Source organism: Pongo pygmaeus, chromosome 23 (genome assembly GCF_028885625.2).
Source record: "Pongo pygmaeus isolate AG05252 chromosome 23, NHGRI_mPonPyg2-v2.0_pri, whole genome shotgun sequence".
Lineage (NCBI taxonomy): Eukaryota > Metazoa > Chordata > Mammalia > Primates > Hominidae > Pongo > Pongo pygmaeus.
Genome location: NC_085931.1, coordinates 53494651 through 53633243, shown reverse-complemented (window position 1 = coordinate 53633243; position 138593 = coordinate 53494651). Strand labels below are relative to the sequence as shown.

Sequence of the window (138593 nt, the reverse complement as noted above, 5' to 3'; positions counted from 1 at the left end):
TCACAGGGTGGCAGGAGAGAGAATGAGTGCCAGCAGGGCAAATGTCAAACGCTTATAAAACAATCAGAGCTCATGAGACTCACTCATTATCATGAAAACAGCATAGGGGAAAGTCGGTTCCATAATCCAATTACTGCCACCTGGTCCCACCCTTGACATGTGGGGATTATCACAATTCAAGGTGAGATCTGGGTGGGGACGCAGGGCCAAACCATATCAGCTAGGGACCACTGCGACAAAATCCATGTCTGAACTTGAAAACCCATTCAACAAATATGTGTCAACACTAATTGTGCTTAAAAAACACAAATGCCAACCCTAAAGTTCCTCAAATTTCAGGAGAATTTCAGCACCTTCCTTCCTTGCCTTTAGCAATTCAATATTTTAATAGCAGTGTGAAACTTCCTCATGACAAAACCTTTTTTTTTTTTTTTTTTTTGAGACAGAGTTTCGCTCTTGTTGCCCAGGCTGGAGTGCAATGGCATGATCTCAGCTCACCACAACCTCCTCCTCCCGGGTTCAAGCGATTCTCCTGCCTCAGCCTCCCAAGTAGATGGGATTACAGGCATGTGCCACCACCCCAGCTAATTTTGTATTTTTAGTAGAGACAGGGTTTCTCCATGTTGGTCAGGCTGGTCTTGAACTCCTGACATCAGGTGATCCGCCCACCTCAGCCTCCTAAAGTGCTGAGATTACAGGCGTGAGCCAATGCGCCTGGCCGACAAAACTTTTCTTGGTCAAGAAAAACCAACTCCAGTGAATAGTTGCCTACAAGTACAGGCCACCATCTCTGGCTAAATTTTTTTATTTTTAGTATAGATGATCTCCCTATGTTGCCCAGGCTGGTCTCAAACTCCTGGGCTCAAGCAATCTGCCACTTTGGACCCCAAAAGTGCCTGGGTTATAGGCGTGAGCCACCATGTCCAGCCAACTCTAAAAGATCAGGGACCACCTTCAAAGTCAGGGTGATTCACTTGTGGTCAATGTCATTTTGATGTTGACCTTTAACCAATTTTCTCTTCTTCCAGGTTTGGCCAGCCCGACTCCTCTGGGTGCTGTGTACTGGGACCCCCTGGACAGGAGCACCTCATCTGAGAGATGACCTGGTCTTAGGAGCTGTGCCCCTGGAAACAGCTACCTGTCTTCCCAGGATCAGATCTCTCTTCTTGGCCAATACTGCTGGGTGCTGGGTCACCTCCTCCATTTCTCTTTTTTTTTTTTTTTTTTTTTGAGACAGAGTCTCGCCAGGCTGGAGTGCAGTGGTGGGATCTTGGCTCACTGCAAACTCTGCCTCCTGGGTTCAAGCAAGTCTCTGCGTCAGCCTCCCTAGTAGCTGGGATTATAGACACACGCCACCATGCCTGGCTAATTTTTGTATTTTTGGTAGAGATGGGGTTTCACCATATTGGCCAGGCTGGTCTTGAACTCCTGACCTCAGGTGATCTGCCTGCCTTGGCCTCCCAAAGTGCTAGGATTACAGGCATGAGCCACCGCACCCAGCCCATTTCTCTTCTTTTCTTTCTCTTTTTTTTTTTTTTTTTCTTTTGGGAGATTTGAGCAAGACTTTGAGGTCTTGCTCTGTCACCAGGCCGGAGTGCAGTGGCACAATCATGGCTCATTGCAATCTCGACCTGCGGGCTCAAGCCGTCCTCCCACCTCAGCCTCCTGAGTGGCTGGGACCAGGCACATGCCATCACGCCCAGCTAATTTTTGTATTTTTTTGTAGAGATGGGATTTCACCATGTTGTCTAGACTGGTCTTGAACTCCTGGGCTCAAGCAATCCGCCTGTCTCAGCCTCCCAAAGTGTTGTGATTGCAGGCGTGAACCACCATGCCTGGCCCCCTCCTCCATTTCTGCCCCTGCCTCGAGCCTCTCCAGGGTTTGGGCTTGAGCCCCACCCACTCCTGCCCCAGAAACCCCTCCCCACTTCAGTTCTACTTTTATAAACTCCAGCCTCTGCGCCCCCTCATCCTGTTCCCTGTCCCAGGGAAGTCCCCCACCTGCCTCACAGGCCTCAGAGACAAATCAACCCAAATATTTCTTCAACAGGAAACTCAACATCCCAGCCATGCTGGGAAAACAAGGCTTTTAAAAAAAATGAGAGGCAATAAAAATCCCCAAATGACTCTGTTGTGTTTTGACAGAAGGGGAAAAAAAAACAGGATTTCAAAAACTGGATTTTTGGCATTACAAAATGGTCATCAACTCTCCCAGCTTCCCAGACAGACTGAAAGGAAAATTCCCAAAGAGTTTCTTACTTTCTTATTTTCCGTTAAGTGCAGTCCATCTCCTAGTTCAATTACAGAAGGTCAGAACTGAGGTTGAGGGAAAAGAGTTCACATGAAAAAAGGAAGGAGAGAAAAGATCAGGCTGGGTGTGATGGTTCACGCCTGTAATCCCAACACTTCGGGAGGCCGAGGCTGTTGGATCAATTGAGCCCAAGAGTTAGAAACAAGCCTGGGCAATACGGCAAAACCCCGTCTCTACAAAAATACAAAAAAATTAGCCGAGCACCTGTAATCCCAGCTATTCGGAAGGGTGAGGCAGGAGGATCACTCGAGCCCAGGAGTTTGAGACCAGCCTGGGCAACGTAGCAAGTTCTATATATATTAGCTGGCAGGGTGGCATGAGCCTGTAGTCCCAGCGACACAGGAGGCTGAGGCGGGAGGATCACCTGAGCCTGGGAGATCAAGGCTGTGATGAACAATGATGACACTGCACTCCAGTATGAGCAATAGAGTGAGACCCTGTCTAAAAGAAAAGAAAGGAAAGGAAAACTCAGAATCCAGTCCAGAGCCTTGAAACTTTGGGAGTCCTCAGCCTAACCAAAACCTGTCCCATCTATAACCACAGAATTTTAAGACTGGGAGGGGCTGGGCTCGGTGGCTTACACCTGTAATCCCAGCACTTTGGGAGGCCAAGGTGGGTGGATCACTTGAGGTCAGGAGTTCGAGACCAGCCTGGCCAACATGGTGAAACCCTGTCTCTCCTACAAATACAAAAATTAGCCAGGTGTGGTGGCAGATGCCTGTAATCCCAGCTACTCGGGAGGCTGAGACAGGAGAATTGCTTGAACCCAGGAGGCGGAGGTTGCAGTGAGCCAAGATGGCGCCATTGCACTCCAGCCTGGGAGATAGAGCGAGACGCCATCTAAAACAACAACAACAACAACAACAAAAACAGAAACAAAAAAACAAACAAAAAAACTGTGAGGGACCATAGACCATAGAGATCTACTGGTCCAACTGGCACATCCCTAGAGAAGCACACATCTCCCACCTTAAGACAATCTGGGCTGGGTACGGTGGCTCACGCTTGTAATCCCAGCACTTCGGGAGGCCAAAGTGGGCGGATCATGAGGTGAGGATATCCAGACCATCCTGGCTAACACGATGAAACCCCATCTCTACTAAAAAAATTTAGCTGGGCATGGTGGCACGCGCCTGTAGTCCCAGCTACTCGGGAGGCTGAGACAGGAGAATTGCTTGAACCCAGGAGGTGGAGGTTGCAGTGAGCCAAGATCGCACCATTGCACTCCAGCCTGGGGGAGAGAGCGAGACTGTCTCAAAAAAAAAAAAAAAAGACAATCTATAAGTTACCACACAGTACCATACAGAATACCCAGGAGACCCACACAGGGAGGCAAACACCCTCCATTAATAATGGCCTAAAGGGCCGGGCGCGGTGGCTCACGCCTGTAATCCCCGCACTTTGGGAGGCAGAGGCGGGCGGATCACGAGGTCAGGAGATTGAGACCATCCTGGCTAACACGGTGAAACCCTGTCTCTACTAAAAATACAAAAAAATTAGCCAGGCATGGTAGCGGGCACCTGTAGTCCCAGCTACTTGGGAGGCTGAGGCAGGAGAATGGCGTGAACCCAGGAGGTGGAGCTTGCAGTGAGCCAAGATCAGGCCACTGCACTCCAGCCTGGGCGAGAGCGAGACTGTCTCAAAAAAAAATAAAATAAAAAATAAAATAAAATAATGGCGTAAAGAAGGTGGAACTGTATTTCCCTCTAAGGTAAGGGACCAGAGGTGGGCAGTCAGGGCCCAAAGATTGATCTTCTCCCCCAAAGTCATCCAAACACCCCAGACTCCTGCAACCCTGCTCTGTTCCTTAACACTCAGCTCTCATCTCATGGTCCAAAGCAGCTGCTCCAGCTCCTGCTGTTGCACCCACACTGAGCCAGCTGACTTGACCCAGAGATCATTTATGTCACTTCTTTCTTCTCTTATCCCATTGGCCAGCCCTTACTTCCCGTCGTTGCAAGAGGATCTGGGAAAAACAGTTGCTAGGTAGGGAGCCAGGTGCTGACCTGAAAACCCCACTGTGGTGTATGACAGTGGAGTGGGTGCTGAGGAGGAACTAGCCATGTCTGCTAGAGAGGTTTCCTCTGGGAAAATCCAAGTCATTGTATGCCATGATTTCCCAGAATGCACTGTGCTGCAGCATGAAGCATGTCACATTTTGTTTTATTTGAACTCGCTAGCATCTTGGGCACAATTCCACTTTGTTGTTAATGCCAAATCCACTTCCCAAGGAAAAATGTAACAGTTTTTGGACTTTGCTCCTGGCTCAGAGTCAGACTGCTCAGATTTAACTCTGGGCCCTCTTCCAACAGCTGTGTGGCTGTAGGCAAGTTACCCACCTGCTTGTGCCTCAGTTTCCTCACCTGTAAAATGGGGATAACAACTGCCTCTGGCCAGGCACATTGGCTCATGCCTGTAATCCCAGCACTTTGGGAGGCCGAGGTGAGCGGATCACTTGAGCTCAGGAGTTTGAGACCAGCCTGGCCAACATGGCGAAACTCCATCTCTACTAAAAATACAAAAATTAGCCAGGCATGACAGGGTGCGCCTGTAATCCTAGCTACTCGGGAGGCTGAGGCAGGAGAATTGCTCCAACCCAGGAGGCAGAAGTCGCAGTGAGCCAAGATCATGCCACCGCACTCCAGCCTGGGCAACAGAGTGAGACTCCATCTCAGAAAACAAACAAACAAACAAAAAACACAATTGCTTCTACCTCATATGATTTCATGTGGGTGGCTGGGTGCGGTGGCTCACGCCTGTAATTCCAGCACTTTGGGAGGCCAAGGCGGGCAGATCATCTGAGGACAGGAATTTAAGACCAGCCTGGCCAACATGGTGAAATCCCGACTCTACTAAAAATAAAAAAAATTAGCTGGGCAAGGTGACGCACGCCTGTAATCCCAGCTACTCGGGAGGCTGAGGCAAGAGAATTGCTTGAACCTGGGAGGTGGAGGTTGCAATGAGCCGAGATCACGCCGCTACACTCCAGCCTGGGTGACAGAGCAAGACTCCGTCTCAAAAGAAAAAAAGAGATTGCATCTGGGAGCACCCAGCACAGCAGAGGCACATAGAAACAGCTCAATGAATCCTCTGTCCCCTGAGCCACCAGTCCCATCTCTGAATCTCAGCTTCTACATTTGTGTAATCAGGGGCATGGTAGCTAATCTCCAAAGATGGTTTCAAATAATTCTTCCCCTTTCTGCACACATATACCAGTCCTAACAAGATGTATCTGGAGGCCAAAGCCACTCCATCTTAGATGCTAATCTGCCATGTTGACTTCTGATTACCCTCAGTTCCAGGACTACTTTATCTACTGTTAAAAACGCGTACCTCCAGCCCTGGCAACATAGTGATACCCCATCTCTACAAAAAAAAAATAATAATAATAATTAAAAATTAGCTGAGTGTGGTGCGTGTGCCTGTAGTAGTCCCAAACTGTTCAGGAGACTGAGGCTGGAGGGTTGTCTGAGCCCAGGAGTTTGAATCTGCAGTGATCTATTATTCTATCATTGCCCTCCAGCCTGGGCAACAGAGCGAGAGCCTGTCTTTTTTTCCTTTGAGATGAAGTTGAGCTCTGTTGCCCAGGCTGGAGTGCAGTGGTGTGATCTTGGCTCACTGCAACCTCCACCTCCTGGGTTCAAGCGATTCTCCTGCCTCAGCCTCCTGAGTAGCTGGGATTACAGGCGCCTGCCACCACGCCTGGCTAATTTTTGTATTTTTAGTAGAGACAGGGTTTTGCCATGTTGGCCAGGCTGGTCTCGAATTCCTGACCTCAGGTGATCCACCCACCTTGGCCTCCCAAAGTGCTGGGATTACAGGTGTAAGCCACCGCGCCCAGCCGAGACCCTGTCTAAAAAAAAGAGTGTGCATGTAGTGTAAATCCTGCCCATAGGTCAAAACAACCTTAACATTATCCTGCCCTTAGTCAAATTACTTCAATTGTCTTACAAACTTCTTCTAAAGTATGTATACAATTTCTCTATGGTATTTAAAGCCCTGGGTCTTGGGGGGGGGCACAGGGATCCATCTCATCTCGTGGCCTCCTGAGACATGGCTTCTGTGCGTGAGTCCTTAGTAAGTGTTTCTTTCTGAGAAACTGCATTTGTCAGCCTCTTTCTTTTCTTTTTTTTTTTTTTTGAGACGGAGTCTTGCTATGTCACCCAGGCTGGAGTGCAGTGGCGCGATCTTGGCTCACTGCAAGCTCCGCCTCCCAGGTTCACGCCATTCTCCTGCCTCAGCCTCCCCAGCAGCTGGGACTACGGGCGCACACCGCCACGCCTGGCTAATTTTTTTGTATTTTTAGTAGAGACGGGGTTTCACTGTGTTAGCCAGGATGGTCTCGATCTCCTGACCTCATGATCCACCAGCCTTGGCCTCCCAAAGTGCTGGGATTACAGGTGTGATCCACCGCACCCAGTCGGCAGCCTCTTTCTTTGAGGCTTTCTTTGAATCTCTCAGCTTCCTGGGCCTTTGGGAGTAGGTTTGCACAGACCTGCTCACCACAGAACGGCATGGAACTTACATCGAACTCCCTGGGTCCAGCCTGGACCTGGCACAGTGGCAGAAGTGAGGATGTGCCACTCGGGGCCTGACCATTAAGAGAACAGGAAGTTTCCACTTCCTTTCTCGGAACCCAAATACCGTGCTGCGAGGAAGCCCGACTGACATCACCTTTGCAAAGATTATGACGGCCGGATAAGTCTAGTGCAGCTGACTCCATCCTGCTTCCAGCCTCACGGGCTGGCTGTCCATGCGCATTCCTGGGCGTAGGCCAAGCTAACCCTGGGAGAAATTTAGTTTATAGTTTGTTTGTTTGTTTTCTTTTTCAACGTTTATTCTAGGTTCAGGGGGTGCATGTGCAGGTTTGTTGCGTGGGTAAATTGTATGTGGCTGGGGTTTCCTACACAGATGTTTTCATCAGCCAGGTAGCAAGCACAGTGCCTGACAGGTAGCTTTTCCATCCTCACCCTGCTCCCACCCTCCACCCTCAAGTAGGCTCTGGTGTCGGTTGTTCCCCTCTTTGTGCCTAGTTTAATTTTTTTGTTGTTGTTTTGTGGGTTTTTTTGTTTTTTTTTGTTTGTTTGTTTGCTGTTTTTCTTTTTTTGAGATGGAATCTCGCTCTGTCGCCCAGGCTGGAATGCAGTGGCGCGATCACGGCTCACTGCAAGCTCCGCTTTCCTGGGTTCATGCCATTCTCTTGCCTCAGCCTCCCAAGTAGCTGGGAGTAGCTGAGACTACAGGCACCCGCCACCACGCCTGGCTAATTTTTTTTTTTCTTTTTTAAGTAGAGACGAGGTTTCACCACGTAAGCCAGGATGGTCTCGATCTCCTGACCTCATGATCCACCTGCCTCGGCCTCCCAAAGTGCTGGGATTACAGGTGTGAGCCACCGCGCCTGGCCCATTGTTGTGTGAGTTTTTTTAGATGGAGTCTCCCTCTGCTGTCCAAACTGGAGTGCAGTGGTGCGATCTCGGCTCACTGCAACTCCACCTCCAGAGTTCAAGTGATTCTCCTGCCTCAGCCTCCCAAGTAGCTGGAATTACAGGCATGCGCCACCACGCCCAGCTAATTTTTATATTTTTAGTAGAGACGGGGCTTCACCATGTTGGCCAGGCTGGTCTCAAACTGCTGACCTCAAGTGATCCATCCGCTTCAGCCTCCCAAAGTGCTGGGATTACAGGCGTGAGCCACTGCACCTGGCCTTTGGGTCCAGTTTATAGTTTAAAGCAAAGACAGTAATAGTCCCTCCCTAAAACTGCTTCCTTCCTTGCTTGGATACTGAAACCGCCTTTGCCAAACTAAAGAAAAGTCCATGAGATTCGGATAACAGAGGGGCCCGAATTCTGCTAAAATGTAGGCCTAGTTTCTATCATCCCTTACTGCTCAGGAGTCATATGGCCAAGACTCATGACGTCCCCAGTGGCTCCTATAGACAATGTCATTATTGGAGAAACGGAGATTGGTCTTTTGAGATGTTTTTCACACTTTTGCATTCTGACAACCTACTGAACCCTCCTGGATCTATGACGACTCATGACTCAACCGGTCCGTGGCCCCTACCCAGGGGTGGACTCAGAGCACAAGGATTGTTCCCACCCACTTCTGACTGCATCCCCAACCAATCAGCAGCACCCATTCCCTACTACACCCTCCTCACCCCCCTTCACTCCCACCCCCCAACTGCAAACCAAATTATCCATTAAAAGCCTAGCCTCTGAGCTCCTGGGGAGGCTGATCTGAGCAATCATAAACTCCTGTCCTTTCAGTTGACCAGCCTTGCATTAATTAAACTTTCTCATCCTTTTTGGGGGGTGGGGTGGGGGTGGAGTCTTTCTCTGTCACCCAGGCTGGAGTGCAGTGGCACCATCTCGGCTCACTGCAACCTCCACCACCCAGCGATTCTCCTGCCTTAGCCTGCTGAGTAGCTGGGATTACAGGCACCTGCCACCATGCCCAGCTAATTTTTTTGTATTTTTAGTAGAGACGGGGTTTCACCATGTTGGTCAGGCTGGTCTTGAACTCCTGACCTCATGATCCACCCACCTTGGCCTCCCGATGTGCTGGGATTACAGGCGTGAGCCACCGCGCCCAGCCAATTAAACTTTCTTTACCGCAACAATGCTGTCTCAGTGAATTGGGTTTATCTGTGCAGCGGGCAAGACGAATTCCTCAGGCAATTTCACAAGCAGCTCCATGGATAGGTCCACACGGAGGGTAACAGTGGCTCCCAGCCACCCCGCAGTCTCCCAGCCAGGAGAATGAGCCATATTGGAAGTGGGCCTTCCAGCCCGGTCAAGGTATCCCAGCTGATGCCACATGGAGCTAAGAGATGGTCCTGCTGAGCACACAAAATTGCAATATTGTGGCCAGGTGCAGTGGCTCATGCCTGTAATCCAAGCACTTTGAGAGGCTGAGGTGGGAGGATCACTTGAGCCTAGGAGTTCGAGACTAGCCTGGGCAATACAGCAAGACACCATCTCTATTAAAAAATATATATAGGCCAGGCGCAGTGGCTCATGCCTGTAATCCCAGCACTTTGGGAGGTCAAGGTGAGTGGATCACCTGAGGTCGGGAGTTCGAGACCAGTCTCCCAGCCAGGAGACCAACATGGAGAAACCCTGTCTGTACTAAAAATACAAAATTAGCCGAGCGTGGTGGCAGGCGCCTGTAATCCCAGCTACTCTGGAGGCCGAGACAGGGGAATCACTTGAACCCGGGAGGTGGAGGTTGCAGCGAGGTGAGATCATGCCACTGCACTCCAGCCTGGGCAACAAGAGCAAAACTCCGTCTCAGAAAAAAGAGAAAAAAAAAAGAAAAGAAAAGAAAAATATATATATATATACACACACACACATACATAGCAATATCGTAAGCTAATGAACAACTGTTGTTTTGAGCTACTGAATTTTGGGGTGGTTTGTTATGCAGTGATCAATGACTGGAAGACAGTGTGACATGTAGAAGTAGGGTGGTACAGAAACAAAAAGTACACCTGGCATTGGTTTGGGGACCAGAGAATAGAAAGGACCTTGACAAAACTGTTAGTGAAAGCTTAAAGAACAGTGAGGAAATTACTTTTTTTTTTTTTTTTTTTCTGAGATGGAGTTTCACTCTTGTCGTCCAGGCTGGAGTGCAGTGGCACATCTTGGCTCACTGCTCATTTGCCACCATGGCCGGCTAATTTTTTTTATTTTTAGTAGCGACAGGGTTTCACCATTTTGGTCAGGCTAGTCTCGAACTTCTGATCTCAGGTGATCCACCTGTCTTGGCCTCCCAAATCACTGGGGTTACAGGCATGAGCCACCATGTCTGGCCCAATATAGAGTTTTTTTTTTTGTTTTGTTTTTATTTTTTGTTTTGTTTTGTTTTTGAGAGAGTGTCACTCTGTTGCCCAGGCTGGAGTACAGTGGCACGATCTCAGCTCACTGCAGCCTCCACCTCCTGGGTTCAAGCGATTCTCCTGCCTCTGCCTCCCGAGTAGCTGAGATTACAGGCATGCACCACCATGTCCAGCTAATTTTTTAATATTTTTATTAGAGATGGAGTTTCACCATGTTGGTCAGGCTGGTCTCGAACTCCTGACCTCAAATGATCTGCCTGCCTTGGCCTCCCAAAGTGCTGGGATAACAGGCATGAGCCACAGCGCCCAGCCCAGGAAATTACTATTGGATGCTGAAGAAAATAAGACCCAGTTATGTAACCCAAGTGAGATACACTGGAATGCTTGTTTTAATCACCTCTCTTTACCTCATCGGTGCAGGAGGGATTCCTGCCCTAGGATTATGGCAATGGCTGAACACAGGACACCCGAATCTGGACAGAAGGGATCCAGAGCAGTTTATGAGTCACATGTACTCACAGCTCAGGAGAGGAGGACACACTCTGCAGGGCCACACGGGCTTGTGCCTGGTACCAGTGGACCACAAGAGGCTTTGTAGTATCAAGAGGGTAAGGGTGGCCGGGCGTGGTGGCTCATGCCTGTAATACGAGCACTTTGGGAGGCTGAGGTGAGTGGATCATTTGAGGTCAGGAGTTCAAGACTAGCCTGGCCAAACATGGTGAAACCCCATTTCTAGCCAGGCGTGGTGGTTCACGCCTGTAATCCCAGCACTTTGGGAGGCCGAGGCGGGTGGATCACGAGGTCAGGAGATCGAGACCATCCTGGCTAACACGGTGAAACCCCGTCTCTACTAAATATACAAAAAATTAGCTGGGCGTGGTGGCAGGCACCAGTATTCCCAGCTACTCAGGAGGCTGAAGCAGGAGAATGGCGTGAACCTAGTGGGTGGCGCTTGCAGTGAGCCGAGATCATGCCACTGCACTCCAGCCTGGGCGACAGGGCGAGACTCCGTCTCAAAAAAAAAAAAAAAAAGAAACCCCCATTTCTACTAAAATATAAAAATTATTAGCCGGCCATGGTGGTAAGTGCCTGTAATCCCAGTTGCTTCAGAGGCTGAGGCAGGAGAATCACTTGAAACCTGGAAATGGAGGTTGCAGTGAGCCGAGATCATGCCACTGCACTCCAGCCTGGGTGACACAGCAAGACTCACCTCAAAAAAAAAAAAAAAAAAATGGTGAGGTGGCCCCTGGTTTCATGGTGTATGTGATTGGCTTGTTTGTATAATTCCATGGGCTGGCAGGGAACTGAAACCAGCTACTCAGGGGGAAGCAGGAATTGTACCCGGTCCACTTGATAAGGAGGATTGCTTGACACTTGGACACTTGGCTAGAATATGTTATGTTGAAATGTTGAAAATGCCAGCTATTTTCTTTTTTTTTTTTTTTTTTTTTGAGATGAAGTCTCGCTCTTGTCCCCCAGGCTAGAGTGTGATGGTGCGATCTCGGCTTATTGCAACCTCTGCCTCCCGGGTTCAAGCGATTCTCCTGCCTCAGCCTCCTGAGTGGCTGGGATTACAGGCGCCTGCCACCACCGGCTAATTTTTGTATCTTTAGTAAGAGATGGGGTTTCACTATGTTGGCCAGGCTTGTCTTGAACTCCTGACCTCAGCCTCCCAAAGTGCTGGGATTACAGGCGTAAGCCACCGTGCCCGGCCAACCAGCTATTTTCTTTTAGCTGCTTATGATAAAATTCAAGATTACAATGAGTGAAAAAGGAAGGATTCAGGTCTCAGGTAGAATTAAGAGAGCATATAAAGAAGCCAGGATTTGCTGGTTTCAAACATATAAACTATCATGTAATTTATTTATTTATTTATCTCTCTCTCTCTTTCTTTCTTTCCTTCTTCCTTTCTTTTTTTTTTTTCTGAGATAGGTTCCAGCTCTGTCACCCAGGCTGGAGTGCAGTGGCACAATCTTGGCTCAGTGCAACCTCTGCCACCCCGGCTCAAGCCATCCTCCCACCTCAGCCTCCTAAGTAGCTGGGACTACAGGTGCAAACTACCATGCCCAGCCAATTTTTGTATTTTTGGTAGAGACGGGGTTTCGCCCTGTTGCCCAGGCTGGAATCCAGCTCCTGGGTTCAAGCGATCTTCCCGCCTCAGCCTCCCAAAGTGCTAGGATTACGGGCATGAGCCATTGCATCCCACCTAATTTCAGTTTTTGTTTGTTTGTTCCTTTTTTTTTTTGAGACGGAGTCTCGCTCTCTCGCCCAGGCTAGAGTGCAGTGGTGCGATCTCGGCTCACTGCATCTTCCGTCTCCCGGGTTCAAGCCATTCTCCTGTTTCAGCCTCTCAAGGAGCTGAGATTACAGGCACCCACCACCATGCCTAACTAATTTTTGTATTTTTAGTAGGGATGGGTTTTCACCATGTTGGCTAGACCGGTCTCGAACTTCTGACCTCAAGTGATCCACCTGCCTCAGTCTCCCAAACTGCTGGGATTACAGGCGTGAGCCACCGCGCCTGGCCCTAATTTCATTTTTTAAACAATGAGGTTAGTTTCTTTTATAATAAACTTAGCCTCGCAGTAAAAGATTTTAAAAAATATCTTGGCAGTCTTTGCGCCTAGGACAGAACCTGGCATGGTGCTTATCCACACTGACATCTGAACAAATGCGGTCTGAGACCTGTTCTTCCTCTATTTCTCAAGTTCCTGCCTGCAAACGGACAAGAATCTGTTACCCCGAAGAGAGCAAGAGCAGAGCATGTGACTCCAGCAAAAAAGTAGGGCATGTGGGGAGCTGAGATGACTGAAAGCCACCAGGAAGGTACTTACCAGGCAGTTACATTTTTTCTTCTGGTATCCCCCCCCTCCCTCCATCAGCCACAGATTGCTCCCTAGAAGAGGTGATCTGTGATGCCAAGTCAGTGATGCTCAGGGCTGGGTACTGTGATCTTCCTCCAGGTGTCAAGGAACTTGCAGGAAATGGTCAGGCCAATTCGGGCTGCCACGACGAAGCAAGTGAGGCTCAGAAAAGTAGTCACCCAGCCAAGATTTGAACTGTGGTCTCTCTGAGGATAAACTCATGCTCTGTTAACTACATCAGGGGGTTTCAAGCTTTCTCCCAAAGGCCTTGCCCTGTGAATACCAGGAAATCCATAAAAGTCCCAGATCTCAGATGAGGATAAAAATACATGCCATCATTTGCATGTTACAATGCAAAACCTGTGGAAGTCACCTGCTTCAGCAAGCAGGATGGTGTGTGGATGCCCTCAGACCACTCCAGTCTGACCTGGGTACGTCGGAGCAGCTGTGCTGGACCTCCACTCTACGGGCACTTTTGCAGTGTCATTCATTCAACCGTTATTTATTAAGGGCCACCATGCTCGAGGCCCTGGCACGGTGGACTGTATGCAGGGAGGCAGCCTGGGCACAGGGAGGCAGCCTGGGTAGAGGGAGGCAGTCTGGGTAGAGGGAGGCAGCCAGTGAGGCCAGACTGCCTGCATCTGCAGCACGTTCAGCTGTGTGATGCTGAGTGTGTGAATTTCTATTCTGTGGGATGGCAGTAATATAGGCTTTCTCCTCCCAGGGTGGCCAGGAGAAATGGATGAGTTAAGGTATGTACACAGTGCCAGGCATATAGCAAGCAGTCTCATTTCTTTTTTCTTTTTTTTTTTTTTTTGAGACAGAGTCTGGCTCTGTCACCCAGACTGGAGTGCAGCGGTGTGATCTTGGCTCACTGCAAGCTCCGCCTCCCAGGCTCAAGCCATTCTCCCACCTCAGCTTCCCATGTAGCTGGGACTACAGGCATACACCACCGTGCCTGGTTAGTTTTTGTATTTCTTTGGTAGAGATGGGGTTTCACCATGTTACCCAGGCTGGTCTCGAGCTCCTGGGCTCAAGGGATCCACCTGCCTCAGCCTCCCAAAGTGCTGGGATTACAGGCGTGAGCCACCGTGCCCAGCCTCTCATTTCTTTATTACTATTATTTGATAACTGATGGATGGATTTAATTACAAAATTGTAAGATACACAGGAAAGGCCATGGTTAAGCCCATTTTACAGACGAGAACAATTGAGGCTTGGGCCATTGAAAAAGATTGCCGGGAATAGAGTAGGTAGAATTATTCCCACTTTATAGACAAGTAGACTGAGGCTCAGGGAGTTAAGTCATCAGCTCAAGGTCAGTATCAGTGTCAGAGCCCAGGCCCAGGCCCCTCTGGCCTCAGTAACAGCCCCCTCTTTGAATTCTGAACTAATGGGGCAGTGTTTCACAGAAGGCACAGGTGGCCTCAGTGACAGGAAAGGCCCAGGAGGACAGGTGGCCTGAGATAGCTGAGGTCCTGCAGCAGTGTGTACTCCTCCAGCTGAATCAGCCTGGGCCTCACCTCCTTGGTCCTCACCTGCTCAGACTCTGCAGGAAGCCCCCTGGGAAACGGCTCAACCCAGAGTTTGTGCTCAGAAAACCCATCCTCCCCACCGCCACTGGGCTCAGCACCTGGGCCTGGCTCCATGGCTGACAGGGATTTATTTATTTATTTATTTATTTATTTATTTATTTACTTACTTACTTACTTATTTATTTGAGACAGAGTCTCACTCTGTCAGCCAGGCTGGAGTGCAGTGGCACAATCTCGGCTCACTGCAACCTCCGCCTCCTGGGCTCAAGCGATTCTCCTGCCTCTGCTTCCTGAGTAGCTGGGATTACAAGCATGTGCCACCACGCCCAGCTAATTTTTGTATTTTTAGTAGAGACGGGGTTTCACCATGTTGGCCAGGCTGGTCTTGAACTCCTGATCTCAGGTAATCCGCCCATCTCAGCCTCCCAAAGTGCTGGGATTACAGGCGTGAGCCACCGCGCCTGGCACTAACAGGGATTTAAACCCGTAGACCCCCACCACCCCTTCCTCACCCGGCAGCTCCCGGAGCAGCCCCTGGCTCCTGGCTGGATTAGAGGCAGCTGGCACTGTGCCTAAAATCAGCACCTCCTTTGGGTTTTGGGTTCTCATTAGCCAGAACTTTCTCATGAAATAGAAATGATACCCTGAGGGAAAACTATTAAAAGTTTGTAATTGGCTGGGCGCAGTGGCTCATGCCTGTAATTCCTGAACTTTGGGAGGCCAAGGCAGGCGGATCGCCTGAGGTCAGGAGACCAAGACCAGCCTCACCAACATGGTGAAACCCTGTCTCTACTAAAAGTACAAAAGTTAGCCGGGCATGGTGGCGGGCGCCTGTAATCCCAGCTACTCGGGAGGCTGAGGCAGAAGAATCGCTTGAACCCGAGAGGCAGAGGTTGCAGTGAGCCGAGATTGCGCCACTGCACTCCAGCCTGGGCAACAGAGCGAGACTCCGTCTAAAACAAAAAACAGAACAAAACAAAAACCAAACAAACAAAATTTGTAATTATAGAAGGGGAGGAGCTCCTGTCTTTCTTTTTTTTTTTGAGGCGGAGTCTCGCTTTGTCACCTGGCTGAAGTGCAGTGGTGCGATCTCAGTCGACTGCAACCTCCGCCTCCAGGGTTCAAGCGATTCTCCTGCCTCAGCCTCCCGAGTAGCTGGGACTACAGGCATGCGCCACCACGCCCAGTTAATTTTTGTAGTTTTAGTAGAGACAGGGTTTCACCATGTTGGCCAGGATGGTCTCGATCTCTTGACCTTGTGATCTGCCTGCCCCAGCCTCCCAAAGTGCTGGGATTACAGGCGTGAGCCGCCGAGCCCAGCCAAAAGGACGCAGAGTCTGTTTTGAAGGAGGAGGTGGAAAGGGATGGAAGAAACTTCCAGAGCATGCCGTTTTCTTTGTGACAGGCTCTGTCCTCGGCAGGGGCAGGCGTGACCTCTCTGAGCCCATGAGCACGAACTGCTTTTGCCCTGGAGACCCTGGGATGGGCCCTCAAGGCGCGGGGCATCCCCTGCCCCGCTGCCCTCTCGGCCTCCATTCTGGAGCTTCACATCCCCCTCCCCTCACCCCCACCCCCATCCCTGGGGCGCTGGAGTCCTGGGAGACCAGCTGGGAGCTCTGCGGGGAGTAACCCCACGAGGGCAAGGGAGGGGAGGGCGCCGCCCAGCGCCCCGTGGAGCTTCCGCCGCCTCGAGGCAGCCCCGGATCCGGAGGGCGCCAGGACAAGGTAGGGCCCCCATCCCGCCCCGGTTCCGCGTGCCCTCGCAAGAATCACCCGTCTTCGACCGTCACCTCTTCCCGCTCCCGGGCCTCCCCGGCAGCCCCCACGACCGTCCACCCCGGCCCGGCCCGGCCCGGGCTCCCGCTCTCTAGGCCGCTCTCCGCGGAGCCCCGCAGCCCGAGGGGCAGCACCCGTCCCGGGGACCGCGGCCTCTCTTCCCCACCGAAGCGTCTGCAGGGCTCCCCGTAGCGGCGCGGGGCTCGGGGACACGGACGCGAAGGAACCTGAACACCTCCAGAGCGTGGAGGTTGTGGGGGGTGAGCCCCAAGAAGCGCACCCCTCTCAGGCTGCCGGGACCCAAGGTGGGCACGGGCTGGGTCCGAGGAAGGGGTAGAGGAGGCAGGATTTGGGGCTCGGCTGGCGCAGAGCAGCGGCAGAACCCCCAGCCGAAGCCGGTGGGAGCGGAGATGTCGGACGGCGCCCGCTGGACCCGCGCCCCGGCTCCGGGAGCCTTTTCCTGGCTCGGGCGCGCCCCCTGGAGGCCGGAACCTGACATCAAGCGCGCCCAAATTGCTGGGATTACAGACCCGGCCACCGCACCCAGCCCGTCCTCCTCAACTGCAAACGTCCCCTTTTATAGTTAGGTCTATTTCTGGACTCTCAAAGACCCATTGAGGTCTATTCTGCATTGTTTGGACAGAACCAGTTTTCTTCATCTACAAATAATAATAGAACTCTTCTTTTTTTTTTTTTTTTTTTGAGATGGAGTCTCTGTTGCCCAGGCTGAAATGCAGGTAGTGGCACGATCTCAGCTCACTGCAACCTCCGCCTTCTGGGTTCAAGTGATTCTCCTGCCTCAGCCTCTCGAGTAGCTGGGACTACAGGCACGCACCACGGTGCCCGGCTAATTTTTGTATTTTTAGTAGAGATGAGGTTTCACCATGTTGGTCAGGCTGGTCTTGAACTCCTGACTCAGGTGAACCACTCACCTCGGCCTCCCAAAGTGCTGGGATTATGGATGTGAGCCACTGCGCCCGGCCGGCAAGGTCTTTATATCTACCGTCTCTCTGGCCAAGATTTATTGAGGGCGACAGGACTAGTGGGGTAGGGGAGGCAGGACTCATCCAGGCTCCCGAGTATGTGGCTTGCTGCTCCACAAGCGCCCTGCTGCAATCTCAAAGGGGTGGCAAGGAGAAGCCCTCAAACCAGGCTTGATGGAAGAGAGATGAGCATATACGGCCTCAGGGTGGCGGCATGGTTGCAAAGGGGTGGATCTAAGGTGGGCATGATGGGAGGCCAGGTTCTAGTGCATCTGAGTTCAGATGAAACTGAAACGGTTGAGGCTGGGCATGGTGGCTCATGCCTATAATCCCAGCACTTCGGGTGGCCAAGGTGGGTGGATCACCTGAGGTCAGGAGTTTGAGACCAGCCTGGCCAACATGGTGAAACCCCGTCTCTACTAAAAATACAAAAATTAGCCGGGCATGGTGATATGTGCCTGTAATCCCATTTACTTGAGAGGCTGAGGCAGGAGAATCCCTTGAACCCAGGAGGCGGAGGTTGTAGTGAGCCGAGATCACATCATTTCGCTCCAGCCTGGGCAACAAGAGCAAAACTCCATCTCAAAAAAAAAAAAAAAAAAGGAAAAGAAAAAAAGAAAATAAAATGAAACGGCTTTTGCAAAAATTGTAACAGTGAGAAAATTATAACAGAGAAAGAGATCTGACCTAACCGACTCCATCTTGCCTCTAACCTCCAAGGTGTCATTGTTCATTCCTGGGTGTAGGCTGAACTAACTTGGGGAGGAACTTAATTTATAGTTTAACTTTGTTTGGGGGTTTTGTTTTTTGTCTTTTTTGAAACAGGGTCTCACTGCATCACCCAGGCTGAGAACATTGGCGCAATCATGGCTCACTGCAGCCTCTGCCTTCTGGGCTCAAGGGATCCTCCTGCCTCAGTAGCTGGGACCGAAGGTGTGTGCCACCATGCCTGGCTACTTTTTTATGTTTAGACATGGGATCTATATTGCCCAGGCTGGCCTCAAGCTCCTGGGCTCAAGTGATCCTCCCACCTAGGTCTCCTAAAGCTGAGATTACAGGCGCGGGCCACTGCATCCAGCTTCTGAGATCGTATAGGTCACAGTGTGGCTGTGTCATCCTATCACCAGTTGGCCATGCCAGTGAAAAACAAACGGTGTAGGGGATGGGGAGGCACCTACAATCATCTGAGGTCCTTCTAGGATTGAACCCCATTTTATTTTATGATTATTATTTTTTGAAACAGAGTCTTGCTCTGTTGCCCAGGCTGGAGTGCAGTGGTGAGATCATAGCTCCCTGCAGCCTCCAACTCCTAGGCTCAAGAGATCCTCCTACCTCAGCCTCACAAGTAGCTGAGACTACAGGCATGCAACACCACCCCTGGCTAATTTTTCTTGAATTTTTGTTGAGATGGGGTCTCACTATGTTGCCCAGGCTGGACTCGAACTTCTGAGCTCAAGCGATCCTCACACCTTGGCCTCCCAAATTGCTGCACCCGGCCTAAATCCCGAGGTCCTGGAGCAGGTAAGGGCTGGAAGCCAGATTCCAATGAAGTTGCCAGAGGCTGCTTGGCAAGGTGACTTCAGCCCCCTATCCGGGAAGTAGGAGCTCCTTTCTCCTTTTTCAGTGTTTTCAGTCATTCTCAAATTAACCACCTGAGGGCGCTGGTGGCCTCTGGCCGCTCTTGCAGCAAGGAGATCAGGGCTGCCGCTGGCTAAGGAGGCTGTGGTCAGAGCTCTGCAGAGAAACCTCTGGCCTGGCCAGCCTGGATGTCTTCTCTCAGGGCCCCACGGCCCCCTCCTGCCTCCCAGAGCCAAGCTCACAGCCTTCTCTACCTACACCTCCTCCACGCCCACCCAGGCCTGGGCAGACCACCACGCAGGTGCCATCTTTGACTCGTCTCCCCAACCCATGCCAGCTCTAGCCCTGGACAGCCTAGCACTCCAACCTTGCTGGCGTCTCAGCTGGCCAGCCAGGCCCCAGCCATGCCCACCTCGCCTCTTCCATCTCTAGAACTCCTTGGATGCTGTCTTCTCTCCGAACCTGGCCCAGTGGCCTCATGGGGTGCTCCCTCCTTGTTGCCCCCACTGCCCATCTGTCCTATCATCGCTGCTTCTGGGCCTGAGTCCCAGGATCTTCAGCTCCCTGAGGGCAGGCTCTGAATGGTCTCCAGGGCAGTCTCTGTGCAGGGCGTGGAGTGAGTGAATGGCAAACAGCTTCCACGGGGGCAGAGGGAGGGTGTTCAGACCTGTCAGGGCTCTGGGGGATGGGGATGCTGTGGTTGGGTCCTCTGTGCCAGCATTCTCAGCATTAGGTGGCCACAGGACTGGCTTTCTGCTAACCAGACTCCAAGAAACTGGCCAAGAACCCACAGTGACGAGGTCCTAATCTACCCAGATGGACGTACCCGGGGGGTGACCTGCCCGAGCTGCTGGGGGCCGGGGAGCCCTTAGGCCGCAAGCCCAGCAACACCTGCATCAGGGACATCTGGGTTCACCAAGCAAGGCTTTCCCACCCCCATAGTGTAGGTATGGCCTGGGGCTGGGCCTTGAAAATTCTTGCCTTTACAAGTCTCTTTCCAGCCTTTGGACCCAGGGAAGAGAAGGCCCAGGCTTAGGTCTCTGGCCAGCAATAGACTGGGGTCTGGCTAGAATTGAATTACATTATTTCCATCGAGCTTATCTTTATGGTTCCTTTCTATTTCTGTCAAGTAATATTTGTTTTCCACTGTGAGGATGCCTTAACACAGCCCTGTGTAGTGCTCCCTCCGTGGGGGAGGGAGCTGAGATCCGAAGCGATAAGTATCGTGATCTCCACACTGCCGATGGGGAAAGAGATTCCAGCCACCTGCTGTGCCCAAGGCCACACAGCTAGAGGGTAGGAGGGCTGGGATTGGAACCCAGGCCCGTCTCATACCAGAGCCTGTGTTCATTCGTTCGTTCTTTCTTTCTTTCTTTCTTTCTTTATTTTTTTTTTGATGGAGTCTCACTCTGTCGTCCAGGCTGGAGTGCAGTGGCTTGATCTCAGCTCACTACAACCTCCGCCTCCGGGGTTCAAGTGATTCTCCTGCCTCAGCCTCCCAAAGTGCTAGGACTACCAGCCTGAGCCACTGCACCTGACCATTTTCATGGGATTTCACCATGGGATTTCAACATGGGATTTCACCATGTTGGCCAGGCTGGTCTTGAACTCCCGACCACAGGTGATCTGCCCACCTCGGCCTCCCAAAGTGCTGGGATTACAGACGTGAGCCACAGCACCCAACTGAGCCTGTGTTTTTTTTTGTTGTTGTTGTTTTGTTTTTGTTTTTGTTTTCTTGAGACGGAGTCTTGCTCATGTCCCCCAGGCTGGAATGCAATGGTGCGATCTCGGCTCGCTGCAACCTCTGTCTCCAGGGTTCAAGCAATTCTCCTGCCTCAGCCTCCCAAGTAGCTGGGATTACAGGCGCCCACCACCACGCCTGGCTAATTTTTGTATTTTTAATAGAAACAAGGTTTCGCCATATTGGCCAGGCTGGTCTCGAACTCCTGACCTCGTGATCCGCCTGCCTCGGCCCCCCAAAGTGCTGGGATTACAGGCATGAGCCACCGCACCTGGCACCTGTGTTCTTTCATGTGCCCCAACTGCCAGCTGCAGCGGGTACCTGCACCCCGGAGGCTGATTCCTTGGGGACCTACCCTAGGGCTCTCTCTGGACTCATTTTGTTTGCCGTGTTTATTCCCATGACGCTCTTTGTGAGGGCTGCAACCAGAACCATGGAAAGAGCCCGGCAAGTCCATTAACCACTCAGGCCCTTCTCTGAGCCTCAGTCATAGCATCTGGGAAATAAGGCCGTTAACCCTGCCCTATATCCCGCTCAGGGCTAATGTGTGGGTCCAAGGAAGTGGTAGAGGAGCCCATCAGCCCACAGCCTGGTCCCTACCTCGGCTTCCTCCTGTCCCTGACATTGGTTCTCTCATCCCTCCATCTCCTAGCATAGTGCTGGTGCACAGAGGCTGCCATGTAGCAGAGCTCTTTTGTTTTTGTTTGGTTTATGGGTTTTTAATTTTTTTTTTTTTTGAGATGAAGTTTCACTCTTATCCCCTAGGTTGGAGTGCAATGGCACGATCTTGGCTCACTGCAACCTCTGCCTCCCAGGTTCGAGCGATTCTCCTGTCTCAGCCTCCCGAGTAGCTGGGATTACAGGTGCCCACCACCACACCCAGCTAATTTTTTGTATTTTTTAGTAGAGACAGGGTTTCACCATGTTGGCCAGGCTGGTCTCAAACTCCTGGCCTTGTGATCTGTCTGCCTTGGCCTCCCAAAGTGCTGGAATTACAGGCATGAGCCACTGTGCCCAGCCAATTTTTGTATTTTTGGTAGGTGATCCACTGTCCTAAGCCTCCCAAAGTGCTGGGATTACAGGCGTCGGCCAGCGCACCCAGCTTTTTTTTTTTTTTTTTTTTTTTTTTTTTAACAGATGAAGTCTTACTATGTTTCCAGGGCTTGTCTGGAGCTACTGGGCTCAAGTGTTCCCCCCACCTCACCTCCCAAAGTGTTGGAATTACAGGCATGAGCTACTCTGCCCAGCCAGAGCTCTTTTGTTCTGCACAACTGACTTGTGGGTGTCATTTATTAGTTGCCTGAGAGAACCATAGGTAATGAGTGATGCATGCCTCAGTTTGCTTTCTTTTTCTTTTTCTTTCTTTCTTTTTTTTTTTTTTTGAGATGGAGTCTTGCTCTGTAGCTGAGGCTGGAGTGCAGTGGTGCGATTTTGGCTCACTGAAACCTCTGTCTCCTGGGTCCCAGTTAAGCAATTCTGCCTCAGCCTCCCGAGTAGCTGGGATTACAGGTGTGCACCATCATGCCCAGCTAATTTTTGTATTTTTAGTAGAGATGGGGTTTCACCATGTTACCCAGGCTGGTCTTGAACTCCTGACCTCGTGATCCACCCGCCTCGGCCTCCCAAAGTACTGGGATTATAGGCGTGAGCCAGCACACCCGGACTCTTTTTTTTTTTTAATTAAAAAATAAATAAAATAGAATCAAGGTCTTGCCATGTTGCCTAGGCTGGTCTCAAACTCCTGGGCTCAAGCTGTTCACCTGCCTTGGCCTCCCAAAGTGTTGGGATTACAGGCATGAGCCACCACACACAGCCTTCTTTTTCTTTTCTTTTCCTTTTGTCTGAGACGAAATCTCATTCTTGTCCCCCAGGATGGAGTGCAATGGCGCGATCTTGGCTCGCTGCAACCTCCGCCTCCCGGATTCAAGCGATTCTCCTGCCTCAGCCTCCCGAGTAGCTGGGATTATAGGCGCCCGCCACCATGCCCGGCTAATTTTTGTATTTTTAGTAGAGACGGGGTTTCACCATGTTGGCCAGGCTGGTCTTGAACTCCTGACCTCAGGTGATCCGCCTGCCTCAGCCTCCCAAAGTGCTGGGATTACAGGTGTGAGCCACCGTGCCCGGCCTCTTTTCTTTATTTATTTTTTATTTTTTTTGTGACTGGGCTTGGTGGCTCACGCCTGTAATCCCAGTACATTGGGAGGCCGAGGTGGGTGGATCACTTGAGGTCAGGAGCTTGAGACAAGTCTGGCCAATATGGTGAAACCCTGTCCCTACTAAAAATACAAAAATTAGGCTGGGCGTGGTGGTTCAGGCCTGTAATCCCAGCACTTTGGGAGTCTGAAGTGGGTGGATGACTTGAGGTCAGGAGTTCAAGACCAACATGGCCAACATGGTGAAACCCCGTCTCTACTAAAAATACAAAAATTAGCCGGGCATGGTGGCACATGCCAGTCATCCCAGCTACTAGGGAGGCTGAGTGAGGCAGGAGAATTGTTTGAACCCAGGGGGCAGAGGTTGCAGTGAGCCGAAATCACACCACTGTACTCCAGCCTGGGCGACAGAGCAAGACTCTGTCTCAAAAACACACACACAAAAAAAAATTAGCTGGGTGTCGTGGCGGGCACCTGCAATCCCAGCTAATCGGGAGGCTGAGGCAGGAGAATCACTTGAACCCAGGAGGCAGAGGTTGCCAGTCAGCTGAGACCACACCACTGCACTCCAGCCTGGGTGACAGAGGGAGACTCAGTCCCAAGAATAAATAAATAAATAAAAATAATTTAAAAGCTGGGCGTGGTGGCTCACACCTGTAATCCCAGCACTTTCGGAGGGTGAGGCAGGCGGATCACCTGAGTCAGGGGTTCAAGACCAGCCTGACCAACAAGGTGAAACCCCATCTCTACTAAAAATACAAAAATTAGCTGGGCGTGGTGGCAGGTGCCTGTAGTCCCAGCTACTCGGGAGGCTGAGACAGGAGAATCACTTGAACCCGGGAGGTGGAGGTTGCAGTGAGCTGAGATCGCACCACTGCACTCCAGCCTGGGCGACGGAGCGAGACTCCATCTCAAAATAATAATAATTATTATTATTATTATTTTAAAAATAAATTATTCTCTTTTTCTCCTCAGACTTCTCTTACCGCAGTTTGCTTTAACTTGTGTAAGTGGACATTTTTTCTTTGTGATTCTGTTGGCGAGCACCCCAACCTCTCCTGGGAGGCTGGGCCAGGGATTGGAGTGGCTTCATGCTTCCTGCCTAACCCATGCCCTGAGGGCAGCAGCTACGACTTCCAGGCTTGGCTTCCCAGTGTAGAGCTAGAACCCCCAGAGGCTTGAGAAGACACTCGAGTGCAGAGCCCTTCTAGATTTAGAATATTTAGCAATCATCAGCTGGGCGCAGTGGCTCACACCTGTAATCCCAGCACTTTGGGAGGCCAAGACGGGCGGATCATGAGGTCAGGAGATCGAGACCATCCTGGCTAACATGGTGAAACCCCGTCTCTACCAAAAATACAAAAAATTAGCTGGGGGTGGTGGCGGGCACCTGTAGTCCCAGCTACTCAGAAGGCTGAGGCAGGAGAATCACTTGAACCTGGGAGGCGGAGCTTGCAGTGAGCTGAGATCGCACCATTGCACTCCAGCCTGGGCAACAGAGTGAGACTCCATCTCAAAAAAAAAAAAAGAATATTTAACAATCATCTCACTCCCCCACTTTGCAGACATTTGTAAATCAACTTGCCTGTATCAAGCTTTTCCATGGGTTTCAAGTTTATTTCACGAAAACCACCATCATTTTTCTGTTGGTCCTCGTGTTTGAGCAACTTATACAACACTTAGTGACATTCAGGGTTACCACAGGGCTCAACAGATGCAAATGCAAACCGGTTTGGGGACAAACACCATAGATCTGGGAAGCGTGTAACTCAGGCAGGAGGGGTGGCCTGGAGAGGAGCCCAGCAGGTACTCAGGCACCGGGCAGGCATGGAGGGAGGGGTTCCAGTGGAGAGAACAGCTCCCGCCTCTGTGTTCTGTCACCTGCAGGGACCCTGGGAGCATCCTCCTCGCTGGAAATGGGATAGCATTTTCCCTGCGTTTCCTGGGGCCTATGCGAAGCCAAGTGCTCCTGTTGGTCCCCACTCCCTGGGTGGACAGCAGGCCCTCTGGCTCCCTCACCTCTTCATTCAAGATGCCCATCCAGAACTGGGGCCCCTCACCCTTCTGGCCAAATTCTCATTCTACACCTGGTTACCAAAAATGTTTGGGAGTTGATGAAGTACCCTGTTACTAAGGCTCATGGTGCCTGGTTCTTTTCCTTCAGATCTGGGTTGGGATTAGAGTGAAGCAAGACAAGTCTCTTAGGTGCAAAATCGAAGGGGGTGCTGAAAATCAGTAATTAAATAATCTGGTTAAAAATCGGGCAGAGGGGACCCAGAGCGGTGATTCACCCCTGTAATTCCAGCACTTTGGGAGGCTGAGGCAGGTGGATCAGCTGAGGTCAGGAGTTTGAGACCAGCCTGGCCAACAAAGTGAAACCCCGTCTCTACTAAAAATATAAAAATTAAGCCAGGCACAGTGGCTCACACCTGTAATCCCAGCACTTTGGGAGGCCAGGCGGGCGGATAACTTGAGGCCAGGAGTTCAAGACCAGCCTGTCCAACATGGCAAAACCCTATCTCTACTAAAAATATAAAAATTAGCCAGGTGTGGTAGCAGGCCCCTGCAATCCCAGCTACTCGGGAGGCTGAGGCAGAGAATCGCTTGAACCTGGGAGGCGGAGGCTGCAGTGACCCGAGATCACGCCACTGCACTCCAGCCTGGGCGACAGAGTGAGACTTCATCTCAAAAAAAAAAAAAAAGTGGGGGGGCAGAGAAGCCTTGGCACGATGGTTCATGCCTGTAATCCCAACACTTTGGGAGGCTGAGGCCAGCGATCACCTGAGGTCAGGAGTTTGAGACCAGCCTGGACTACATGGTGAAACCTTGTCTCTACTAAAAATACAAAAATCAGCCGGGTGTGGTGGCAGGCACCTGTAATCCCAGCTACTCAGGAGGCTGAGGCAGGAGAATCGCTTGAACCCAGGAGGTGGAGTTTACAGTGAGCAGAGATCACACCACTGCACTCCAGCCTGGCCAACAGAATGAGACTTTGTCTCAAAAAAAAAAAAGGTCAGAGGATTTGCATAGATATTTCTCCAAAGAAGATGCACGAATGGCCAATAAACACAAGAAGAGATGCTCAACTTCACTGTCATCAGGGAAATACACATCAAAACCACAATGAAAGCCAGGTGTGGTGGCCACGCCTGTAATCCCAACACTTTGAGAGGCTGAGATGGGAGAATCACCTGAGGTCAGGAGTTCTAGACCAGCCTGGCCAACATGGTGAAACCCTGTCTCTACAAAAAATACAAAAATTAGCCAGGCATGGTGGCACGCACCTATAGTTTCAGCTATGGGGGAGGCTGAGGCAGGAGAATCACTTGAATCTGGGAGGCGGAGGTTGCAGTGAGCCGAGATTGCACCACTGCACTCCAGCCTAGGTTATAAGAGTGAAACTCCATCTCAAAAAAAAGAAGAAAAAAAACAAAAAACAAAAACCAACACCAACCACAGTGAGATGCTTCACACCCACTAGATGGCTATAATCAAAAGTCAGATAATAAGTGTTGGTGAGGATGTGGAGAAATTTGAACCCTCCTATGTTGCTGGTGGGGATGTAAAATGGTGTAGCCACTTTGGAAAATATTTTGGTAGTTCCTCAACGAGGTAGACATACAATATAGAACCCAGCAATTCCATTTCTAAGTGTATATGCCCCAAAGAAATGAAAACATATGTCAGCACAAAAGGTACACAGATGTTTACAGCAGCATGATTCATAATAGCCAGAAAGTGAAAACAACTTAAATACCCATAAACAAATAAATAAAGTATGTATCCACACCACGGCGCTCTGTCACCCAGGCTGGAGTGCAGTGGTGTGATCCTGGCTCACTGCAACCTCTGCCTCCCAGGCTCAAGCCGTCCTCCCACCTCAGCCTCTCTAGTAGCTGGGACTACAGGCATGTGTCATCACAACTGGGTAATTTTTTTTTTTTTTTTTGAGACAGAGTCTCGCTTTGTCACCCAGGCTGGAGTGCAGTGGCACGATCTCGGCTCACTGCAAGCTCTACCTCCCGGGTTCACGCCATTTTCCTGCCTCAGCCTCCTAAGTAGCTGGGACTACAGGCGCCCACCACCATGCCCAGCTAATTTTTTGTATTTTTAGTAGAGATGGGGTTTCACCGTGTTAGCCAGGATGTTCTCAATCTCCTGACCTTGTGATCCGCCCACCTCGGCCTCCCAAAGTGCTAGGATTACAGGCATAAGCCACCGTGCCCAGCAATTTTTGTGTCTTTTGTAGAGATGAGTTTTCATCCTGTTGCCCAGGCTGGTCTCAAACTCCTGGGTTCAGCTGGGCACAGTGGCTCACGCCTGTAATCCCAGCACTTTGGGAGGCCAAGGTGGGTGGATCACGGGGTCAGGAGTTCAAGACCAGCCTGGCCAACATGGTGAAACCCTGTCCTACTAAAAATTCAAAAATTAACCGAGTGTGGTGGTGCGAGCCTGTAATCCCAGCTACTTGGGAGTCCGAGGCAGGAGAATCGCTTGAACCTGGGAGACAGAGGTTGTAGTGAGCTGAGATCGCGCCACTATACTCCAGTGTGGGCGAACGAGTGAGACTCTGTCTCAATAAATAAATAAATAAATAAATAAATAAATAAATAAAAATAAAAATAAAGGCATTTCCATCTTGAAGCCCCTTCTTAGCCAGGCTGGCAGGAAACATGACTTCAGTTCTAGAGGCTCAGGAGTTTCAAGGGGAAGGACAAGGTGGGACTGGTTCTTGGTCACTGGTCCTCCCAAGTTTCTGCAGGGCTGCCCATCTCCACAAATCAGCTTGGGACAGCTCACATTGAGCAGCTGCCCACTGTCCTCCCATCCCCCTGGATCCTAATAGCCCATATATACCAGGAAGACCCCTGCTGTCTTTCAGCATTGCCCTACCCAGGAAACAAGTGCAGCAAAAATCTTTCCCTTGTTGCACAAGAACCCATAGAGGTGGGGAGTGGAGCTTGAAACAGTGTGACTACATCAGGCCCAGGGAACAGAGGGGTGGAGGGGGGCAGTCCCCCAGAGAGGGCACCTTTCTCTAATTGCAGAAAGGTATGCTACAGGCCAGTAGGAAACCATCTCTGGTTTCCCAGTCTAGCCCTGGCACGCTGTTGACCCTCAGTTAATGATACCTCGTGTGTGTGTGTGTGTGGTTTTATTTATTTGAGTCATAACTACATCTCCCACGTGGCATTGTTGGGAAGGCCCCTGGACTCCAGGATCTATAGAGATCTCCCTTAGCCTCCCCCCACTTGCCCCAGTCCTGGTGAGATGGCCTTTTTGAAAATTGTAACGGTGAAGGCCGGGTGTGGTGGCTCATGCCTATAATCCCAGCATTTTGGGAGGCCGAGGTGGGTGGATCACCCGAGGACAGGAGTTCGAGACCAGCCTGGCCAAAATGGCGAAACCCCATCTCTACTAAAAATAGAAAAATCTTGGCTGGGCGTGGTGGCTCACGCTTGTAATCCCAGCACTTTGGGAGGCCGAGGCGGGCAGATCACAAGGTCAAGAGATCGAGACCATCCTGGCTAACATGGTGAAACCCCGTCTCTACTAAAAATATAAAAATTAGCTGGGCGTGGTGGCGGGTGCCTGTAGTCCCAGCTACTAGGGAGGCTGAGGCAGGAGAATCGCTTGAACCCGGGAGGCGGAGGTTGCAGTGAGCCGAGATCGTGCCACTGTACTCCAGCCTGGGCAACAGAGCGAAACTCCTTCTCAAAAAAAAAAAAAAAAGAAAAAAAGAAACTATGAATTTGTGCTGGGCCACATCCAAAGCCGTTCTGGGCCACCTGTGACCCACAGGCCAAGGGTTGGACAAGCTTGGTTTAAACGATCATAGCCTTTCCCCAGAACTGAACCACCTTTGTAAAGCAAACGAAAGACCCACCAGGTTAAGAGGATGAGGAGCCTGAATTTTGCTAACGTGTAGACATAAATCATTACCAGCCATTATTCCAGAGGCCACAAGATTTGCAACTTCCCCAGTTATTTCTGCAGATAACATCCCTACTGCAGAACCTAAGATTTGGCCTTTCAAGTGTCTTCTCAGGCTTTTGCGTTTCTCGTGACAATGACTCCGCCCAGACCCTGACGCCCACAGACTAGTTCCATGGCCACACTCAGAAGCTGACTCCCTGACCGGGCAATCCTTGAGAAACCCTAGCCTCTGAATTTTCAGAGAGATTGCTTTGAGTCATAACTACATCTCCCACGTGGCATGGTTGGTTTGGTATGGGTTCAAGCAATTCTCCTGCCTCAGCCTCCCGAGTAGCCGGGATTACAGGCATCCACCACTATGCCCAGCTATTTTTTTTGTATTTTTAGTAGAGACAGGGTTTCACCATACTGGCCAGGCTGGTCTCGAACTCCTGGCCTTGTGATCACCTGCCTCAGCTTCCCAAAGTGCTGAGATTACAGGCGTGTGCCACCGTGCCTGGCCTAAACTCTCTCTTAATTGCAATGCCCTACTCTCAGTGAATTGGTTTTGCCTGTTCAGTGGGCAGCAAGAATCCACTGAGGGGTTATCTGGTTAGAGCTGGGAGCCCTTTTTCCTCCACGTGTCCTCAAGGAGCTCTGCCCAGGCCAGAGAACTTCCTCTGGCTCACTCCTGGCAGACTACAGCTTTCTGCTCCACCACGCCGTTTCCCTGGGGCAGCAAACACAGGGAAAGGGAAGCGGAAAATACAGGGGAAAACAGAGAGAACATCACGATCCTATCTCTCCACACAGGCAAAGCACCTGGCACCTGTCAGAAGCTCCGTGTAGCTCATCACAGGGCGCCGCCCTTCCTCCATCGTTTGCATAAAATCACACAGCGTGTTAGGTCCTCAGAGCTCAGATGTCACCTCCCTTGATTTCACCCGTCAGTGAAGAGCCTGGTGTTCCTCCCCACTGTTTTCACCTTGGTGTCTGTCTCTGAGGACTGAGCCTCATTCATCTCTGGTTTCCCAGTCTAGCCCTGGACACACTGTTGACCCTCAGTTAATGATATCTCGTGTGTGTGTGTGTGTGTGTGGTTTTATTTATTTATTTATTTATGAGACAGAGTCTTGCTCAGTGTCCCAGGCTGGAGTGTAGTGGTGCTCTCAGCTCACTGCAACCTTTGCCTCCCAGGTTCAAGCCTTTCTCCTGCCTCAGCCTCCCGAGTAGCTGGGACTACAGATGTGCTCCACCATGCCCAGCTAATTTTTAGTAGAGACAGGGTTTCACCATGTTTACCAGGCTGGTCTTGAACTCCTGACCTCAGGCGATCCACCCACCTCGGCCTCCCAAAGTGCTGGTATTATTGCCACCGCGCCCAGCCCTGTTTTTGTTTTGTTTTGTTTTGTTTTGTTTGAGACAGGGTCTTTCTCTGTCGCCCGGGATGGAGTGCAGTGGCTTGATCTCAGCTCACTGCAACCTCCACCTCCCAGGTTCAAGCGATTCTCCTACCTCAGCCTCCCGAGTAGCTGGGATTACAGGCATGCACCACCACACCTGGCTAATTTTTTGTATTTTTAGTAGAGACTGAGTTTCTCCATGTTGGTCAGGCTGGTCTCGAACTCCGAACCTCAGGTGATCCACCTGCCTCGGCCTCCCAAAGTGCTGGCATTACAGGCCTGAGCCACTGTGCCCGGCCGTGCCCGGTGTTTTTATTCACTCAATCTGGCAACCTAGTTCCTGAACCCCTGACACGGACTTAGGGGACTGCCTGGGCAGTACAGCTCCAACCCAGGCCCAAAACTCTGCCCTTGCATTTGCCTAGGAGCATCCTTCCCAAACTCCCCATCTTGGCCACGGAAGGGCTGGAGCTCAGAGATTCCTGGGGGAGTTGCTCCACTACCGTCCTGATTCTCTGCTCTCTCTGGGCCTCATTTTCCTCCTCTAGAAAATGACTGTTTCTCTGCCCCGCCTACCTCCCAGCCTTTCCAAAGGATCAAACTCCTCAGCAGGATGGGTCAGGGATCCTCAGCTAACATGCCCGAAGGAAAAGGGGTTTGTAGGGAGTTTCTGTTCTTTGAATCACAGCAGGACTTTGAGGGAATAGGACAAGGGTCTTTCTTTCTTTTTTTTTTCTCCCCGAAGCAGTTTGTAAACCAGTTAAACCAGTCAATGATAATTGACTCAGGCCAGCATCCTGGATAGATGCAGAAACCATTATATGGAGTTTATTGGAGATCAGGGCATTCACAGGGTATCAAAGCAAAAGGTTATCTTACATCGGGGAGGCCTGGCAGGCATCACCAACAATGGGACAAGCTGACATCACATACCTGTACCTCCCAATCCCATCGGTCTCCAGATTAAAGGAGACTAAAGAGACTTTCCAAGTAAATGCAATGCTTGACCTGGGATTAGAGCCTGGGTCAGAAAAAAAAAGAATAGCTAGAAAGGACTTTATGGGGTAATTGGGAATATGGACAGATAATAGCATCGGGTCAATGTTAAGTTTCCTGAATTTGATAATCACACAATGTAGGAGAGCGACCCTGTTCTTGGGAGAAGTGTGGGGAAGTGTTTAGGGGTAAAGGGTCAAGTATCTGCAACTAATTGTCACATGGTTCACCAAAAACAAATAGAGAGATAGGGAGATAGAAAAGCAGGGAGAAAGAGAAAGAGCGCTGAAATGATAACCACTGGTGAATCTGATTGTTGTATTTATACTATTCTTGCAACTTCTCTGTACATTAAATATTTTTCCCGAACAAAAGTCTGAGGGAAAATAAATATAAAATATCAGAAGCAGAAGGAGCTTTAAAGACCTCGAGGTCTACCCACCCTCTCTCAGACAAGGGCCCTGAGAAGGAAAGGTCTTGGCCTGCGGTCACTCCATGAGCCATAGCAGAGCTGGCCAGACCCAACCTTGCTAGCTGCAAACACGAGGCCCCAGCCCAGGGTCTGAGAGCTCCCAAGAACAGCAGGTGAGCATCTAGTCAATGTCATTCCTGTTTCGTCTCCCTGCTCCCCGGGGCTGCCTCACAGTCAGCACCTTGCAAGAGGTGAGCAGCCCCCATGAGCTTCAGGGGAGAAACCTACCCCTCCCTTTCCAAAGAAACTGGACCCCCAACTTCCCTTAACCTGCTCTGCTGACCACACTGGGGAGACAGCCCTACCTCCCTGGGTGCAGGCAGGATTAGACCTCAGGGTAAAAAGGAAGGCTCAGAGAAAAAACGGTATGTTATTTTATTTTATTATTTTTTTTAATTTTATTTTTTGAGACAGAGTCTCGCCCTGTCGCCCAGGCTGGAGTGCAGTGGTGCGATCTCAGCTCACAGCAACCTCCAACTCTCAGGTTCAAGCAATTCTCCTGCCTCAGCCTCCTGAGTAGCCGGGAATACAGGCGCCCTCCACCATGCCCGGCTAATTTTTGTATTTTTAGTAGAGACAGGGTTTCACCATGTTGGACCAGGCTGGTCTCGAACTCCTCAGGTGATCTGCCTGCCTTGGCCTCCCAAAGTGCTGGGATTACAGATGTGAGCCACCACGCTTGGCGGAAAAAAGGACATTTTAACAGTGTCCCCTGGAAAGCAGCAAGTTCTGGGGCCTCACCTGGCTGTTGCAAGCAGATCCAAACCCCAGAAAGGGAATGTGTTGGGAGCTGAGGCCCAGATCCATAAACGGGCAAAATAAATACCCTTGGCACAGCCCGTGCCAGGGTTGGGGGCAGCCAGAGGACAGGATTGCTGGAACTGGGGACCAAACCAGCTGGATAGTATGGACGGTGAGGGGTCTCCAGTGACCCTATCTTCATAGCTCAGAGGTCACAGCAACTTTACTGAGCACATAAGTGCCCCAAGCAGACAAAATCTGCTCCCCACTTTTGGCTTCAGCTTCAGCCTTTATCTGCTTCTGCATCAGGTCTGCCTAGAACTCACACAGCTAGTTAGGAGCCAACGCCAGTTCAAGGCCAGGCCTGGCACAGGGGTCACGCTCTTGGGGAGCTTCAGGTGTAACCAGGAGTGAAATTTCCTCTTGTGCTTTACATATTGAAATTGTGTCCAGGGGTTGAGGTATAAATGCAGAGAGAATTTATCACAGGAGGAGCAAAATGCTTCAATAATAAATGTTGACTGTGAATGATGTTAATTTTATGTACAGAAACAATCAGGAAGGGGTTCAAACAGACCGTCAACTGAAAAGAAACCCAGAGAGATAGGATCTCCAGAACCAATGATTTTATTTGAGAATAGCAGGAGGACTGCAATCCAGGATATGCAAGCCATGGTGGGCCATAGGGTATTGAAGGGGGTTGGGGAAAAGGAGAATATATTTTTTTGAGACAGGGTGTCAGTTTGTTGCCCAGGCTGGAGTGCAGTGGTGCAATCACGGCTCACCTGCAACCTCAATCGCCTAGGCTCAAGCAGTCCTCCCACCTGAACCTCCCAAGTACATGAGACCACAGGTGCAGGCCACCACGCCTGGGCTAATGTTTTAATTTTTGTAGAGATGGGGTCTTGCTATGTTGCTCTGGCTAGTCTCAAACCCCTGGCCTCAAACAGTCCTCCCACTTTGGCCTCCCAAAGTGCTGGGATTACAGGCATGAGCCACCATGCCTGGCCTACAGGGAATCTTTTTTTTTTTTTTTTTTTTTGAGACGGAGTCTCACCCTTGTTGCCTAGGCTGGAGTGCAATGTCGTGATCTCGGCTCACTGCAACCTCCGCCTCCCAGGTTCAAGCAATTGTCCTGCCTCAACCTCCTGAGTAGCTGGGATTACAGGCACCTTCCAGCATGCCCAGCTAATTTTGTATTTTTACTAGAGACGGAGTTTCCTCATGTTGGTTAGGCTGGTCTTGAACTCCCGACCTCAGGTGATCCACCCACCTCAGCCTCCCAAAGTGCTGGGATTACAGGCATGAGCCACTGCGCTCGGCCTTAGAGAATCTTTTAAAGACAAATAGAATGAAGCTGTTTCAAAACAACAGAAGCTGTTTCGAAACCAAAGGTTTCAAAGACCAAAGGTTATAGGGGTTTGGCCAGGCGCGGTGGCTCACGCCTGTAATCCCAGCACTTTGGGAGGCCGGGGAGGGCAGATCACAAGGTCAGGAGTTCGAGACCAGCCTGACCAACATGGTGAAACACTGTCTCTACTAAAAATACAAAAATTAGCCAGGCGTGGTGGCGTGCACCTGTGTTCCCAGCTACTCGGGAGGCTGAGGCAGGAGAATCGCTTGAACCTGGGAGGCAGAGGTTGCGGTGAGCCGATATTGCGCCACTGCACTTTCGTCTGGGCAACAGAGCGAGACCCCATCTCAAAAAAAAGGGTTATAGGGGTTTGTTGCAGGAGTTGGCATGAGCTATCGCTAGGCAGGTGTCCTCATGCAGGTAGCTTATCTGACTTTACTCTGGTTAGGTATCCTGATAGTGGTCGGGTGCAGGTGTGTCTTATGATGAATCCTGCATGCAGGCCTGTTGTGTGACGGCTTCTTTGTCAAGGCCCTCCCGACTCCATTTTGTTAGAGTTTGACATAAGTGACTCCATTTTGGTACCAGCAACTTTCACGAGATAAATAAGAGATCAACAGTTAATAAGATCTTATAAGATCTTAAGAGAGTCAGTAATAGCATGATAGCTTTAGGAGGAAAGCTATTTCCTTCTTGAGTCTACAAATATATGTATGTATGTATGTATGTATGTATTTTTCATGGAGTCTCACTCTGTTGCCCAGGCTGGAGTGTGGTAGCGCGATCTCGGCTCACTGCAACCTCTGCCTCCCAGGTTCAAGCGATTCTCTTGCCTCAGCCTCCCGAGTAGCAGGATTATAGGCGCATACCACCACGCCCGGCTAATTTTTTGTATTTGTAGTAGAGACAGGGTTTCGCCATGTTGGCCAGGCTGGTCTCAATCTCCTGGCCTCAAATGATCCACCTGCCTCGGCCACCACAGTGGGCCAACAAACATATATAATAATTTAAATGGTGGGCTGGCTGCAGTGGTTCACGCCTGTAATCCCAGCACTTTGGGAGGCCGAGGCGGGCAGATCACTTGAGGTGGGTTTGAGACCAGCCTGGCCAACATGGTGATACCCCGTCTCTACTAAAAATACAAAAAATTAGCCGGGCATGGTGGTGCGCACTTGTAATCCCAGCTACGTGGAGGCTGAGGCAGGAGAATCCCTTGAACCCAGGAGGTGGAGGTTGCAATGAGCCGAGATTGCGCCACTGCACTCCAGCCTGGGTGACAGAGCGAGACCCTGTCTCAAAATAATAATAGTAATTTTAAAAATAGCCTTACAAGACAGGAAAATAGATCCCACCCTAATTCTGGTTTTGTAGGATTGTTTGCTGGACTTAGCATTTACAGCCTTAACCTAAACAGTATTTAGGTTTTATTTTATGCCATTAGACAATGAGTCTTTCCAGGAAAAGTCATGTGTGGGAATTCTTTACAACTTGTGAGGGATGATTAAGAGGAGAAAGCCAACTTAGTCACCTCCACATTTCACAAGGAAGCCAGACGTGGTGGCTCACACCTGTAATCCTAGCATTTTGGGAGGCTGAGGCGGGAGGATCACTCACGCCCAGGAGTTCGAGACCAGCTTGGGCAACATGGCAAAACCCCGTCTCTACAAAAAAAAACCAAAAATAAAACAAAACAAAACTAGCTGGGCGTGGTGGTGCATGGTGGTGCGTGCCTGTAGTTCCAGCTACTTGGGAGGCTGAGGTGGGGGATCATCTGAGCCCTGGGTGATGGAGGCTGCAGTGAGCTGTGATGATACCACTGCACTCCAGCCGGGGCAACAGAGCAAAACTCCACTCAAATTAAAAAAAAAAAAAAAAAAAAAAAAAAAGGCCGGGCGCGGTGGCTCACACTTGTAATCCTGGCACTTTGAGAGGCCGAGTCGGGCAGATCACGAGGTCAGGAGATCGAGACCACGGTGAAACCCTGTCTCTACTAAAAATACAAAAAATTAGCCAGTTGTGGTGGCGGGCACCTGTAGTCCCAGCTACTCAGAGAGGCTGAGGCAGGAGAATGGCGTGAACCCAGGAGGCGGAGCTTGCAGTGTGCCGAGATCGCACCACTGCACTCCAGCCTGGGCAACAGAGCGAGACTCCGTCTCAAAAAAAAAGAAAAAAGAACAGAAAAAGAAAAAGGCTACTTGAAGTAAATGTTCTGAGTGGAGTTATCTTTTTTATTTTTTGAGATGAAGTCTTGATTTGTCACTCAGGCTGGAGTGCAGTGGCAAGATCTCGGCTCACTGCAACATCTGCCTCCCGGGTTCAAGCGACTCTCCTGCCTCAGCCTCCCGAGTAGCTGGGACTACAGGCGCCCGCCACCACACCCGGCTAATTTTTGTATTTTTAGTAGGGATGGGACTTCACCATGTTGGCCAGGCTGGTCTCAAACTCCTGACCTTGTGATCTGCCCACCTTGGCCTCTCAAAGTGCTGGGATTACAGGCGTGAGCCACGGCGCCTGGCCCTAAGCAGAGTTATTAAGATGTCTTCCAGCTTCCTAGAGTCCAGAAGTAGCACTATCGACCTGCCTGTATGTAGCAGGGCTCCCTTAATTGCATCTGATTTTTAAATTTTATTTTACTTTTAATCCTCTTAGCTTTGAATATATTGCCTAGAGACTCAGTTATTACTCAGTTTTTGGGGTTTTTTTGTTTTTTTGTTTTTTTTTTGAGAGAGAGAAATATGCAACTGGACAATTTGTTAGCTTTTCTTTTCTTTTCTTTTTTTTTTTTGAGATGGAGTCTCGCTCAGTGGCCCAGGCTGGAGTGCAGTGGCATAATCTCAGCTCACTGCAAGCTCTGCCTCCCGGGTTCATGCCATTCTGCCTCAGCCTCCCGAGTAGCTGGGACTACAGGCATCCACCACTATGCCTGGCTAATTTTTTCGTATTTTTAGTAGAGACGGGGTTTCACCATGTTAACCAGGGTGGTCTCGATCTCCTGACCTCATGATCCGCCTGCCTTGGCCTCTCAAAGTGCTGGGATTATAGGCGTGAGCCACCGTGCCCGGCTTTTCTTTCTTTTTTTTTTTTTTTGAGTCTCAAACTCCTGACCTCAGGTGATCCATTCACCTCAGCCTCTCAAAGTGCTGGGATTACAGGCATGAGCCACTGCGCCTGGCCTGTGTGTTTTTCTTTTCTTCTTTTTGTTAGTTTTTCAATTAAAAAAAGACAGCTAACCCATGTAGTGTCATCTTTCTACAACCAGTGTTCTCATGGGGGTAAAACTATTCAGATTACTTGCACATAAAAAATAATTTAACCTTTAACATGAGACTATGTGGCAAAACCCAGAAAGATCCATCATGAATCCAAGATACTTTCAGCAAAAAGTTATAACAAAATAAATAAAATAAAATAAAATTGAAATAATGCTTGGCTGATCCCAAGTCAAGATTTACTCTTGTATTCTATGGTAGTAGGTCCCTCTCTCCACACTGCCCCCAGAGTTCCCTCTTTAAAACCAGTAGGTGAGCTGGGCACGGTGGCTCACGCCTGTAATCCTAGCACTTTGGGAAGCAGAGGCGGATTGATCATGAGGTCAAGAAATCCAGACCATTCTGGCCAACATGGTGAAACCCTGTCTCTACTAAAAATACAAAAATTAGTTGGGCATGCTGGGCGTGGTGGCTCACGCCTATAATCCCAGCACTTTGGGAGGCTGAGGCAGGCACATCACCTGAGGTCAGGAGTTCGAGTACAGGCTGAACAACATGGAGAAACCCTGTCTCTCCTAAAAATACAAAATTAGCTGGGCGTGGTGGCGCATGCCTGTAATCCCCGCTACTCGGGAGGCTGAGGCAGGAGAATCACTTAAACCTGAGAGGCGGAGGTTGCGGTGAGCCGAGATCGAACCATTGCACTCCAGCCTGGGCAACAAGAACGAAACTCCATCTCAAAAAATAGAATAATAATAATAATAATGATAATAATAATAATAATAATAATAAGCTGGGCATGGTGGCACGCACCTGTAGTCCCAGCTACTAGGGAAGCTGAGGCGGGAGAATCGCTTGAACCCCAGAGGCGGAGGTTGCAGTGAGCCGCGATTGCAGTGAGCCTGGCAACAGAGCAAGACTCCGTCTCAAAAAAAAATAATAATAAATAAAAAATAAAACAAACAAACAAAAAAAACAGTAGGTCAGGTGGGTGGGTAGGCAGATGGGCATGGTGGCTCATGCCTGTAATCCCAGTGCTCTGGGAGGCTGTGGTGGGAGGATGGCTTGAGCTGCAGTGAGCTGTGACTGCATCACTACACTCCAGCCTGGGCATCAGAGCGAGATCTCTTCTCTGGGTAAATAAACCCAGTAAGTCACTCCCTCACCTACCTAGATCCTGCAGGGCTCCCCATTCTCCTTGACATTCCAGTTCTTTCCACCCGGGGCTCCACATTGCCTCCCCAACGTCACATCGCACCCCAGCTCAGCTGTATCAGCCTCTCTAACCTTGCCCATCAGGCCTCTATTCACCTGTCTCCACCTCCAGGCCCTGCCAGCAAGGCGCTTCTCCCTTTCTCTGCCTGGTCTGTGCCACGTTGCCTGAACACACAGCCCACCCCATCCCCTCAGAGCACCAGGAGCTGACATCTGGGTCCAAGACCCTACCAGGAGAACAAGGTGAGAGAATGACGCTAAGGCCCAGCATGAGCCTACACAGAGAAGGTGCCCACTGTCTGTCAAATTCATCCATTCAACAAGTATTTAGGCTGCTCATCGTGGCTCACACCTGTAATCCCAGCACTTTGGGAGGCCAAAGTGGGAAGATGGCTTGAGGTCCAGGAGTTCTGGACCAGCCTGGGCAACATAGTGAAACCCGTCTCTACAAAAAAATGCAAAAACGGCCGGGCGCTGTAGTTCACACCTGTAATCCCAGCACTTTGGGAGGCCGAGGCGGGTGGATCACGAGGTCAGGAGATCGAGACCATCCTCGCTAACACGGTGAAACCCTGTCTCTACTAAAAATACAAAAAATTAGCCAGGCGCGGTGGGGCGCCTGTAGTCCCAGGTACTCAGGAGGCTGAGAATGGCGTGAACCCTGGAGGCGGAGCTTGCAGTGAGCCTAAATGGCGCCACTGCATTCCAGCCTGGGGGACAGGGCAAGACTCCGTCTCAAAAAAAAAAAAAAATTAGCCGGTTAGCCGGATGTGGTGGCACATGCCTGTAATTTCGGGAGGCTGAGGCAGGAGGATCTGTTGAACCCTGGAGGCAGAGTTTGCGGTGAGCCGAGATCGCGTCACTGCATACCAGCCTGGGCAACAAGAGAGCAACTGCCTCTCAAACAAAAAACAATTAGCCGGACGTGGTGGCACGTGCCCAGCTACTCAGGAGGTTGAGGCAGGAGGAACGCTTGAGTGTGGGAGGTTGAGGCTAAAGTGAGCTGTGATCAGGCTCCTGCATTCCAGTCTGGGCAAGAGTGAGAGCCCGCTTTCCAAAAAAAAAAAAAAAAAAGGTATTTATTGAGCACCTACTATATGCTAGGCTCTGTGTGTGTGCCAGGCTCTGGGGATGTACGGGACTTCAAACCAGACAGGACTTTACCCTCCGGGAGCCCACAGTCCACTGGGATGGGGTGGGAGTGGGGGAAACATGCAGGAGGCCTTCAACTAAGTGGGACAAAGATCACTCCACAGTGGGACAATGGCGTGGGGAGCGGAGGCGCAGCCGGGGAGGAGGCTCCGGGCGGGCCGTGCTGAGACCGCAGCATTTGACGGTGCTGAGACCGCAGCTGGGAACAGTGCTGCCCAGGGAACTGCAAGTTCAAAGGCCCGGGGAAGGGCCGCGCTGAGCAGCTGCAAGCACAGGCCCAGGCCAGGCCAGGCAGGACCGGCCCCTGCAGGCTCGGAGGCCCGGGGAAGATTCCGCCTCTTATTCTCGCTCCCATCCGCGGGGCGCCATCTTGCTTCCTTTATGGCGGCGAACGAGGCCCAGAGAGGCCACCGTCCCGCGCGGGGCCGCACAGCGGCGGGAGAGCTCCGAGCGCAGAGGGGCGCATCCCCAGTTCCCAGTCTCTAGTCCCCGGCAGAAGCAGGCGGAGCGACCCGGTCCCCGCCCCCGCGCCCGCCCCGCCCCGCGCGCCCGCCTGGCCCCTCGGCCCCGCCCCTGCTCCGGGGTGACGCGGGCTGGGGCGCGACGTTCTCGGCGGCGGCGGCAGAGCGAGCGCAGCGCGGGGCTACCATGGGGGCCCAGCTCAGCACGGTAGGCGGGGAGGGGGCGCCGGGGTCGCGGGAGGTCGCGAGGGACGGGGACCCGGCGGCGAGGGGGCGGGCTGGCCTGCGGGAGGGGACGCGGGACCCGGGCCGCACCCGGCCGCACCCACTTCGCCCGCCCAGCCCGCCGCGCCCCACCCCACCCCACCCCGGCCTGGGCGAGCTACGTGGTGACTGCTACTCACGCCCTGGCAGTTTGCAGCGGGGACCCAGCCCTCCTGCCCGGGGGGGCGCGCCAGAGCCCAGCACCCGGGGGCACCTGGGCCCTGCCCTGGCCGCCGTGGGGCCTTGGCTGCTGGAGGGACCCTTGGTTGTGAGCGTGTGTGCCGCTGTGAGTGTGTGAGCGAGCGTGTGAATGGCTTGAGAGTGAATGTGTGTGTGAGTGTGACCGTGGGTATGAAGGGCGGGCATGGAAACGTGTGATGGTGTGTGTGTGTGTACGGGAGTATGTGAATGGGCGATGTCACTGACTGCGACTGAACGTGTGTGTGTGCGATGTCACTGAGTCAGAGGGTTTTGCACGTTTAGCAACAAGGAACAGAACCCGGATGACGCTGGGGCGTCCTCCCAATGCTCAGTAGGCCAGGCTCCCAGCAAGGCCAGGCTCCCACTGACCCTGCAAGCTGTGCTGGGGACCTCACACTTTGTGGTGTCAGCGCTGTTTGCCCCATTTCACGGATGGGGAAATGCAGACTAGTCTTGGCCACCGTCCCACAACGCCGCCGCCCGAAGGAGCCTGCTCCATGGGGTTTCAAAGTCCACTCTGCTGCTGTCACTCCTGGGCTGACCTAGAGCCACCTTGCCTTCCCACCAGGCCATCTCCTCTCCCGAGTTTCTCAAAAGTTGACTATGGTGAGGCTGGAGGCTTGAGTCTGTGTGGACATGTGGAGGCTGCGGCTGCAGAGGGCAGCTCTCCTGTCAACTGTGACCCACTAGGCGCGGGGAGGCTGGCACAGGAGGAATCAGCTCAGCGCCCCTCCACCTCCACCTCTATGCCTGGCATCTGCCACTTGGAGGGAACCTGGGTCCTCCCTCTGGCGCTGGAGTCTCCTCCTTGGGGAACCAGGCAAAAGGCCTCTTGGCTTGGGCGGTTGCTGAGGAAAGTGTGGCCCAAGCCAGAACTTGGGGATGTTCAGACCCCAGGCAAGCTTGGCCAGGGTGAACCTGTGGGCATCACCCCAGCCTCCATGCAACACCTGGCCCATTTTTCCCCAGAAAGCACCCGCCTCCTTTGTTGTTGAAATGTCCTGCCTGTGTCTCTAAAGTTTCCTCTGGTCTCCACCCAACCCTTCCCCGCTGTTTTTGGTGGTGCTCCTTACCTTCCAGCTGGTGGTTGGATTTATGGCCACGTCCCCTGTACCTGGCTGCTCCATACATTTCTTTTTCTTTCTTTTTTTCTTTTTTGAGACAGAGTCTCTCACCCAGACAGTAGTGCAGTGGCGCGATCATAGCTCACTGCAGCCTCAACCTCTTGGGCACAAGTGGTCCTTCTACCTCAGTGTCCTGAGTACAGGCACGTGCCAATATGCCCGGCTAATTTTTTTTTTTTTTTTTTTTTTTTTTTGAGATGGAGTCTCTCTCTGTCACCCAGGTTGGAGTGCAGTGGCACGATCTCAGCTCACTGCAACCTCCACTTCCTGGGCTCCGGCAATTCTCCTGCCTCAGCCTCCCAAGTAGCTGGGATTACAGGCACTCGCCATCACACCTGGCTATTTTTTGGACTTTTAGTAGAGACAGGGCTTCGCCATCCTGGCCAAGCTGGTCCCAAACTCCTGACCTCAGATGATCCACCTGCCTCAGCCTCCCAAACTGCTGGGATTACAGGAGTGAGCCACTGTGCCTGGCCTAATTTTTTGTATTTTTAATGGAGACAATGTCTTGCTATGTTGCCCAGGCTGGTCACAAACTTCTGAGCTCAAGTGATCCTCCCGTCCGAGCTCCTCAAAGTGCTGGGATTACAGGTGTGAACTGCCATTCCTGGCCTCATTCCATATATTTCTGTTGAATGGCTGAGCAGTCCTCTGTAAGGGGCAGAACCCTGCCTGGGAGTCGGGAGACTTCCACCAACCCTCCACCCCCCCAGCCCCATCTCTCCAAGGGTGGGTGGGGATTACCCTTTGTGGGTGCTGCTGGGATCCTCGCTTGGCCCAGAATGTCTCCAGCACATTCTGAGCCAGGCCTCCTGGCTTAAGGGCTCCCCACAGTCTGCAGGAGGCTGGCTGGGGGCCTGGTGCTCTAGGTGTCTTATCTGAAACATGCAGGCCCCATGGGAGGCCTCTCCCAACACTTTGGGGGATCCAGGCCGGGGGCTGGCCCTGGAGTCTGTCAGCCACACTGGGAGAACGTTGGAGCTTGGCCTGTCATCCTGAACTGTGGTTCCCCTGCCTCCCAGCGCAGCTGTGAGTGCTCAGCGACCCTGACAGACTGACAGGTAGAGTCTGCCGGGCTTTCCTACCGTGTCTGGCAGCCCCATGCTTAGTCTGTGGCCCAGATGCCAGCTCTGTGTCCACCTGTTCCTCCTCCTGGGTTCCCTTCCCCCACAGTTCCCAGCCAAGCCAGAGCCCCCCACTGCAGAACTTCCTCCACTCCCTCCCACTTCCTCCCGGTTAGAACAGGACCAGGAGGGAGGTGCCACTCAGATTCTGGCGGGACCACTGGCGGGCAGGCAGGGGACAGGTAAACAAGTCACCCGACTGGCTTGTCTAAGCTCCAGGGCAGGGAGCTGGCACCTGGGGAGGACCGGGCCTGCCAGGTCGGGAGCCCTGGCAGCTCTCTCTGCCCACCCCAAACCTGGCCTGGGCAGAGTGGAGGCCAGGGTCCCAGTGGGGAATTCCAGGGGTGGGCAGCTGAGCAGGGCGTTCTATGCGTGGGGAGCAGAGCTACGCAGCCCCTCAGCTGTGGTGCGTGAGCTGGGGGCTCCCTGGGACTCTGGCACCCTGTGTCCCTCTTCCCTTCTGTGTTATTAGAGGCAAGGAGAGGCGGGTGGTGGGTTCCCTGGTGGAGCAGAGCATGGCCTATTGGCATTGGGTCAGGGGCTGGGAGGCAGCTGTCTCCTGGGCCCCCAGGTGGCTGGGGTGAGGTGGTTTGTGTGTGAGTGTGTGTGTAAGCGTGGACGCAGCACAGCTGAGGAGGCACAGGGGTGGGACCTTGGCCTCAGCCATCTGCCTCCTGTTTACTTAGCCCACTGCTAGTGGGGGTGGGGGTGGTGCTGTGGACGAGGACGGGCAGAGCCTGTTCCAACCTGTGTGGGTAGGAAGAGAGTGCACCCCACCGTGTGAGTCTGGTAGGGCCTCTAGCTTTCTGGAGGTGAAACCTTCGCCCCTCCACTGCTCCTGGCTGTGGTGCACCCTCTCTGCCGGTGTCTGTCTCCCCCTCTGGCTTGAACTCGCGTGGGGCCTCCTGGCCTGTGTCCCCTGTATTGCACATGGGACCTGCCACCTTAGTGCCCACTGGGGTTTGTGGACTAAATGACTGACAGATGGTGATGGTCTGCCCTTGGCTGCCTCCCCAGGTAATAACTTTTACCTATAAAAAGCCCACCCCTTTTCTTTATTGGCCAGAAGGTGTCCCCAGGCTCAAGTCTGTCCCCTGAGGCTTGGTTTCCTCACCTGAAGTGGGAGGAGTTATGAACAGGCTTGAGGACTGAATGAGGTGGCCTGAGCAAAGGCTGCCCGCCTGGCTCCGGGCAGCCCCTGTTGTTGGGAGCGGATACTGGAAGGAAGGCCCCGACTCTTAACCTCTGCCCACGGCGAGCCCGGCCTTCTGAGCAGTGCCTGACTCCCAGCTCAGCCCCGGGAGCTGCGTGTATCCTCTCTGAGTGTGGAACAGGCGTGGAAACACCCTGGAGCCGGATCCTAAGCCCACCTCTGAGGCCTGTGCTCTTGGAGGACAAGCGGGCTTTTCTGACAAACAGGACAGGCTGTGCCCCGCCCTCATCCAGGAGTCTGGGCTCTTGTCCTGGTTCTGGGAACTTCTAGGCAAAATAAAAAGACTGGGAGGGTGGGAGCCTGTTGTCCCTTCACTAATTCATTCCACAAATATTTGTTGAGTGCTTTCTGTATGGAGTGTTGGGGATACAGTGGTGACAACAGACACAGATCCTGGGGTCTGCTCCAGGGCCACTTCTGGATGCTTGTGGGGAGCTGGTGCCTGGGGTTGGAGGAAGGTCTGTGCAACAGCCGAGGCCAGCATTCGGGGACTTGTCATCGGAGCCACTAATACGTGGGTGTCTTTTTCTTGGCCCAGCGCCCACCCAGGCTCACGTCCATGGGTTTAGGTTTAGGGCAAGGGAGGGAAGTGGGAAAGCAACAGAAAATCAGAAACCAGGCTCCACCCTGGGCCTCCTTGAGCTACATTTGTCCCCTCATTGTCACATGGGGAGCACGGTTGTTCCCACCTTGCACCACTGTGGGAGGGCCAGGGAGGAAATGGGGGAAGGTGCCTTGCAGCCCGTGAAGCCAGCTGCCCACGGAGGAGCCTTAAGCTGGGTTGTGCACTGACACAGCTGTGCTGGAAAAACAGAACTCCAAGGAGCACCAAGCACAACTCCAGCTCCTAATGTCATTCAAGTTCATTGCCAGGGCCCAACAATGGTAATTTCCTGTGAATGTAACTTCAGCCAACTTTTTCCCTAGACTATTCCCCGTGGGCGTGGTTTCTGTGACTGAGGGAGAGATCGATAGCAGAGGAATCGTCGGAATAGTCCTTGCCCCAACGAGTTTCCAGAGGGGACCAGGGGCTGTGAAAAGTCTACCAAGGGCCTGGTTAGCTAGGGAAGGGCTCAACAGGGAAGATTTGATGTTTGAGCTGGGCTCTGAGGAATGAATAGGAGTTTGCTGGTTGGATGCGTGCAGAAGAAGGACATTTGGGGCAGAGAGGAGAGCATATACAAACGCCTGAAGCAAGATGGTCTTGATGTTGAAAGAGCAGAAAGCTGGGAGGTGAGTCCAGAGTTGGGGCCATAGAGAGGGTGCCTTCAGGTAGGCAGTGGGGAGCTATGGTGGGTATTTGAGGAGGGGGTGGAGCCGCCTGTTGGTTCAGGCCCCCGGGGCTGGGGGCAGGTGCTCAGGCCTCACTGTGGGAGGCAGGATGTCAGATTTGGGCTGTGAGTATTGTGACTGGAGCAGAGAGAGTGCCCCTGTCCTGGGAGGTGGCTCAGGAAGAGCAGCACTTTGGGCTGGACATTGGGAGTCCAATCCCGGCCCACCCTGAATGGCTGCATGACCTTGGCATGTCACTTCATCTGTCTGAGGGACAGATAACAGTGTCACGTGGTGAGCGATGCTTGGAGGGCTGGCTTTGGTGTACTCCGGGCAGGTCACTCTCCTTTCCTGGCCTTGGTTTCCTCACGTGCTGGGATGATCACAGTGCCCACAGCCTAGGGTTGAGATGGGGAATATCCCAGGAAACCTGCGGCCCCTACTCGGATCAGTGCCAGCTCAGGGGCGCTGACCGCTGTGTGCCTCCTTCCTCCCCACCCTCCCCATCCTCCAGGTAGGGCCCGGGGAAGTGAAGCGACTCTCCTGCCATCCTTAGCTGGGACTCAAACCCTGGTCTCTGTGACCCAAGTCCACAGCTGCCAACTGGGGCCTTAAAGGAGGCCCGGGATGAGTGAAACACCTGGGCCATGCTGATTAAATGGGTGGTGGCCAGACACCCCAGCTGGGTGGCCCTAGGCATGGGTGAGGGGTGGGCTAGGCATCCACAGCCCTTCCTTTAGACCCATGGGTCAAATACCAAGGGCCCCATGGAGCGAGGCGTCAGCTGCACCCAGCATGGAGGCCCTGCCTGGGAGAGAGGCATTTTGTTTTAAGCCCAACAAAGGGCCTGTAACTGTAGCCAGGCAGCTTGGAGCTGCTGGGCCGTTGCGGGGTTGGGGGTGGGGGGGGGCGGGGGCCAGGCCTGGTATGAGGTTGTAGCACCCTGCCCTTGCCTTCACTTGGCTATTCCACACCTCTCAGTTGGTAGTGGCCCCATGAGGGTGGCAGGAAAAGCTCCTGTGTGTGAGCCGGGACTTCCCAGGTTATAGACCCCTACGTGACCTGGGCCCCCGCTCATCTCATCTCACATCTCTTCAAGGAGATAGGCCAGGCAGTGGCCCTCGCCTTCTACAGACAGGACACGTGGTTCCACCAGAGTGCCCTCCTCAAATTGTTGGAGAGTAGGGATTCCTGGTAGGGTTTCCAGAAGGGGAGGTGCAATGGGACTAGGCCTTGAGAGGTTAGGAGCATCTTACCTGGCCCCGGATAGAGCAGAGGCACTTGTCTGTGTTCTGCAGGAAACACTACCTCAAGGGGCCCATAGCAGGTCCCACAGAGGAAGTAGAGAGGCCTGCACGCATGCAAGGAACTTGTTTCTCAGCTTCCTGGCACTCAAGGTGAAAAGGGAACTTGTAGGGTAATGATAAGAGAACACACATGCACATTTGTTGAGAGAACTACAGTCAGGGAGGTATATGGGGAGGGTGTATAAACAAGCTCTGAAATAGCTTTCTTGAGAGCCAGTGTTTTATGTGAACTTTGGCTTCTCAGCCTCTCTAATTGAACTACCAGTATGGGCTTCACACACTTTTTCTTTGAAATAATTTCAAAGTTACTGGCTGGGCGAGGTGGCTCACGCCTGTAATCCCAGCACTTTGGGAGGCTGAGGCGGGCGGATCACGAGGTCAGGAGATCGAGACCATCCTGGCTAACACGGTGAAAACCCGTCTCTACTAAAAATACCAAAAATTAGCCGGGCTTGGTGGCGGACGCCTGTAGTCCCAGCTACTCGGGAGGCTGAGGCAGGAGAATGGCGTGAACCCAGGAGGCAGAGCTTGCAGTGAGCCGAGATCGCGCCACTGCACTCCAGCCTGGGCAACAGAGCGAGACTCAATCTCAAAAAAATAATAATAATTTCAAAGTTACTGTAAAAGAGCATTTATGGGCTGGACGTGGTGGCTTATGCCTGCAATCCTAGAACTTGGAAGGCTGAGGCTGGCTGTTCGCTTGAGCTCAGAAGTTTGAGATTAGCCTGGGCAACATGGTGAAACCGCATCTCTACAAAAAATACAACAAAATTACCAAGGCCTGGTGGTACGTGCCTGTAGCCCCAGTTACTTCGGGGACTGAGGTGGGAGGATTGCTTGGGTACAAGAGGTCAAGGCTACAGTGAGCTGAGATCACGCCACTGCATTCCAGCCTGGGTGATAAAGTGAAACCCTGTCTCAAAAAAAAAAAAAAAAAGCTCTTATGTACTCTTCACCCACATGTACCTAATGTTATTATTTGCTACATTTGCTTTTTTTCTCTCTATACAGTATATATCTAATGTATATTAAATATATTAGATACTACATGTGTGCATATCCATACATTGGGCCCTTGAATGGCATGGGGGTTAGGGGCTGACCTGTATAGTTGACAGTCCATGTATAGGCCGAGTGCAGTGGCTCATGCCTGTAATCCCAGCACTGTGGGAGGCTGAGGCAGGTGGATCACTTGAGGTCAGGAGTTCGATGAGACCAGCCTGGCCAACGAGGCAAAACCCCGGCTCTACTGAAAATACAAAAATTGGCCAGGCGCAGTGGCTCATGTCTGTAATCCCAGCACTTTGGGAGGCCGAGGTAGGCAGATCACCTGAGGTCAGAAGTTCGAGACCAGCCTGGCCAACATGGTGAAAACCCGTCTCTACTAATGATACAAAAATTAACTGGGTGTGGTGGTGGGCGCCTGTAATCCCAGCCACTTGGGAGGTTGAGGCAGGAGAATCGCTGGAGCCCAGAAGGCGGAGGTTGCAGTGAGTTGAGATCTTACCACTTGCACTCCAGCCTGGGCGACAGAGCCAGACTCCGTCTCAAAAAAACAAAACAAAACAGAAAATAAAAATTAGCCAGGTGTGGTGGCGTGCACCTGTAATCCCAGCTACTTGGGAGGTTGAGGCAGGAGAATCGCTGGAGCCCAGAAGGCGGAGGTTGCAGTGAGCCAAGATCACACCACTGCACTCCAGCCTGGGCCAGACCTGTCTTAAAAAGAAAAAAAAAAAGAAAATCCATGTATAACTTTTGGTTCTCCCAAAACTTTTCTACTAATATACTATTGACTAGAAGCCTTACCAATAACATATTTGTATATTGTATGTATTATATACTATATTTTTACAGTAAAGTAAACTAGAGAAAACTGTTATTTTAAAAATCATAAGGGGCCGGGCATGGTGGCTCACGCCTGTAACCCCAGCACTTTGGGAGGCCGAGGCAGGAGGATCACGAGGTCAGGAGTTCAAGACCAGCCTGGCCAACATGGCGAAACCCCGTCTCTACTAAAAATACAAAAATTAGCCGGGAGTGGTGATGCGCGCCTGTAATCCCAGCTACTCGGGAGGCTGAGACAGAAGAATTGCTTCAACCCAGGAGGTGGAGGTTGCAGTGAGCTGAGACCGTGCCACTGCCCTCCAGCCTGGGTGACAGAGCAAGACTGAGTCTCAAAAAATAAATAAAAAGAAAACAAATCATAAGGAAGAGAAAACATATTTACTATTCATTAAGAGGAAGTAGATTATCATAAAGGTCTTCATCCTTGTTCTCACGTTGAGAAGGCTGAGGAGGAGGCAGGGGGTAGTCTTGCTGTCTCGGGTGACAGAAGAGGAAGAAGATCCTTGTATAAGTGAACCACGCAGCGTCCTGGCTGGGCGTGGTGGCTCACGCCTGTAATCCCAGCACTTTGGGAGGCCGAGGCGGGCGGATCATGAGGTCAGGAGTTCGAGACCAGCCTGGCCAACATGGTGAAACCCTGTCTCTACTAAAAATACAAAAACTAGCCAGACGTGGTGGTACTCACCTGTAATCCCAGCTACTTGGGAGGCTGAGGCAGGAAAATCACTTGAACCCGGGAGGCGGAGGTCGCAGTTAGCCAAGATCATGCCACTGTACTCCAGCCTAGGTGATGGAGTGAGACTCCATCTCAAAAATAATAATAATAATAATAAGTGAAGGGTCCTTTTGGGGGTGACCTTCAGCTGGCCATTCGGGATGATGGACTTTCCATCCCAGAACCATGGCTCAATTTGTCCGTAACCTTGTGGAGAAGACCCCAGCACTGGTAAATGCTGCTGTGACTTACTCGAAGCCTCGATTGGCCACATTTTGGTACTACACCACGGTTGAGCTGGTTCCTCCCACCCCTGCTGAGATCCCTAGAGCTATTCAGAGCCTGACAAAAATAGTCAGTAGTGCTCAGACTGGTAGCTTCAAACAGCTCACAGTTAAGGAAGCTTTGCTGAATGGTTTGGTGGCCACTGAGGTGTCGATGTGGTTTTATGTCGGAGACATCATAGGCAAGCGTGGCATCATTGGCTAGAATGTTTGAAGACCAGTCTTTAACATCTGATTATATTTGATTTATTATTTGAGTGTTGTTGGACCAGGTGTGATCAGACTGCTATCTGAATAAAATAAGATTTGTCAGAAATTCCAAAAAAAAAAAAAAAGTGAACCAAGCAGTTCCAACCCATGTTCAAGGGTCAACTGTGTCTATATTTTGAACCATTTAAGAGTCAGTTCCCCCTTTGCCCCTAAATATTTCAGTGTGTATCTCCTAAGAACAAGGACATTCTTTTGTGTAACCACAGAATAATTACAGGAAAGTAACATTGGTACAACACTATTATCTAATCCACAAGCCTTATTCAATTTTTTTTTTTTTTTGAGACGGAGTCTTGGCTCTTGTCACCCAGGCTGGAGTCCAGTGGCATGATCTCGGCTCACTGCAACCTCGGCCTCCTGGGTTCAAGCAATTCTCCTGCCTCAGCCCCCAAAGTAGCTGGGATTACAGGCACTCGCCACCACGCCCAGCTAATTTTTGTAGTTTTAGTGGAGATGGGGTTTCACCATGTTGGCCAGGCTGGCCAGATTTCATCAATTGTCTCAGTATTGTCCTTTGTAACAATTTTTTCCTGGCCCAGTGCTAACCTAAAACCACATGCTGGAGTTAGTCCTTCTGTCTGTTTGGCCTCTGTACTAGTTTACCAGGGCTGCCATAACAAATTTTCTGCAAACCAGGCAGCTGAAGACAACAGAACCTGATTCTCTTACAGTTATGGAGGCCAGAAGTCTGAGATCCAGGTGTCCGCAGGGCAGGCCTGTGCTCCTTCTGAGGTGTAGGGGAGGATCCTTCTACCTCCTACAGCTCCTGGAGGCTGTCAGCAGTTTTTGTTCTTTAATTTTTTTTGTTTTTTTTTTTTTTGAGAGGGAGTCTTGCTCTGTCGCCCAGGCTGGAGTGAAGTGGCGTGATCTCGGCTCTTCATGCCTCAGCCTCCCGAGTAGCTGGGATTGCAGACGCCCACCACCACACCCGGCTAATTTTTGTATTTTTGGTAGAGACGTGGTTTTTCCATGTTGGCCAGGCTTGTCTCCAACTCCTGACCTCAGGTGATCCACCTGCCTCGGCCTCCCAAAGTGTTGGGATTATAAGTGTGAATTACTGCGCCTGGCCTTTTTTTTTTTTTTTTTTGAGACAGAGTCTCACTCTGTCACCTAGGCTGGAGTGCAGTGGCACGATCTCAGCTCACTGCTACCTCTGCCTCCCGGGTTCAGACGATTCTCCTGCTCCAGCTTCCTGAGTAGCTGGGGTAGCCCGCCACTACACCCAGCTAATTTTTGTATTTTTGGTAGAGACAGGGTTTCACCACGTTGGCCAGGTTGGTCTCGAACTTCTGACCTCAAGTGATCTGCCTGCCTTGGCCTCCCAAAGTGTTGGGATTATAAGTGTGAGGTACAGCGCCTGGCCTTTTTTTTTTTTTTTTTTTTTTTTTGAGATGGAGTTTCACTCTTGTTGCCCAAGCTGGAGTGCAATGGCATAATCTCGGCTCACTGCAACCTCCATCTCCTAGGTTCAAGCATTTCTCCTGCCTCAGTTTCCCGAGTAGCTGGGATTACAGGCATGCACCACCACATCCAACTAATTTTTTGTATTTTTAGTAGAAACTGGGTTTCACGATGTTAGCCAGGCTGGTCTCGAACTCCTGACCTCAGATGATCTACCGCCTCAGCCTTCCAAACTGCTGGGATTACAGGCGTGAGCCACTGCACCCGGCCTTTTTTTTTTTTTTTTTTTTTGATATGGAGTCTTGCTCTGTCTCCCAGGCTGGAGTGTGGTGGTGTGATCTCGGCTCACTGCAGCGTCCTCCACAGGCAACCTCCTGCCTCAGCCTCCTGAGTAGCTGGGATGAGTAGCATGCGCCACTGTGCCCGGCCAGGGATTCGGGTTTTCTAACCAACTTTTAGGGTCTTTTTTTTTTTCAATAGAGACAGAATTTTGCTATGTTGCCCAGGCTGGTCGCAAACTACTGGGCTCAAGCAATCTTCTGCCTCTGCCATCCGAGTAGCTGGGACCACGGGCGTGTGACACTGCAACCAGCTAACTTTTTTTTTTTTTTTTTGAGATGGAGTCTCACTCTTGTTGCCCAGGCTGGAGTGTAATGGCATGATCTTGGCTCACTGCAACCTCCGCCTCCCAGGTTCAAGCGATTCTCCTGCCTCACCCTCCCAAGTAGCTGGGATTACAGGCACCCGCCACCACGCCTGGCTAATTTTTGTATTTTTAGTAGAGATGGCGTTTCACCCTGTTGGCCAGGCTGGTCTCGAACTCCTGACCTCAGGTGCTCCACCCGCCTTGGCCTCCCAAATTGCTGGGATTACAGGCGTGAGCCACTGCACCGGGCCTACAACCAGCTAACTTTTTATATTTTTGTAGAGACGGAGTTTCACCATATTGCCCAGGCTGGTCTTAAACTCCTGGACTCAAACTGTTCACATGCCTCCGCCTCTCAGAGTATTGGGATTACAGACTTGAGCCACTATGCCCAGCCGCCTTTTAGGGCCTTCGTGAGGCTGAGATGTCGGGGGCAGGGGCTGGGAAGGAACAGCCCCTCAGGGCCGTGTGGCAGGGTCCCCGTGGGCCTGAGGTATCCCAGCGTGGTATAAGGGATGGGTGGACTCTGGGTCAGCTCCTCACCTGCCAGCTGTGTGACTGGGTGAGTCGCTTTGCCTTTCTGGGCTGTTTCCTCATCTGCGAACTGGTGGTGGTGACAGTGCCCGCCACACGGGGTTGCTGCGAGGGCCGTTCCTGTGTGGTGCCCGACGTGGCCCTGGGATCCCACAGGCTGTTGGCTTTGGTGATCTGAGCATTAGGGTCTCAGCTCTGGGGGCCTTGCAGATCACCTGGTCCACTCCGGTTGACGGGGGAAGGGACTTTCTCGGGGTCACACAGCCAGTTACCTTCCCAGTGCCTGGCTCAGTGCGTCGCTTCCCCTTGACACCTGATGGCAGAACCCCAGGGCTCAGGGACACTCATGGATGTCATATGGGGGAAGTGGCTCAGTTTACCCAGCTTCACTGGCTTGTTCTAGTGTGCTCTGTGGGAGAGCAAAGAGGAGAGCATCAATCCCAGTGGCCCCAAGGGACTGGATTTAAAGGTGCCATAGAGCCATTTGGTCAGCGTAGGCCTTTCAGATAGATTCTGAGTTGGGATTATTATTTGTCTGTTTGTCTAAGTCAAGCTAGAACTTGACATCACTTAATAAGACCAGGGAAGTTGACTAAAGGAAGGAAGAGAAGGAAGGAGCACAAATACATTATGCGCAAGATTAATTTTACTCTGAGCTTCCTAGTAGCCAAAGTGAAAAAGGGTATGTGCTTAGACCCACAGCTCTTTTTGGTCGCGGCTCTTCAGAGGAAATGGAGCTTTTTCTCATGGTACTGAGCATAGAAGCCTGGGTAATGCTCAGTGACAGGTGTCATGAGGCTGGTCTTTATAGCTTCTCCTAGTGGGCACCAAAATGGATGATGAAGCTCTCTGGATGAGGGTGGTGGGGAGAGGGTGCTCCTGGCAGAGGGGGCAGCAGAGGCCTGGGAGTGTGGACGAGCCGGTGTGTTTAGGGAAAGGCAGGCTCCTGCACTGACCCCGCGGGTCCTGTCGTTTCAGTTGGGCCATGTGGTGCTCTCCCCAGTCTGGTTCCTGTACAGTCTGCTCATGAAGCTGTTCCAGCGCTCCACGCCAGCCATCACCCTCGAGAGCCCGGACATCAAGTACCCGCTGCGGCTCATCGACCGGGAGGTGAGTGCCGGCCGCTGCCACTGCCTCACCAGCATCACAGCACTGCCCAGCGCCTACTCTGTGCTCGGGGCATGGTCCTGCTCTGAAGTAGATACTGTTGTCCACTCATTTTACAGATGGAGAAAGCAAGGTGATGTCTCTTGCTAAGGCCACCAGGAAGTAGCAGAGGGATTTAAATCCTGGTCTGTCTGTCCACAGAGCCCATTCTCTGAACCACACTCACTGCCTCATGGAAGGTCAGAGTGGAAGGAACCCCTCAGAAGTTTTAGGTCCAATCCCCCATTTATGGGGTAGGAATGCAGGGGGTGAGAGATTTGAAGATAAGGTCTCCTCCCTCCTCCCCCTCCCCTAGTGTCATTCCCCACAGCCTGGTACTGCTGGACCTGGACACCTTTCACATCTGTGCAGATTCCCTGGGTGCTCTGAGCTGTGTGGGCTTCCTCTGCCCTGTTTGATTCTTACTTTCTTTCATTAGTTAGTTCATACTTTTTTTTTGAGACAGAGTCTTGTCCTGTGTCCCAGGCTGGAGTGCAGTGGTGCGATCTCGGCTCACTGCAACCTCTGCCTCCCCAGGCTCAAGTGATTCTCCTACCTCAGCCCCCTGAGTAGCTGCGATTACAGGCGTGAGCCACCGCGCCCAGCCTAATTTTTGTATTTTTTGTAGAGGTGGGGTTTCATCCTGTTGCCCAGGCTGGTCTCAAACTCCTGGGCTCTAGTGATCCCTGCACCTCTACCTCCCAAAGTGTTGGGATTACAGGCATGAGCCATGGTACCCAGCCTGACTCCTTTTTTTCAAAGCTCTGATTATGATTTAAAACCATCCTTTCCCTCTTTTGCCATGCCGCTCAGTAAAGGCTGCTTCCCTCGGTCACTTGCCCTCTTCAGAGCCCCTCCCTTGCTCTATTTCTGGCCACCCCCAGCAGGCACAGGAGGGGTGTGGCAGGGAAAACTGAGTCACAGCAGAGAACATCATCTGCCAGGGCCCAAGTCTCCACCCTGGGCTTGTGCCTGGTGCCTCTGACTCAGGCTTCACAGGAGTCTCAGGCTTCCATGGCACGGAGCTGGCCGCTTCCTGTAACTGTTGGGGCAAGTGTCTGTAGTTGTCCCAGGAGCTCACAGAGAAGCTGACAACCAGAGAGAAGAAAAAAAATACAAAATGAAAAGTAAATTACCGGCCAGGCATGGTGGCTCGTGCCTGTAATCCCAGCGCTTTGAGAGGCCGAGGCCGGTGGATCACCTGAGGTCGGGAGTTCAAGACCAGCCTGGCCAACATGGTGAAACCCCATCTCTACTAACAATACGAAAATTAGGCCGGGTGTGGTGTGGCTCACGCCTGTAATCCCAGCACTTTGGGAGGCCGAGGCGGGCGGATCACAAGGTCAGGAGATCGAGACCATCCCGGCTAACACGGTGAAACCCTGTCTCTACTAAAAATACAAAAAAATTAGCCGGGCGCGGCGGCCAGCACCTGTAGTCCCAGCTGCTGGCGAGGCTGAGGCAGGAGAATGACGTGAACCTGGGAGGCGGAGCTTGCAGTGAGCTGAGATTGCGCCACTGCACTCCAGCCTGGGCGACAGAGCAAGACTCCGTCCCAAAAAAAAAAAAAAAAAGCCGGGCGTGGTGGTGGGCACCTGTAGTCCCAGCTACTCCGGAGGCTGAAGCAGGAGAATGGCGTGAACCTGGGAGGTGGAGCTTGCAGTGAGCCGAGATCGCACCACTGCACTCCAGCCTGGGCTACAGAGCAAGACTCTGTCTCAATCAATCAATCAATCAATCAGTCAATATGAAAATTAGCCGGGCATGGTGGCAGATGCCTGTAATCCCAGCTGCTTGAGAGGCTGAGGCAGGAGAATCGCTTGAACCCAGGAGGCAGAGGTTGTGGTGAGCCGAGATCACACCATTGCACTCCAGCCTGGGTGACAAGAGCGAAATTCTGTTTCAAAAAAATAAAAAGCAAAAAAAAGTAAATCACCACCTCCCAGATGAGACCACACTGACCCTTGCGATATGATTTTTTGTTTGTTTTTGAGACGGAGTTTCGCTCTTGTTGCCCAGGCTGTAGTGCAATGGCGTGATCTCGGCTCACTGCAACGTCTGACTCCCAGGTTCAAGCGATTCTCCTGCCTCAGCCTTCCAAGTAGCTAGGATTACAGGTGCCCACCACTACGCCCTGCTAAATTTTTTTTGTATTTTTAGTAGAGTCGGGGTTTCAACGTGTTGGCCAGGCTGGTCTCGAACTCCTGACCTCAGGTGATCCACCCGACTTGGCCTCTTAAAGTGCTGGAATTACAAGCGTGAGCCACCGTGCTTGGCCCTGTGATATGTTTTATACTTACGTAAGCAGGCACACATGTTTTTTTCTTACCCAAATGAAATAACATTTTGAAACCTGTTTTTTAACATTATTTTCCCTTGTTATTGTTATTGGTGGGTTGTTTTGTTTTTATTTGTGTGTTTTTAGAACAAGGTCTCGCTCTGTCACCCCGGGTGCTTACTGCAACCTCAAACTCCTGGGCACAAGCCTTCTAAGTAGCTGGGACCATGTGCATGCACCACTATGCCTGGCTCTGTTACTGTCGTTCCTTTTTTTTTTTTTTTTTTTGAGATGGAGTTTTGCTCTTGTTGCCCAGGCTGGAGTGCAATGGCACAATCTCGACTCACCGCAACCTCCGCCTCCCAGGTTCAAGCGATTTTTCTGCCTCAGCCTCTCAGGTAGCTGGGATTACAGGCATGCGCCACCATGCCCAGCTAATTTTGTATTTTCAGTAGAGATGGGGTTTCTCCATGTTAGTCAGGCTGGTCTCGAACTTCGACCTCAGGTGATCCGCCCACCTTGGCCTCCCAAAGTGCTGGGATTACAGGCGTGAGCCACCGAGTCCGGCCCTACTGTTTCTTAATTCCACAAAGAATGTGTGATTTATATGTGCTCACAATAAAAACTCTGTGAGGTATGACCTCCACCCCTGCCCCATTGCCACATCCCAGGGCCCCGTGCAGAAGGCCCAGGTCACAGCTCAGCATGAGCCTGCCAGACCCTATGTGGGTATCACGTTCATACACAGGGGTGTGTGGAGGTGCGGGTGTGTGCACACTCAGTTTCTTTTTTTGATAACCTGGTTTTTTAGCCAGCCATACAACATGGATCCTTTTAGTATTTCATCATAGGGATGTTACACAAGGGAGCCTGTGGCAGATGTCCTAGGACTGCAGCTTTGCCCCCTCATTGTGCCCTCGGTGGCTTTGCAGGGTCCGCAGCGGGCCTGCTCTGGGTGCTCTGTGCTTTGCCCCACCCGGCTGCCCTACTAGAGGTTGGCCAGCACCATAATTGTTCGTCTCTTGTCCTCATTTCTATTCTTTTTTTTTGAGACAGAGTTTCACTCTTGTTGCCCGGGCTGGAGTGCAATGGTGCGATCTCGGCTCACTGCAACCTTGCCTCCCGGGTTCAAGTGAGTCTCCTGCCTCAGCCTCCTGAGTAGCTGGGATTACAGGCATGTGCCACCACGCCCGGCTAATTTTGTAGTTTTAGTAGAGACGGGATTTCTCCATGTTGTTCAGACTGGTCTCGAACTTCCGACCTCAGGTGATCTGCCCGCCTCAGCCTCCCAAAGTGCTGGGATTACAGGCGTGAGCCACCGCGCCCGGCCATCTCATTTCTATTCTTCCTCCAAATATTTTCTGGTACATGGGTGTCTGACCTTGACCCTTAGGACCAGTTGATAGTCCTGGAATCCACTTCTAGAAGGCCTTGGGGCTCTGTTTGCCCCTAGTGCAGAAGCTTCTGGTAGAGGCAGCTTTGAGGCCTGGGCTGCCTGGCAGAGGCTGGTGGGCCCCCTGCACCCCTGATCCTGAGTGTCGTTTGCACCGTCTTTCCTGCGATTTGCCTCTGCTCACACGTGTAGGGATGGGTCTCTCCTTGAGGCAGCTGCTCTGTGCTGGAACACTGCTCAGGTCGGAGAGTTCTCGTACTTAGCCGAGATGGCATCTGTGATGTCCTGCCCTGTTGGAGAGGTCTGTTGTCCCCCTCTAAGTGATGACACCATCCACATGTGGCTTTGCCACGTTTGGATGTAAGCGCCTCTTCAGCGCCCACCTTCCATGTGGCTTCTTCACATTCCCTCTCCTGGCCATGCTGGGTACTGGGGACCCCACAGGGAATGCACCCTCGGGGCGCTGGGTTTGGTTCCAGCTCCGACTGGAACTGCTTATGTGATTGTCCCTGGCCTGAGCGTAAGACCCACTTAACAAGACCTCAGGGGTTTTAGTCTCAGCTCCTTCCCTGGCCCAATCTGGCTCTTAGCCAGCCCCCCTCCTCCTCTGCCACTGTCCCAGCCACTGACCATACCCTGGGTGCCCACCCCGTGCAGGGTAGAAGCCTGCCTTTGGGCTCTTGGAGTTCCTGGGCAGGGAAGGCTCCCACTTTCTGCCCTGTGAAGCGCACCTCAGTCCTGGCTGCCCCATTTCCCAAGGGGCTCTCAGGTGCAGTGGCTTCTGCAGCCCCTCTCTTGGGATGCAGGCCTGGGCACGTGCAGCCTTGTTTAGCTCTGCCCCCGTTTGCCCATCCAGCCCCCGAGTTCTTCCTGCCCCTTCAGGCCACTGCTTGAGCTGATGGCAGAGATGGATTCCTCCCTTCCCGTCCTGGAAGTTTTTAGGGCTGTCTGGCATCCTCCCTTTGGGACCCTGGGTTCATTCCCTGCTCTGGCCACCTTGTTTGTGGCCTCCTAGACACACCCAGCGTGCGCCTGGCCTCAGCACCTCACATGTAGCGTGCATGTGTGTGCATCTGCGCTTGGCGTCGGCGTCACTTCTTACAAGGACAAGCAGGCACTGGGGAAGGGTGGGGACACAAAGGAGGAATGGGATGGGGGCTCCGAGGCCTGGGAGCCGCCCTGGGAGGCCTCTGCCCTGGGGACTGTTCAGCAGCTTTGGGCCTCTCTCCAGATCATCAGCCATGACACCCGGCGCTTCCGCTTTGCCCTGCCGTCACCCCAGCACATCCTGGGCCTCCCCGTCGGTGAGTCACGCCCCTGCCAGGCCCACTCGGAGCCTGGCTGGCAGCTGGGGCACTAGATCAGAGAGATGGGAGCTTCACATTTCCACCAGGGAGAGCGGGGAAGCCTTCAGGAGGAGGTGACAGCTGCCCTGGGCCTTTGAGGGCGAGTCTGTTGGTATGAGAGTGGGAAGGCCCAGGGTGCCTGGCAGTGGCACCAGCAGGAGTGAAGGCATGGAGGCAGGAAGCTGGGACGTGAGGGGAATCCCCAGGAGGGGTGGGAGGGGGCAGTGGGAGCTGAGGCCAGGCTAGGCTTTGAATGCCGGGTGGGGTGCAGGGGAGTGGGTTGACAAGACCCAGGGGTCACCCGCAGGATGATCTCTGGCCCAGAGTGACCCTGTTCTGTCCTGCAGGCCAGCACATCTACCTCTCGGCTCGAATTGATGGAAACCTGGTCATCCGGCCCTATACACCCGTCTCCAGCGATGATGACAAGGGCTTCGTGGACCTGGTCATCAAGGTGAAGCGTCTGGGTCATGACTGTGGAGGGGGTGTGGGTGGGTGGCCATGGCAACAGCCCATGTGGACCCCCTGGACAGGGAAGTCTCCCGCTCCCGCCCTGTGTAGCCCAGCCTCAGTCATGGCTGCCCTGCTTCCTCAGGGGCTTGCAGGGGCAGTGGCTTCTACAGCCCCTCCCGAGTCCACATCCCTCCACAGCCTGGACTCTAAAGACCCAGTGCTCCCTTGTGCCTGGTTTCTGAGTAAATAGCACATCATCGTTTACCAACAAAAGCCAAAGAAGGCGGTCTTGGCAGAGAACAGGGGCCAGGGTTCAGGGCAAGTGCCTTCAAACAAGGACAGGTACCTGCAGCAGAGGCTCCAGGAAGGCCGGCTGGCGGTGCAGACGCCCCTGCTGCGAGGTGTGACAGCGCAGTCCCATCCCTGCTCTCATGCTGGGAGATCCCTGGGAGTTGGGTCCCGAGTGTGCGGGGTGAGGCAGCCACTCCACTGTGGTCAGTGGCCGGGCCTCTGTGACACGCAGGCCCTGTTCTTACTCGTTTCCCTAAGAAATGTCCCTCAGGCCTGCTAGGGGAACATGTGAGGGGCTCATGGGGTGTTGTCTGGGAGCTGGGGTGATGGGCTCTCTGGGGTCTGCTGCAGGGTTCGAGGTGGAGGTTCACAGGAGAAAATGCAGCCGTTAGGGGCAGCAGCCCGGAACCTGAAACACACATGCCGAGTGGGAAGTAAGAGGCAGCATGACGGCCCCAGCAGGGACATTTTTATGAAAATTAGAAATACAAGTTTTCAGCCAGGCACAGTGGCTCACACCTGTAAGCCACTTTGGGAGGCCAAGGCAGGTGGATCACCTGAGGTCAGGAGTTCGAGACCAGCCTGGCCAACATGGAGAAACCCCGTCTCTACTAAAAATACAAAAAAATTAGCTGGGCATGGTGGCACGCACCTGTAATCCCAGCTACTTGGGAGGCTGAGGCAGGAGAATTGCTTGAACCTGGGAGGCAGAGGTTGCAGTAAGCCAATATCATGCCACTGTATCCAGCCTGGGCAATAGAATGAGAGCCAGTCAAAAAAAAGAAATACAAGCTTTCCTGCAGAACAGAGGGTGAGAAGCAGCCTAGACCAGTGAGTATGTGGGGTGTTGGAGACCCTCCCCAATCAAGGCCAAAGCCCTATAGCCTCCCCAGCCCAGCACCCTCAGGTACCCCTGGATCCCCCTTACTGGGCCGCAGCTGAGGCCCTGAATCTTGCCACGTCTAGGGGCAGGCACTGGATCTCAAGGGTGGCCCTGGCCCGGGCTCCTTCCTTGCTGGGGCACCCAGGCCTGGCCTCAGGAGCCTGTCTTTGGCTGGAGGACGGACACTGGACACATGGTCATGGGGAAGCCAGTGCTCCCTGCAGGGGACAGGTACCTGCGACTGAGCTTCCAGAAGGGCCACCAGGGATGGGTGGGGTTGGCTGGTGAGAGTGGCTCCCTAGCAGGTGACAGTGAAGGCGAGATCTGGGGCTGAGTAGGCACTGACCAGGTGAAGAAGGAAGAAAAGGAGCTTCAGGTGCGAAGGCCCTGAAGTCAGCAGCAGGCTCGAGGATTGAAGTGGCTGGAGGGTTGGGGCAAGGGGTGGGAGAGGTCAGTGGGGCCAGACAGGGTCTTGGAGGCCCCAGTAAGGTTTGGGGCTTTGTCAAGAAGCACAGAGGAGGTGATGAGGGCTCAAGCATCTGTTCACGTTGAAGTCTCTCTGGCCAAATGTGGAGAAGCTATTAGGAGGATTCAAATTGAGGATGAAAAACTCACAGGTGACCAGGCCTCTCCTGGCTTCGAGACCTCGCTGGCTCCCTTGGTCCTTGATAAAGGTTAGAGTCCTGGCCTGGCACCCAGGGCCCAGGACAGTGTGCTCTGCCTGCCTGTCCCTGGCCCTCCACTCCCCTCTGCCTCCACGCCCCATAGCCACCGTCTGTGCTGAAGCCACAACAGGCTCTCCTCCCTGAGGCTCTGTGTACACACTGTCCCTCCCCCAGCCACCTTCCCCTTCTCCATCCATCAGACTCCCTGGGCAGGGTTAGCCGCTCCTCCTCTGTCCCCCCATCTCTTTGTAGGTGTCAGATCAAGGCCCTTCTCTTTCCCAAGACAGTAATCCTAGAGAGTGCAGGGCAGGAAGTAGTTCCAAGAGTGAGCGAGGTTTTTAACGACAGCACAAAACAGAAGGGACTGAGTGTCCACGAGGAGGAGTGTAGCTGAGTGGGCCTCCCAGAGCCTTGACTTTGCTGACGGGTGTCAGTGTCTCCCGTTGGGAGGGGGCCCCGGAGACAGTGGGTGAAATGTGAGCGCATCCAGCCCTGGAGTTGGTTGGCCTTGTACATGAGGCTGGTGCTTTGCTTTCCCCGGATATGTCAGGTGGATGCTGACTCCTGGGAGGACGGGATGAAGGATGGGGTGCAGGACGGGTACGATTTGACGGCTGGGTGGATGGGGCTCCACAGGAGAAGGCCATATGTGGGCCTCAGAAGAGCTGCAGAAGAGGCACTTGTCTCCCGCTGTGGGCAAGAGCTAGGGCTGCGGGGGTGTCTTGCAGGTTTACTTCAAGGACACCCATCCCAAGTTTCCTGCCGGAGGGAAGATGTCTCAGTACCTGGAGAGCATGCAGATTGGAGACACCATTGAGTTCCGGGGCCCCAACGGGCTGCTGGTCTACCAGGGCAAAGGTGATTCGGGTCGGAATCCCTTGATTACACAGCAGGCTCAGAGAATTGGAGAGCTTGGGGGTGCTGGGTGCAGGGTGCAGGCCCCTGGCTCTGTGTGGATGGGTGACTTTTGTTGGGCCAGCTGTCCCTTGCTGGGAACTGAATCTCCCTGGCTGTAGAGGGGGTAAGTTGCTGGCACAGGGGTTGCAGACAGGCCGCTCCTGGGGGCCACGTCTCACCCACTGCCAACCTCCGTTTGGCTTTCTCAGCATCTGAAACAAGCAAGCAAGAGGACGGAACTGAGCCTCCGGGTTCCCAGCCTCTCCACTGCTCCTGCACCTTCCTAATGGCTGGCATTAGAATGGCAGCTGCCTCCACCTCGGACCTCACAGTGGGGGCAGGTTCTCCAGCCTCTCCAGCCCCCTCTCCAGCCTCTCCAGCCACCACACATGGCGTGTTTGACGGCTGGGCCTCACCCCTTCTCTCTCCCCAGGGAAGTTCGCCATCCGACCTGACAAAAAGTCCAACCCTGTCATCAAGACAGTGAAGTCTGTGGGCATGATCGCGGGAGGGACAGGTACATGGAACCCCCCACTGAGGCGTCCGGCGGCTCATGTTAAGGGTGGGGTTGGGGTGTGGGTGAGGCTCAGGTTCTGAGTGCCTGGGAGGTACCGGAGGTCAGAGGCCCAGGCCCAGTGGTCCTGGCCCCGCTCCCCCAGTACACCTGGGCGGGGTGGTGCCTGTGAGCAGGCCTCGCTCAGCACGTGCGAGGCCCGGCTGGCTATTTTGCAGGCATCACCCCGATGCTGCAGGTGATCCGTGCCATCATGAAGGACCCTGATGACCACACTGTGTGCCACCTGCTCTTTGCCAACCAGGTCAGTGGGCATCCCCATGATGGGCAAACACAGCTTCCCCTGCGAGGGGACTTAGGGCCTGGTGAGGTGCTGTTCAGGGGTCTGCACAGCTCTGCTGAGATTCTGGGGATGACCAGGATGGGGGGGCTCTGAATATTCTGTGCACTGGTAGCCGTGGCAGCAGCACGGCAGGCAGGCTTTGTGGTGCAGCGCCTGCGTCTGGCTGAGGGGGCTGCCTTGCGGGGAGCTCCCTGAGCACCCCCTCCCCTGGCTGCTTCCTCCAAAACTCAGAACCCCCTTCACCATGAGCACGGTTTGGAACCCACTGGTAGAGTAGGAAGAATGCTGGCCTGGGCTGGCCTGGACATGGAGGGGCCCATCTTACAAATGACCAGACATTTGCACGAAGCCCCTGAGCTACAGGGTGTCAGGGCAGGATTTGAGTGTTGGTGTCTCTGGCTCCTGATTCATATCCTTGTCCACGAGCCCACTGCCTGCCTGTCCTGGCCTGCTATGTGGCCTTGGACGAGCTACTTTCCCTCTCTGAGCTTCACTCCCTCATCTGTAGAATGAGCTGTAGAAACTGAAAAGACTGCAAGGTCTTTTCAGGTTAGTGTTTTGTGACTGATGACGTAGATTTGGGGGAGAAGATACTTGCCTGAGGTCCTTGGATGTGGGTCCTTGCCCCACCCTGCCTCCCCACAGCTGCAGAAAACTGCCCCAAGGCAAACCGAAATGGCCTTGCTAGGCCCAGGGGAAAAAGAGCCAGAAATTCTAAGCTGGCTGGTGTGGAGGGAGGGAGGGCAGCAGTGAGACTTGGTGGTGCTGGTTCAGAGTCTGTGGAGGCCGTCAGACCGTCTGTCACGTGTACCCGCCATCTTTGCAGCTGGTAGCGAGGGCAGTGTGGTCGCCTCATCTCGCACCTCCGGACACAGGCTCCGGGAGGGGCTTGACTGTGCATGTCGCGTGGGAAGTGCTGAAACCAGGACTCAAACCAGGGCATATTTTTATTTTTATTTTTATTTATTTATTTTTTTGAGACAAAGTCTCGCTCTTGTCCCCCAGGCTGGAGTGCAATGCCGCAATCTTGGCTCACTGCAACCTCCACCTCCCGGGTTCAAGTGAGTCTCCTGCCTCAGCTTCCTGAGTAGCTGCGATTACAGGCGCCCACCACCACGTCCAGCTAATTCTTTATATTTTTAGTAGAGACGGGGTTTCACCATGTTGGCCAGGCTGGTCTCGAACTCCTGACCTCAAGTGACGCGCCCACCTCAGCCTCCCAAAGTGCTGGGATTACAGGCATGAGCCACCATGCCTGGCCTAAAAAGAAAGTTACGCATAGTTAACAGAAAAAAAAAGTGAAAAGATGCACACAAAAATCCTAACAGTCATTATTTCTGAAGGGTTTCAGGTACTTTTTCTTCCATATTTTCTGCATTTTTTTCCTTGAGTTCGTCTAGCCCAAAGCCTGTCCCTGTCCCTGTCCCTGTCCTCACCCCATTAGAGCAGAAAGGGCCCTCAGCCTCCTACCCTCAGAAACTGGAAAAACTGTTCAACACCCCGTGTTCCCTGGGATGTGTTGAGGCTCATGCCCCTCACACAGCTCATCTGCTGGAGGGGAGCACCGAGGAGCTGGACCTGTGATCCCCAACCCTGGCGATTCCCGTATTCAGGCGTCCTTGGGCTACGCGGAGGGTGGGTGCGGTTCCCCAGCCCTGGGAACAGAGGAGTCACATCTGTGGCTGCCTCCTGGGGAGAGTCCACCCCGCCCTTGCCCAGCCTGGGAGCTCAGTAGCGATTTGTTAGTGGGCAGCCCTTTCTGGGTGGCAGCGCTCTTTGGCCCCCGGTTTCTTTGAGTCCCATGAGGTCAGGGACACTGCACACTGGGCTAAGGAGCCCTCTCTGTCCCTGTGTGACCTGCAAACGCTGGGCAACAGCCTGTGATCAGAAGTGGAACGGGGGTGGGGGGGGCGGGGAGTCGGGTGGGGGATTCAGGGGGAGATCCCTGATAGCCCCCGGAGGGTCCAGGAAGCTTTCCTGGAAGGGATGACGCTGGACTGAGTTCTATAGGGCTCTGTGACAGCCGGGTAGGGGTGGGGGTGGGGGAGCCGCAGGCCAGCCAAGGGGATGGGTGTGGGCAAGGCCCGAGGGGGCCAGGTGGGGTGGGGAGTGGTGTCTGTACTTCCTGTTTTCTGGAGGTACAACCTGAATGAGATCCCAGAACGCAAAAAGACTTGCTGGAGGGCTGAGGGTGCAAACCCTGAGCCTTCTCACGGGGCCGTTGCTTATTGTATGTGTTACACCCGCTCCCGGGCTGACCGCCTGGAGTATCTTGGCGCATTTCCCGTCTCTTCCCTGTTTTCTGTCACGCAGCTCAGCCGCCTTTAGTTTTTTTCATTTTTCCCACTCTCAGGACATCGAGCCCATTTCCCCACAACAGCAGAAGCAGTTCACACACTGAGTTTCTAGCGAACGCCTTCGCCCCATTGGCAGCAGCTTTGAGGGGCTCCTTAGGCTAGACAAAGAGAGAGGGGTGCCAGGGTGATCTCTGGCCGAGTCCCCTCCTGGAAGCTCCGCAAGCGTGTGGCCCGCAGGCGGGCGTGATGACCAGGCGTGTCTCTGTTGAGTGTCTCCAGGGGCAGTCTGCCACCCATCGTTCCTGACCGCCTGGCCCTGTCCCTTGTAGACTGAGAAGGACATCCTGCTGCGACCTGAGCTGGAGGAACTCAGGAACGAACATTCTACGCGCTTCAAGCTCTGGTACACGCTGGACAGAGCCCCTGAAGGTGAGCGAGGGAGGCCCCTCACTGGGTGGGTGGGAGGTGCCAGCCCACAGTTCACCTTTGCCCAGCCATTTGTGGCATTGAGCCTTTGGACAATGTCTGGCACTCACTATGGCCCTGTGGGAGGCAGGTGGTGTGGCCCCGTCTCACAGATGAGGAACGAGGGCTCACTGAAGCCACACAGCTGGAAACCACCACAGCCCGGCCTGGAACCCAGGTCCTCGCCTCCAGAGGCAGAGTCCTTTCCCGGGCGCACTGCACTGCCCAGCTGGGCAGAGAAGGCCGGCGTCCCCTCCCTGGGCGGGGCTCACTTCGGGGCAAGTCTCGGGGCAGCAGTGGCGGCTGCTGCTTCCACGTCCCGGCGTGCATACTCTTAGGTGCTGCCGAGTACACCAAGGCCATCTTCTCTCCCATTGTCAGCCCTGGGGAGTGGGCTGGGCCGACGTTGGGGTTACCCTTGTTCCACCTGTCCATGGCTGAGCTGCTTGCCAAGGGAGGCACCAAGGCCATCTTCTCTCCCATTGTCAGCCCTGGGGAGTGGGCTGGGCCGACGTTGGGGTTACCCTTGTTCCACCTGTCCATGGCTGAGCTGCTTGCCAAGGGAGTTGTGGGAGAGCCACGCTGGAGGCAGCGAGTGAGGGCAGCCCCACCCCCACCACTTGCATTGCGGTTGCCTCTGGGAGTTAAAGCGTCCTTCCCTTTTCGGCTTCAGATAGAGATGTAGGTATAAGTAATATCTCAATTTCTTCTTTGCTGTAAGAAAAGCAAAGCTCAGCCTTCCCTAGGAGTCATTCTGGTGATGTTTAGCTTCAGGGCTGAGAGACTAGGGAGTGGCGGGGACTGCGGTAGATTGGAGTGCATCTACCTGGTCCGGAGGACACAGCCCCATCCGCCGTGGGCAGTCCTGCTGTGGAGTATAGCCCAGTGTGGCCAGGGCCTCTGCTTTTCAAGAGAAGCTGGGGACCTGCATTTTCTGGGAAATTTCTAAGCGTTGGAAGCACCATTTTTGAAAACCCGTGTGAGCGCCAGTTTGGGGTCTCATGTCCTGCCATCTGCCCCTGCTTTGCCTCCGGCACCTCCTACGGCCCCACAGTTTCCCCAGGACTAATCCACAGTGGGGGGCGCACACCCTCTGCTGATGATCCACAGCAGGGGGTGCATACCCTCTGTTGATGAGGGAGCTCTGTCTACACCACCCTGCGCTCCTCTCAGAAAGGAGCACATGGGCTCCGCAACTTGCACCACCTGGCTGGTACCTAGGAGCTGGGTCACCTCGGCCCATCCCTGAGGAGGAGCCGCCCTTCTCAAATGACCAGCTTGGGTTCCAGGCCTCCAGGCTGAGAGAGCCAGGCCTGGAGGGGGCGGTGGATGTGTGGGTTGTCACCGTGTCCAGCCTCCGGTTGGACCTGCTGTCCTGGGTCAGCCCACCCCCTCCAGATCGGCTGCTCCACCTGGTGTGCTCATGAAGCCAACCTGACCCCGAAGCTGACCTTCCAGTGGGGGAGGCAGAGGACTAAAGGGAAACAGGTTTCTTAGTAAATTATAGCGCAGTTATGGTGGCAGGGTTCCTGTGATGTGGGGGGCCAAGCAGAGCCAGGCAGCGGCTGGAGCGGAGGTTGGCCAGGGCACTGGCTCTGGGAGTCTAGCTGCTGTTTCTCTTCTACTAAAGAAAGGAGCGGGCCAGGCATGGTGACTCATGCCTGTAATCCCAGCATTTTGGGAGGCCGAGGCAGTCGGATCACGAGGTCAAGAGATCGAGACCATCCTGGCCAACATGGTGAAACTCCATCTCTACTAGAAATACAAAAATTAGCTGGGCATGGTGGCGCGTGCCTGTAGTCCCAGCTACTCGGAGGCTGAGGCAGGAGAATCGCTTGAACCCGGGAGGTGGAGGTTGCAGTGAGCCGAGGTGGCACCACTGCACTCCAGCCTGGCGACAGAGCGAGACTCTGTCTCAAAAAAAAAAAAAAAAAAGAGCATTTTATCCTGTACCCATGTGTCAGTCTAAAGGGAGGAAGTGATAGGCAGCTTTGCTCCCTTCTGACTGCAGTTTCTAATAGCATGGGCGGGGCCAGCTTGCTGTGAGGCAGGGTTTAGCCCCATCCGGATTCCAGATGACTGATCCAGATCCCTGGTGCGCCCAGGAGCCCCCTGCCGTGTGGCCAGAGCAAGGCCTGGTCCCCCAGGGAGGGGCCAATGCTGACGCCTGGTGGCAACAGGCAGCAGCACATGCACCACCACCTAGGGACAGTTACCTGCCAATGAGAGGAATAGTTGGGTGATCTAGCATTTTTCGTGTACATTTGTTGCCACTGTGACTCACAATTAAGACTAGTCGAGGTACTGCTGTAGCATTAGATGTAAGCTGAAATTCAGAGGTTGAGAAAGAAAGTGGTAACGGGCCAGTCTGGCTGTACCGTAGCTAAGCGAAGGATGAGGAGAGCCCCAAGGACTCCAGGCAGGGGCAGTGACTGTTTCCCCCACAGAGCCACTTCCAGGACAGGTACAGAGAAAAATACACTAAGCCATGCATGGTGGCATGCACCTGTAGTCCCAGCTACTCAAAGCTAAGGCAGGAGGATCACGTGAGCCCAGGAGCTCCAGGCTGGAGGGCATTATGATCACACCTGTGAATAGCCACTGCCTGCCAGCTGGGGCAACATAGCCAATTCCTGTCTCTTAAAAACACACAGACACACTAAAAAGAAATTGCTGTGAAATTGAAAGGTGTCTTACATACCTGCACATTTTGTACACTAGCAAATACAGTTTATGCCCATGCAGCTTTTACAAGGTACTTTCAGATCCACTTCGGATCCATTGCCCAGCTATAAAAATATTTTCTGTGCCTCGCCTTGTTCCAGAGGGATTTTAGCAGGCTTACAAAGACTCATCTGGTGAGTCAGAGTGGCACAAATGGAAAGTGGGAGTGAAAGAAAAACAAGTGCAGGGCTATAAAATGAATGGAATCAGGACTGGGGTTTGTACAAAAACGGGCTATAATGCATGCTTGCTGTGAATGGGCCATGCGTATCACTCCAGGCTTCCCAGCAGCCAAGGTGAAAAGAGAAATGTGGTCAGTTACTTAACTCATGGTGTCCATGAGATAAAGAGGACCCCCTTGCTCAGCATGGTAGACTCTTCCTGGTTCCAGGGCAAGCTGGGACTGCTTTGGCCCTTCCCCGTCAGGACCTTCATAGCGTGGACTGTATGCTGTAAACTTGGGCCGTCTAGGCAGGGTGTCTGTGTCAGCCAGTGCCAGCCCGTGCCAGCCCTCCTGGCCTGAGGCTTCAGCAGCTTTTCTCTTGGTGTTGAGGGCTGTGGGGTGGCTGTTTCTGGTTGCTAAGGATAGAGACCAGCCATATCATCGTGGGCACTCAGGGCTTGAGGGGGCAGGACACACAGCTGTGGATGAGACTTGATTCCTCATGGGCCGACATTTCTTGGGGAGTCACAGTGGGCTCATGGAGGTGGGGGCAGTTAGAGACTGTCACCCTGACCAGCCTGGGACAGAGCACCAGCCTGGGGACCTCTGGATCCTGGAAGGTACATCTCAGTCCTGTCCCTGCCTCATTGTGTGACCTTGAGCAACTCTGGGTCCTCTGGGCCTCAGTTGCCATATCTGTAAAATGGGATTCATATTTCCCGCCCTGTCCACTCACTGGGCTGTTCCAAGGGCTGCACGGGAGGCCAAGTGCAAGCAAAGGGCTTCGCAAACTGTGAAGTGCAGTCAGGGGAACCATGATGGGCTTTGTACACTGGTTTCAGGCTGCAGGGCCTGTGGCCATAGGCTTGAGTCAGGGTTGGGGGCAGGGGGTCCTGGTGACAGTTTGCTGGGATCAGCCTGTCCATTCTTCAGCATTTAAGGAATTCACCGCCTAGGGTTGGTCAGTCAGCAGGTTGGTGACCACGCAGCCACACGTCAGCTTACCTGTCTCTCACCCCACAGCCTGGGACTACAGCCAGGGCTTCGTGAATGAGGAGATGATCCGGGACCACCTTCCGCCCCCAGAGGAGGAGCCGCTAGTGCTGATGTGTGGCCCCCCACCCATGATCCAGTATGCCTGCCTTCCCAACCTGGACCGCGTGGGCCACCCCAAGGAGCGCTGCTTCGCCTTCTGAGGGCCGGGCACGGTCACACGGCCACCCGCCCCGCGCACCCCACACCCTGTTCACGCTCACCCAGTCACCTCCCCACATCGCACACTGGGGCCTCGGGTTCAGCCTGGTCTGCCCGTGTCCTGGTGAATCACCCGGCTGAGCAGGCCCCCGGGGCCCCTTCGGGAGCAGGGCTGTGTCCCAGGTGGGCCACGGCTGAGCCTTCAGAGTAGGTCCTGCCTGGCACTTACTGGTCCTTACCAGAGACACCCAGCCCCATCCCTGTCCTCATGACCCCTCGTTCACCCCACACACACACTACAAGGCTGAGGGCTGCCAGCAGCCCCGTCTGCCCACCATTCCCGGCGGTGGACCACAGTCGGGATGTCAGCAGACACACATGGGCAGCCCAAAGCTGCAGGTGCCAGGGCCCACCCCAGCCTCGCCTGTCATGCCTACTCCCACCTCAGGCCCAGGCCCAGGCCTCACCACCTGGCACTGCGAGAGACATTGACACCAGAAAGCCCTCTTGGGGGCGCTGCTCCCTACCCCAGGGCCCTGGCCAGCCGGGAGCTTGGCTCTCCTCTGGCTAGAGTGGGAAGCGGGGGCTGGCCACGGGGCCCTCCCAGAACCTCAGCATTTCCTTCCAGCCCATCCAAACACTGAGGCAGCCTTGGGGAACCCCGAGCTGGGGGGTCGGCAGCCCGCTGCACCGCCTCAGGGTTTTGGGGTCCTGGGCTGGGGCCACCATCCCTGATAGCAGAACTCCCACAACCACATGTATTTATTCCTCTGTCCTAAACCGTCCCCTCCTTCCCTCACCCCCAGCACAGGGGGATTCTGAGCAGTGCCTCTTGTCTGAGGGACATATCGGTGACCTCGACGTTGCCTTTAGACTACAGTTGTGTTAGCCTCTTGCGTATCGGCTTTTTCAGAGTCATTTATGAGCAGAAAAAAAAAGAAGTAAAACTTTGCTAATATTAACCCTTCTCTAGCTCCTCGAGGGTCTGTGACCTGCGTCACACGGGGTGAGGGGGTCAGGAAAGGGCTGGGGAAGACCTAGCATTTTGTTTTTCTTCTTCTTTCTTTCTTTTTTTTTTTTTGAGATGGAGTCTCCCTCTGTCACCCAGGCTGGAGTGCAGTGGCATGATCTCAGCTCACTACAACCTCCGCCTCTCGGGTTCAAGCGATTCTCCTGCCTTAGCCTCCTGAGTAGCTGGGACTAAAAGTGCCCACCACCACACCCAGCTAGTTTTTGTATTTTTAGTAGAGACGGGGTTTTGCCATGTTAGCCAGGCTGGTCTCGAACTCCTGACCTCAAGTGATCCACTCACCTCAGCATCCCAGAGTGCTGGGATTACAGGCGTGAGCCACTGCACCTGGCTCCAGCATTTATTTTTGATGTATCTTTGTGGTAGAAAATTTGGAAAGTGCAGAGAAGTATACACAGGAAGAAAAATTCCCAACCCCCAAAGGCAAACCAGCTGAAACCACGCAACCCCAGTCACCCCAATGCACTGCAAGGCCCAAAGGCAAACCAGCTGAAACCACGCAACCCCAGTCACCGCAAGGCACTGCGAGGCCCAAAGGCAAACCAGCTGAAATCATGCAACCCCAGTCACCCCAGTGCACTGTGAGGCCCAAAGGCAAACCAGCTGAAACCACGCCACCCCAGTCACCCCAATGCACTGTGAGGCTGCTGCCTCCTGTCAGGGTCAGATGAGCCTCGAGGCTCAGGGAAACCAGAGGATGCCATCTGCACGGTGGTAAGTTACAGAGGGGATGAGGCAAGGTGGGTGTGGGGCTGTTCTTAAAATAGGGCAGCAGGAAGGCCCCAAGGAGATGGATTTGGGCTGGGATGGGAAGAGGGCTGGGACGGGAAGAGAGCTGGCCTTGCTGGGGTGGGTGGGTGTTCAAATGGTGGAAACAGCAGACCCAAAGGCCCTGCCGTTGGAACCAGCTTGTGGAATAAACTTTCAGAAACAGATCAAAGAAGGTGGGTGGCTGGAGGGGGCAGCGATGATGAGGCTGGAGAGAGAGGCAGGGCTAGGCTGGTGCTCTGGAGACTTGCTGGGTGGCCCCAGCAGCACAGTGAGGCCAGTGTGGCTGGAGGGGAGTGGGGAAGAAGAGGGGACGGGGCAGGTTCACAGGAAGGAGGGCCCAAGACCAACCTCGGGGACTAGGAGAGCCCTGTCTCCTCTCTCCCCACATTTTCCATTCTGTCTCTGGCCACCTCACTACCTACAGAGGCAGGAAAAGGAATCTCAGACCCAAAATGGCCTTCACACTGTGGCGGGGGACTGCTAGCAATGGACACGTGTTAGGTTTCATCCTTGTTTCTGTCCCTGTCTGAGGCTGAAAGGCACAGGATTTGAACTCAGGCCTGCCTGAGCCCACAAGAGGCTGCCTCCGGGACCTGGGAATAGGGGATGAATTGGACCCGATTCCCACCCTCTCCAGGTCTGTTTCCCCATTCAGAAAATGGGAGAGGGCTCTAGGGCAGCGATTCTCCATTCAGACTTGACACCTTTATTTATTATTTTTGAGACGGAGTCTCACTCTGTCTCCCAGGCTGGGGTGCAGTGACACAATCTCCCTGCAACCTCTGCCTCCCGGGTTCAAGCGATTCTTTTGCCTCAGTCTCTGGAATACCTGGGGATTACAGGCGTGCACCGCCACACCGGCTAATTTTTTTGTACTTTTAGTAGAGATGGGGTTTCACCATGTTGGTCAGGCTGGTCTGAAACTCCTGACCTCCGGTGACCCACCCTCCTCGGCCTCCCAAAGTGCTGGGATCACAGGCGTGAGCCACCATGCCCGGCCAACACCTTTAAAGTAACAGTTGTAACAGGCCCTTTACGCTGCAGAATTCACAGGCAGTGTCACCTACCTATGCGAAGAATTTTAAAAATCAACACAGCTCTAAATGAGTTATAAAAGAGCAAGAAAGAAGGCCGGGTGCGGTGGCTCATGCTTGTAATCCCAGCACTTTGGGAGGCCGAAGCGGGTGGATCACCTGAGGTCAGGAGTTCGAGACCAGCCTGGCCAACATGGTGAAACCCCATCTCTACTAAAAATACAAAAATTAGCAGGGCATGGTGGCGCGTGCCTGTAATCCCAGCTACTGGGGGTGCTGACGCAGGAGGATCGCTTGAACCTGGGAGGCGGAGCTTGCAGTGAGCCGAGATCAAGCCACCGCACTCCAGCCTGGGCAACATAGCGAGACTCCGTCTCAAAAAAAAAAAAAAAAAAAAAAAGGAAAGGACTCCAGTGAAATGATTACTATTTTCCGCACGCAAACGCTAAGCTGGTCCCCGGGACACGTGGGGCAGGCGCAGAATCCCCGGAGTCGCGGCCGCAGACGCTGCCAGACTCTGCCGACTGGGGTGCGGCTTCCGGGTGCGACTCGAATTCTTCCGCTGCCGCGCAGCTGCTCTACTGGAAATTCCGTTTGTTCCCACTGGGCAAAAAGTCCCGCGAGTCCACATAAGACAGGGAGTGTGGCCCTGGCTGGGAGGTCCGCAAGGGGCTTTCTCCACTCCAGGGATGACCGGGGACGTTGGGAGGGCCAGGGCCCCACCGGTCCCCACCTCCACGTGCCCGCCATCCCTGTCTTTAGGACCAAACGTCCAAACAAAGCTCTGAAATGCCCCGGGGGAGGGGCCATTCCAGACTTAGATTGCCTGTTTATGACAAAGTTGTGCTGGCTTTAAAAAAAAAAAGGCCAGGCGCGGTGCTCACGCCTGTTATCCTAGCACTTTGGGAGACCCAGGCGGGCAGATCGCCTGAGGTCAGTAGTTTGAGACCAGCCTGGCCAACATGGTGAAACCCCCGTCTCTACTAAAAATACAAAAATTAGCCGAGTGTGGTGGCACGAGCCTGTAATCCCAGCTACTCGGGAGGCTGAGACAGGAGAATCGCTTGAACCCGGGAGGCGGAGGCTGCAGTGAGCTGAGATCGTGCCACTGCACTCCAGCCTGGGTGACAGAGCGAGTCACCGTCTCAAAAATAAAAATAAAAATAAAATCGTCCTCCGCATCTGCCCTACACTGCCCAGCTGACCCCGTTGGCCGGCTTGTCCTCCTCCCACCTCTCGGGCCGTTCCTCCTGGCATGCCTGGAAGGGAGGAAAGGCTTAATGGTCCCGTTCTATGGGTGAGGAAAAGAGGCCTGGGAAAGGAGCCCGGCGTGGTGGGGCGGGCCTGTAATCCCAGCTACTCGGGAGGCTGAGGCAGGAGGACTGCAGGATCGCTCTTACCCAGTTTCTTTCTTTCTTTCGTTTTTCTTTTTCTTTTTTTTTTTTTTTTTTGAAACGGAGTCTTGCTCTGTCGCCTAGGCTGGAGTGCAATGGCGCGATCTCGGCTCACTGCAACCTCCGCCTCCCGAGTTCAAGCGATTCTTCTGCCTCAGCCGCGCCACCGCGCCTGGCTAATTTTTTTTTTTTTTTTTTTTTTTCAGTAGAGACGGGGTTTCTCCGTGTTGGCCAGGCTGGTCTCGACCTCCTGACTTCAGGTGATCCACCTGCCTCGGCCTCCCAAAGTGCTGGGATTACAGACATGAGCCACCGCTCCTGGCCTCTTACCCAGTTTCTGCACGGAGCTCCTGATGCCTGATGGCCAAGAGGACATAACCCCACCTGTTGTAAGGGCATGCAGTGTATTTTTAGTGATTGGACAAAATATGTGCCGAACACCTACCTCAGGCCTGGCGCATGCTGGAGGCTGGGGTTATATCAATGCAAAAGCCATTCCCTGTATTTAACACGTAAATGAATTCGTCTCTTTAACACTCCCAACGCCCTATAAATTATTTGCTCCATTTTACATATTAAACACTGTCACGAACTGAGCTGCTGTGTGAGGCCGGGGCCGGACGTATCTTTCTCAAGCACAGACAAGCGGTTATACAGGGAAGTTTGGGAGAACTGGGTAAGGCCGCACATACGGAAATTGCCAGTTTCGTGGGTCACAACGTCAATACTGTGGGCAACCTTAGACTAGCTCAATGCGCTGTTAGGGACAGTGATGAAGTGCAGAGCGTCCCCAGCCAAAGACGAGACTGCCTAGGAATTGGCGGCGCAGGCAACGGACAAAACAGCAGAAGGAGAGCACTCGCCACCTATCGACGAGAAACAGAAGACTACCCCATACTCAGTCTATTTTTGAGATGTGAACGGGATCGGGCAGATCGCAACTCCCAGGCATCCCGCAAAGTAGGCGGGTCACCTCAGGGGCGACCTTTACCCGCTCAAAAATTCGTCTCACATTAGCAGTGAGGATTCGGGCGTCACCCCGAATCGTTATTTTCCTTACTCATAAGTTTAAGGCATAAAGCAATAACAAGCTTATTTCCCAGGTAATGAATTCTATTCTCATTACGCGTATGATGAGTATCTTAGTTGACTGCTGAGGTCATGATCCAGTTCCATTGAAGTTTGTCTTACTTGTTAATAATGTATTTTGTTGCTTTTCATCTAATTGTTTTTGTCGGGGAAAATAAATAATTCATAATGTGCCGACCTTCTGTATGCAGATGAGCAGCCAGCACCGCGAAGGCTCACGGGGAACGTCCCCGCCCCTTCCGGTTCTTGCCTACTTTGAGCGGGCTGTCGCGAGAGTTGGTCCGCGGACGCCGGAAGTAGTTCGTCGCTGCGTAGCGGCCGAAGGGGCGGGCTCGCGGGCTGGGGGTGTCTCGACTGCCTTCGGTTTGCTCGGCGGAGCAAGATGGCGGACATCTCCCTGGACGAACTCATCAGGAAGCGCGGGGCGGCGGCGAAAGGACGGTGAGAGGCCTTTCCTTTCTTCGGGGTTTAGGGTCCGCGGCCTAGTGGAGCTCGAGGCGGGGGAGGTAGCCGCCTGGGAGTGACGCGGAGGACCGGGTGCGCCCGCCCCCAACCGCAGCCGCGCTCCTCATTGGCCGGTCGCTGCCGTCCCTGCCGCGGCCCTGACCGCCCGCCCACTGGCCGAGGCGCAGTCCCTCCGGCGGGCCTGGGAGGCCGACGGGGCCGCGGTTGCGACGGGGTGCCGCCTCGTGGACCTGAGGGGCTGCCCCTGGGGCCCCCGCGTTCCGGGGTCCTGGGGTCTCGGCGGCGCAGCCTCCTCGCCTGTCTGGACTGGCATTTGGGCCCCGCTCCGTGATCTCGGCGCTGCCTGGTCTCCACCCCATCTTAGAGTTGAGACAACCGAAGTTTAGTAGCAGGGAAGTGACTTGCTCCGACGGCCGAAGCTGAGGCGCAAGCCCAAATCCCTCTCCACGCGGCCTCTGTTAACACTCGCCTCCCTTTGTGCGGCGTTTTAAGTTTTCTGAGCCCGTTCATATACACGATGCCTCATTTGATCTTTTACAGTCCTGTTGTCTGCTAGCTATTCATGTTACCCCCCTTTTACTGATGGGGAACTTGAGGCTGGAAGTGGTAGAGTGACTTGCCCGAGGCCACGGAGAACTGAGCGGCGGGCTGAGCGCGATTTCAGTGCTGGCTGAGTTGGCCTCCTACATGGGCTTCAAAAACTGGTGGGTTGGGCAGCAGATTGGTTATTTCCTTAGGGAAAAGAAAGTGCTTGAGCTGGGTGAGGAGCCATGGAGGTGATTTGCAGTCATGTCTCCCAAACTTCCCCTACACCATTAAATGTTATTAGTCATTTCAAGCCTTTGTGAACTGAGTTCACCTGTATGAAGAAGTGAAAACTTTGCCCAATAGTTTCCCAACACACATTAAGTTTAAATGTCTTTGTAAATAGCCAGGATGTAAATATGTTAGATACTGCTTTCTCAGACATTTGTTCTCTCAGCAGATGTTTATTTTTATTTTTTATTTTTATTTTTTGAGACCAAGTGTTGCTCTGTCGCCCAGGCTGGAGTGCAGTGGTACGATCTCGGCTCACTGCAACCTCCACCTCCCCGGTTCCAGCGATTCTCCTGCCTCAGCCTCCCAAGTAGCAGGGACTACAGGTGTGCACCACCACGCCCGGCTAGTTTTTGTATTTTTAGTAGAGACGGAAGTTTCACTATGTTGGTCAGGCTGGTTTCGAACTCCTGACTTCAGGTGATCCTCCCGCCTCGGCCTCCTAAAGTGCTGGGATTACAGGCGTAAGCCACCGGCCCGGCCATTCAGCAGATGTTTATTAATACCACCCGTATGCCTGTGGCTAGGTTTTTCTCCTGATGTCTGAAATGTATCCCTCACCTCCTTCCCCATCCTGGACACTTGTATCAACTACAACTGCCACCACCACCTCATAATTCGCAGCCAGCACTTACCTGGCTTCTGGTTCATAACGGGCACACATTAGTATTTGTTTCCTCAACTACTGACTGTGAAAGCTCTCTCAGATCTCCATCTAGTGACTGATGTGAAGTTGGCGCTGGCTCCTCTGGCCACTTCTAAGTCCGTCCAGGTTTTGTAGGTTCCTTTGGAAGCGACAGAATGATCCACACCAGGTTCTTCTCTCTCTGAGGTCACTCCCCCAGTTTCTGACTGCAGGTGGACTGCACTGTAGTCTATTTGATCTGTACGTTTTTGGGTTTAGTGTGTGCAGAGTTTTGTGTTGGGCAGTAGGTGGGGCTGCAGGAATGGGGTGGGGGGTATGTGTGGATCCACAGGAACAGGGGCCTTGCAGCTGGATACACCTGGCACTTGCCACTGTTGGGTTCTGTTTCCCTGGCCAGGGGGCTTCTGAACTAGGCAGTTTCCTCACTTATAATGGTGATTCCTGGTTGAGGGCGATTAAATGTGAGAAGGGTTTTTTTTTTTGTTTTTTTGAGATGGAGTCTCACTGTATTGCCCAGGCTGGAGTGCAGTGGCACAGCCTTGGCACACTGCAACCTCTGCCTCTTGGGTTTAAGCGATTCTCCTGTCTCAGCCTCCCAAGTAGCTGGGATTACAGGTGCCCGACACCACGACTGTCTAATTTTTGTATTTTTAGTAGAGATGGGGTTTCACCATGTTGGCCAGGCTGGTCTCAAACTCCTCACCTCAGGTAATCCACCCACCTTGGCCTCCCAAAGTCTTGGGATTACAGGCATGAGCCACTGCGCCGAGCCAGAAGGTATGTTTTAAAGTTTGTGCCATGTGGCAAATGTTCAGCAAAGGCTGGTAATTATTTTGGACCTTTCCTTAAAGGAATAGAAGCACACAATGCACCTGGAGCATAGGTGAGCACTGGGACTCTAGAGTCAGACCGCCAAGGTTCAAATCCCTGCTTCTCCCACTTTCCGTAGAACCGTCTGCAAGTTACTTAACCATTCCTTGCCTCTCTTTCCTTATCTACAAATCATGGGTAATATCTACTTTATTGGGTTATTGTTAGGACTAAGTGAATTAATATACCTAAAGTGCATTGAAAAGTTCCTGACAACGGGCACTTAAGTGCTTGATAGACGTTAGCTTTCGTTATTGTCATTGAAGGCTTCTTAAAGTAAAGGAGTAACATGATTCAATTTTTAGCATGAAAATATTTCTTTGCCATTATGTGAGGATTGGATTGGGGCAAAGAGTGCAGGCAGAGAGACTAGCATGGAAGAACCTGGAGTGCATGCTGAGTTTAAGTTAAATCTTCTGGAAACTCCATTTTTATCTCACTTGCACAGCCAACAAAGAAAAACTAGATCCAGTGGTCCCTGTTAAGAGAATGTGAAATATCTGAACAAATTCAATGAACAGATGTCATTTCCTGCAGTAAGTTTATTTTTATTTTATTTCTTTATTTTTTTTGAGCTGGAGTCTCACTCTGTTGCCTAGGCTGGAGTGCAATGGCACGATCTCAGCTCACTGCAACCTCTGGCTTCTGGGTTCAAGCGATTCTCCTGCCTCAGCCTCCCAAGTAGCTGGGACCATAGGCACGCGCCACCACGCCTCGTTAATTTTTTTGTATTTTTAGTAGAGATGGGGTTTCACCGTGTTGGTCAGGCTGGTCTGGAATTCCTGACCTCAAACGATCCACCTGTCTCAGCCTCCCGAAGTGCCACTGTGCCTGGCCATACATTCTATTTACATAGCACCTAGAGGAAATCTGCATACTTGGAACTTTGGTTTTAATGTTGCGTGGATATTCCAGGAAGAATTTTGTTGTTTAAGAAAGCTTTTTTCCTCTTAGTAGAAATAGCCAAAGATCCAGCTTGCAGAAGTGTAAATAACCTCTTTTCCCACCACTCTGCTCACTTTGTTTCCTGTGATCCCAAGGATCACATTTGTGGAATGTGCTTGTTCTCAAAAGCAGCCATTCTGTTTTGTGTTCCTCACACCTTGTGAGTCAAGAAAAGGGTCTTAGCTGGATGCAGTGGTTGCTCATGCCTGTAACTGCAGCTGTGTGGGAGGCTAAGGCAGGAGGATTGCCTGAGTTCAAGGCTGCAGTGAGCCATGCTTGCACCACTGCACCCCAGCCTGGTTGACGGAGCAAGACCTCATCTCTTTAAAAAAGAAAGAGTCATTACCATTATTATTACCTAGGCCTCCAATTAATTATTAAAAGATTCCTTGACTAATGGGAAATGATTGAACCAGAAGGGGGTGGTTTTGAGTGATACCTTCCTCCATGGTGAGGTGCTATCTTTCCTCACCCCAGCACATCTCCAGTGACTTTAGTTGTGAAAGATCCATAGAGAGTCTCCTCAGGATAGCATTAGGCACCACTTGCAGTGCTGGCCTGCCCCTCATGTTGTTTTTTTCCTTTATTTATTTGAGACAGGATCTTGCTCTGTCATCCAGGCTGGAGTGCAGTGGCAAGATCACGGCTCACTCCAACCTCTGCCTCCTGGGCTTAAGCAGTCTTCCTGCCTCAGCCGGCCGGGTAGCTGGGATCACAGGCATATGCCATCATGCCTGGCTAATTATTTTTGTATTTGTTGTAGAGACAAGGTCTCGCCATGTTGCCCAGGCTGGTTTCAAACTCCTGGACTCAAGCAGTCCTCCTGCCTCTGCCTCACAAAGTGCTGGGGTTACAGGTGTGAGCCACTGTGCCCAGCAGTTTCTTCCTTTAGATATGAGGGCATCCCCAGTTAAGTCAGTTGACATGTCCCCTCTTGTTAGTTTGATGAGTTTAACCCTCAGCGGATAGCTTTCTGTCAGCTGCCTCCAAGCAGTTCAGTGTGGCAGCCTTGAGTGTGCTGGAGGCTGGAGTTGAGCAGCTCTTTGGGCCAGACACCTCATCTGGGGAGTCCTTGGAGCTGGAAGTGGGAGGTTGTGGGGGGACAGAGTGGATTGTAAACTTTGCATTTCAGCCCAGGACTCTGGTCCTGGTACTGATTGCTTGTTTCCTTGTTGAAATAAGATAAAGGAAATAAAGACCTAAACACAAAAGGGAGGAAATGAGTTATTACATAACTCTAGGCAAAGAATTATGTTTTAAAATGAAACATCTGCACAAGACTCTTGGGTAAAGGGGATAGTATTTTATTTTATTTATTTATTTTTGAGACGAAGTTTTGTTCTTGCTGCCCAGGCTGAAGTGCAATGGCTCGATCTCAGCTCACCGAAACCTCCACCTCCTGGATTCAAATGATTCTCCTGCCTCAGCCTCCTGAGTAGCTGGGACTACAGGCATGTGCCACTACGCCCGGCTAATTTTTTGTATTTTTAGTAGAGACGGGGTTTCACCATGTTGGCCAGGCTGGTCTCAAACTCCTGACCTCAAGTGATCCGCCCACCTCAGCCTCCCAAAGTGTTGGGATTACAGGCCTGAGCCACCGCGCCCAGCAGGGGATAGTATTTTAGTGTCTTGTTTTTCTTTGTGTCTCTTAAACACCTAATTCAGAGTTGACCCTCAGTCATAGTTAGAATTAAGCTGTTTTCTCTCTATAAAAATGACCTAAACACACACACTGCCTAACCCAGAAGCTTTTTTTGGTTTGTTTTTATAAGACGGAGTCTTGCTCTGTCACCCAGGCTGGAGTGCAGTGGTGCGATCTTGGCTCCTGGCAACCTCCGCCTTCTGTAACCCAGAGGATTTTAAACCCATGGGTTAAAATCTGCTTTATAATAATCCAGGGCCCCACTTCATGGGCCTGAATCCTTTGGACTAGACATCTGTCCAGAACGGGCTGTAGCCCTGCCCTCCCCAGACAGAGCCAGGAGGGTGAAATATTCTTATACGTGGTCATCACATGTATGCCAGGTTCCCATTGGGGGTATAGGGGAGAGAATTTGGGGTCCATGGAGTGTTTGCCTTCTCACCTGCCAGCAGCGCTCTTGCCAGGACCTCGCGGAATACCTGGTGAAGCCTTGGAAGCAGTTGCAGAGCTGTAGTTTTGGTGCGATGGAGGTGGGGCATTACGAGACTTGCTCAAAACCTTCCTCCTTCCCCCTCCCAAACATTTACTGAAGATAGAAGTGCAGGATGTGTTTTGGGAACGTCAGTAGTCACTACAGTGGGGAGTAAGGCTGCAGCCATAAGCTGGAGCCAGAGCCGAGGCTCCCCCCAGGGGTTGGGCTTTGTTAAGGAGCCCTCAGCCGTTCTAGAAGCAGGAGGGTAACATAATTGAGTCTGTTTTAGAGACCTACCCCTGGCAGGAGTGTTGACTTGAAAAATTTCCGATGACTAATGCCTGCCTGAAACCAGTACTGCTGCCTGCTGGGATGAATAGCTGTCTTTTCATGCAGGAAGAGCAGCTGTGATTATAAAAAGCCTCAACACTGAAGCCCCCTCAAGCTGTTCACGAAAGAAGTTGAAAGCACTGGTGGAACCAGGGAACTGAGTGCATTAGATTGAGGGGAAATAGCTTTCTCCCTCCCACCGTGAGGAGCTCCTACTACATCCTCAACTACCGTTACCTCCCACCCCTAAATGTGCCTTTTAGGCTGTTCAAATAGATAAAAATGCCAGCACAAAGCATCTTGGTGGTCCTTCCTGCCAGGCAGGCACTGTGGTATGTGAGTTCTCAGTGTGTGCACCACCCGCTCGCCTCGCTGCTTGTGCTCACCCTTTGGTCGCTAGAGAGCTCCGTATCCCTGGGCATGACCGGAGTCCAAAGATTTCTTCAGCCTGGGGACAGTGTTCATCCTTCCTTTATATATATATAAATTTTTGAGGATTTAACAGTGTATTGAAACTGAAATACCAGACAATAATAATAAGGAAGATTGTTTCTTTTTGTTTCGGTGGTGGTGTTTTTTTGTTTGCTTGTTTGTTTTGGTTTTGTTTTGATTTTTGAGACGGTCTTGTTCTGTTTCCCAGGCTGGAGTCCAGTGGCGTGATCTCGGCTCACTGCAGCCTGGACCTCCTGGGCTTGGTTGATCCTCCTGCCTTGGCCTTCTGAATAGCTGGGACTCCAGGTGTGCATCATCACTTGCAGCTAATTGTTTTGTATCTTTTGTAGAGACAGGGTTTTGCCATGTTGCCCAGGCTGGTCTCAAACACCTGGGCTCAAGCGATCTGCCCGCCTTGGCCTCCCAAAGTGTTGGGATTACAGACATGAGCTACTGCTCCTGGCGTTTTTTATTTTTTTAAGTTTTTTTCTTAACTCTTCCAGCTCTGGTGTTTACTCTTGACCTATGCTTATTTAATTGATGCTTGAACCAGGTACAGTGAAGTTCAAGTCCATTCCTCACCCCTTAGTAGCTCTTGGAATAGTTAATCTCCTTGGTTCTGAGTTTCCTCATTTATAAAATGGGAACAATAACCTGATTCACGGGTTTGTAACATTTAAAGGATGTCTAAAGCTGGGCATGGTGGCTCCAGACTTAGAAGGCTGAGGCAGGAGGTCAAGGCTGTAGTGAGCTATGATCACTGCACTCCAGCCTGGGCAGCAGAATGAGATTCTGTCCTTTTAAATTTTTTAAAATATATTTTTGAGACAGGGTCTTGCTCTGTTGTCCAGCCTGGAGGACAGTATCACGATCCTGGCTCACAGCAACATTGCAGTCTGGGGCTCAAGTGATCTTCCTGCTTCAGCCTCTGGAGTAGACTCATGCTGCCATGCCCAGATAATTTTCTGCTTTCATTTTTATAGAGATGGAGTCTCACTATGTTGCCCAGGCTAGTCCTGAACTCCTGGGCTCAAGCCGTCCTCCTGCCTCAGCCTTCTAAAGTGCTAAGATTACAGGTGTGAGCCACCATGCCCAGGGAGTCTCGCTATGTTGCCCGTGCTGTTCTCAATCTCCTGGGCTCAAGCCATCCTCCCATTTGGCCTCCCAAAGTGCTGAGATTACAGGCATGAGCCACTGTGCTCAGCCTTGTCTCTTAAAAAAAAAAAAAAAAAAAAAAAGTCTGTGCGAAAAATTGTCAACCTGTAGTGAGTAATACTCAAAAGTTTTCGTTGATCATGTCCTTTATTTTTTTTGAAACAGAGTCTTGCTCTGTTGCCCAGGCTGGAGTGCAGTGGTGTGATCTTGGCTTGCTGTAACCTCCATCTCCTGCGTTCAAGTGATTCTCCTGCCTCAGCCTTCCGAGTAGCTGGGATTATAGGCGCGTGCCACCACGTCTGGCTAATTTTTGTATTTTTAGTAGGGACGAGGTTTCACCATGTTGGCCAGGCAGGTCTTGAACACCTGACCTCAAGTGATCCACCAGCCTCGGCCTCCCAAAGTGCTGGGATTACAGGTGTGAGTCACTGCACCTGGCCTAGCTGCAAGTTTCTGAGGTCACCCCAAAGCATAGTCCCAGTTTGTCTATGGCTTTGTAGGCCATGGAACACCAAGCCTAGGGTAGCCCAGTCCTAGGGAGGGTGGATGCCATCTACCACATACAACCATTTCTTTCTAATCGTGCATGCCGGCCCCCTGAACACCCCCTTCCTTTGGCCCTGCTTTCTCTAGGGACTCCATCTCCCAGAGTCCTCACATTAAAAAAATAGGGCAGGGATGGGCAAGTAAACCTTAAGCCTTATCTGATAAATTGTATAAATGACCCTTCTACCCAGAACCCACTGGAAAATCTTTAAATCTAAATTTGCCACTTTCCAAAGAGAAAAATGATAGCGTGCATCACTGCCTGTTTTAGTCCGTTTAGGCTACTATAAGAAAATACCCTAAGCTGGGTAACTTATAAAAAACAAACTGCCGGGCGCAGTGGCTCACGCCTGTAATCGTAGCACTTTGGGAGGCCAAGGCAGGTGGATCATGAGGTCAGGAGATCGACACCATCCTGGCTAACACGGTGAAACCCCGTCTCTACTAAAAATGCAAAAAATTAGCCGGCCGTGGTGGCGGGCGCCTGTAGTGCCAGCTACTCGGGAGGCTGACGCAGGGGAATGGCATGAACCCGGGAGGCGGAGCTTGCAGTGAGCCGAGATTGCGCCACTGCACTCCAGCCTGGACGACAGCGAGACTCCGTCTCAAACAAAACAAAATAAAACTAAAAAACAGAAACTTCCTTGTCACAGAGAGTCTGGGAAGTCCAGGATCAGGATGCTGGCAGATTCCATGTCTGATGAGGGGCCTGCCTGCTTCCTGGTTCTAGATGGTCTTTTTGCTGAGTCCTCACATGGTAGAAGGGGCCAGGGAGCTTTCTGGGGCTTCTTCCTTATAAAGGGCACTAATCCCGTTCGTGAAGTCTCTGTCTTCATGACTTAATCACTTCCCAAAGGCCACCACCTCCTACCACTATCACATTGCAGATTAGGCTTCAACAGAGGAATTTTGGGGGGGACACAGATGTTCAGTCTGTATTACCGCCTTAGGTTTGGTACTGGCATATTGGAGGCAGCAGGTGTTTTTCCATTATTTGAGGGATAACAAGATGAAGGTCCAGGTTTGCTTTTATTGGTACCAGGTAGACTCACCTTTGGCTGCACTTCTGGTATTTATTAGCAGAGGAACTGACAGCCAATCTCACTCCAGCCACTTGAATGCAGCAGTGGGAGAGTGCTAGTGACTGACCCAGTATGAGAGATGCCTCCTGGGAGGTCCAGGCAGTGAAGTGGGAGGCAGTACAGGAACTCGTTTATGCAGCAGAGTTTACCCTCTAACAGCAGGTCAGAGATCCTCAACATGGCTCTTCTCCAGAATCACCCATGGAGTTAAAAATGCAGATGGCCAGGCCTCCCCCCAGATTTTAGATTCAGTATCTAGAGTGGGATCTGGACAGCTCTGTATTTAAGAAGCTCCACAGGAGTTTCTGACACTCAGTCAGGGCTCGATGCTGCTTAGGAGGTGCTGGGCCCTGCAAAAGGACAACTCCATTCTCCTCCCCCAGCCCCACCCAGGGTAGGGAGAGAAAAAAGGAAACAAGCAGGTGTAATAATAGGCACAGAGGAGAGTTGGCCTGGAGAAATCCGGGAGGGTTTCCCAAAGAGCACCCCTTGACATAGGAGTCTGCAGGCGGAGCGTCTGCCACATGCGTGGCCGTTGAGGGTAGCTATTGTAGAGAGACCTGAGGGTGGGAGGCGACAGAAGAAGCCCAAAGACCTTGGGGAGTATCTCCAGCGCTGTACTCAGGAGGGCCTTCTGTTCACTTTCAAGCCACTGTAGGACAACAGAGGAACCAAGAAAGAGACCGGGGCCTGTTTATGGAGTTTCATTGATTTCCAATTAAAAAAAATATTTTATTGTAAATTCAGGGGGTACATGTACCTGTTTGTTCCATGGATTATATTGCATACTGGTGAGGATTAGGCTTCTAGTGTACCCATTACCCAAATAGTGAACCCTATACCCGATCATTTCCAATTTCAGTGGTTTCTGTGTTTGATATTTTTGCTATTGCAACTTTTTCTTTCTTTCCTACCAAGTCTTTGGGTTTTCTGTTTTCCTCTAGCTCTAAGCCAGACCCATATGTTTGCTCTCTTGGTCTTAGCCCAGTAGATGGTGTCTGCCTTCCTTAGAGACACTCTTTGTTAATCATTAAGCCTCTCCAAACCTGCTTCTCCCACTGTAAAGTGGGCATAGTAAGTACTTCTCAGGGTGCTGAGAGGGCTGAGTGAGAACATGGATGGGGATGGGCCTTGGAAACTAAAGTTACTCCTCAGATGAGTGGGATTAGATTTGGTGGATGTTTATTTTATTTGACTGGCATTGTTGGGAAGTTATTGTCCACGTTGGTGTCTCAAGACACGTGGTCTAGGAAGCAAAACAGTTTTAACTAGGGAGAAAACTTGCCAGCCCCTCTCTCTTGATTTTGCTTAAAATGCGAAGTTGAAGGCCACCATGAAACCAGAAGAGGAGTCATCCTGTAGGCACAATTGTTTACTCAGGCACAGGCAAGGAGCCGCTTTCTGATTCTCCAGGGCCGCCTCTGTCCCCAGTGTTACCACAGTTCCACTTGCATAGACTGCTGTTGATATCCAGATCCACTTGATATTGATTGCAATTTATATTTACAGGCTTAATGCCAGACCGGGAGTTGGAAGTGTCCGATCTCGAGTTGGGATCCAGCAAGGCCTTCTCAGCCAGTCAACACGCACAGCCACCTTCCAGCAGAGATTTGATGCCCGGCAGAAGATTGGCCTCTCAGATGCCCGGCTCAAACTGGGAGTCAAGGATGCCCGGGAGAAGCTTTTGCAGAAAGATGCCCGATTTCGAATCAAAGGGAAAGTGCAGGATGCCAGAGAGATGTTGAACTCTCGCAAGCAGCAGACCACGGTGCCCCAGAAGCCCCGCCAGGTCGCTGATGCCCGGGAGAAGATCAGCTTGAAGAGGAGTTCCCCTGCTGCCTTCATAAACCCACCCATTGGGACAGTGACCCCTGCTCTGAAGCTCACCAAAACCATCCAGGTAAGTTGTGGCTTTTGTCATGAATTCCCAGAAAGCTAGTAACAAAGGTAGATTTAGAGGCAAGGTGCCAGGAATGATTGGGCAAAAATACTGTCTTCTCAAGTATTGGTATAATATGCACTTTGCTCCTTACAGAGGCTTTAAGTACGTTATAGCCAAGGAACTATACAAGGAAGGAAAGGTATTATCTCAGTTCTATATAAAAGAAAGAGGAGGCCCACAGAAATTTAGTGACTTTCCCAGGTGAGATACTGGTGGAAGAAAGAGAGAGGAAAGGACAAAAGATTTATTGAGCACATGCTTTGTGGCAGGCACTTAACATGTATGACCTTACAGTCTTCACTCCACCCCCAGGCCCAGTGGGATTTGGCCCCTAGTCCAGGGCCCTGGCCACCCTTCACAGCTGCCACCACAGAGGGAAAGGAAACAATGTCATTTAACCTTCATAGCAGCTTTGGTAATAGGAACAGCAGCAGCCTCAGCAAACATTTACTGAGCCAAGTCCATTAAGCCCTACATGTACATTACCGGCATGGTCTCTGGATTGATGATTCTTCTGTTACTTCCTACTGTGGAGGATAAGGCCCTCTGTAGTGCCTTTTACCAAAGACCAAAGCTGCATGCCCACCATGTATCAAGTTCAGTAACCCCCTTCTTCTAGAGAATGCATGTGGACCCTGTGGGGTGGATTCTGACCACTGAGTGTTTCCAGGTTCCACAGCAGAAAGCCATGGCACCACTTCATCCCCATCCTGCTGGAATGAGAATCAATGTTGTCAATAACCACCAGGCCAAACAGGTAGAGTGAGTGAGAGAGAGAGAGTGTGTGTACATAGTGAACATGTAGGCGTGCACATGTTTTGATGAGGCCTACTTGGGTGGATGGACTGAGGCTTGCTCCCAAGGTTCCCAGTTGGTAGTATTGGAGGCAGGGTTACAGCGAACTTTTTGCAATTTGAGTTTAAAGAAGAAAATTTTTTTTTTTTTTTTTTTTTGAGACGGAGTCTCGCTCTGTTGCTAGGCTGGAGTGCAGTGGCGTAATCTCGGCTCACTGCAGCCTCTGCCTCCCGGGTTCAAGTGATTCTCCTGCCTCCCGGGTTCAGGTGATTCTCCTGCCTCAGCCTCCTGAGTATCTGGGACTATAGGCGTGTTACCACCACACCCAGCTAATTTTTGTATTTTTAGTAGAGGTGGGGTTTCACCATGTTGGCTAGGATGGTCTCGATTTCTTGACCTCGTGATCCGCCCGCCTCAGCCTCCCAAAGTGCTGGGATTACAGGCGTGAGCCACCGTGCCCAGCCAAAAAGAAACTTTTTAATAGAGGAAGGGAGGCATAGGGGGCAGAGAGGCTAAAAAAATTTTTGTTTGTTTGCTTTCTTTTTTTTTAATTTTTTTAAATAAAAGTTCTATGTGCTTAATATAGAAAACTCACCAAAAAGTCCTTCAAGTTCCTATTCTCCAAAGCCAATCACTGTTGAAATTTTGCCATAGTTCCTTACATGTACGCTTCTTTTTTTTTTGAGACAGGGTCTCACTCTGTCCCCCAGGCTGGAGTGCAGTGGTGCAGTCATGGCTCACTGCAGCCTTGAGTTTCTGGGCTCAAATGATCCTCCCACATCAGCCTCTTGAGTGGCTGGGATCACAGGTGCATACCACCACATCTGGCTAATTTTTGTAGAGATAGAGTCTTGTCATGTTGCCCAGGCTGGTCTCGAACTCCTGGGTTCAATCAGTCCTTCTGCCTCAGCCTCCCAAGTAGCTGGGATTACAGGCATGAGTCACCGCGCCTGGCTAATTTTGTATTTTTAATAGAGACGGTGTTTCTCCATGTTGGTCAGGCTGATCTCGAACTCCTGACCTCAGGTAATTCACCCGCCTTGGCCTCCCAAAGTGCTGGGATTACAGGCGTGAGCCACTGTGCCCAGCCCCAGTCTGTTTCTTACTTAACTCATAGTTGTGGTTGTGGTTATATATTCTTTTTTTTTTTTTTTTTTTTTTGAGACCGAGTCTCGCTCTGTCACTCAGACTGGAGTGCAGTGGCGCGATCTCGGCTCACTGCAAGCTCCGCCTCCCGGGTTCACACCATTCTCCTGCCTCAGCCTCCTGAGTAGCTGGGACTACAGGCACGTGCCACCATGCCCGGCTCATTGTTTGTATTTTTTGTAGAGACGGGGTTTCACCATGTTAGCCAGGATGAGCTCCATCTGACCTCGTGATCCGCCCTCCTCGGCCTCCCAAAGTGCTGAGATGACAGGCGTGAGCCACTGAGCCCAGCCATGGTTATATTCTTATCCAATTTTGTATCATTCTTTTTTCACTTTGTAACTCAAGCATTTCTCTGTGACATTTCACATTTACTGTACATGTTCTAGTAAAACTGCAAAATCCATATAGTTGGCATTCCAGTTTTATTTAAACCATTTTCCTGTTAGAAATCCTTCTGCTATGAACATCTTTGTAAATAAAGCTCTTTCTAGGGTTTGGATTTATTTCTGTAGGTCATATTAACAAGGATGGACTTTCCAAGCCAAAGGATATAAAGAAACATTTTAGGGACTCTTGGTAGATACTGCCCACTGGGAAAAAGGGACTTCTGATGTATCTGGAAGTTGTAGGACTTTCACTGGGCCCTTGTTGACAGGGAGTTAGCCTGTGAAGACTTGGGCCCCAGTCTTTCCAGGCACCATCACCCCTATGCCCACTTCTCCTTGGTCTCTTTCTTTCTCCAGCAGCCATTTCCTTGCCATGCCTGTTCTAGATGTCTGTTGAGGGCCCACATGCCACATTTGCTTATATTTCTTTATGTTATATTCTCAGAATTTATATGACCTGGATGAAGATGATGATGGTATAGCTTCCGTTCCCACTAAACAGATGAAGTTTGCAGCCTCAGGCGGCTTTCTCCACCACATGGTATGGCATTTCATGTTTTCTTACACTGCGTGTCTGATCAGGCAGGTGGGAGAGGTTGTGTTGAATAGAGCCTGTTGTTTTTTTTTTGAGATGAAGTCTCGCTCTTGTCCCCTAGGCTGCTGGAGTGCAGTGGCGCAATCTTGGCTCACTGCAACCTCCGTCTCCTGGGTTCAAGCTGTTCTCCTGCCTCAGCCTCCCTAGTAGCTGGGATTACAGGCGCCTGCCACCACGCCCAGCTAATTTTTGTATTTTTAGTAGAGATGAGGTTTCACCATGTTGGCCAGACTGGTCTCAAACTCCTGACCTCAGGTGATCCGCACGCCTCGGCCTCCCAAAGTGCTGGGATTACAGGCGTAAGCCACTGCGCCCGGCGTGAATAGAGCCTTTCAATGCAGAAATATTTCTTTGCTTGGACCGTAAGATTTTCAGAGCTGGAACTAGTCCAATCCCTTAGTTTTATAAACACTGAGACACTGGGGTGCCTTCTGATTTGTTCAAGGTCCCACAGCAAGTGCAGTACAGGGCTGCAGCTCCTAGGTACTGTGTTTGAGACACTATAGGGAAAATGTGAGTGATCCCATAGTGGGGAGTCTGTGTTCTTTCCTTGGTGGCTGGCCATTCTGCATGCTTTGTAACCCTCTGTGGTCAGCAGCTCTGGCGCTGCTCTTGGAGTCTGAATTCCGTTGGTTGACATTAGCAGGAATACATCTCACCTGATCTGTGGGCTCTACCAGGTGCAGCCTGCATGCAGGGAAAGCTTGCTAGGCTAGAGTGTTGGTCAGACATCATGCAGAGAAGGAAAGAAAACATCTGGGATCATCAGGGAGGTCCATGGTGCTCAGCTCAGTGGTATAGCCGAGTGTCAAACAGGGAGGCCAGTGGGCTGCCCAGGTGGGTCCTTGTGGCAGCCACCTCTTTTGTTTTTCCTTCAGATGCTCAAAGACTCAGTTTTGGTTACTGTCCTGAGTATGTGGACCAGCCTCCTGGTTAGTAATTAAGAGAAACATGGGTCAGGTGCGGTGGCTCACACCTGTAATCCCAACACTTTGGGAGGCAGAGGCGGGCAGATCACAAGGTCAGGAGATGGAGACCATCCTGGCTAACACGGTGAAACCCCATCTCTACTAAAAAATACAAAAAAGTTCGAGCATGGTGGCTCACGCCTATAATCCCAGCACTTTCGGAGGCCGAGGTAGGCGGATTACGAAGTCAGGAGATTGAGACCATTCTGGCAAACACGGTGAAACCCCGTCTCTACTAAAAATACAAAAAAATTAGCCAGGCATGGTGGTGTGCGCCTGTAGTCCCAGCTACTCTGGAGGATGAGGCAGGAGAATGGCATGAACCCAGGAGGCGGAGCTTGCAGTGAGCCGAGAGGTGCCACTGCACTCCAGCCTGGGCGACAGAGCGAGACTCTGTCTCAAAAAAAAAAAAAAAAAAAATTATCTGGGGTGTGGTGGTGGGCACCTGTAGTCCCAGCTACTTGGGAGGCTGAGGCAGGAGAATGGTGTGAACCTGGGAGGCAGAGCTTGCAGTGAGCCGAGATTGCGCCACTGCACTCCAGCCTGGACGACAGAGAAAGACTGTCTCAAAAAAAAAAAGAAACATGAAGCTGGCTCGGCATGGTGGCTCACGCCTGTAATCCCAGTACTTTGGGAGGCTGAGGTGGGCAGATTACCTGAGGTCAGGAGTTGGGAGACCAGCTTGGCAACATGGTAAAACCCCGTCTCTACTAAAAATACAAAAATTAGCTGGGCATGATGGCGCGTGCCTGTAATCCCAGCTGCTCTGGAGGCTTAGGCAGGAGAATTGTTTGAACCCCGAGGTGGAGGTTGCAGTGAGCCGAGACTGCGCCACTGCACTCCAGCCTGGGTGACAGGGCGAGACTCTGTCTCAAAAAAAAAAAAAAAAAAAAAAAATAGGTCGTGAAGCTGAATGATGCCAGTTTGTTTCTTTACAAAGGGACCAGGCCTTTCCAGTAATTAGACTGCTCAAGTCTGCTATCAAGGGAACTATCACCTTGCTCAGTGAGTCTCTATCCCTATTTGATACCCTAATTGAATAAATGCCATATTTATACTAATGCGTTTTGTACCCTGTGAGATGGGTACTGTTGATTACCCTCGTTTATGGATGAGGAACAGGCATGGAGAGGTGAAACAAGCCTGTTCAACATCACCCAGCTGATGAGAAGCAGTGAATCTAGGAATGGAGCCTGAGCAGTCTCACTCTCAGGGCCCTGTGTGTAGTCACTGTGCTGTCCCAGCTCTGGAGACGCAGAATTCCACGTGAGGAATGTGGAATTCAGCATGGGGATGACGCTGCTTCACCCAGACTTGGAGAAGCGTGGTGAATTGCCCCTGCCCATGCTCTGATGTACCTCTCTGGCCGCTGCGTTCCTCCTTTCTCCCTGGGTCAGTGCCTGTAAACACTGCCCTAAATCAGCAGGGCTCCCATCACTTCTGCTTTATGCACCTTTTTCCTCAGACACATTAATACAGGGGAGTTTTGTTTCCAAGGGACCACATCCAGATGGAGGGGCTGTTTTTGGTGATCTGCACTGCCAAATGCCCGAGTGTCCCTGACAGTCTGGGAGCTGATGAGGCCAAGGCTGTGTGTGGTTCCTCTGGATGGCCAGAAGAGGAACCAAAAAACTGAATTCTGGGCCTTCTTAAGAGTGGTGATCAGCACATTGTGATAGAAGCATATCTGGGAATGAACTTGGCCTCAAGCTTTTGGCCTTTTAATTTTTTTTTTTTTTTTTGTAAGCGAAAGCAGCTTTATTAAGGAAACAAAGGAATAAAAGAATGGCTACTCCATAGGCAGAGCAGCTCTTTTACATTTTTTGTAGAGATGAGGTCTCACTGTGTTGCCCAGGTTGGTCTTGAACTCCTGGCCTCAAGCAGTCCTCTCACGTCAGCCTCCCAAAGTGCTGGGATGGCAGATGTGATCCACTGTGCCTGGCCAAGCTTTTGGCCTTCTGACCAGCCTCATATTGTATGATTTTTAGAGAGTCTAAGTGGTGTGGGTGAGCCTGTGGCTCCTGGGTGATTTTCCAGGTCAGGGCTGTATGGAAGCTTCCTGCCAAGAGCTTCTAGCACTGTGAGGAGCGGCTTCTGTGAGTGCGCGCTCAGGCTGTGTGTTTTTCTCTTCCCCCTGCCCCTTCCCTATGGGATGTCACTGGCAGCCGGCAGCTTTTTTGGCTCCAGACCTCTAATAGAATTAGAGAGCTGGGAGGCATTGAGGGTTCATGCTCTCAGCAAGTTGTCAACCTCTTGGGGCTTCTTCAGAACATTCCAGGTCTGGCTTTTCAGATTCTTTTCTGTCTCTTCGTTTAGGCTGGGCTAAGCAGTTCCAAGCTTTCCATGTCCAAGGCCCTCCCTCTCACCAAAGTGGTTCAGAATGATGCATACACAGCTCCTGCTCTCCCTTCCTCTATTCGAACAAAAGCCTTGACCAACATGTCCCGGACACTGGTGAACAAGGAAGAACCCCCCAAAGAGCTGCCACCTGCTGAGGTGAGGTGACAGTGGTGACTGCAGCAGTTGGGGTCAGGAGGGCTGTATGCTTATATGTATCTCATTGTGTTCCCCACAACGCCTTTGTGAGGTGGGCATTGCCACCCCCATTCTACAGATGAGCAAACCAAGACCTAGGGACTCTTACCCTCAAAGACCTTGCAGGCTAGTGGGGATAGCAGACCTGCTGAGAGATTGCGGTATCTGGTGATATGTTAGACTCTCCCAGAAGAAAGCTGTTAGGAGGGCTGAGGACAGATTATCTCACTCCAGTTGGGAAGTCTGGGAAAAAGGGCTCTTTTAGCTGAGTGGGTCTGGAAGCATGAGTAGCCTTCCAGGTAGAGGCTCAGGGCCTGAGAGGCTTGCGTATTTGGGAGATGGGAGAGGGTCCATGCTTTTAGCATAGAGTGGTGGGGGGGTGTAGTGGACACTGAAGTTCAGGGGGCCCAGTTGTGGTAACTCTCCATGGAGCTTTCCTCTGGGCCTTCCTAGTCACGTGCCTGGAGGAATTTCTGTTGTGGGAATGCTTATCAGCTATCTGACTTCTGGTAACGCTCTTGTCTGTGTGGCAGCCTGTTCTCAGCCCATTGGAAGGCACCAAGATGACTGTGAATAATCTGCACCCTCGAGTCACTGAGGAGGACATTGTTGTAAGTACTGTGACCTACCAAACATTTAATTCTCAAATCGCCTCTGTGGCAAAGGTCTCTTAAGACCCACCCTCAGGTTTGATGACTGCTAGGACTCACCAGACTCTGCATTTAGTCACGCTCAGGGCTGAGACTAATGACAGCAAAAGGATGCAGAGCAAATAGCTCATGGGGTGAAGTCGGGGGGAAACGAGGCACAAGCCTCCAGAGGCCCCTCCCAGCAGAGTTGCACAGGATGCTGGGTGCAACTCACAGCAAGCTGTGACAACACATGTGACACCAGAGAAGCTCATTAAAGACTCAACACCCAAAAGTTTTACTGGGGACTGGTCACTTCGGCATTCTCTATGTAGCATGTACCAAAATTCCAGACTCCCAGAGGGAAAGCAGCTGTTGAGCAGAAACCATGTTGTTTGCACAGTCCAGGCACAGTGAACTGTAGGGTGGCAGGAGCCCTCCTGAGATCCGAGTTCCCAGATGCCAGCCAAGGGCCACCCCTGGAATTGGACCTTTCAAACAATAGCAGTCAGCCCAGCTGCTTCACTCTTCTGCACAGCTTCTAACCAAGGCCAGGTGCCTGGCCTGAATCTCAGAGTCAGGGGATATCTATGCTATAATGGGTCCTAAACGGGATCCTTTAGTCCCACTGGGCAGTATCCAGTAGTTGTGTTTTCCTGTGTCCTTTGGAGGTATTACAAGATGATTCCAAAGTGAAAGAAGTGAGATGGACTGGTGGTATCCACCTTCCTGGTCCATCCTGTCCCACCCGTGGCAGTCATGGGCAAAACCTGTCAAATGCCTGTGAGCGGGGTTCTGGATGCAGCTAGAACTTCTTTTCAGCATCATTTTCATTCAGGCACCTAAAAGAGCCATTAGTTTAGAAATCCAGGCATCCTTTGAACTGTCAGATCACAAAATGAATACATTTGGAGAATCCAGCCTCTCCCTGCAGTTGAGTCCCAGACTAACAGACTGCACTGGTCACTACATTTGTTAAATCTTTTTGTTTTGTTTTGTTTTTGAGATGGAGTCTCACTCTGTCACCCAAGCTAGTGTGTAATGGTGTGATCTCGGTTCACTGCAATCTCTGCCTCCCAGGCTCTAGCAATTCTTCTGCCTCAGCCTCCTGAGTAGCTGGGATTAGAGGCGCCTGCCACTACGCCTGGCTAATTTTTGTATTTTCAGTAGAGACAGAGTTTCACCATGTTGGCTAGGCTGGTCTCGAACTCCTGACCTCAAATGATCCACCCGCCTCGATTTGTTTTGTTGTTGTTGTTGTTGTTTTTTTTAAGATGGAGTCTTGCTCTGTCGCCCAGGCTGGAGTGCAGTGGTGCGATCTTGGCTCACTGCAACTTCTGCCTCCTGGGTTCAAGCAATTCTTATGCCTCAGCCTCCCTGGTAGCTGGGATTATAGGCGTGTGCCACCACACCCGGCTAATTTTTGTATTTTTCAGTAGAGACGGGGTTTCACCATGTTGGCCATGTTGGTCTTGAACTCCTGACCTCATGATCTGCCTGCCTTGGACTCCCAAAGTGCTGATATTACAGGTGTGAGCCACTGCACCCAGCTGAGGTTAAATCTTAATTGTGAAACACACACATGCTGTGAGATGGGTCACTCATATCCCCTCCTCTTTTAGCAGGGACACTGCTGTGAATGGTGCACGTGAGGATGGAAATTGTAGCCTATTTTGTGTAATACTTGACAAGTCATTAAGAATTAAAGCTGATTGCCGGGCGCGGTGGCTCACGCCTGTAATCCCAGCACTTTGGGAGGCCGAGGCTGGTGGACCATCTGAGGTCAGGAGTTCGAGACCAGCCTGGCCAACATGGCAAAACCCCATCTCTACTAAAAATAGAAAAATTCGCCAGGCGTGGTGGCGCGTGCCTGTGGTCCCAGCTACTCAGGAGGCTGAGGCAGGAGAATCACTTAGAACCTGGGAGGTGGAAGTTGCAGCGAGCCGAGGTCACGCCATTGCACTCCAGCCTGGGTGACAGAGTGAGACTGTCTCAAAAACAGAAAAGAATTAAAGCTGTTAAGAAGCATAATAACAACTGCCATTTACTGAGTACTTGCTATGTGCCAGTCACTTTAGGCAGACTCTTGGAAGATACATAATGGTGGAAAACTAAACACCAGTCATGATCAGTGCTCAGGGGAAATTGCCAGTAATAATCACCCTCGCTTCTCTTCTACCCAAATAGGCAATGTTAAAAGGACAATGGTAATAAAATTGGAATTACACCTACTATTTATAGTTGGCCCTCCATATCTGTCGGTTCTGCATCTGTGGATTTAGCCAACCACTGAATGAAAATACTCAAATTTTAAAAAATAACAGTACGATGAGAAATAATACACATTTTAGAAATACAGTATAACTATTTATATAGCATTTACATTGTATTCGGTATTATAAGTAATCTAGAGATGATTTAAAGTATAGTGGATGATGTGCATAGGTTGTAAGTAAATACTACAGCATTTTATAGCAGGGACTTGAGCATCTACAGATTTTAGTATCTGCGAGTGGTTCTGGAACCAGTCTCCCGCAGGTGCAGAGGGGCATCTTGTTTTGATATTTACCATTAAAAACAAATCATGTCAAGGACCTTTTCATAAACCTTCTTTTGGCCCTCACAGCAGCCTTGTGCAGGCAGTTGCAGGTGAAGAACTGGCGTGAGTGCTGGTCAGCCTCTGTCCATCTCCACATGTTGCTCCCTCTCTGGCCTCAGTCGTCTCGTCTGTAAAATGCGGTGGAGATCAGCGTCAATGATGTGTGCAAAACACGGCCTTAAAAATTCTCTCAGTTGAGCTTTCCAGTAACCTGGGAAGTAAGCTAGTCCTTTTTATTTTCAGAGGAGGAAACAGGCTCAGAGAAGTTAAGTAACTTGCTAGACATCTCATAGCAGATAGGAAGCAGAGCCTGGGGGATCAAACTCAGGTCTGACTTAGAGTGACCAGCTGTCCCTGTTTTGCTAGGGACTCTCCTGGTTTCATCACTCAAAGTCTCATATCCAGGGAAACCCTTCAGTCCAGCCAAATCAGGACTCTGGGTAGAACTCCAGAATTTGTATTTCTAACAGATTCTCAGGTGACATATTAGCAGCTGTGTTTCTTTGTATACATGTATTCTAATGACAGAGCTCTCTGAGAAAATTTTCATAACTGTTTTATCCCTGTTGAGGTGGGCACTGAAGACTTTGGTGGTGGCTTGCTGGGAGATCCCAGGTGATCCAAGGCTTGTAAGCCCAGCCCCCTTTCCCACTGCTGACCTCATCTAGTGCTGTGTTGAGGCCTGTGGATGTCTCAAGAGCACCACCTAACGTGGAGCCTCCCTGCAGTCTCAGGCACAGGGGCGTATTTAGCTGCAGCAGAGCCATCACACCCCAGGGCCTTCAGAGTGTGTGAGTGGCAGGTGGTGAGAAATCCTTCCCCAATCCCAACCCCTCTTGTTGTGTGCAGGAGCTTTTCTGTGTGTGTGGGGCCCTCAAGCGAGCTCGACTGGTCCATCCTGGGGTAGCGGAGGTGGTGTTTGTGAAAAAGGACGATGCCATCACCGCATATAAGAAGTACAACAACCGGTGTCTGGACGGTAAGTTAGAGAGAAAGCAGTCCCCTGACTCTCCCACTCATCTCTACTTGCTGTCAGGTAGCAGGCCTTCCAGGGGAAGTCTCTCTGAGATGGGTGGAACCCATCTCTGGGGCCTCGTCTGCACCAGGAACTGCTGTGCAGTCTCTGAGTAGTCCTGAGCTGTGGGTTACACAGGGCCCTGGATTTTCACCCAGCCCTTAAGCTTTTGAGCCCAGCAAAAAGGAAAACAGCATTTCTCCATAGATGGTTCTCTTAAGGGATCTTGCCAGGGAAGCCAAGAGGCACAGTTGTTGCCTCCCAGATGTTGATCTGCTTAGTGCTAGGGCAGAAGTTCCTCCAAGCCCTGGAGTTTTGTCTGAATGTTGGCACCTGGGTGAGAGCTGCTCCTGGTGGGTAAACAACAGACTTTATTGACTTGAGGTTCATATTTTTCATCTCCAGACAGCCTATAGAGAAGAATTCTGTCTGCCATGCTCCTTTTCCACTCATTTGTTCTTTCAGTATGTATTGAGTGCCTACTGTGGACCAAGGCCCTGTGCTAGAAGTGGAGAAGCAGAGACTAATAAAACAATACAACAATAAAAAAATTACAAATAAAAGACCTGGAGCCTTGGCTAAATCTTGGCACCTGGGTGAACTCCCCTGGGTGAGTCAGTGGAGTTCTGATTTGCATTTCCCCATGGCTAATGATGTTGAGCACCTTTTCATGTGCTTATTGGCCATTTGTATGTCATTTAAAAAAATTATTTTTAATTTTGTTTTGAATTTTAAATGTCTGTTCTTTTTTTGTTTTTTCTTATTTTTTGTCATATGTTTGGATGTGGAAAGATACTCATTTTCCTTTTTCTTTTTTTTTTTTTTTTTGAGTTTCTCTCTGTTGCCCAGGCTGGGGTGCAGTGGTGTGATCTCAGCTCACTGCAACCTCTGCCTCCCTGGTTCAAGCGGTTTTCCTGCCTCAGCCTCCCAAGTAGCTGGGACTACGGGCACACGCCACCACGCCCAGCTATTTTTTTTGTATTTTTAGTAGAGATAGGGTTTCACCATGTTGGCCAGGCTGGTCTCAAACTCCTGACCTCAGGTGATCTGCCCACCTCGGCCTCCCAAAGTGCTAGGATTATAGGCATGAGCCACTGTGCCTGGTTATCTTTGGAGAAATGCCTGTACAGAATCTTTGTCTGCTTTTTAATTAGGTTCTTTTTTATTACTGAGTTGTAAAAGTACTTTACATATTCTTAAGTCCCTTATCAGATAAGTGATTTACCAATATTTTCTCCCATTCTGTAGTTTTTTTTACTTCTGCTTTTTAATGTATTCATATGCAGTATAAGGACTTTTTGGTTAACAGCAGACCACATATATGACAGTGGGCCCATAACATTATAATACCGTATTTTTACTGTATTTTTTCTATGTTTAGATGTACAAATACAGTTGCCTACTCTACTCAGTAGAGTAACATGCTGTACAGCCGGGTGTGATGGCTCAAGCCTGTAATTCCAGCACTTTGGGAGGCTGAGGCAGGAGGATCGCTTGAGCCTAGAAACTTGAGACCAACCTGTGCAATGTGGCAAGACCCTGTCTCAAAAAATAAATTAGCTGGGCATGGTGGCGTGTGCCTGTAGTCCCAGATGCTGGGGAGGCTGAGGTGGGAGGATCACTTGAGCCTGGGAAGTTGAGGCTGTAGTGAGTTGTGACCGTGCCACTGTACTCTGGAATGTATTCCCATAGTTAAATGATACATGACTGTATGTCATGTACATTTACATGTACATATATGACTGTATGTCATGTACATTTACAGCTATATATTCTAAGTATTGCTTTAACTGCATTCTGTGTTTAACTGCATTCCGTGTTTTGGTATATCATGCCTTCATTTTCATTTATCTTGAATTATTTTCTAATTTCCCTTGTGATTTCTCCTTTGACCCATTGGTTATTTAGGATTGTTTCAATTTCCATATATTCGTGAATTTTCCAGATTTTCTTTTCTTCTATGAGTGTTTAAGGAAAATATGTATTTTCTTGTTGTTAGGTGGAATGTTCTGTACATGTCTATTATGTCTTGTTGCTTTGTAATGTTTAAGTGCTGTTTCATTGTTGATCTGCTCGGTTCTATCTAGTATTGAAAGTGAAATACTGAGGGTTTTTTTTTTTTTTTTTTTTTGAGACGGAGTCTCCCCCTGTCACCCAGGCTGGAGTGCAGTGGCATGATCTTGGCTCACTGCAACCTCTGCCTCCTGGGTTCAAGCAATTCTCCTGCCTCGGCCTCCCAAGTAGCTGGGATTACAGGTGCCCACTGTCACGTCCAGCTAATTTTTTGTATTTTTCATAGAGATGGGGTTTCACTGTGTCAGCCAGGATGGTCTCGATTTCCTGACCTCGTGTTGGCCAGGCTGGTTTTGAAGTCCTGACCTCAAGTGATCCATCCACCTGGGCCTCCCAAAGTGCTGGGATTAGAGGTGTGAGCCACCGTGCCCGGCGAGATCTTTATTACTGTTTGTCTGTTCCTTTCACTTCTGTGTATTTTTATTTTATATATTTGAGGTTCTGTTGTTACTTGCATATATATTTGATTGTTTTTTCCTTGATGAATTGACCCTTCAGTCAAATTTAAGACTCTCGTTACCTCTAGTCACTTTTTTTGTTGTTTTAAAGTCTATTTCATTTTATATTACTAATAGCTAATAAGTAAAAGACCAGCTTTCTTAGGGTTGCTATTTAAGTGATATATCTTTATTCACACTTTTTTTTTTTTTGAGACAGAGTCTCACTCTGTCACCCAGGCTGGAATGCAGTGGCGTGATCTTGGCTCACTGCAACGTCTTCCTCCCAGGTTCAAGCGATTCTTGTGCCTCAGCCTCCTGAGTGGCTGAGACTACAGGTGTGCACCACCACACTCGGCTAATTTTTAGTATTTTTAGTAGAAATGGGGTTTCTGCCATGTTGGCCAGGCTGCTCTCAAACTCCTGCCTTCAGGTGATCTGCCCATCTCAGCCTTGCAAAGTGCTGGGATTACAGGCATGAGCCACCCAAGCCTGGCCCACTCCTTACTTTCAATCTTTTTCTCTCATCGACTGTAAAAATGTGTTTCCTAGGCTGGGCGCAGTGGCTCACGCCTGTAATCCGCCAGGCGGATCACCTGATTGGGAGTTCGAGACCAGCTTGACCAATATGAGGAAACCCCATCTCTACTAAAAATACAAAATTAGCCAGGCATGGTGGTACATGCCTGTAATCCCAGTTACTCAGGAGGCTGAGGCAGGATAATCGCTTGAACCTAGGAGGCAGAGGTTGCCGTGAGATGAGATCGCGCCATTGCACTCCAGCCTGGGCAATAAGAGTGAAACTCCATCTCAAAAAAAAAAAGAAAGAAAGAAAAAAGAAAAATGTGTCACCTATAGAGAGTGTATTGTTAGATCTTACTGGTTATTTTTTTATTTGAATTCAATCTGACAATCTGTCTTTGGATTGGATTATTTAATTCATTCATATTTAATATTGATAATTAGGTTTATTTCTTCCATTTTACTTTCTTTTTTTTTTTTTTTTTTTTTTTTTTTTTTTTTTTTTTTTGAGATGGAGTCTCGCTCTGTTGCCCAGGCTGGAGTGCAGTGGCGTGCGGTCTCTGCTGACTGCAAGTTCCCCCTCCCAGGTTCACACCATTCTCCTGCCTCAGCCTCCTGAGTAGCTGGGACTACAGGCACCCGCCACCACACCCAGCTAATTTTTTGTATTTTTAGTAGAGACGGGGTTTCACCATGTTAGCCAGGATGGTCTCGATCTCCTGACCTCGTGATCCACCCGCCTCGGCCTCTGAAAGTGCTGGGATTACAGGCATGAGCCACCGTGCCCGGCCCCATTTTACTTTTTTGTTCCTCTTCAGTGGCTTTTCTTTCACATTTTTTTCCTAATATTTTAATTCCTTTAATGATGTATTCACTAACTTAACTCGAGTAAGATGTGGAAATGTTAGTCCCACGTGGCCCTGTTCCTTCCTCCTCTTTCTTGTGCTATTACCATTACACGTTATACTTTGTATACAGTGGGAGTGTGGTCTTCCTAGTGCTGCATCCTTTGTAGACAGAGTAGAAGCCTGTACATAATGCTTTTGATCATCTTTGCACTGAATTTGATAGCATAAACCTTTTCCCTTACTACTTGGATGGCTTCACATTGAGTCTCATTTCTCCCTCACTTCCCACTCATCTCTTCCTGTATGAAGCAAGGTTTGTGGCCACTTTGCCTCTTGGTGCTCCACTGCTGAGGTTTCCTCACGCCCTGGGATTTTCTTAGTGTCTGGCTTGACTGGAACTTAGCAGCCCCATCTCCATCTGTGGAGCCAGAACTGCCAGTGGTGGCTGCTTTGACCATTGATAATGGAGGTACAGCCCTTGTCCTCTTGGGTGAGGAGCTGAGGTCTCATAGCAGAGCCTTTTTCTTTCTTTGGTTTTTCAGGGCAGCCGATGAAGTGCAACCTTCACATGAATGGGAATGTTATCACCTCAGACCAGCCCATCCTGCTGTGAGTTCCAAAGGCGGGGTGCTGGGGAGAGGGAGCTCCGTCCATCTCTTTTTATTCTAATGGGTAAACTGCCTGCATCACAGCTCCCCTTCATCCCCCCATTCCGTTTCCTCTGTTCTAATGGCAGCTGGTCCTTTCATATGCTTAAACTTGACCAAAATGGTTTGCTTTGTCATTTCCCCAGGGGTTGACCCTTATAGGGGCTAGCATTATGATCTCGTTCTCAGCCTTCTGATTTAGAAACATCTGAGTGGATGGTGGAGGGGGAGGCTGCTTGGGTCTCCTAGCTGTGTGCATCATCCCGGGAACACAGAACTCCACCTCATGATTGGCTCTGATGGAGACAGTACCAGATGCTACCCCTTATGGTGTTCCCCAATGAGGTTTTTTTTTTTGTTTTTTGTTTTGTTTTGTTTTTTCAGTTATTTTGAGAGGCTCACTGTGTTGCCCAGGTTGGTTTCAAACTCCTGGGGTTAAGCAACCCTCTCCCCTCAGCCTCCTGAGGACCTGGGACTATAGGCGCACACCATCACGCCCAGCTGGATTTGGCTTTAAGTACAATGGGAAGCCATTGAAGGCTTTTGTTACACACAGCTGAGTATACATGCCTGGCCCAGGACTGAGGGATGTTTTGAAGCCTGAGATGCATAAAATGTTGAGACTGTGAGGACTTCACATTCTAGATAAGGAAGCAGATACCAGGGAGGAGGTTAGACTTGCCAGGGTGAGTGGGATAGTGTGAGGCAGGCCTGAAGTAGACTTTGAGATTTAAAAAGACTAGGATTTGAACCCTGGGTAATGAATTATGTGATTTGGATAAGTTCTTAAACTGTGTTCTAGGAATAAGAAATATTTCTTAGGGTTTTGTAACCCAATAAGTTTGGGAACCACTGGGCTAAACAGAGTTACATCTGTTTCACTTTTGGGCTTCTCAGATTGTGTAATGTGCTAATGTATGTTACCATCCAGAAGGAACATGCAGTGTTTCCTAAACTTAAAACCACAATTAGCCAGGTGTGGTGGCATGCACCTCTAGTCCCAGTTACTTGGGGGGCTGAGGTGGGAGGATCGCTTGAGCCTGGAAGATCGAGACTGTAGTGAGCCATCATCATGCCACTGCACTTCAGCCTGGGTGACAGAGTGAGATTCTGTCTCAAAAAACCCCACAAAACCCTAGAACATAGAGCACTGCCTGCGTCTCCATTTTCTCATCAGTAAATAAGAAAAACGCAGCCTGGGCCACATAGCGAGACCTGGTCTCTACAAATAATTTTTAAAAATTAGCCAGGCATGGTGGTACACGCCTGTAGTCCTAGCTCCTCAGGAGGCCGAGGCAGGAGAACTGCTTGAGCCTAGGAGATGGAGGCTGCTGTGAGCTGTGATTGAGTTTGCTGCAAGATGGAATGAGATGAAGGGGTATGGAAAGTGTTACACCCAGTGCCTAGCTCATGACAGACGCCCAGTAAATGGTGGGTCCCCTCCCCATCTAAGGAAAAACTGACAAGAATTTTTGACCCTTCTCTGCTCTCCACAGGCGGCTGAGTGACAGCCCATCAGTGAAAAAGGAGAGCGAGCTGCCTCGCAGGGTGAACTCTGCCTCCTCCTCCAACCCCCCTGCTGAAGTGGACCCTGACACCATCCTGAAGGCACTCTTCAAGTCCTCAGGGGCCTCTGTGACCACGCAGCCCACAGAATTCAAGATCAAGCTTTGAGCAGGGGAGTGAGGCAGCCAGAAGTGGGGGCAGAGGAGGGTGGCTCTGTTTCCCCAAGGCAAAGCTTATGACCAATGGGCCATCGGACTGGAGACCCCTGATTGTGGGAAGGGTTGCCAGGGGTAAAGAGCTTCCTCACTGGATGGAACCCGCCTTTCTGTGTTGTGTTCTGCCCTGTGCTCTTCTCTCTACGTTAACGTTTCCTGTAGTATGTTTCTTCTCCGTCTCATCGCCAAGGTAGGCTTGTGTTTTTCAGTGTGTGCCTTCCCCAGCCTCAGCCCCAAGCTGATTTCTTATCTGGAAATGGTACACTGAATTCTCTGGGTGGCTTTCTTGTGGCCCCATGGGATGCAGCGCAAGGGCTGTCTGAAGGACCCTGCTTTTTCAAGGGGCCGAGGGGCTGCCTTTCCTTTGTGTGTATTAAGCTTTTCAAACAACGGAGGGGATGGAAAGCCCTGGTGTCCTGACGGGAGCCAGGTCGGCCTGAGAGCTGTGCTGCTCCTCTGTCTTGTCAGTGGAGGTGCCTGGGTGGGAAGCAGGTCTCAGGTTTCTTGTCCTCTCCCCAGTGGCTCCAGGCCTCACTAGTGGCAAGGGCAGGATGAGGCTGCACCGCTGAGAAGAGTCTATCTAAGCTCTTGGCTTGGAGTCCCGTGTCGTCTCCGCCCAGAGGAAGTTCTCCAGAGTTCACCTTTCCCTTTTCCTTGAGTTGTGCTGAATGCCCCACCCCAGCTCTCTTTCCCTTCTGGGTGTCTCTGCTGGGAGGGGGCTGTGTTGTGAGCTCTCCCGGTTCTCGCCTCGCCTGGCACTTACCACACCCTGGTTTTGTGTAGCCACCAGCTCTCTTTTGGTTGTGCCTTTGAAAGGCTCAGCCTCCCATTCTGCAATGCTGTGGGTTTGGAGCTTATTTGAATGGAAGAGGTCAGTTTGCTCCTGGCTCTCCATTTCTGGCCTCAGTTGTCTACAGGACAGTGGTCAGGGATGCCTGGAGGCATATATCCAGCTGCCACCAAGGGGCACTGTTTGTTCCTACTTACATGAGTGACCCATCCATCCATGACCAGAGAATTATTTTCCTGCCTTGGCAGAGGAGGAGGAGTCAAGGGAGCAGGGCAGCTCTACCAGGCAAGCTGTTTCCCCAGCATAGGCACAGGCAGTTGGGACAAAACTTCAGAGCCCAGGCAGTCCCTGGTGTCACTGAGTGGTCCCCTGCTGGTTGGGAATGAAGGAAATCCAGGCTGGCAGAGCTGGAGCCAGTTGGGGAGCATGGTTCTGGGAGCTCTGCAAAATCAGTAGCAAGTACTGGGAAAGGCGCATGCCGAAGATACCAAGAGCTCCCAAGATTTGCTTGAGGCTAGCCCAGTGAAGAAAAACCAGAGACTCATGTTTCCAGAGGTCAGTCTGTCAGGCAGGAAGGACCCAGGGTTTGAACCCAGCTTCAGTGTGCAGGCTCTGAGGCTGCCCAGGCCGGGAAAGTCCAAGGAAGGGGCATGGTGCTGCTCCACTTCCAGTTCTTTTAAAGAATGCTGCTTTTTATTCTCCTAACCCTTTCAAGTGGGTGCAGACTTCTCCTTAGCAGCTGGAAGACATTCCTCCCACACTTTACTCTTCCTGGCCCAAGAGAGCATCCAGAAGGCAGTAGGACCTGGTTTTTCAGGTACTGGGAGCAGGGGGCTCACTGCTTGCACTCTGCTTAGGGTAGGGATGGTAAATATCCTGCCTGCATGGCTTTACCCTCCCTCTCATCCCAAAGCAGGTATCTTCTGGTTGTCACAGAGTTTCATTGAGTCCAGCTGCAGCCACATGGCCATCTGGAGCTGGTGCTATAGGTGACCATCTGGTACATTGAGGGGACCTGTTTGCCTCCTCCGCTCTATAAGCAGCCATCTTGGGAGACCGGGAAGAGAAGTGGTGGGCTAGTCCTGTGTCCTCCGCCACTTCCCATGCCTCTGTGTTACCCATCTGTGTCTCCTGTGCAGGAGGAGAGGAAGGGGCATTAAGAGATGAAGGGGGATGATGTATTACTTATCCATTTCTGAATAAACATTTGTTATTCCTACCTTTGAGTTATCTTTTTTTTTTTTTGAGACAAAGTCTCTGTTGCCGAGGCTGGAGTGCAGTGGCACTATCTCAGCTCACTGCAACCTCCGCACTCAGACTCAAATAATCCTCCCACCTCAGCCTCCCAATTAGCTGGGACTACAGGCGTGCATCACCATGCTTGGCTAATTTTTATAGAGATGAGGTTTCACCATGTTGCACAGGCTGGTCTTGAAATCCTGACCTCAGGTGGTCTGCCTGCCTCATCCTCCCAAAATTGGAATTAACAGGCGTGAGCCACCACGCCCAGCCAAGGGTTTTAATCTTGCAGGGATTTCAACATTTGGGGTGCAACTTAATTATTTAAAAAATAGAGACAGATTCGTGCTATGATACTCAGGATGGTCTTGAACTCCTGGGCCCAAGTGATCCTCCTGCTTCAGCCTCTCAAAGTGTTGGAGTTACAGGCATGAGCCACTGCTCCCCACCAGGGATGCAAATTACTTGATACTCCTCTCTTCAGAAGGTGGGGTCCTGTGCCCCTCCTGAACCCAAGTGTGCTCTGTTACTACTTTGACCAGATGTGACTCTGCCATTTCTGGGCCTAGGCTTTTAAAGATGGTCACTTCTCCATTTCCTGTGCCTGGAACATTCTCTGGGAGCCTTGACACCACATTTGAAGTTGCCTATTGGGGCTGGCATGGTGACTCACGCCTGTAATCCCAGCACTTCAGAAGGCCGAGGCAGGCAGATCACATGAAGTCAGGAGTTTGAGACCAGCCTAACCAACGTGGTAAAACCCCGTCTCTACTAAAAATTACAAAAATTAGAGGGGCGTGGTGGTGGGCACTTGTAATCCCAGCTACTCAGGAGGCTGAGGCAGGAGAATCATTTGAACCTGGGAGGCGGAGGTTGCAGTGAGGTGAAATCACGCCACTGCACTCCAGCCTGTGCAACAGAGCGAGGCTCTGTCTCAAAAAAAAATAGTTGACTGTCGGTTCGGCATGGTGGCTCATGCCTCTAGTCCCAGCACTTTGGGATGCTGAGGCAGGAAGATTACTGGAGCTCAGGAGTTCGAGACCAGCTTGGGCAATATAGTGAAGCCCTATCTTTACAAAAAACGAAAAATTAGCTCAGCTACTCAGGAGCCTGAAGTGGAGGATCATTTGTGCCCAGGAGGCGGAGGTCGCATCGAGCTGTGATCATGCCACTATACTCCATCCTGGGCAACACAGTGAGACGGCAGAAAAAAAAAAATAGTTGACTACTGACTCTCATATCTAATTGCCCACCTGACAACTCCCCTGAGTGGCCTAATGGACACAGAGAACTGATCTACTCCATTTTCACCCCCAAGCTGGCCCCTCTCCTGCAGTCTTCCCATCTCAGTCGATGGCAACACCATCCTCTTAGTTGCTCAGACTGAAAACCTAGCAGCCATCCTGGATTTCTCTCACACTGCCTATTCAACGTGTGAATGCATGAGTGGAAAGCTGAGTTAGCACTCGTGACTGGCCGGGGTCAACTCTGACATTCACTCCCACTTTCCGCGCGCTGATTTGTCTCTGAGCGGATGAATGTTGGGCCCTGGAGGGCGGGGCCGGGGAGGCGGGCTTGGAGCGAGGGGGCGGGGCAGGCGCCACGGAAACGCGCTCGCGCCGGCGCCGAACCACAACTCCCGGCGGCCCCCGCGCTCCCGGGTGGCAAGATGGTGGCGCGCAGGAGGAAGCTCGCAGCGCGGGACTCGGAGGACCGTATCCCGAGCCCACCGTGCTACGCAGGTGAGGGGCTCCGGAACGCGAGACCGGGGGCGGCCAACATCGCCGGGAGGTGTTTGGGGGCTGGCTGCGGCCGAGGGTCCCCAGGAGCGGCCGCATGGTTGGGTGTGAGCCCCGGTGGCCCCTGGCCCCAGGCTCGGCAGGTCTTGAGGTTCCGAGGACCCACGCGGCGCCCTTCTGCCTGCCCACTCTCCCAGGGCGAGCCCAACTTGGTCCACGTTCCCTTGGGTGAGCCCACCTCTGTCCACACCCTCTTGTCCAGGTGAGCTCATCCCCTTCTCATCGCCTCTGCTCCTAGTCCAGCCCCCATCAGCTCTTACCTGGGCTGTTATGGGCCCTCCTACTCAGTTGCTCTCCTCCTCTTGCCCCTGCTTCTGTTCTCCACCCACGTGCCAGAATGTTCTTTTTAAAGCCATTTAGATTAGATCCTGTCTGACGCGCCTACGATAGGCCCCACACCCACTGCATTCCCTCCAGTGGCTTTATCAGGTAGCTTCTAAAACAAAAACCAGACTTCTTTTTTTTTTTTTTTTTTTATTATTATTATTATTATACTTTAGGTTTTATGGTACATGTGCGCAGTGTGCAGGTTTGTTACATATGTATACATTTGCCATGCTGGTGCGCTGCACCCACTAACTCGTCATCTAGCATTAGGTGTATCTCCCAATGCTATCCCTCCCCCCTCCCCCCACCCCACAACAGTCCCAGAAGTGTGATGTTCCCCTTCCTGTGTCCATGTGTTCTCATTGTTCAATTCCCACCTATGAGTGAGAATATGCGGTGTTTGGTTTTTTGTTCTTGCAATAGTTTACTGAGAATGATGATTTCCAATTTCATCCATGTCCCTACAAAGGACATGAACTCATCATTTTTTATGGCTGCATAGTATTCCATGGTGTATATGTGCCACATTTTCTTAATCCAGTCTATCATTGTTGGACATTTGGGTTGGTTCCAAGTCTTAGCTATTGTGAATAATGCCGCAATAAACATACGTGTGCATGTGTCTTTATAGCAGCATGATTTATAGTCCTTTGGGTATATACCCAGTAATGGGATGGCTGGGTCGAATGGAATTTCTAGTTCTAGATCCCTGAGGAATCGCCACACTGACTTCCACAATGGTTGAACTAGTTTACAGTCCCACCAACAGTGTAAAAGTGTTCCTATTTTTCCACATCCTCTCCAGCACCTGTTGTTTCCTGACTTTTTAATGATTGCCATTCTAACTGCTGTGAGATGGTATCTCATTGTGGTTTTGATTTGCATTTCTCTGATGGCCAGTGATGGTGAGCATTTTTTCATGTGTTTTTTGGCTGCATAAATGTCTTCTTTTGAGAAGTGTCTGTTCATGTCCTTCGCCCACTTTTTGATGGGGTGGTTTGTTTTTTTCTTGTAAATTTGTTGGAGTTCATTGTAGATTCTGGATATTAGCCCTTTGTCAGATGAGTAGGTTGTGAAAATTTTCTCGCATTTTGTAGGTTGCCTGTTCACTCTGATGGTAGTTTCCTTTGCTGTGCAGAAGCTCTTTAGTTTAATTAGATCCCATTTGTCAATTTTGGCTTTTGTTGCCATTGCTTTTGGTGTTTTAGACATGAAGTCCTTGCCCATGCCTATGTCCTGAATGGTAATGCCTAGGTTTTCTTCTAGGGTTTTTATGGTTTTAGGTCTAACATTTAAGTCTTTAATCCATCTTGAATTGATTTTTGTATAAGGTGTAAGGAAGGGATCCAGTTTCAGCTTTCTACATATGGCTAGCCAGTCAAAAACCAGACTTCTTAACGTGTGTGGGCCACGTGGTCTGGCTGGTGCCGACCTAAAGCTCTTTCTGTTCCTCTGAGGCAACATGCTTTTTTCCGCTCTGAGTCCTTCAGCGGCGCTGGACCCCTGGCAGCGCCACCCATGGTGGAGGGAGGCTTCGGGATGGCCCTGCGGATGCTCACACTTGGCTTCCCTCTCCCTGCGGCAGGAGAGCCTGTCCCACCTCCTGTCCACCTGTGGCCCTCTGCAGTCTGTAGAGTTGCAGGAGAAGCCGGACCTGGCCGACAGCCCAAAGGAGTCAAGGTCGAAGTTTTTTCATCCCAAGCCAGTTCCGGTGAGCCGCCAAGCACGGGGTTCCACTAGAGTGAGGGGGGTGGGGCACCGTCCCCAGTGTGTTGGGGGAGCTGGCAGTGGGACGTCAGAGCATTCTCTGGTCCGGAGCCCATCCTCACCGTGTGTGGTGTAGGAGACTGTCCGGGTGACAAAGCCTGCGATTCCTTCCCAGATTTGCCACATCCTTGCACTTCCTGCCTGGCTTTTCCGTTCCGTGTTAAAGCTCAGGGACCGTCTCTGCTGGCCGCCTGCAGGGCCTTCCCCGGCTCCCCTCCTGCTTCTCCACTGAGGGAGCTCCTTCCCTAGGCTTGGGGGCCGGGTCTCCAGGAACACTGTTCTTCACAGCTTTCTCAGTGGCCCTGGAGCCCACACCTCCTCCCCACACAGTGGCATCTGGCATGGTGTGTGCGCCCAGGCCTGGCTTCCAAAAACCTGCCCTGGCCCAGGGCGACCCCTGCGTTTCACTGCATCCCTCCCGTGACTGGAAGAAAGCCTGTGTATCCCCTCTTCCTGGGGAGGAGTAGGGAACAGCTGTCACTTCCCGCAGAAGCAGGATCACTGAAGTGTGGCTGCCCCTGACCTGGATTATGGGATGGCCTGTGGTTCTCCTCATGGCTCAGGAATAGCCTAGCACCGTCTCCCCTGGTGTAGCCACTGGCTAGGCTGAGGGCAGGCCTGGAGACCTTGTGCCAGACGTGGGAAGGAGCCCCCAACCTCTGACATCTCTCTCTCTCTTCAGGGGTTCCGGGTAGGCTACGTGGTGTTCCAGAAGCCAAGTGGGGTGTCAGCGGCCTTGGCCCTGAAGGGCCCCCTGCTGGTGTCCACAGAGAGCCACCCTGTGAAGACTGGCATTCACAGTTAGTACTGCGGGAGGTGTCTGACACCTCCTTTCTGGGCTCCGGGTTGGCAGGACACTCTATGGGGACAGTGTCTGAATGTCACAAGCCAAGACCATGCTCCCTGAGAGCAGCGTGTGGAGGCCTGGGCAGGAGGACCATGGGGCTGTGTCTGGGTCCCCAGGGAGTCGTTAGCCTGAGCCCCTGGCACAGAGCGGCACAGGCATACTGGGCAGGCAGAGCGAAGGCCCAGCTTGCAGCCCCTGGAATTTCCTTAGCACCTGTGCCCCGGGCCCTGTGGGAAAAGGTCCCAGTTTGCCTGGCAGGCCCTGGAGTGGGGCCCAAATGCCAGGCCTGAAGAAGCCTCGTTTCCTGGCTCCCTTTTCCTCAGAGTGGATCAGTGACTACGCAGACTCCGTGCCTGACCCTGAGGCGCTGAGGGTGGAAGTGGACACGTTCATGGAGGCGTATGACCAGAAGATCGCTGAGGTAGAGGCCCCGCAGGGTCGGCCGAGCACCGCATCACCCATGTGGCTGTGGGAAGGTGGCGCCCCAGAGGGAGGGCGGTGGCGGCCTGTCCTTGGCCACTCTGTAGAGGCCAGGCTCCCTGTTTCCCTGCTGGATCCTGGGCTGCCTGGCTGGGTGACACATGTAGTCTCCACATGGTCTACAGTGGAGAAGGAGGCAGCGCCGGCAGGTCCGTGCCCTCCCCGCCATCCTTAGCCCCACTACTGTGCTGGGAGGAGGGGAGCAGCCCTCCCCTGCGGGGGCTTAGGGCAGTTCTGACTTTGGGAGGAGGGCATGGAAGGCGCACTGCTAGAGGTCCCACGCGCCCGCCGGACGACAGGATCACCTTCCTTGCAGGAAGAAGCTAAGGCCAAGAAGGAGGAGGGGGTCCCTGACGAGGAGAGCTGGGTGAAGGTGACCCGCTGGGGCCGGCAGCCTGTGCTCCCCCGGACTGAAGCAGCCAGCTTGCGGTTGCTGGAGAGGGAGAGACGGAAGCGCGCCCGAAAAGAGCTGCTCAACTTCTATGCCTGGCAGCACCGAGAGAGCAAGATGGAGCGTAAGCCACCCCCAGCTCATCCTCAGACCCCTCGGCCTTGGCCCCAGCCATTGATGAGGCCTGTGGCCAGCGCTCCCGATGGCAGGCACTGGACCTCAGGGACGGGGAGGGAGGGCATCCTTAAGCACAGGGCTCGGACCAGGCTCTGTGGAAAGAGGCCCAGCCTGGCAGCACCCTGTGTGGCAGTCCCCCATCACCCCCCCGAGGCAGATGCATTTGCTCAGTGGGTGGGCACCCTAGGTCATCAGTGCCCTCCTCTGGGCCCCTGTGCACTTAGTGCTGGTGCTCGTCAGCCTCCAGCCAAGGAGTTCGAGTGCAGAGGGGGCTTCTGAACCCACTGTGGGTGCAGACAAGGTGCTGCAGAATATGTGTGTTGGGTTGGTGGTGGTGGGTGCGTGTGTGTGTGTCAGGTGGCCCTGCACAGCGTGTGTGTGTTGTGGTGTGTTGTGGTGTGTGTGTGTGTGTCAGCTGGCCCTGCACAGGACCCTCCCATGGCTGTGTACCCGATCGCCTGTGGCCCACTCCTGGTGCTGCGGCTGAGCCTCCTGCCCCACTGCCTGGTGTCCCTGTCTACAGTACAGCTTCCCTATGGGCCCAGGGGAGGGTTCTCCTGGCCCTGGCTAGGGCACAGGGATGGGCTCTGTGGCAGGCCCTGAGCTACCCGCCCGGTCACTGGTGCTTTCCCTGCCTGGCTGGCCCTCCTGGCTCCCGCTCGTGCTCGCTCTAGACCCTCAGCTTCCCCCTCAATGCCGTCAGCCTCCCGCTGACCTAGGCCACCCGGTGACCAGAGTTGCCATCTGCATTCGCCAGCACAAGGGCTGGGGTCCCTTTACTGATTGTCAGGATTCTCCAGGCCGAGCGGTCAGGACTCCTTCCTTCCCCCTTGTGCAGGGATGGGGGTGGGGGCGGGTGCCTTTGCTTTGTCGCTAGGGCTTCATCTCCAGGCTGGGGGTGCCAGCATCTCCCACTTTGGCCTTGCCCTTGGACTCGGCCTGCCAGAGTTCTGTTTCCTGACAAGATCCAGACCCTGCCCCCACAGCAGAGCTGGGAGGGGGATGGGTTGGAGGGAGACATAGCCCCACCCCCCACAATAACTGGGAGCCGGCTTGCTCATGCCCCATCCCTCCTCCCCCTGGGGCACGCTCTCTGACCCTGCCCCGCGCCTTTTCTCACCCCCAGATCTAGCGCAGCTGCGCAAGAAGTTCGAGGATGACAAGCAGAGGATCCAGCTGCTGCGGGCCCAGTGCAAATTCCGACCCTACTGAGCCGTGAGAGCTGCAGTGGATGGCTGGAGGTGCAGGGCCAGGAGGAACACGAGGTGAGGCAGGGCCTGCAGCTGTCTGAGAGGCTGAGCTCTGGCAAACTGGCCCCAGGTTAAAAGCCACCACGTCCAACAGCCCAATGAGAGTCCACAGCGGCCAGGAGTGAAGGACCAGGCCACTCCTCGGGTCTTGTACTTCAGCAGTCCTGGGGACCTGGGTGTGCCCAGAGGAGGACTTGACCCTTCCAAGTTCTGCCTCCACACCCTCCTCTCAAGGACCCTGGATGAATCCGTTCTGTTCTCCCTTTTCCCTCAATGCAAAAGCCCTTGCTGGCAACGAAACAGCCTCAAAAGCAGTGAGAATACAAGAACCTTTTGTTTTCCATCCAGTGGGGCAGCAGGGAAAGGCTAGGTGGGCCCATCCCACCCTTCCTTCCTCCAGCTGGCTGGAGATTATTAGCCAGGAGACAGCAGCCCTGGAACCCAGACTCTGTCTCCCGCTTGAGGCCACAGATGTTGAAGTTGGAATCTCGCTCCTCCCCCTGACTACCATCCTAGGCTGGGCCTCAAGACCAGTGAGGCTTGTCCCCAGCATCCCTGGCCTTGTTGTGGGGCTCAGGAACTCAGAGTCCCCGAGTTGAGTCTGGGAGCACTAGGTCTTTATAGTTCAGGCCCAGAGCTACAGCTGGGCTGGGAGCGTGTGTGTGCGCTGTAAGAAGGAGCTGATGATACTGGCCACGTGCTGGGGTTCGCACATGTGGACACAGTGATTGCCTGGGACTTCCACAAACTGGAACCGCTGGAGAGGGGAGGGGGTGGGTGGTGAGGTGTGGCCAGAGGAGCCTAGGGAGCTCCATGGGCCCTGGGGTCAGGACCCTCCCACAGCCTTCCGGCTCCCTGCAGGTCAGGAGCGCCTCCCACAGTGAGTTTCCCCCACACACGGCTCCTTGGAGCCCCGACAGTCCATAGCACCCCAGGAGGTGTCCAGCCCTAGGGACTTGGAGGACTCCCAGGAGTCTAGGCCAGCTGAGTTGTGAAGTTGCATGGCAGGAACAGGGCGGGGCCAAGGCCAGGGTTGCTGTGATTGTATCAGAAGAGATCCCCGTGAGAAAAGATAATGAGATGACGTGAGCAGCCTGCAGACTTGTGCCTGCCTTCAAGAAGCCACACAGGGCCGGGCGCAGTGGCTCATGCCTGTAGTCCCAGCACTTTGGGAGGCCGAGGCGGGCGGATCACGAGGTCAGGCGATTGAGACCATCCTGGCTAACACGGTGAAACCCCGTCTCTACTAAATACTAAAAATACAAAAAATTAGCCAGGCATGGTGGTGGGCGCCTGTAGTCCCGGCTACTCGGGAGGCTGAGGCAGGAGCATGGCGTGAACCCAGGAGGCGGAACTTGGAATGAGCCGAGATCGGGCCACTGCACTCCAGCCTGGGCAACAGAGCGAGACTCTGTCTCAAAAAAAAAAAAAAGCAGCCACACAGGAAGGCCCTGCCTGCCTTGGCTCTGACCTGGCGGCCGGCCAGCCACAGGTGGGCTTCTTCCCTTTGCGGTGACAATGCCAAGAAACCTGCAGTGGCCCCAGGGTCAGGTGTTCGTGGGTAGGTGACCATAAAACACCAGGTGCTCCCAGGAACCCGGACAAAGGCCACCTCCACCTACAGCCAGCACGCCCACTGGTGTGATGGGTGCAGAGGGATGAGGCAGTCAGGTGTTCTGCTGTGGTTTGGGAGCCTTAAAAATGTGCGACTAGGCCGGGTATGGTTGGTGGCTCCCTTCTACAAAACCAGCATTTCAGGAGGCCGAGGTGGGCGGATCGCCTGAGGTCAGGAGTTTGAGACCAGCCTGGCCAACATGGTGAAACCCCATCTCTTAAAAATATAAAAATTAACTGGGCATGGTGGCAGGTGCCTATAATCCCAGCTACTCAGGAGGCTGAGGCACGAGAGTCCCTTGAACCCGGCAGGGGTTCCCCACCAAAGGTCTGTTTCCTTAATTCTGATTACATGTGTCCCCACGTCTCTAGAGACTGACCACAGTGGAGCGTGAGACCTAATAGATCCTGGTGGTCACTTGTTGGGCCTGGGGGCAGACCGGGGGGGCTTCCCAAAAAAAGATCTTGAGCCTCAGCGATGTGGTCAACACGCAGAGAACTTGCAGCCTCATGCCAGGGCTCCCTCCCGGAGACTCCTGGCGCCCATGTCTCCTTGGGGGTGACTGAAGGGGATGGGTCCAGACTCACTTGATGAATAGGACGTGGGCCTGCAGCTTCCTGATGGAATGCGCACACAGCTCCCTGCTGACGTAGTCAGCGCTGTTCTCTGGCTGCAGACACAAAAACGGTGAATTCTCGTCACAAGGCACGGGCAGTCTCGTGGGCATGAAACCCATCTCTGTTGGGGTGGCTAAGCCCTGGCGAGGGCACCTTAGCCACCCACCCTGGGTCTGAGCCCAGGACCCCACCACATCACCGCCTCATCGAAGGCTCTTTAGCCCCTGGTGGCCAGAGACTCCTGCCCTCTCCAAGTCTCTTCTCCCCTCTTCCTGGGCTCGTGGCTACCCAGCCTGACTCCATTTCCCATACTCCTTTGCCACCGGGTATGGCTGTGTGATTAAAGGCAGAGAAGTGAGTTGGGCCACTTCTGGGCCTGGATTTTAGGACTTAGGTGTGGCCCTTCCACACCCCTTTCCCAGTCCATACGCTGCACCTCATGCTGTCCCCTGCCAGCCTGGGACAGGCTTCTTGCCAGGAGGAAGAAACTTGCTGGGATCACAGTGCAGGATGGGCACTCCACGATGGCCCCTGCCGGCCTCCTCTGCGGCCCTGCCTGCCCTGCCTTGTGACTGTTTCACGTCTGGATGGTGGGGATGTGGCCAGCTCGAGTGAGATGTGCTGTAGGTGTGACACGAAGCTGGATTTGGAAAACTTAGCACGCAAAATAATGCAAATCAAGCTTTATGTTGATTACATCTTAAATCACATTGTGGATGTTAAAATATGAGAACAATTGTTAGAGCCTTATTTATTTATTTGAGGCAGAGTTTTGCTCTTGTTGCCCAGGCTGGAGTGCAATGGCGCGATCTCAGCTCACCGCAACCTCCGCCTCCCGGGTTCAAGCGATTCTCCTGCCTCAGCCTCCCGAGTAGCTGGGATTACAGGCATGCACCACCACGCCCAGCTAATTTGGTATTTTTAGTAGAGACACGGTTTCACCATGTTGGTCAGGCTGGTCTTGAACTCCCGACCTGAGGTGATCTGCCCGTCTCGGCCTCCCAAAGTGATGGGATTACGGCGTGAGCCACCGCACCTGGCCTTGGGCCTCTTTTAATATAGCTGCTAGACAATGTCAGGTTCCACGAGGCTCACGCTCTGCTTCCATTGGACTGTGCTGCTCTGATCTGGGGACTCTAAGGGCAGGAGCTCTCAGCATTTTCTCTATCCCTAGTTCTCAGCATACGGAGTGCAGAGGAGAAGCTTCATAAATGCAGCAGAGTGGATTAATTCCAGGAAGCTCCCGTAAGGACCAGCTCCATTAAGTCACACTCGATACTCCTCCACCTCCATCATTGTGAATATAAAATTGCTATGGACACACACACACACCCGTGAAAACTCACTGCCCTGGTTCCACCCTGGCCCTCCAGCTATTTTCTGCTTCTCAGACCAAAATGACCTGAAGTGCCTTCCCTGAAACAAGGGTTCCTGTACTGTTCCCAAGGCCTGTGTGCTCTCATATGTCAGCTGCCACATCTCACAGCGGGGTGTGACCAAGCCTTTCGGGCCTGCACACAGGAGGGCCTTCCTGGGCACAAGGTGAACAGGCAAACTTGACCCTGTCTCTACTAAAAACACAAAAATTAGACTGGGCACAGTGGCTTATGCCTGTAATCCCAGCCCTTTGGGAAGCTGAGGCGGGTGGATCGCCTGAGGTCAGAAGTTCGAGACCAGTCTGGCAAACGTGGTGAAACCCCATCTCTACTAAAAGTGCAAAAAATTAGCTGGGCGTGGTGTCAGGCACTTGTAATCCCAACTAGTCAGGAGGCTGAGGCAAGAGAATTGCTTGAACCCAGGAGGCAGAAGTTGCAGGGAGCCAAACTTGGGCCACCGCACTCCACTCTGGATGACAGAGAGTAAGACTTGGTCCCTAAATAAATAAATAGAATGTAGGTGCTTTGCTTCAGCAGCACATACACTGCCAAATTGGAACAACACAGAGATGATTAGCGTGGCCCTGTACAAGCATGATATGAAAATTTGTGAAATGTTGCTTTGCAAGAAAAAAAAATTCAGATCACCTGAGGTCAGGAGTTTGAAACCAGCCTGCCCAACATGGCGAAACCCTGTCTCTACCAAAAATACAAAAAATTAACCCAGCATGGTGGAGGGTGCCTGTAATCTCAGCTACTCGGGAGGCTGAGGCAGGACAATCGCTTGATCCCAGGAGGCAGAGGTTGCATTGAGGTGAGATCGCACCACTGCACTCCAGCCTGGGTGACAGAGTGAGACACCGTCTCAAAAGAAAAAAAATTATGAAAACGATTTTTTTTTTTTTTTTTTGAGACGGGGTCTCACTCTGTCGCCCAGGCTGGAGTGCAGTGGTGCCATCTCGGCTCACTGCAATCCCTGCCTCCCAGGTTAAAGCAATTCTCCTGCCTCAGCCTCCTGAGTAGCTGGGACTACAGGCGTGTGGCCACCACGCCTGGCTAATTTTTGTATTTTTTGGTAGAGGCAGGGTTTCACCATGTTGGCCAGGCTGGTCTTTAACTCCTGGCCTCAAGTGATCTGCCTGTCTTGGCGTCCCAAAGTGCTGGGATTACAGGCGTGAGCAACTGCAGAAACTTAAACTTAGCTGGCCAGAAACTTAAAAAATAAAAGAGAATTTTGGGCCAGCCCCATCTTGGAATGTGTATCTTCTGCAATTTAGTTTATGCCCTCACGAAGTCTTTCCATCCCTGGGAAGCCTCCTCCTTCCAGCATTATGGGTGACCACAGCTCCCACTACAGAACAGGTCACATAAGCCACGGTCCCTAAGGACAGGGAAGGGGGCATCTCCAAAAGCCAGATTGACTAGGATCTGGCAATCAACTCCCACCGCGAAGGTCAGCACACACAAGGGACAAACCACCAGTGAGTGAGCCTCGGTGGGTAGGGAGGACCACCCAACAGCTGGTATTGGAATAACTAGCTGTTCATCTAGAAAAACAATTACAATGGCTGGGTGCAGTGGCTCACAGCTGTAATCCCAGTACTCTGGGAAACTGAGGCGGGAGGATAGCTTGAGCCCAGGCATTCAAGACCAGCCTGGGCAACGTGGCAAGACCCTGTCTCTACAAAAGTAAAAAACTTAGCTGGGTGTGGTGGTGCACACCTGTAGTCCTAGCTACTCCGGAGGCTGAGGTGGGAAGATCACTTCAGCCCAGGAGTTTGAGGCTGCGTGAGCCATGATTGAGCCATGGCACTCCAGTCTGGGTGACAGAGGGAGACCCTGTCTCTAAAATTAAAATAAATAGACCAAATACAGTGGCTCATGCCTGTAATCCCAGCACTTTGGGAGGTCGAGGCAGGCAGATCACCTGAGGTCAGGCGTTCGAGACCAGCCTGGCCAACATGGTGAAACCCCATCTCCACCGAAAATACAAAAATTAGCCAGGTGTGGTGGTGGGTGCCTGTAATCCCAGCTACTTGGGGACTGAGACAGGAGATTCGCTCGAACCTGGGAGGCAAAGGCTGCAGTGAGCTGAGATAGTGCCACTGCACTCCAGCCTTTGTGACAAGAGCGAGACTCTGTATCAATAATAATAATAATAATAAAATTAAAGAAAAATAGAACTTTTAAAACATGAAAAAAAAGAAAAGAAAATGAATCACTACCTGACACCATGCTCAAGAACAAATCCCACATGGATCAAAGACAAACACGTTAACATTCCCAGACCATTGGCCGACGACGCCCTGGTCCAAGCCTCATCTCTGGGCCTGGACAGCACCTCTCAGCGGTCTCCCTGCAGTTAGAGCGTCCCCACCTCTAATGACAGTGTCTCACATGTGTCCAGTGTTCTACCACTTTTTAACAATCACAAAATAGCACAGGCCATGAGCACCTGAAGCGACAGCACTGTGCCAGGCCACTCAACACACATGACCTCACCTAGTCTCGACAACAACCCTTCAAAGGCAGGCCCAGGGCTTGGCTCCCCTAGCCAGGCTGCTCCTAAACCAGCTGAGTGAATGAAAGCACTTTCTTTTTGCACGTGAGACAACCAAGGCTCAGAGAGGGTAAGCACCTTGCCCAAGGTCCTACAGCCCCTCAGTGGCAGAGATGGCCAAGTTTCTGTTAATACAAGTGCTCCAGTGACACACTTCCAGGCCTCCAGATGGGACGCTGTTTTTGAGAACCTCTGTCATCCTGCCCTTCCCCTCTGTAATCTTCACAGCCTCTATCAGGAATCCCCCTCAACAGATGCACCGAGCTGACTTCGAGCTTTTCCCTGTGCAGCAGCCAGTACCTGGAATGTCTCCCTCCTCACCTCCATCGACTGTATTTAATGCCACCGAAGTGCACACTTACAACTGGTTAAATCGACAATCATTATGTATTATGTTAGCTATGTAATTTCTTTTTTTTTTTGAGATGGAGTCTCGCTCTGTCACCCAGGCTGCAGTGCAGTGGTGCTATCTCAGCTCGCTGCAACCTCTGCCTCCCATTCAAGCAATTCTGCCTCAGCTTCCTGAGTAGCTGGGATTACAGGCGTGTGTCACCACAGCCGGCTAATTTCTTTTTTTTTTTTTTTTGTATTTTTAGTAGAGAAGGGGTTTCACCATGTGGGCCAGGCTAGTCTCAAACTCCTGACCTCAGGTGATCCACCCGCCTCAGCCTCCGAAAGTGCTGGGATTACAGGCATGAGCCACCACGCCCAGCCTGTAATTTTCAAAAACGACAGACGCTAACAGGCAAACCTTGGCAGGGGACCCAGAGGCAGCGGTACTCACCCTGGTGAGCCTCTTGTCTCTGTTCAGAACCAGACCTGGAGATGGAAGCACAAAGACAGCGGCATCAGTGCTATCCGTCAGGGTCAGCGGATGTTCCGTGACTTTGCTAGGACCCCCCAGGCCTTTCCAGCCAGGGCCCATTTCTCCCACCTGCCCCCGACGTCTTCAGCTGCCCAGGACTCCCTGTCCTGGGGTCCAGCTGGAGCAGGGCTCGACCACGGCCACCTGGCCACAGACCTGTCGGCCCACATGGGCCCTCACTGGCCACCCCAAAGGGCCGGTGCAGAATGAGGGCAGGAGCTTAGGCTAACAGCCGCGTGGATAGTGGAGCTCTCATCTCTGAGAAACTCATTCATTCCTTTAGTCACTAGGAAGAAGCAAATAAGTACCAATGGTGTCATTGGTTGTGGTGACCTGAGAACGTGCCCCTGCACTCCAGCCTAGGTGATAGAGCAAGACTCTGTCTCAAAAAAATCAAACAACACTAAAAAACCATACATATATGATATACGAACAAGATTTTGGTGGGGGGGGGGTGCCTAAGCCACCTGATTCTAAAGTTCACATGGAAAAATTACACAGGCTAGAATAGCAGGAGATCAGGCACCTGTAATCCCAGCACTTTGGGAGGCCGAAGTGGGAGGATTGCTTGAGACCAGCATGGGCAATGGAGCAGGACCACAAAAACACTAAAAAATTAGCCAAGGCCAGGCATGGTGGCTCAAGCCTGTAATCCCAGCACTTTGGGAGGGTGAGGCAGGCGAATCACGAGGTCAGGAGTTCAAGAGCAACCTGGCCAATATGGTGAAACCCAGGCTCTACTAAAAATACAAAAAATTAGCTGGGCATAGTGACAGGTGCCTGTAATCCCAGCTACTTGGGAGGCTGAGGCAGGAGAATCGCTTCAACCCGGGAGGCAGAGGTTGCAGTGAGCCAAGATTGAGCCACTGCATTCCAGCCCAGGTGACAGGGTGAGACTCCGTCTAAAAAGAAAAAAAAATTAGCCAAGCATCGTGGCACACTCCTGTAGTCCCAGCTACTGGGAATACTGAAGTGGGAGGGTTGTTTGAGCCCGGGAGGCAGAGGCTGCAGTGAGCCAAGATCCTGCCACTGCAATCCAGCCTGGCCAACACAGCAAGACCCTGTCTCAAAAAAGGAAAAGAAAAAAAGACTAGTAGAAAAACTGTAAAAGAGACATGAAGGGAGACGGTCCCGTCAGATGTGAAAATCCTCAGGCCGGGCGCGGTGGCTCACGCCTGAAATCCCAATAGTTTGGGAGGCCAAGGCAGGTGGATCACCTGAAGTCAGGAGTTCGAGACCAGCCTGGCCAACATGGCGAACCCCATCTCTACTAAAAATACAAAAATTAGCCAGGTGTGGTGGTGGACACCTGTAATCCCAGCTACTTGGGAAGCTGAGGCAGGAGAATTATTTGAACCCAGGAGGTGGAGGTTGCGGTGAGCCGAGATTGTGCCATTATACTCCAGCTTGGACGACAAAAGCAAGACTCTGTCCAAAAAAAAAAAAAAAAAAGAAAGAAAATCCTCTGTCTGGCCTCAGTTTAAAACGTGTGGTACAGTAAGATCATAGACAGGCAGTCAGAGACAGACCCAAGTACAGATGGGCATTCAGTGTCTGACCAAGGCAGCCCCTTACATGAACAGGGGAATAGGGTAAAGATAGACTTGCCTAAAAATGGCATTAGGCAGCTGAGGAGCCATCTGGAAAAAGATGAAGACACATTCAAACCTCACTCTGTATACTAGATAAGGATCCAATGTAGTAAATATTTAAATGCAAGTCCTAGACCCAAAATAATATTAGTATCAAGCATGACCTTTTAACTATGACTCAAATTCCAGAAACCATACAAAAGACATATTTTCTTTCTTTCTTTCTTTTTTTTTTCTTTGAGACAAAGTTTCACTCTTGTTGCCCAGGCTGGAGTGCAATGGTATGATCTCAACTCACCGCAACCTCCACCTCCTGGGTTCAAGCAATTCTCTTGCCTCAGCCTCCCAAGTAGCTGGGATTACAGGCATGCGCCATCATGCTCAGCTAATTTTGTATTTTTAGTAGAGACAGGGTTTCTCCATGTTGGTCAGGGTGGGCTTGAACTCCCAACCTCAGGTGATTCGCCCACCTCAGCCTCCGAAAGTGCTGGAATTACAGGCGTGAGCCACTGTGCCTGGCCTAGAAATCTGTATTTTTACATAAAATCTTTCTATTTAAAATAATGGCCCTTGTGTTCTGGCCCTTGTGCCCTTCCTCCGAAAAATAAAAAGGGTACAATAAAAAATAAATAAAATATGGGCAATCTATTCAAAATTCCCCCCATGTCAAATGTTTTTGTTTAAACTGCACAAGTTAAACAAATCATACCTGCAACCTGAATGCAGTCCAGCTTATGATGAAGATTTGAGCCTCCCCCACAGCATGGGGCTTCAGGGGTCTGATATTTTTGTTTAGCTTTTAAGACAGGGTTGGCTGGGTATGGTGGCTCACACCTGTTATCCCAGCACTTTGGGAGGTCGAAGCAGTAGGATCGCTTGAGTTCAGGAGTTCGAGACCAGCCTTGGCAACATGGCAAAACCCCATCTCTACAAAAAAATACAAAAATTAGCCAGGTGTGGTGCTGCACATCTGTGGTCACAGCTACTCAAGAGACTGAGGTAGGAGGATCGCCTGAGCCCATGAGGCTGAGGTTTCAGTGAGCCAAGGTTACGCCACTGCATTCCAGCCTGAGTGACAGAGCAAAACCCTGTTTTTAAAAAAACAAAAAAAACAAAACACAGGAAAAAGACAGGGTCTTGCTAGAGTGCAGTGGCACAATCATGGTTCACTGCAGCCTCGGACTCCTGGGCTCATGTGAGTCTCCCAGTTCAGCCTCCCAGGTAGCTGGGACCACAGGTGTGCCACCATGCCATTTATTTTTGAATTTTTTGTAGAAATGGGGGTGTCTCCCTATATTGCCCAGGCTGGTCTTGAACTCCTGATCTCAAGAGATCCTCCCACCTGGCCTCCCGAAGTGCTGGGATTACAGGCATGTGTGAATATGCTTGGCCAGGGGCCAGATACTGACACAGACTGTCCCTCTGTCTTTAGGGCACCTCAGGCAGAGTGGGCTCCTCCCTCCTTCATGGGAACACCTCGAGATGGTTTCCAGAAAGCCAGTATTGTGGAGCTTGAACTTAGATGAGAAGATAAAGACCTCATCTTTGCTGCTCTCTCCCCATCCTGCACCACCAGCTCACACCTCCAGGCCTGTCCTGCCAGCTCCTTTCTCCTCCTGGAGTCCGTGGGAGCAGCTCCCGCACCTCCACTGCTTTGCTCAAAAGTCACCTTCTCATGAGGCCCACCCAGACCCTCCTATTCAAAAGAGGAAGTGGAGCTGCAGCCTCTCCAACAATGCTCGCTGCCCTCCCCACTCTGCGTCCTCCACGAGCCCTCCCCTCCTCACACACTCTGTAACCCACCCGGAAGACCTCACAGACAAGCCAACGGGCTCCTGAGACTCCCAACAGCCAGAGAGGTGGGAACAGATACTCCCTCCTCACAGCCCTCGGAAACAACAAGCCCTGCCGAGGCCTTGACCTTGGACCCTGAACTCCGGAACTGTGGGGGAATGTGTCTTGGTTGTTTAAGCTCCAGATTCTGGAGGATCAGGTTGGACGATGGGGACGGGGGAGGGAGGTTATCCCAGTTCTCTGCCCGGCTGCAGAATAGAATGTGAACTCTCAGGTGCTGTGGGGCTGGAGGGAAGCATTTGGGAGGAACCTACATTGTCCTTGAAGCACTGGGTTGGGGGTTCTGGCTGGGTATTGTCTTCTTTTAGGTTAACGCTGGGTCCCAAAAGGCCACAACTGCTGCGAAGGGCTTGTCCACACACAACGTTCCAGCCAGCTGACCACTTCCCCAGACCCAGGGGTCACCTCCTTCTCAGCCCTCCCTCTTGCCTGTCCCCTCACTCCCGACACCCACATAGGGGTGCCTGGTCAGCATCCTGCATTCATTGTTTCCTGTGACCTGGGCCTAATCCAATTCCCCAGGCTCATCCCAGATTAGCTCACTTCCGTGCCTGGGGCTCCCTAGGTCAGCCATCTGTGAGGCATGTCCAGGAAGCCTGGGCCCGGGGTCCTTGACCTCCCCTCCCCATGATGGGTTTCCAGGGAGGCAAGATAAAGGTTCACCCAAGATGATCACGAAGACCCAACTGGTCCCAAACTGGCGACCCGAGGCCAAAACAGCCCACAGGTGCCGCTCCTTAGACCCTCAGGGGATGCTATCCATTTCTGGACTCATGACACCTAAAAATACATAGCTCAGCAGATCAACTGCAGAGCTGAGCAACTGGCAATTCTGGCCACACGAGACTGAATTCCCACTTGATTAGCACCGGCCCAGCTGCCTACCAGGGTGGGCTGTCTCCAGCTCCAAAGTCCCTACGCATCCCATAGCCTCCCTCCCGGCCAGCACCCTCAACTCCACAACACACGCCCCCACCCCCACCCCCAGGTGCTGGAGTTTCTGACCCCCGCCTCACTCAGCACTTTAGAAAGGGAAGGCACATGCCCACCTCGCCTGGTCCGATGAGCGCAAAAAACCCAAGACCTTGTTTGTCACCTGAGCAAACAAGGGGAGTCTAAAAGGGAAGGGACCGTCCCAAGATCACTGAGCTGGCAATGTCAGGAAGCCAGGTTGTGTTGCCCAACTTAGCACATTTTCCATCCGACGACACCATCTCCCTCCAGCTGTTCCCTCACCTTGGGAGAGCTGCCTCCTGGACCAACCCTCTGGAGCAGGCCCCGCCATGAGTCTCTTTCTAGAGGACCATGTATTTCCTTCGTTACATCTAGAAAATGTCTAACCGCTCATGTGCCTGTTCACCTGTTTATCATCTACTTCTCTTCCAAGAATCTAGGCCTCTGCCCAGACTCTTCCTTGCTCAACTCCAGGGGGCGCCATTTGTGCGCAGCCACCCCTGGAGTTGTGATGCTGGAGGTCTGGCCCCACTGAGAGAGGGACAGTCGGCTCTTGCTCACTGCAGCCTCATTGAGCTGGGCCTGTAGCAGACCCTTAGAAAAGACTTCCTGGGCCAGGCACAGTAGCTCACACCTATAGTCCCAGCTACTCAGGAGGCTGAGGTGGGACGATCTCTGGAGCCCGGGAGGTGGAGGCTGCAGTGAGCCATGATGGTGCCACCACACTCCAGCCTAGGTGACAGAGTGAGACCTCGTCTCATAAGAAAAAAGAACCAAAGAAAGAAAAAAAATTCCTGGGTAAAAAGCAAAGTACACAAATCGCTTGTGCCAGCTGCTGCTCTGAAACCAAGATACACCAGCTCCACCTCTCCATTGTGAAAAGCCTCTCCCAAGTCACTCAGCCCCTGGGACGTCCTCACAGCCTGCCCCTGGCGCTGGGCACCCACCCCAGGTCCAGCAGAGCATGGCCGCGACATTCACCAACATTTAGTGCAAGACACCTGACCAAACTCTCCCAGAGCGTGGCTTTCTGGGATGTGCAGTAGCTGTATGGCCTCACCCGGGTTGCTTGGCAATGCTGAGCCTTGGTTTCTCCTGTTGTAAATTGGATGAGGGTGCGGCAGGAGGGGGATTCAGTGAGATGCTGTTTGCAAAGCATATGGTATCCTGCCTGGTCTAGAGCAAGTCCTTGACATCCTCGGTAAGAATAGTGACAAATATAAAATGGCTTTGGACAGCAGAGTCCCTTACCTGTGGCCACCTTCTTGGTTCCTCTTTGCAGGAGGGGCTCCCCGCACTCCTCACTCAAGTGGCTATTGCTCTTCAGTAACCTGGGGAGACAGAAGGATGCTGGGTGCCTGGAGGCCAATAAAAAGGAGGTCAGATAAAAAGGAGAGGAGGGCCGGGGACGGTGGCTCATGCCTGTAATCCCAGCACTTTGGGAGGCCGAGATGGGCAGATCACCTGAGGTCAGGAGTTCGAGACCAGCCTGGCCAACATGGTAAAACCTCATCTCTACTAAAAATACAAAACTTAGCTGGACATGGTGGCGTGTGCTTGTAATCCCAGCTACTTGGGAAGCTGAGGCCTGAGAATCACTTGAACCCAGGAGCCAGAGGTTGCAGTGAGCTGAGATTGTGCCACTGCACTCTAGCCTGGGGAACAGAGTGAGATTTGGTCTCCAAAAATAAAACAAAACAAAAAATGGAGACAAGGGCAGTGAAAGGGAGGTCACCCGCAAAGCGTGCATGTGTTCTGTGATTTTGTCTTTTTTTTTTCGTCAGAGTCTTGCTTTGTTGCCCAGGCTGGAGTAGAGTGGCGCGATCTGGGTTCACTGCAAGCTCCGCCTCCCGGGTTCACGCCATTCTTCGTTACATCTAGAGAATGTCTAACCCCTCTTCTGGATAGACATTCAGGCGCCCGCCACCACCACGCCAGGCCAATTTTTTGTGTTTTTTAGTAGACATGGGGTTTCACCATGTTAGCCAGGATGGTCTCGATCTCCTAACCTTGTGATCCACCCACCTCGGCCTCCCAAGGTGCTGGGATTACAGGCGTCAGCCACTGTGCCCGGCCCTTGTTTTCTTTTTAATTGAGACAGGGTCTCACTGTCACCGAGACTGGAGTGCAGTGGCATGATCATGGCTCTCTGCAGCCTCGACCTCCTGGGGCTAAGCAATCCTCCCCACTAAGGCTGCCGAGTAGCTGGGACCACAGGCGTGTGCTACCATGACCAGCTAATTTTTTATTTTTTATTTTTTTGCTACAGGGTCTCGCTATGTCTCTCAAGCTGGTCTCTAACTCCCGGGCTCAAGCTATCGTCCCACCTCAGCTTCCCAATGTGCTGGGATTACAGGTGTGAGCCACTGCGCCTGGGCTGTGTCCCGTGTTTCAATGGCATGTTTACAGCGGCAGGGTGTGTGTGTGTGTGTGCGCGTGCATGTGGTGGGGCAGTGGGGGTCTTCTCCTCCTTCAGACAACAAATATGTGTGGAGCTCCGACCTACCAGGCCCACCGCCAGATGCAAGAGGCACAAACATGACCAAATCAGCCATAGTGGGGGTTGCGGGGTTCACACGCCTCGGGAAACAGGGGAGTCAATAGGCTCTTATTGGACGGTGTGGTTACCTGCAGGGCAGGGAGGGACAGCTCGCCTGGGGGTGTCAGGGCAGGGTTCCCAGCTGAGGCCCCAAGGAGTGGGGAAGCCAGCGAGCAAGCGCAGGGGAGAATTCCAGGTAAGGGAGCCCAGGCTGGAGTCCCAGAGGGGAGAGAAGGCGTGGAAGCAGCATGTGCTTGGGGGAGAGGCGGGTGCGTGAGAGGTGTGGGGAGGGTATTGGAAGTAAGGGGCATGGCTGGAGCAGGGGCAGAGGGAAAGGAGATAACGTCCCTGAAGACCCTGGGAAGCCTGGTGCTCAGCTCGACCCCAGGGAGAAACAGGCTTGTTGGGTGAGAGGGAGAAAGAAGCTTCCCCATGGCTCACGGGGTGTCCTACCCTGGATCCCGCAAGCTCTCCGTCCACACCAGGCACCCACCTCTGCAGCAGCTGCTTCAGGCTGAACACGTGCGAGGGCTCCTGGGAGGCCTCTATCTGCAGCATGTGCTCTATGGCTCTCCGCTTGTAGGTCAGCAAGTTCTCCATTTCCTAAGGAGGCACAGTTGGCTGGTGGGCAGGGATCCAGGCTGCAGATGAGGCCTCCGCTTCTCCCAGCCCTGCCCTCTGCTCTCAGCTGAGCCCCTCTCGGCAAAGGGGGACACAGCCCCAGCCCTGGCTAGTCAGCCCCACGATTCTGAACAAGTCTTTGCTTCATCTCAGTCACAGCCAGCCTGGTCTTGCTTGCGGCCAGGGACAGTTGAACCGATCAGGTGGGATGATGGAGAGGAAGGGGAATCTCTGTCAACTGCCAAGTGCTTTGCAAAGGCATGAAATTAGGGTCCAGAGGCCATGAACCATCTGGGGTTGGCAGTTTCATCTGTTTCAACGAATGCCATCATTCTCGGTGGCAGAAAAGGTACAGTTCTGGGGCTTCCAAGCTCCCCCACGATGTGTGGCTCACTCTGTGAGGACAGCCTCAGGCCCACTGCCTGGGGCTGCAGAGGGGGGCAACTCCCATCTACCTACCCCTGAGAATGGAGGACAAGAGGACTAAATGCCCCTCTTGACTCGCCCAGGAGGAAGCTCCTGGGGGCACTGCGCTTATCAATTCAGTGGGTGAAATGCAGAAAGAAGGGAGTGTCTGCTGTCTGCCATCTGTGAATTGGATCCTTACAATAGCCCCTGAGCTAGCTGAGCTCATGCAAGGAACATTTACTGAGCCCTTACTAGGTGCCAAGACTGGGGATGTGGTGACACAAAGAGATGGACATGATTCTTGCCCTTATGGGATCTGCGGTCTTTTTTTTTTTTTTTTTTTTTTTTTGGAGACGGAGTTTCACTCTTGTTGCCCAGGCTGGAGTGCAATGGCACGATCTCGGCTCACTGCAACCTCCGCCTCCTGGGTTCAAGCGATTCTCCTGCCTCGGCCTCCCGAGTAGCTGGGATGATAGAGGCATGCACCACCATGCCCAGCTAATTTTGTATTTTCAGTAGAAACGGGGTTTCTCCATGTTGGTCAGGCTGGTCTCGAACTCCTGACGTCAGGTGATCCGCCCGCCTCGGCCTCCCAAAGTGCTGGGATTACAGGCGTGAGCCACCGTGTCTGGCCGATCTGTGGTCATTCTATGGAGAAGAAAACTGAAACTGATGAGAGTTGTGTCACAAGTGAGAGGCTGAGACCTTGGCAAGAAAATGACAGGATGTCAGAGCTGGCCAGGTCATTGAGCCCGACCGCATTTTACACATGCGGGAACTAAGGCCCAGAGAGGCAAAGTAACTTGCCAAGGGCCACCCAGCAGGTAAACCAGGCCAGGACTCGGATGCAGGGACAGTACTGGTTATGGGTAGTGCTGGTCAGAGGGGTCAGTACTTGTTCCATCAGCTCACATTTAGGGCTGTCATGTGTGGTGGTGCAATGTGTACACAGTGCAAAGGCATTCGACTGGGTGTGAGTGCAGTGTGCCAGCCCAGCTGTGTGCCCTAGAACATCCTCCACCCATGGCTGCTGCCCTCTTCCACTGCCTGCCACTGCATGATCAGCCTGGCATTCTGCAGACCCCAAACCACACATCCAGTTTCCAAGGGGTCCCCCCCACACCCCTTGTCCTGACCACTGCTAGGGGTATAAGCAGCAGAAGGCTGTCCTCTGTTGGGGAGCGTATCCTTGACTCCCCTTTCCCACCCTCTGCCACCTCCATGCTTCCCTAGTGTCCACCAAAGGAGACAGGGCTGGGAGCACTGCCTGAGGCCCAGGTCCTCCCTAATGACAGCATGCACGAAAGCCCGCTTCTCACATTTGATTCCAGGGGAAATAGCAGGGTGTCCAGCAAGGTAAGTTTATCCACCATCTCAGGGAAGGTACAGGAAAACTGTGAGGATGCCAAAAGGGGAGAATGAATAGGATGAAGAAGGAAAGGACACTCCCGCCTTTCCCTGGGGACCCTGGAGTTCCCCGAAACATCTTTTAGGCTGGAGGGAGGGTGCTGACCAAGAGGCCAGAAGATCTTCTATCCTATGGTGTGCCTTCCCTCACCACCCCTAAGTCTGCACCCAGCACTGAGCTCCAGACCCTGGTGATGGCTGGACTCCAGGGTGCTGTGGGACCGGGTATGGGGGCGTGGAAACATGAACTCTACCAGGAGTCTCCACCGTTTACACCAACTTCCTGGTATAACGACTATCACTGTGACAGGAGGAGGCACTTTCTGTCCCAGGTACCTTCTCCTTCCTCCTCTGTGCTCCCCTCCCCACCCCACCCAAGGGAGCCCCAGTTGGCCAGATAAAGCCATCTACTCACCGTTGCGCCCACGACGCCACCTGGGGGACAAAAGAGCTGTGGGTGACATTCCCTCACTCCCTCCCCAGCTGCATACCCTAAAGCTTCTTCCCACCAGTGGTGGAGGGAGAGGGGGCTCCATACGGGTGGCTGGGGGCTCAGCATCTGGGCCATGATGGCCCCTTCATCAGACGTGACCACTCAAAAGACCACATTTCCCTCATCCCTGTGTCCCTTGCGGCAGTTGCCTGAGGTCAGAGGGTACAGTGGCCAATCTCTGACTGACCCTCTCATCTCTCTTTGCAGATCTCATAAGTGCAGGGGAAAAGGGTGGGGCAGCATCTCCTATCCCTCCCTCCCAGCCCTACTCCGGGCCCGGTCAGCTCCTGGCCAGTGTACTCACCGAAGCTGTGGCCCAGAATGGAGAATCGATTCCATTTCAAGGCTGGAAATGCAAGGAGCCAGAAGGTCCGGCTGGGTACAGGCTCAGCCCGCCATCTCACTTCTAGTCCCCGGGCTCAGGAAATCCCTTCCCAGCATCCGGGGTGTCCACCCAGGAGACTAGCTTGGGGGACCCACTGGAGGAAGCAAACTCTTCAACTTTCCCAAGATCTCCCGTGAATTGCTGGCAGACCTGGGGCCAAAGCCCAGGCCCCACTCCCAGGCCAGTGCTGCTTCCTGGATCCTACCTCGACTCCAGTGATAAGAGGGGGTACCCTAGAGCACCCCCCACACCGCCGAAAAATACACACTCTGCTTCTTACCTGCCACAACTCTTCGGATCTCACTCACAAAAGTCTGGAGATTATATGGGACACCTGGGCTGTAATGGGACGAGAGCCCATGACCTCCGAAATCCATGGCAACGTAATAAAAGTCTGAAACAGAGAGAAGCGGGTTGGAGGGTAGGAAGAGGTGTCTGTGCCAGCTGTCTCCCCGCCCTCCTCATTCCCCTGCAGACCTCCCCCCTCACCTTCTTGCCCACTTTCCCCCTGGACTTCCCTTCAGCCCCAGCCTCACACCTGGCGGGAGAAGAGGGATGAGTCTGTCGAAGGAGTTGGCGTTGTCCAGCCAGCCGTGCAGGCAGAGAACTGGAGGGCCCTGCAGGGAGCCCCAGGCTTTGGCTGCGATGTGGCCCCAGGGCACGGCCAGCTTCAGCTCTGAGATCAGACCTGAAAGACAGAGCTGGGTCTTTCATTCCTTCCTTCATTCATCCATGAAGCTGGTGCTCCCTGAGCCCCTTATCCTTGAGCCAGGGGCTCATGCCCATAGAGAGTCAGAACCTTACCTGCCCCCAGAAGGTTATGGGGGAGAGAGAGCCAGACATGGGTGTGGAGACTCCCAGAGGAGGGAAAGATAAGCTAAGCCAGAAAAACCTGGGCCAGACCTCACAGCGTGCACCCCATTTAAACTGGGGCAGAACCTTCTAGAATGTGCTGGGGCTGGGGCGCAGGTCAGGCCTGGACCCTACCACTTGCTGGCTGGGTAACCTTGGACAAGTTACTAAAACGTCTTGGGCCTGTTTCCTTTCCTGTAAAACCGGAGTAAACAGAGTAAACAGCCAGTTTCCTAAGCCTTTTCCAAAGGCCAGAGGGGTGCCAAACCCTCACACATGCAGCAGGTGGGACCACTGTCACTCTCTCTCCACAGAGCAGGTAACTGAGGCACTGGGAGCTGCAGTACATGCCCAAGGTCACACTGGGCGACAAGGGCAGAGTGGAAATTTAGGGCAGACGGTGGGACTCCAGGACCTACCGCCGCCCCCACAGCTCGCAGCCTCCTCCGTCCCTGCCAGGCTGGAGACCTGCGCACCCCCGACACCCAGGCGCATCCTCGGCTAACTCAGGGGCTCCTGGAACCCTGCGAGGCCACGTGCGGCCGTGTCCCGGGGCCCCCACCTCCTGGCGGGTCGCGCTCTCACGCCCCGGGACTGACGAGGAAGGAGCTGCGACACCCAGGAGGGCGACGCGGTCAGCGAACCCTCCACTCCATCCGCCCTCCTCCACAGTCCCAACCAAGTGGGTGGGCAGTGGGGCGCTCGCGCGAGGCCTCCCCGTCCCATCTAAGTCCAAGGCGACCTGGTGCGGCGTTCTCAGCCATCGCTCTCCTCCCGCGAATGCGCGGCCGTCACTCCCTCACACCTGGCTAGGTCGCAAGAGCAGAGTGACGCCCGCCCTATCTCTAAGCCGTCCTGCCCCGCCCCACCCCAGGCAGGCCACACCTCCACACCTCACGCCCTGCCTTCACCCCGCCCTCCCTGTGCCCTGGCAGGTCCTGCTCCCACGGCCGCCGGCCTCACCCCTAGGCCGCCCTGCCCCACCCCAGGCAGGCCCCGAAACTCCAGCAGTCCCCGCTCCCACTCAGAAGGCCCCGCCTTCCCACCGCCCTGCCCGAGCCCCGGCGGGCCCTGCTCCCACAGCCGCCCGCTCCACCCCAGGAAGGCCCGCCCCCACTCGCCAGGCCCCGCCTTCCCGCCACCCTGTCCCCGCCCACCGGCTGGAACCCAGCAGGGCTCCAACCCCCGGGCAGTCCTGATGGCCGCCCCCACGTCCGCGCGGGACCAGGCCCCGGGAGCAGCCACAGCGAGTTGGGCCTCTGAGTGCTCGCTGGCCCGCACCGCAGGGCTGAAGGCTACTCTTTGTTTAGTGGCTTGCTAGCCCCCTTGACGGACAGCCTGCGTCCACCGTGTCCCCACCGTGTCCTGGGGTCCTCAACAGAGCCTGGCACAAGCCAGTCTTAATTGTTGTACAGGCCGGGCGCGGTGGCTCAGGCCTGTAATCCCAGCACTTTGGGAGGCCGAGGCGGGCGGATCACCTGAGGTCAGGAGATCCAGAACATCTTGGCTAACACGGTGAAATCCCGTTTCTACTAAAAATACAAAAAATTAGCCGGGTGAGGTGGCGGGCGCCTGTAGTCCCAGCTACTCTGGAGGCTGAGGCAGGAGAATGGTGTGAACCCGGGGGGCGAAGCCTGCAGTGAGCCGAGATCGCGCCACCGCACTCCAGCCCGGGCGACAGCGAGACTCCGTCTCAAAAAAAAAAAAAAAAAAATTGTTGTACAGGTGAACAAAGGAATGTATAAATTGGGGACGTGGAGGGACCCTCCAGGTGAGGGATTATAAACAATATCTGCCTGGAAAGGATCGAAAACCCCAAGTTCTGAAGAGGATGTTTGGGGTGAGCAGATTCATGCACTAAATGCTACAATGAAAGAGGGAAAGTGCACCCTTTGAGTCTGAAACAGTGGCAAGTGTCTAGGACAAATAAGAACAAGTACTGGTAGTGAATTTCTTTTTTGAAACGGAGTCTCAGGCTGGAGTGCAGTGGCACGATCTCGGCTCACTTAAACCCCCGCCTCCTGGATTCACGCCATTCTCCTGCCTCAGCCTCCCGAGTAGCTGGGACTACAGGCGCCCGCCGCCACGCCCGGCTAATTTTTTTTTTTATTTTTTAGTAGAGACGGCGTTTCACCGTGTTAGCCAGGATGGTCTTGATCTCCTGACCTCGTGATCCGTCCGCCTCGGCCTCCCAAAGTGCTGGGATTATAGGCGTGGGCCACCACGCCCGGCCAAGTACTGATAGTGAATTCTTATAATTTTATGTTGCCTTGACATCCATTTTGATAAGATTTCAATTTTTCCTACCAGAAGCTGGACTCAGTCTCTGGGCGGCAAGCCACCCAGGTGCCGAGGCAAGAGACTGAGGGCACAAACTGTTCCAGTATAACAAAATATATAAAATAAGAATAGTTATGCTAGATATAGATCATAGATACGATTATATATGAATATCATTAATCATTAGTTTGTAGCAATTACTCTTTCTTCCAATATTATAATAATCCTCGCTCTACAATCATAACCTAGGAAAAACCAGGCCATACAGGGATAGGAGCTGAGGGGATGTAAGGAGAAGTGACCAGAAGACAGGAGTGCGAGCCTTCTGTTATGCCCGGACAGGGCCACCAGAGGGCTCCTTGGTCTAGCGGTAACACCAGCGTCTGGGAAGACGCCCGTTGCCAAGCGGACCGTGGTCTAGCGATAGCATCAGTGTCAAGAAAAAAACCCCCGCTACTTAGCGGACCAGGAAAGGGAGTCTCCCTTTCCCTGAGGGAGTTTAGAGAAGACTCTGCTCCTCCACCTCCTGTGGAGGGCCTGACATTAGTCAGGCTTGCCTGCAGTTATCTGGAGGCCTAACCGTCTCCCTGTGATGCTGTGCTTCAGTGGTCACGCTCCTAGTCCGCCTTCATGTTCCATCCTGTACACCTGACTCTGCCTTCTAGATAGCAGTAGAAAATTAGCGAAAGTACTAAAAGTCTCTGATATGCAGAAACAATGGCGTAAGCTGTCTCTCTCTCCTCTCTTTCTGCCTTGGCTGCCAGGAAGGGAAGGGCCCCCTGTCCCGTGGACACGTGACCCACGTGACCTTATCTATCACTGAAGATAGCTCACACTCCTTACGCTGCCCCTTTGTCTTGTATCCAATAAATATCAGCACAGCCTGGCATTCGGGGCCACTACCGGTCTCCGCGTCTTGGTTGTAGTGGTCCCCCGGGCCCAGCTGTCTTTTATCTCGTTGTCTTGTGTCTTTATTTCTACAATCTCTCGTCTCCGCACACAGGGAGAAAAACCCACTGACCCTGTGGGGCTGGTCCCTACACAGTCACCCTTGGCAGTTTCCAGGTCTACACCACATCCAAACAACTACAGAAATAAGAAGTTAGAGGCCTGACAGGGTGGGAATAGGCTCAGGCCTGTAATCCAAGGCAGGAAGATCGCTTGAGGCCAGGAGTTCGAGACCAGGGCTGGGCAACATAGTGAGCCCCCCCCTCCCCGCCCCCCGCCAGCCGCCGCCACCACCACTAAAAAATAAAATAACACTTAGAGGCATCTCTTCTGCCTAGCAGACTGCGCTCCTGCTTTCCTGGTGCTTCCTTTAAAAAGAACAGTCAGGCATTTGGCCAGCAAACTTACTGACCCATGACCATTCCCTTCTATCTGCTGTTAGTTGCCACGCACTCTTTCTGCCTGACTCTTCACTCCTGCCTCCCGTGACCAGGGACGAGGACTTCCCTCCAGTCTCATTACACTTTCCTGGCCCAGGTTCTGTATTAAAAATCTTTGGACTTGTTTCCTCCTGCAGTGGTGGATTGAATTTGCACTTTCCATCAGAACAACCAGGGGCTGCCCTAGGCCGGGCTCCCGGTGCCAGAGCGATGGTCAGGCAGCATAAACCGGACATGGGTCTCACCAGAGCCACAAGGGCCTTTCCCATGTGAGAGACCTCTGGCCATAGGTCAGACACTAGGCATGAGGTTGTCCACTAGTTACAAGAAGTATCCTGTGAAAGGTGCACTGCACACATCCATGTCTAGCCCCCTACCTTTCTGCTTAGGGCAGGTTGCTGGCTGCTCTGGTACTGGAACCCCAGTTTAGCTGGGGGCTCTCAAAACAGTACTTCTTGTTCCTTCACTACCATTTGCTAGTTGGAAGCTCTGGGAGTAAATGGGATGTGGTCCCTCGGGCTCCAGTTCAGCAGCGCTCATGAGTGGGGAGCTACAGTACAGCACGCTAAGGTGGGGAAAGATCTGTACAGCGAGTTCTCCCTGGACCGGGGCAGTAGAGCCAACCCCTGGAGACAGAGAAGACCTTGGGCTGCAGAAGTTAAGGGAGTTTCCCGGCGGAGCCGCAATGCAGGGAAGGTTGTCAATGGCTAGAAAAAGTGGGCAAGGGCGGGTGATGGACTGGAGCTTGGGGTGGCATTAGGTTACGACGGGCCTTGCATGTGGGGCCGAGGAGCTTGACCCTTATTCTGAGTGGTGGGGCCCTGGGGAGGCTAGGGGCTGGGAGATGACAAGACTTCTTCTAGAAAGGTCCATGCACGGTACAGTCCATCAGCTCAGTAAACAGTTTGGCTTTCTATGGGCCTGGACCCTTTTACAAGTTACGCAAGGGGTCAAAGATCCTGGAGTGACAGAGGCATTGAGGACATGACCCCTAAGAGGTGGGTTGGTCTCTTTCCTCTTCTGCCCTGAGGACCCATTGGCAGACCCTCTTCACTAATGACACCAAATGTATGTCTGGGCGCCAGGCTCCAGGTGGGGACCTGACCTCCATCTCAATCTGCTGTGGCTCCACCAGCCCCTTCAACACAGACGCACCCACCCCCTCCTCTGTCCAGCAGATTCGCGGCCTCAGTCCCCCACTTCCACCGCCCCCATCCTCATCTTCACACTCACACCCTGTTATCACACCTCGGCCTTTCCTCACCTGCCTCTATTCACTTTCACTCCTGTGACCCTCCCCGCCTCCCACCCCCTGGGCTGGCTAGCTCGTCGTCACCCCAAGAAGACAAGAGAAATCACTCTGCGCCATGCCACCAGCTCCCCCCTGGAGCTCAGCTGTAGCTCCAATCTTACTTCCCTGTGTGGGAGTCCCCGATGCTTCTCACCGCCTGCTGGAGGGAGGTGGATTCCTGCTCCGGCATAGAAAGCCTTCTCTGGAGCCCCTCTCTCCTTTATACCACATTTAACTGGAGGAATGTTGGGCTGCTCATTCTATGCACCTGCCCCCAGTTTTCACACTTCTGTATCTTTGCTTACGCTGTTCCTTCAGCCCGGAACACAGTTCCCCTTTGCCTTTACCATTGAAATCATACCCTTCTTTTAAGGCGTGGCTCAGAATCACCTGCTCCAGGAAGCGCTCTAGATCCTCCCAGGTGAAATGCATCTCCCCATCTCCATTACTGCTGCTGCCACCTGCCTCTCACTCCTACATGGTGTTGCAGTCCATTGGGTCTGGCTGGATGTCTACCCTAAAAGGTGGAAAAAGGTCTCATTCAACTTTGTTTTTCCCCATAGCGTCTACCAGAGGACCTTGCACACAGTAAGGCCTCAATCAATGTCTGCAGGTTGAAGTGACTGAGAACTGCTAAGAACATCCTCTCCCAGTCTCCCTAAAAGGGCTCACAAAAGCAGCAGCAAGCGGGGATGGGGGAGGGCGTGGATTCTGGCGGGAATTCTTAAGATCTTATCTTCTCACCCCTTTTTTATGTTAACATAGTAGCCACATCCAGAGACATAGGAGTGTATGAAGTGTTCACATAACCACTTGTGAGAGACAAATGTTTCCCAGGAGTTCCTCCTTCATCAGCAAGACAAGGCCCCCAAGCTAAGTCGGTGAAATAAAAACTGACACTAAATGCAATGTGGTATTCTGGACTGGACCCTGGAAGAGACATGGCCAAGAACATTAGGTTTATTTACTTTTTTTTGGCGAGACGGACATTTACCGTTGTTGCCCAGGCTTGAGTGCAATGGCGCGATCTCGCTCACTGCATCCTCCGCCTCCCAGGTTCAATCGATTCTCCTGCCTTGGCCTCCCGAGTAGCTGGGATTACAGGTATGTGCCACCACGCCCGGCTAATTTAGTAGAGACAGGGTTTCACTGTGAAGAACATTAAAGACAAACATACACAGGGGGTTACCAAATATGTGTACTGTGAAACGTACAGTCATTTATTTATTTTTTTGAGACGTAGTCTCTCTCTGTCGCCCAGGTTGGAGTGCAGTGGCGCGATCTCGGCTCACTGCAACCTCCGCCTCCCAGGTTCCAGTGATTTTCCTGCCTCAGCCTCCTGAGTAGCTGGGATTACAGGCACCCTGCACCACACCCAGCTAATGTTTGTATTTTTAGTAGAGATGGGGTTTCGCCATATTGGCCAGGCTGGTCTCAAACTCCTGACCTCAGGTGATCCACCTGCCTCAGCCTCCCAAATTGCTGGGATTACAGATGTGAACCACCGCCCCCGCCCAAAATGTGTAATGCCCAACCTTGTTTTTTCCGTATTCACCTGGCCTTGTTTCTCCCTTAGCTAAGAGAACCAGACAAACTCCATCCTGGCTCTTTCACTGGCAGCCCCTTTGTCAAGGACTTAACTTGTGCAAGCTGACTCCCAGCACATCCAAGAATTCAATTAACTGTTAAGATACTCTGGCAAGCTATATCCGCAGTCCCCAAGAATTCATCTGATTGACAACGCCCAAAGCCCTGCGTCTATCACCTTGTAATAGTCTTAAAGCCCCTGCAGCTGGAACTGTTTACTTTCCTGTAACCATTTATCCTTTTAACTTTTTGACTACTTAACTTCTGTAAAATTGTTTTAACTAGACCCCCCCCCCCCTTCCTAAACCAAGATATAAAAGTTAATCAAGCCCCTTCCTCAGGGCCGAGAGAATTTTGAGCGTTAGCCGTCTCTCGGTCGCTGGCTAATAAAGGACTCTTAATTCATCTCAAAGTGTGGCGTTTTTCTAACTCGCTCAAGTACAATAAAGGTACAGTCATTAATGAGAGTGTTAAAAAAATGAGCATGTTTTGCTTTGCTTTACCTTTTTTTTTTTTTTGAGACACAGTCTTGCTCTGTCACCCAGGCTGGAGAGCAGTGGTGCAATCATCGCTCACTGTAGCCTTGAACACCTGGGTTCAAGGGCTCCTCACCTCAATCTCCCAGGCAGCTAGGGCTACAAGAGTGGACCACGATGCCCAGCTAATCTTTCAAGAATTTTTTTTTGTAGCAATGGTGGTCTGACTGTGTTGCCCAGGCTGGTCTCCAACTCCTGGCATCAAGCAGTTCTCCTGCCTCACCCTCCCAAAGCTCTGTGATTATAGGCATGAGTCACCGTGCCTGGCCTGCTTTAATTAAAAAAATAAATTTTGGCCGGGCGCGGTGGCTCATGCCTGTAATCCCAGCACTTTGGGAGGCCGAGGCAGGCGGATCACCTGAGGTCAGGAGTTCGAGACCAGCCTCAACATGGAGAAACGCCGTCTCTACTAAAAATACAAAATTAGCCGGGCATGGTGGTGCATGCCTGTAATCCCAGCTACTCGAGAGGCTGAGGCAGGAGAATTGCTTGAACCTGGGACGCGGAGGTTGCAGTGAGCACCATTGCGCTCCAGCCTGGGCAACAAGAGGGAAACTCCTTCTCAAAAAAAAAAAAAGAAGAAATTTTATTTCCCAATCATGTATTTATCTAAAACATTTTTATATTCAATTTTCTTTCTTTCTTTCCTTCTTTCTTTCTTTCCTTTTTCTCTCTCTCTCTCTCTTCCCTTTTTTGAGACAGAGTCTCGCTCTGTTGTTGCCCAGGCTGGAGTGCAGTGGTGCAATCTCGGCTCACTGCAACTTCTGTCTCCTGGGCTCAAGCAATTCTCCCGCCGCAGCCTCCCAAGTAGCTGGTGTTACAGGCATGTGCCATCACGCCCAGCTAATTTTTGTATGTTTAGTAGAGATGGGGCTTCACCATGTCGGTCAGGCTGGTCTCGAACTCCTGACCTCAAGTGATTTGCCTGCTTCGGCCTCCCACAGTGCTGGGATTACAGGTGTGAGCCACTGGGCCTGGCTAGTATCTTTTTCTTTTTAGAGAAAAGGTCTCGCTCTGTCGCCCAGCCTGAAGTGCAGTGGCACAATCACAGTTCACTGCAGCCTCAAACTCCCGGGCTCAAGCAATCCTCCCACCTCGGTCTCCAGAGCAGCTGGAACTACAGGCATGTGCCAGTACACCCAGCTTCAACACATGCATTTAATGCTCTACATTTCTTATTTCTTTTGAGACAGGGTCTCATTCTGTTGCCCAGGCTGACTGCAGTAGCACAATAACGGCTCACTGTGGCCTTGACCTCCTGGGCTCAAATGATCCTCCTACCTCAGCCGTCCAAGTAGCTGAGACTACAGGCATGCACCACCACGCCTGGCTAATTCTTGACTTTTTTGTAGAGATTGAGTCTTGAACTCCTGGGCTTAAGCAATCCCCCCACCTTAGCCTCACAGAGGGTTGGGATCACAGGAATGAGCCACCACACCGTCCTAACGCTCTAACTTTCTCAAAAAATGTGTAGCTGTGTTCCATATAATTTGACATGCTGTATTTGCATTTTCATTGCATTTTTTTTATTTTATATTATTATTTTTGAGACAGAGTTTGGCTCTGTTGCCCAGGCTGGAGTGCAGTGGTGTGATTGTGGCTCACTGCAACCTCCACCTCTCAGATTCAAGCAATTCTCCTGCCTCAGCCTCCCAAGTAGCTGGGATTACAGGTGCATGCCACCAGGCTTGGCTAATGTTTGTACTTTTAGTAGAGACGAGGTTTCACCCCGTTGGCCAGGCTTGTCTCGATCTCCTGATCTCAAGTGATC

General features: G+C 52.2%; 5 protein-coding genes and 2 non-coding genes across 13 annotated transcripts; 5 read left to right on the top strand and 2 right to left on the bottom strand.

Moving 5' to 3' along the window:
• The first annotated feature begins 39756 nt into the window (after nt 1–39756).
• On the top strand, nt 39757–69917 carry LOC129023351 (NADH-cytochrome b5 reductase 3). The gene is made up of 9 exons (XM_054469994.1): nt 39757–39911; nt 52882–53013; nt 57952–58024; nt 58414–58520; nt 61087–61216; nt 61689–61772; nt 61988–62073; nt 64739–64838; nt 68785–69917. Exons 1-9 carry the CDS (start codon nt 39891–39893, stop codon nt 68955–68957), a joined length of 906 nt encoding a protein of 301 aa, XP_054325969.1. The 5' UTR covers nt 39757–39890; the 3' UTR covers nt 68958–69917.
• On the top strand, nt 48659–49590 carry ATP5MGL (ATP synthase membrane subunit g like). Its single transcript, XM_054469995.2, has one exon. It carries the CDS (start codon nt 48955–48957, stop codon nt 49255–49257), a length of 303 nt encoding a protein of 100 aa, XP_054325970.1. The 5' UTR covers nt 48659–48954; the 3' UTR covers nt 49258–49590.
• Nucleotides 69918–74111: 4194 nt separating the features above from the next.
• On the bottom strand, nt 74112–74261 carry LOC129023776 (U12 minor spliceosomal RNA). The gene has a single exon (XR_008496922.1). It is a non-coding gene; the product is annotated as a U12 minor spliceosomal RNA (small nuclear RNA).
• Nucleotides 74262–74510: 249 nt separating this feature from the next.
• Nucleotides 74511–104544, top strand: POLDIP3 (DNA polymerase delta interacting protein 3). 3 transcript variants are annotated; one of them, XM_054469989.2, is made up of 10 exons: nt 74586–74714; nt 81100–81197; nt 85184–85574; nt 86287–86373; nt 88392–88487; nt 91826–92005; nt 92578–92655; nt 96122–96251; nt 100710–100776; nt 102311–104544. In XM_054469989.2, the coding sequence occupies exons 3-10, from the start codon at nt 85413–85415 to the stop codon at nt 102486–102488; spliced, it is 978 nt and encodes a 325-aa protein (XP_054325964.1). In that variant the 5' UTR covers nt 74586–74714; nt 81100–81197; nt 85184–85412; the 3' UTR covers nt 102489–104544. The 3 variants fall into 3 exon arrangements, with proteins under 3 accessions (XP_054325962.1, XP_054325963.1, XP_054325964.1); XM_054469987.1 differs by lacking the exon at nt 81100–81197 and having other exon boundaries at nt 74511–74714; XM_054469988.2 differs by lacking the exons at nt 81100–81197; nt 86287–86373 and having other exon boundaries at nt 74531–74714.
• Nucleotides 104545–104685: 141 nt separating this feature from the next.
• On the top strand, nt 104686–126303 carry LOC129023350 (ribosomal RNA-processing protein 7 homolog A-like). 4 transcript variants are annotated; one of them, XR_008496776.2, is made up of 8 exons: nt 104686–106306; nt 108276–108401; nt 109140–109257; nt 109628–109725; nt 110101–110299; nt 111479–111617; nt 121660–122220; nt 125305–126303. XR_008496776.2 is itself a non-coding variant. In XM_054469992.2 (6 exons), the coding sequence occupies exons 1-6, from the start codon at nt 106103–106105 to the stop codon at nt 111562–111564; spliced, it is 831 nt and encodes a 276-aa protein (XP_054325967.2). In that variant the 5' UTR covers nt 104686–106102; the 3' UTR covers nt 111565–112691. The 4 variants fall into 4 exon arrangements, 1 of the variants encoding a protein (XP_054325967.2); XR_008496777.2 differs by lacking the exon at nt 121660–122220 and having other exon boundaries at nt 125305–126076; XR_008496775.2 differs by lacking the exon at nt 125305–126303 and having other exon boundaries at nt 121660–124503.
• LOC129023348 (serine hydrolase-like protein 2) lies at nt 111918–130613 on the bottom strand. 2 transcript variants are annotated; one of them, XM_054469990.2, is made up of 11 exons: nt 130483–130604; nt 129427–129576; nt 129169–129282; nt 128808–128849; nt 128426–128445; nt 127923–127997; nt 126068–126177; nt 124287–124366; nt 118555–118589; nt 113805–113887; nt 111918–112855 (listed from the first exon to the last, which is right to left on the bottom strand). In XM_054469990.2, the coding sequence occupies exons 1-11, from the start codon at nt 130502–130504 to the stop codon at nt 112849–112851; spliced, it is 738 nt and encodes a 245-aa protein (XP_054325965.1). In that variant the 5' UTR covers nt 130505–130604; the 3' UTR covers nt 111918–112848. The 2 variants fall into 2 exon arrangements, with proteins under 2 accessions (XP_054325965.1, XP_063519045.1); XM_063662975.1 differs by having other exon boundaries at nt 112258–113887; nt 130420–130613.
• Nucleotides 115731–115834, top strand: LOC129023751 (U6 spliceosomal RNA). Its single transcript, XR_008496899.1, has one exon. It is a non-coding gene; the product is annotated as a U6 spliceosomal RNA (small nuclear RNA).
• Nucleotides 130614–138593: the final 7980 nt, after the last annotated feature.

Excerpts from the sequence above, each read along its gene's own strand:
- POLDIP3 (XM_054469987.1), top strand. The coding sequence starts at position 74,656 with ATGGCGGACATCTCCCTGGACGAACTCATCAGGAAGCGCGGGGCGGCG. Across the intron at positions 85,575-86,286 it reads AGCTCACCAAAACCATCCAG|GTTCCACAGCAGAAAGCCAT; the intron begins GTAAGTTGTGGC and ends GAGTGTTTCCAG. Across the intron at positions 86,374-88,391 it reads ATAACCACCAGGCCAAACAG|AATTTATATGACCTGGATGA; the intron begins GTAGAGTGAGTG and ends TTATATTCTCAG.
- LOC129023351 (XM_054469994.1), top strand. The coding sequence starts at position 39,891 with ATGGGGGCCCAGCTCAGCACG. Across the intron at positions 58,025-58,413 it reads CATCCTGGGCCTCCCCGTCG|GCCAGCACATCTACCTCTCG; the intron begins GTGAGTCACGCC and ends TCTGTCCTGCAG. Across the intron at positions 61,217-61,688 it reads GCTGGTCTACCAGGGCAAAG|GGAAGTTCGCCATCCGACCT; the intron begins GTGATTCGGGTC and ends CTCTCTCCCCAG.
- LOC129023348 (XM_063662975.1), bottom strand. The coding sequence starts at position 130,504 with ATGGCTGAGAACGCCGCACCAGGTCGCCTTGGACTTAGATGGGACGGG. Across the intron at positions 128,850-129,168 it reads GATCCGAAGAGTTGTGGCAG|CCTTGAAATGGAATCGATTC; the intron begins GTAAGAAGCAGA and ends TTGCATTTCCAG. Across the intron at positions 124,367-126,067 it reads CTGAAGCAGCTGCTGCAGAG|GTTACTGAAGAGCAATAGCC; the intron begins GTGGGTGCCTGG and ends CTGTCTCCCCAG.
- LOC129023350 (XM_054469992.2), top strand. The coding sequence starts at position 106,103 with ATGTTGGGCCCTGGAGGGCGGGGCCGGGGAGGCGGGCTTGGAGCGAGG. Across the intron at positions 109,258-109,627 it reads TGTGAAGACTGGCATTCACA|AGTGGATCAGTGACTACGCA; the intron begins GTTAGTACTGCG and ends CCTTTTCCTCAG. Across the intron at positions 110,300-111,478 it reads CCGAGAGAGCAAGATGGAGC|ATCTAGCGCAGCTGCGCAAG; the intron begins GTAAGCCACCCC and ends TCTCACCCCCAG.
- ATP5MGL (XM_054469995.2), top strand. The coding sequence starts at position 48,955 with ATGGCTCAATTTGTCCGTAACCTTGTGGAGAAGACCCCAGCACTGGTA.